The sequence below is a fragment of the Anopheles cruzii genome, chromosome 2 (assembly GCF_943734635.1).
Source record: "Anopheles cruzii chromosome 2, idAnoCruzAS_RS32_06, whole genome shotgun sequence".
In the NCBI taxonomy this organism is placed as follows: Eukaryota; Metazoa; Arthropoda; class Insecta; order Diptera; family Culicidae; genus Anopheles; species Anopheles cruzii.
In genome coordinates this window covers 28,827,134-28,971,312 of record NC_069144.1, presented here as the reverse complement: position 1 = coordinate 28,971,312, position 144,179 = coordinate 28,827,134, and the positions used below count along the sequence as shown (strand labels likewise).

Below are 144,179 nucleotides of genomic sequence, written 5' to 3'. Positions count from 1 at the left end.
TGTTTTTGCTTCAATAACTGGTGGGGCTGGTGGGGCTGGCTGGCCGGTGGTGGCCGGCGGTTCCGGCGGCGCGATCGCGATAGTTCGATCCGGTGGTCGTCCGCGGCTGGCACACACACACACGTACGTGGGGAAGATCATTTTTCGTAAACGCAAATTAGCACTTCTGCCGGGCACGGCACGTTCGGCACGGATTGGTGGCCGCGGCGAAAAGGCCAAACGGTGTGGTGGTGCGCGCCACCGAAGCGGAACCACCGTCGCCCGATGATTCGAGAGCGATTGGTTCGACCGGTTTGAATTACACACCGTGCTGTGTGTGTGTGTCTGTGTGTGTGGTGTGTGTATAAATAATGTCATCAGAGTGGCGAGTGCTCATCGCCAGCACCGCGAGTGTCAACAGATGGCGCGAGATGGGGCCGAGAGCGGGGCCGAGAGCGGGGCCGTCCTCCGGTAATGATCCGGTGGTGTCGCTGCTGCTGCATCCTTGACGGTGATTGTAAACCTAATGAGTTCTACAAGTAAGCTGATTTCGAAACGGACAACCCGTTCCGACGCCGCACCGATCGTGTGGCTCGATGTTTTATATTTAATTAATATTTCCAATAGTTCACGCTGCTCACGAGTGTGCTGTGTGTGTATGTGTGTGTGTGCGTGTTTCAATCTTCAAGTAATCGCATTACCATTCGACTGTACCATTAAGGACACCTATTTGGGACTCGTTTCCCTCAACTTTGAAGCTGTTGCCACAGGCGGCTAGGAACGGTTGCTAAAACATTGTCGTTAATGGAGGCTCCGACTAGTGTTAGGTAATAGAACGATCGACCTCGGATCGACGATAGATAAGCGTAGGAAAGGACAGTAAGGGACCTAGATCATAGAACGAAAGTTAACCCAAAAATGGTAGACCACCATCGATAAGCGATAAAGGCAGAAAGAGATAAAGATAGGATAATCTTAAAAAACAACTAATATTAAAGGCATGGAAATTGTGGAATACAATCAGTAATCGTTGGGCTACGGAAAACTCTGTCTCTGGTCAGAGTCGGGGCTCTCTTACTTCAGTTTTCCTTGCCTTCGTGAAGATTTCCACTATATTCACTGGGATTAGGGCTTTAACACTCAGGATTCCCGAAGACTACTGGCATTAAATTGAATTAAAATTAGAATTCAAATTAAATTAAGGTAGAAGTAATTTAGTATGTAAAAAGAAACGAATGTTAGGCTATTGCAGCTCAAAGTCTCTAGAATACACCAACCAACCATCTGGCTCTGGTCTTTTACTCTTGGACCGGTTGATCCCGCTACTGGGGTCCCTCAGGATGTTGATCGCAATTGTTTACACCACTCCGTCGGAACTCTAATAGCCGGTAACGAATCTTCTTTCGAAGCCTCCTCTTGTTTGTTAGTAGTGCCCATCTACCCTGTTTGGTCTGCTCCGTAACAACTAGTAAAATCTTAGGCATCCGTAGTAATCGTATCCTCATTCAGTCCATTTCTGTCCAGGATGTCGCTATTGGCTTCAGTTTCGGTTACAACTCTGCAGACTCAGACCTTGGAACTTGAACTCTTCACATTTGAAGCATTTTCCGGTTTTGCGGGAAGGTGTTTCTCAAATGCACCAACTACTAGTGACTAGTGACTTTTGATCGAATTCGAAGAACTCAACATTGCGAATGGAGCGGCTCAGAAGCCCGGCGAGTGGTGCCCGCAGCAGCACGAGCATACCCCTCGCCCTCCAGAGATCCCCACCGTAATTATGTCGGTCCGGATCGTGAGCACATGTTCTGGGGCGATCGGCGCGCAAAACAACAATGCACCGCGCGCCCGATAAAATCACGTTGCACGTGCTCGAAAACACGACAAAACAAGTGCACCGTTCGGCTCGCACCAACACCAAAACACCCTTTGTTGTGTGCGTTTTTTCCGAGCTCACGAACACGAACACCGCCCGATTGGCACCGCCCACTGAGCCGATCGCCGGTGGCGCTGATTGGCTACCGAACTCACCACTCGCGATCGTGCGTGGTGAATATCGAGGGGGCCCGAGTGGTGAGTTCGGAGCCGCCGTTCAGCTGATCGCCTTTTTTTATTTTTCGCACAGCCGCAGGAAATGTTTGTCGTCGTGACGCTCTTTTTCCCGGTTTCTTCCCAATTCTCAAGGACTCGCGAGCAAGTGCCACGCCACACAGTCCCCAACCCTCTCTCCGTCGCGGTCCGCGGTCCGGTTCCGGGGGTGTCCGAAAATAAACAGCTGACGTCACGGAACCTGTTTCTTCGCCGTCTCCGGGCTTGGCCAGAATGCTTTATTGTTGACACGCGGAACAGCTGTTCTATCTTCGCCGCCGTCGCCGCCGTCGCCGCCACCGGGACGCTTTGCTTTCGCGCCGCGGCGGCTTTCTTCGCTTTAACCTTGGTAACCCGGTAAACGCACCGGCACGAATCGCGATCGCCGATCTCAGCCCAGCCATGTTTTAATGAGCGTATTCACGCCGGCACGATTTATAACCCTCTTCTGGCCATTTCGCATCGTTTTCGGGGATGATTGGGTTTTGTAAGATTTCGGTTTCAGAATTTTTGATGCCCACGGTGACGCGCGTAAAGTGGCAGTAAAAGAGTGTGTTTGTAGTCAAATCTGAGCGATTCCGGCGCATCGGCGTAGATTAGTTAATGGACGTCGGCGTCGTCTTCGAGCAGCTCGGGCTCGTTTACTGCACCGAGTGTGCAGTGTTTAATGCACTTTTTATGACCCGGTTTGACGGTTCAGCGCAGAATATTAGTCGGACCCAGAGGAGTGACCTTCGAGCTTGCCAAGGCGGTTACTTTAATCTCGTGAAGAATCGTGAAGTGAAGAGACCACCTGCATCAAGTCCAGCCAGATCTTGGTCTATGCTTATGAAAATTTATTTATTTATTTAGGCGGCCGAAAATTCGTAAAAGTCGTCATCGAATATTAAAGGTAAGCGACATAACGCCTCGTCCACACTATGAGCAAAATGGGCAATTTTTTTTTGCTGTGCTGGCGTCCACACTAGTAGCTTCTGGGCGAAAAATCCGTGAACTCCAATGAGTGAAATGACAGTTCGTTTGTTTTTGCTTTGATTTTTCACTTTCCTTTCCTTATTGCCAACTTTGTTCAAATCTGGTCCGTTGTCGAAAAACTGTCCCTTTTTTGCGCAGCCAAAAAATCTGACCGAAATTTGGTTCCAACGATCAGATTGAAAAAATATTCCCGAAACGGGAAATAACCGGTAAACAAACGAAGGTCACCAGCAACTCAAAGTAGCTCACGGCACTCCAGTTATCGAGTGACAGTTTCTGGGCCTACCATATACATTTTTGCCCAGTTTCTCACAGTGTGTACTCCGGGTAACTGAGGAGATTCAGAAATAGCTTTAGCCTGAGAAAACTGTTTCTTTCCCATCTAGTGTCGAGACGGTCGAAGCTGTCGGTCGATTGATCGAAGATGCTCAGATGGATTCTTGGTCCCGTATGTGTGACAATAGAGAGGCCGCAGCGTGTGCGCCTCGCCAGGCTCCTCGCCAGGCTCCTCGCCAGGCTCCTCGCCAGGTTGGTCATACCATGAGATTGGCAGACGGCGATCCAGCCCGCAAAGTCTTCTTACGCCGGAAGGATGCCCTATTGCAAAGGCTCTGCATCCTACGCGAAATGCACTAATCGATCACCGGCAAATTAATGGAGCACCGCCCCACCCCGAGACCCCGATAGGGTGCATAGGTAGATAAATGGCAAAAGTGTGGGATAGGCCGCCGGGCTGCAGTCCCATCGGTGGTGGTACATTTTCCGCCGCCGATAATTAGGCTCGCAATATTTTTTTCATAATGCGCTACGGCTACGGAAATTTAATTGTTTTCTTCATCAAACGAGTGCCTTGTTAACAGAAGTAGCACCCGGCAGCACATGTTACCGGCCGACCGTTCACCGCCGGCGCCCACCGCCGCCCGCGAAATCGAATTTCGCCAACAAATTCCACCCAATAAAATTCCTCCTCCGAAGAGCGGGGCCCGAGAGCTTCGCTTCCACTTCGATCGGTGGCGGCCGCGCGCCAGTAACCGGGCCGGGCTCACCTTCGCGCTCCGTTAAACGAGCTGCAGCAACATCTCGGCAACATCGGCACCAGCCAGCACCAGCACCAGCACCAGCAGCCGGCCGGCCGGCCTTTCCACCTGTGGCGAAAGCCGGAGCACAAATGAGCAAGCCGTTCGCCTAACGAACCGTGAGAAATAAAGCTATTTGACGCCTTCGTATTTCATGTTTTATTATTACTTTGTCTTTGAATCTCATGTTATGCTTCGTGTCTATCACCCGATCCACCCGCCGCCGGGCGTCGTCGCCATCGCCATCGTCGTCGTCGCTGCGTTCCGTGGTTCGTGGCCCTTCCCGGATTCCCGGCGGCCCCATTTGCACCGACCGACCGGCCTCCGACCGCGCGAGCCAGCCCTATCGGCATCAGGCGGCGGTACCGCACACCGCAATGGGAGCATCAGCATCCGGTCGCGGTCCGAAAGTAAATAAACCAGAGCCCGCGAGCCCAAACTACAAGGTACCCCCCGCCACGACCGGCCACGACCCATCCTGGGAATTGGTGGTAATTTTTCTTCGCCACCCCAACGCCACCCGCTCGCCATCGGCGGGCACACTTTGCACTATAAATTTTTTGTGTTTTTCCGATGCTCCTTCCCCATATCGGCACATTATCTCACCTTCACGGCTTCAACCTTCCAAACGGCGTGACGCCGGCCTGGCCTGGCCCGGCTTCCGGGGGGCTCCCGAGGGTGCCGAGGCTGGATGGAATTGCTTTCACTGTCCGACGGGGCCGGGCGAACCTTCACCATGTGCGACCCTATCTAATGCTTGTTAGACGAAATGATCTTGCTCCTATAATGCGCCCGAGCAAGCCGCGTGACTCTCTGCCTCTCTCTCTCTCTTTCGCCCTCTCTCTGTGTCCCTGTGTGCCGGTTGCAGTTCCTTAAATTGCTGCTCTCGTTATCCGGCCATATTGGATCGGGGGCCGGTGGTTGATTTAATTTAGTCGGTTGTTGTTTCCGATTAGCGAACATTGTGCGGCACAATTACGGTTCGTGTAAGGCATCGATCTCCCACCGATCAAGATGTTGCCCGTGTCGGTGCGCCGGGCCGGGGTCGTGGCAGTGGTAAATTAAGAAATTGTGTTCCTCCATCGGATGGACGGTTTTCCCCGTGTTTTATTTGGTCATCTTTACTTACCATTTTGCCGCACATCCGGATAGTAGTTCCATCGGGGTTTTTTTTTTTTTTTAAGTTAGGTTTTAGATTAAGAAATTGTGTTCCGTAATTGTTTCAGGCTTTTCGCTTTTCAACGCGCCAACGTGCGCGGATTGCATAACCCGTAGGCGTTTAGTGCTGCGGGTGAAGTTCCTCTTTTATTCCTTTTGCTTGGAATTCCTTTTTTTTTTGGAATGCTTGGGACCCATCCCATCGAATGATGTAATGGGGCGATCGGTACCACCGAGAGCTGTCCTTCCACCGACGAGACCAAACGAAACGTCTGATTTCAAATACGCTTAATGAGCTGAACGCAAAAAAGGAACCACAAACAGGCTGGGACGTCCAAACTTGCTCTAAATTCCGACGACCTGCGCCGACCCCCGAATATCGGCCGAACACTGGCCAGCTGCAGCATCCACTCGCATCCGCAAACAGGTTTCCGATTCGGGCCGTGATGGGGTTTAAATTGAAATTAAAGCTCAAAATTATGGCCGTTAAAACCGTAAAACATCAATACCGTATAGGAGTTTTATGCGTCCGTTCGCCAACCACCACAAATCTTGTCCGCGCTACTCGGCAGGAAGCTCACCGAGCTGGGGACCGGCCAGCCGAGGAGGTCCGTGATCGCGCGTCAAACGAATCAGTAATCGCAACATTACCAAGCGGATTACCGGGGGCCGCCGTGTGGGCAACGAACGCCCGACCGGAACGTGAAATTTTCGAGACATAATTCTGTGCCAGGCCTTAAGGCAGCAGGCGAGTGGCAGGAACGCAACGTAGGGGAACGCGATCGCGCATTAAGTCGATCGAATTTGATCGTTCACAGCTGGTAGCTGGTGACAAGTGGCCGGTGCGGTATGGTAATTCTGATCTTTTTTTTCCCTCTCCCCGGCATCGAGGAGCAAAAAGGGTTTATAAAGCACGATGCCAGCACGGCGGCACGGGCCAAGCGGTAGAAGATGTGCGAAACTGGCCAAACGTCCTAGAGATCAAGCCTCACCGGTAAGCCGGTCAAGCCCGAGCTAGACACCGCACGGTCCTTAATGGGCATTTGCAAGCGCGCGCGGCCAGCAGCAGCTTAACCCGTGTCGTAAATTTTATTATTTTATACACCTGGACCTGGACTTTTAGACAATGTCAGCGGGTCAAACGCAAAAATGAGACGATTCTCCCGGCGTTTTAACGCTCGGGGCGTTTTAAGCGCGGATCTACTTTACGCCCTCTCGGTCGCCTCGGTTGGTCTACGATGTTCTGCACCCGAGCGCCGAGGGGGGGGGGAGAGCTTACGTGTCGCGAGAGGCTCTTCTGGGGCTTGTTAATTTGCGAATACTTTGTTGTGTTCACCCGGGCACCAGCCATCGATAGCATCTTTAGCATCGTGTTGATGCTGCAGAGAGGTTTTGGGGTGGAATTTCATGTTCTACTTGAGATCTTTCGTGTTTTACTTGATTTTTTTTTTGAGCAAGGTAAAATGCAGTTTCAAGTACAAGAAACAAGAGTGAAATTGAGACTGGATCCCTTATGCGTCGAGGCAATTTGACACCCTAGTCCAGCACTACCAGGTGTATAAGGCGAAACTCTTAGGTTGATGCTTTAACTGCAATTTGATATGTACGTCTTTTTTATTTGATTTTCAAATTAAAAAATATGTTAAATATCTTAAAATATCTTAGCTAGTAAAAAGCTAAAAGCTACTTAATTGTTCAGCTTCTTCAAAATGTCAAGTTTGGTTTCGTATAACGAAGGATTCAAGTTTGTTCCCCGGGATGCGCTACGACTCGCTTTTTATTTTGAACAAAAAGCGGACGAAGCACATCGTTTGCAGTGCAGCAGTCAATACATGTGAGAGTTGGTTTCGGCTATTCAGAATTGGTGATTTCGGTCTGAAAATGACCATCCTGGTGGAGTGAAAAGGTTGGAAGATGAGGAATTATACGAGTTGATGGATGGAGACCTATTTTAAGCACAGCAACAATTGACAGAAACATTGAACGTTTTCAAAGCAGTAATTTCCCAACGTTTAAAAGCCATGGGAAAGTTCAAGAAGCTCGGAAAATGGGAGACACACAAATTGAATGAAAAGCAAATGGAGCATTGCATTTGTGAAATGCTTCTTCAAAGGTACCAAAGGGTGCTGATCACATCGTTGCATCGGATTATCACTGGCATTGAAAAAGGATTTATTTCGAGAATCCTAAGCACAAAAAATTATGGCCGTTTTTTATCGTTTCGGAAGAAAGCTGACGCTCTAGGATTGGTGGGACCAAGAGATCATGAGCTACTAAAACTAGGCGAAATGGTGAATACAGTTCGCTTCCGACAACAAGTTGAAGATTTGAACATTGCCTCGATGAAAGAAGAAAGTGGAAATGGACCCAAAGAGTCGGTTTGATTTTAATTGAGCAATTTTCGTCCTGCATCGCCCTGCAAAGCATTCTAACCAGTTACCCAATAAAGGCAGCCCAGATTAAGACAAGGACTGGCCAGGGATGCCCTGCGACAAAACAACAAACAACCGCCTTCGGTTCCATGCTCATCGCGCCCCGCGCGGCCGGCCGGCCGGTTTTGGGGCGGAATTGAAAAGCCGACACGATACGCTTTATTAAAACATATTTTCTCATAAACAGACACCTATTTTGGGAGCTGCAGAAAGAGTCATAAAATAAACTTTCACTCCTCAAAGTTTGATTGCTCGCGGGCACCACGCAGCCGCAGTAAGCCGTACGCGGAACGCGGTTTTTCGCTTCCTCGCGTCGGCCCCGGTCGAGTTCGCGAATTACCAAAAAGGTCGATCCTGGCGCGGGGCGAGGGCCGAGGGCGAGGAAAATTATACCTTTATCATGTCACATTCTTGAATTATTGGCCCGTTGGCCGGTCGGTCGATTTCAGGTGAAATTTATCGGAGGCCGACGCCGCGCCGCGGCTGCTCGAGTTCGTTATCTCCGTCCCCGGGATCGCCGGCTCTCCGCCAGCTGGGACGAAGACGAAACACGTCCACGAAAGGCGTCCACGATATGATCGTTTACGCTGCTTAAAGTGTTAATTCGAGCGGCCAGAAGCACTGGCCCAGAAGGTCCAATCGAAATGAAGATGAAAATGAGCAAAACTACCGCACGGAGTCCACGGAGGCCTCCGGAGGCCACCGGAGGCCACCGGAGGCCGGTCAGAGGTTGGGCCCCATCTTGATGCACGGGAAATTATCATCATCAAAATAATTCGGCAAATCGTAAATTTAATTGCTTCGCTCGTCTGTTTTTTTTTTCGCTCGCTACTCTCGTTCATCGCCCATTTCGCCCGCAAAAGAGGCGAGTAAACATTGCACCCTCATCGGAATAGTGCAACCGAATGCAACCGAGCGTAGCGAGCGGCAACCTGGCTGCAACAATTGCTGGCCAGCAATTCCGCCGCTGGATTTGATTGTGCGACCTGGAGCTGGATGATATAATAACGAAGGAGCGAACGAGCCGGGAAAAAAAACCAAACAAACCACTCGCAGCCAAAAAATCGGTCATCGCGCAGTCCGCGTGTGGATGAGTCCGCAGCCCAGTGGTACATAAATTTTTATGATTTATGTAATTTAATTTGCGAAAAAGAGCGCTTCCCTTTTATCGTGCAGTAGAAATCAACGATAAATATCCTGATTGCACTTCCCGGGGCCCGGGAGATGAAATGCAAAGCACTTTTTGGCCGATAAAAGGCCGAGGGAGAAAATGAAACGAGATCGGGACGACACCATGGGACCATGCAGGGGGATCTGTCAGGGCATGGCGGACCCCCACTCTTGATGCACGTGGTCGCGGGGCCGTGGCATTGCCCGGTGGAATCAATGGAACGATGATATATTGCCCGCGCCTGCAACGTTAAATACTTTTTAGGGATGGGTCTCCCCGTTTTGATTGCTGATTATGCTCAGAGAGAGAGGCCCCAACAAGGCCCCGAGCAAGAAAGGTCACAGATTATCGTAAATCCTTTTTCACTTTCGCGGTGCGCGCTAAACATATCAATTCGCGCGCGGTCATTCCCCGCTAGAGAGGCCTGGGTCGGGCCGCCATTCATTTAAATAGACCAAGAGGCAGATGTCACCTGGGTTCTATTCCCGAGAAAGACATCAACAAGCAACAAATTAGGTTCATGATCAGCTTTGAACATTGTTACAGAAAGCAACAGAAGATTAACGTTATCTGCTCGATGGTTGTAATTGCCTGATAAGAAGAAGACAATAAAACCTACAAAAGAACGGGGAATCGAACCGGTGAGTAGTTGGTTACGCTGCCAGTAGACCACCAACGCTGCCACCGAGGGCGGCATTACAATTGAAGCATACAGTGAATGGCGAAAAAAAGTTTAGCTCCTGAACTTTTGAATAATATGTGAAAATATGAGTACATCTTCTATTTGAATGGCTCTTTTGAGTTGTTGAATATTAGATTGAGGTTCTAAGACTAAAATGTGGGCGATAAAATGACATTTAGATGTAATCTAGTAGACTGCTGTGGCCGTTTGTGGCCATAGGTCAATTTGAGAACGGCGAAATTAACCTTAGTTTAATTTGGAAGCTTGAAGTTTTTATTTTTCACACCAATTTTCATTGTTTTGCTCGGTAATAAAGCAACTAGAGTACATGTTTTAAATTTATGAGCAATAATAACATGATACTTTACATGTTTTAATATGCAAAATGCAGAATTAAAGCTGAGAAACGCATGGTGAAGAATTCACAAAACATTATGCTGTTTCTCAGCTTGAAATATGGTAGAACCCTCTAAATATCCCAAGTTAACCAATTAATAACGCAAATTAGTTATTAATTTCATTATTGGTGGTAAAAAATGATAGGGATATTGCACGTATATTGCAATGTGCACGCAATAATCAAGCTGTACGAAAATGAAAGTCGTATTCGTCATATTAAAGTTTGTGGCCGCAAGAAATCAACACCCAAACGAGCAGATAAACGTATACTGAAGATCTCCTCCACAAACCATTTACAATCCGCCTGAAATATTCGCCAAACACGAAAATCAGAAGGTATACAACTCCCTTCCGTGCATATCATTCGACGTAGCCTATAGCATGTAGACAAATCTGGCATTCTTTTCAACCAAATTCCGCTCCTAACCATGGCCAATACGAAAAAAAGAACGGTATTTTACTATCTGCATGCTTTGAAACGTCGATTATTGTGAGAAAAGCTGTTTTGGAGTGATGAATCTTTGGTATGATTCACCTCTCATTATAAGGAGTTGAAATTTTCTGCTATAAGGGACCTGAATAATTATTAAGAAACAAATTACAACGCCATTATGTTCCAGGGATGCATTAATTACATGAAACCTACAAATTGGTGACCTTTCCTGGTCATGGTCATGGTCACTATCTGGGCGGAATGGTATGTATTGCGGATACTAAACTTGTTTTCGCCGAAAAGCAATTTAGCTTATTCTAAATATGTTTGGCTTAAATTATTCTTATGTATCAATCATCCCCAAATACACCAAAACTATTATTTACACATTTTATTTAGTGTGTTTGATTGATATTTGATTGACTAAAGCTAATTTTTCATCTTCGTTTTGCCTAAAATATGTTGTGTTCGGAAACTAAACTTTTTTTCGCCATCGACTGCATTTTTTTTTCTTTTGTATTTTAGAGACTTTGAGCTGTAATAGCCTAACATTCGTCTCTTATACATCCACTGCATGATTCCAATTGGTTCCATTGTTTTTATCTCTCTGTGGACCTACTCTCCAACAGATACTGTCACCAATTCATTGTACCATTGTGTTGTCTCGATTTACACCGGGCTGCCAGTCGGCTATCGGTCAATTAGTACTGCCAATGGGCCAACCAAGAATAATGGTGTTGTACAATCGCGACCAACAACAACCTGCTCGACGCCCAAAGCCGGACATCGCCGGTCAGCGGAGTGTCCGTGTCCGGTGGGTTGTTGCCTGCACATAACTTACCGAAAGTGTTGCTGCGCGCCCTCGCTCAATTTGGGCATCATCGCTTCCATCATCGCTTCGCAGAGACTCGCTCGTGTGTATATCTTTTCAATAAACATTTCAATAAACAGTAATGTAGCGCGAAAATCAAAATTTGTAACGTGCCCGAACAAAATGGACGCGTGCTCGGCTCGGTTTTCGCCGGGGCCGGGGCCGTGGCCACGGAGAAACGGCCTCGCAGCCTCGAGAAGATGATCCTCGGATCCCGGCGGTACTTTCGGGCACATTTTTTCGGGTGACCGTCGCGTCGAGCGGGCGCGTGCGCGTGCGGGCGGCGATGAAGCGATCCTCGGGCGATTGTGTCAGGCAAAAGGCACAGGCAGCGCGAAAAAGCAAATATAAATTACTTAAATCTTGACCTCTGCCGTGGCACTACTATATATTGTGCGGTTTTATTCGGTTGTTCTTTTTTTGGCAAAATTTGAGAATTTATGCTGAGCGCAGGACGCTCTGTCTCTTCGCGACGCGGTCTGCTTTGTATAGATTTCTCACCGTCCCCTGCTGCACCGCGATGTGTTTGGTGCGAAATCGTTTCGTTTTGTTTTGGTTCGGCTTCACCCGGGGCCCCCGATGCTCTAAGGACAATCGGCAAGCGGGACCCTGCATCGGCCACATCCGATATGGGCAGCCTTGGTTACAGTTTCAACAGCTGCACGGGCCACGGGGCACGGTGAGCGGATCGAGTGTGCCCGGCGAAAGATGGTTCGATCCGATGATGAGCGCCGTTTGGCCGGGCATTCCAAATTCGTACAACTTATGGGACAGTGATCATGTGAAAGGGAGTCGATAAAGGTTGGTTTCACTTCACACCTTGCGCCGAACGCACGCGCGCGATACGCGGCGCTGCGTCCATCATTCACCACACTCCACTCCCGTGTGCCCCTTACTGCTGCCCGATGTCCTTGGGACCGTTGCCGGACACGGGTATCACCCCCCGAGGGGGGGATGAGTTTTGTTTTTGTTTCAAAGAGATCCGATGGCTTCGGCTAATTGAAATTGACGTGAAAAATGTTCATCCGGTGGCATACTGGGGCTGCTGCCCGGGGCCTCTGGGGAGAAAGCTTCAGGCCGCGCGCACGCTGCTTCTGCTGTTAATTGATTTTTAATCTTGAGCATAAATCAAGGAGGAACGGACGCAAGTACGCAAGCAGGTCTCGCAGAGGTCCGTCTGGCCGATAGTGATGATCATGATCGAGCAACTATTTTGCGATGCGAGCCACCTATCGTGTCGCCATCTTGGACCCCGATATCGCGCTCGGTCGGATCATCGGTTGTCTACTTATCGGAACCGGATTAAGGGGCCGATACCCATATGTGGCCGCCCGGGGAGCGGAGCACGGGGATGATAGGTTCTTCGTTTTCTTGGAAAATGAATGCATTTCGAAGCTTTCGAGTGCATTAGTGCGTTTGCGCATCGGGACAGTTACGAAACAATTTCACCAAGTGGTGTGGATTTTTGGCAGACTTCAGGAGTGGAAAGTACGTACGAGACGTTCGTTGTGCTGATTGCACTTATCGTTATCGGGTGCGTTAATTAGAATGTTCGAAAATCTGATCGGGCGATATTTATACAAATTTGAGACACGTGGAGAATATTCATCGTGAAGTCGTATCCAACTTTCTCAAAAAATGTTGACTGTAATTAAGTACTAACATATCCAAGAGACTCCGACACAATGTTTACTCTCACTTAAATTTGAAAGCTTCAGTTCATTCTTGAAGAATTCAAAAGATCCAGCTCAAATCTTCCGCAATAGCTAACTAATTAACTAACAGTTCAAATCTAACGAGTGACTTACTTACTTACTTACTTAAAGTACAAATATTTAAATTGGTATTCCCTGAATTCAATTCAAATTTTGAGTTTATGACGAATAAATTACATGCCACACGACAATAACAATAACAATAAGACGACACACGACAATTACAATAAGTTAAGATTAAGTTTGAAGCTTGAAGTTTTCGGTTTGAAACATCTTCCCTTGTATTGCTCCTTATCAATGGAAACACTCATGAACTACGGAGTATCTGAAAGACCCTACTCAATTTAATAGAATTAGCTATATTAATCAATACAATCTGGACCAAAATGATACGTGAGGACTGTAGAAAAGACCGCTTTACAAAACAAGGGCATTTGGCGATATTAACTGAAAGGAATGCATTGAAGATACTGAAATTTCTTCAATGGAATTTTAGATGTTCTAAATGTATGACTAAAATTTGTCCTTTGCATCGATGATCCATAAATTCAGCAAAACTATCAATTATGCGTCTTACATAATGTGCATGATTAATTTTTGATTGACTAAAGTAAATTTTTCATCCTAGTATTTCGTAGAACCTTTTGTGTTCTTGATCTAAAGTTCTTTTCGCTGACCGTTATGGATGAATCATTCCCCGGATCATATCTTCGGGAGCGAAAGTGATCTACTTCTATATGTCGAGCTAAACTATTTCAGGAGTTTTTCGCTCAAAACGATTGGTTTTGCTACGTGCGGTTTTCAAACCTGCCCGGCCACACGCTTAGACCACACTATCAAGAGAAAGCTCCCACAGCGCTCCGTTCAGGGCCCGCGAATCGCAAGAGTCGCGTTGCATCATTACCGGGCTGACCTCGCAGCCCGCCGATCCGCCGTACTTTGTGGCCACGAGGCAAAAATGAGATAATTGATTTTCCTCCCGCATCAGCGAGAGGATCCGTGAGAGGCCTGAAATCGGGCCCTTTTTCCAGAGCCTCCAGAGGAAGCATGGGCAAAGGCGCGCGAGCGCGTGGGCCGCAGACGCTCGGGAACTTCGGGAAGAGTTTATTTGTACGGGAAGCGAACCTGAACATAACCCCCCTTTCGCCACATGGTCCGGGCTCGGGCTGCTGCATACTTCACGGAACGTGGTACGGCTCGCACGGAACCTGTCGCTCCAGCGTGCGGCCATTTCAGCGCACCGACGGATTTGGTGGCCGACTGCAAAGTAGACTTTTGGGGGCCGTTGTTGTGCGCGCAGGATGTGCGCGAATATGGTGAATACGGCTGTCGGCATGCGGTGATGCACTTCAGCCCATCTTCAGGCCGCTTCGGGCTAAACCGTTTGAGCGTACTGATAAAATCATCCATTTTACGAGCTTTTCGATGATCTTTTGAACCGCCGAGAGCCGAGAGACGGAGAGCCGAGGTTGGCAGTCGACTCGAGCGACGTCGGCCCCTTCGTCGAGGTCGGCCGTATCAAGTGCTGATCGAATGTAATGCGCCATACGGGCCGGGTTAGCCCGGAGATGACCTTAATAAATTATCTCGCCAACGGTGGGCTTCGTTCTTACGTTTGACGAGCCCAGCCGCGACGTGGCGCAACACATGTAACAGTGTAATGCAACATTCATTAATGCCGGTTGCGCCAGTGTGCTTGCGCGAGGTTTGGCGACGTACCGCATGTTTGAACACCATTCCTCGTAACAAAGTAATTGGTGTCAACGAATCATTTTCAAATATTGGCAGACTGGTTTCCGTGCTCACACTATCTATTAGTGAGGTTTTGTTGTGATTTGGTCACTTACAATTTTGTTGAGGCATCACACCTCACAATTAAAGCGAAAATTTGGCAACTAACACATCTGGAATGGCAAACGTTTCACCAAAATTAAACATGTTGGTAAATACGTATATAAAATACAGTCGTGTTAGTTACACTATTAATAACTCAAGGACGGTTGAGCCGATAAAAATTGGTGAGGAGGTAGCTTAGACGGACATAGGATACTTTTCATCCCGTCCAAAAACGTTCCCGTGAGGTCCCTATAAAACGTGGTATATCTTGGATCCGGAATAACAAAACGCAAAAGAGAAGAAAGTGGAAAAGTGTGGTTAAAAATTGGACACTTATTAAAATAGATAGCTTACCGTAATTTTGTCTATGGTTAACTATGGTTAAAAATTTGACAATCACAAATTACTAGCTGTTCGCGGAGTACGTCGCCACGCCTCATTTCATTCTCATTCTGGATTTTTCTGATTTAAATAAATGACCACACGCTGGCAGCGTGTTGCGGAAACCGCCCAAGACACTGGAATGGGCAAAAAGTGGCGCAGCATGCGAAAACCTCTGCATGTAGTGTATCACAGGTAATTAACTGAAAAAAGAAAGCTTAAAAATGTCTAAAAAAGCCTACTAAATAATCGTTAAAATACTAAACTTTTTATACTAAACCGTTAAAATACGAAAACCACGATAGTTTTCGTACAGTATTGTCGTGATCCAGTCACCAGTCTGTTTAAGAAATGGGTCGATTTCATTCCGTTTGGCCAAGGCTTCGAAGATGGAAATAAAAAGATGGTGTTAATGAATGTGGCACTTCAATTGTTAACACTCGGTAACTAACTAACAATTGAATGAAACAAACCAAAAAAAGCAAACGATTTCTTTGAATACGAAATGTCACCTTGGCAATAACCGTGAACTTGAAAGTGGCTGATCGATTCTGTCACGAGATATCGATCACTACCGAGCCATCTACCGGGAAAATAATGGATCTCTTTTTCCCCTACTTGATATAAATGTAAAAAAATACGTTGACGCACAAACCGTAGTATCGTTGAATACCGTACTTAAATAAGTGCCAAAGTTTCGTAATTAATTTTTGTTGTAACTGAACATACAAGCAGAGACGCTAGGCTACCGTTTTGCAATCGCTGCCGCTCTCAAGAATTCCCACTCAAGGTCTCAGGGCTCACAGGGCGGTGGAAAAGCCGACGATCCTCTCATAACAACATTGTCATTCCCATTTGCCAACACAACTAGCGTTTTTATCGCATTTTTATCGCCAAACTTCCCTTGCCAGAACCGCAGCCTTCGTTCGCAGACATTCTCCGGTGCTGCTGATCGGTGGGCTGCTACCGGCTCTCAGCGATCTGGCTTCGGGGCTTCCCAAGGATACAGCGCAGAATGGTAGCGCGGTGGCAGCAATGTGCGACGGACCGCAGAACTCGTCCGGCCAAAGAAAACCCGCCGGCCTAATGGTTGATTAAGAGAGCGAGGCCAAGATAGCGATCGCTAGATCGGTCAAGGCTTAAAAGAAGTCGTCTCGAGAGCACCGAAGGCCGGGCCGTTGTGGGCCGGTGCGATACACATTTATACATAGAAGCGGAAGGATCGTTCCCAGCGTCTGTCGAGTTGCCGGCCGCCGCTGCCGCTGGGGCTGGGGTTTGCAGAAAGAATGACTAAAACACCAGTATCATCTTTAATCTTGATGTTAATTGGTACTGTAAATAATTTTCTCAAACATTAATGGATATTTGCAATAAAATCAAAGCTATTTGAAAGGAATCGTGCCGCCGGTCGGCAAACGAGCGCGGCAGCAAAGAAGGCAGAAGTCGCACAGGGCGCGGTCCGCCCGCCCGACCTGGAACATGGAACTGTACCGAAGCCTGATGTCATGATGTGGAGGGCCGGCGGACCGGCGGGTGGGACGAGAAAAATGTTAACGGTCGCCGCTTCTGTTGTCACCGATGCCACCGTTTAGCAGATGCTTTTTTACGCGGAGCACAATCGCCTGGTCTGTTCTCGTTTCACGACCGGCCGGGCTCGGTGCTTTGACGGCGGCGCGATGCTCTTTACCCCGAACGCATCTTGCTCCAGCTCCAGCACTCAACTATTTCATATATCCCGCCCTCCGATCTCGGGAATGTTGGCTAGAAAGCAACGGCGAAACGGTCCCAGTCCGCCTGGTCTAGCGGACTCTGGATCTTGCTGGCCAAGTTCCATTTAGCGAACTTCGCCCCATAGAGTGCCCCACGCACACCGCATTCTCTGGCATGGGACCGTGTCCGAAGCGACCTAACGAATGACATTTCCGAATCGTCTTTCTCTTTCTTTAGGGTTGCCGAAAAAGGGACAGTTTCTTACTTGTTTTCTGAAACTCTTGCTGGATTGGAAAGTAAAATCAGAGCAAAGTTCCGCAATCAGTTGTTGATATAATGAAGTTTCCATAATGTCACACGTTCACCAGAAGCAACGCAACGCCCTCGGTGAAGAATGAGGCGAACCTAATGCATCTATTAACACATTTCCTCCACATGATCGCCTCGAGAGGGGTTCCCCGCCCAAGAGAGCCGGCATGGGAATTTGTGAGCTTCTCCTTTTAAAGGACCGCCAAAGCTCGGCGGTTGGAATTGAGCCCTGGGGCCAGCGAAACCCCGCAGGAATGCTGCAGCCGATGCTCTTTTTCTGCACCACCACCATCACCACCACTACATGTCCATAAAGACGTTTCCCATCGGCCGAGTGGCCGTGGCCATCTGGGTGTGCATCTTCCGAATGACACGGTAGCAGCCGATGTCCAAAATTATAACGTCACGAAGCGATTGTCAAATTTTCTCCTCTAAAGGGCTTGCTGCGACATTTTTCGCTATCTGCCGTCTGTCTGTAGTTCTCTCTTCTTTTTTTTTTTACTATCTTGACCACACGATCACGCTCGATCGTGCACTCCCACATGATTACTTGGCCGGCCGAAGACGAACGCAAGGACTGTGGACCACCAACACGCGCAGAGGCCACATCGTCACATTGATCACGCTTGCGGCGTGTTACATTTTAATTATACAATCTCTACAAGCCACGCCGTAGGAAAGATGTTTTATCTTCGGTCAGGCCCCGGGCGGGCGCTGCCAACTTCATCAGGTCCCGCGACTCAAAAAGGGAACTACATTCGTGCCCGTGAGCTTCCGTCGCTTCCTTTTCGGAGACCACTTATCAATCTCTTTTTCTCCTTCGCCCGCCCGTGGCCATGTAAATCAAATAATTAATTCTGCGTTACCATCCCGAGCGGCTGCGCTATCCGTATCGGGAAGTGACGCCAGCACGATTGAGGTTGTCCGGCGCGAGCATTTACGATCTCGCCTAGCTCTCGAACCGCGCACGACAATTAGCTAATGTTGCGATTTCGACACTGTTACGACCCTCGAGAGCCGCCGGCTCAGCGATAGCGCCCGATTTACATTACGCAAGTAGCGACAAGCGTCCTGTCTTTCATCTCCACACACACTGCGCCAAGGGTCTGACCACCTGGGGCGAGACCACACACTAATGGATGGGCCCACAATTTGTTTGTCGGGTGCTCCAATTCGTCCATAATCCTGTGCAGCCCGTGATGGGGAAGCGCAAACTAACGTCGGCATCGGTAGTCGGGAGCAGCGTCGTTATCGAATGGAAGGTAATGAAAACTGAAACTGTATTGCAAATTAGAATCTCGGTTCTCGGTTTACGGCCGGCGACGCGCAATGATCGGTAGATTAAAACGCTGGGGTTAAGATTATTTTATGTCTGTAATGATCGTAAACGCGGAATGACATTCACATTAAGGGAGAAGGCATGTTCGCTGGCCCAACCACATTATGCACCATATTTGCCAACATTGTAGACATAGTACTGTGACCCAAAACAAACGGGAAAATGGTTTTCTTGGATTAACTTGGTCTGCTGCATCATGAATTCCTTCCAATCCGGCCAAACTGTCAACAAAGAATCCGGGGTTGTTTGATAAGTTTTGGGCTTCATTAGCAGAGGACGATGCTACGAGCCTAATTTTGTTTGTTATGTTGGTATATTCTTCATAGGAACGTATGTGAAGTTTCATTTCAATCTGGCAATTCATCCTTTATTTTCCCGCCCTTTAGTATTGACGTTTCATAGTATTTTATACAATGGAATAAATCGAGTATCGTGCAGCGATAAAATATTTTAGTTTTGGAAGGTTTAAAAGCAAAGAAAATATATGAACAAATGTTGAAAGTGTATAAGGACTCTTCGGCTTCAATAATTACAGTGGAAAGATGGGTTGCTGAATTTACTTTTGACTTTTGGCTATTCGCCAATCTCAAGAGGCCGTTCCGTGGACTTTTTTTCAGTAAATAGAGATTCGAGAGTAAAGAGATACAGTCTGTAGAAATTGAGATCGGAGCCGACACGAAGAATGCTTTGAAGGCTACTTCTAAAAAGAACTTTCGGGACTATTTTTAAAATTGGAACAAATGTAAACATAGTACATAGCAACACGTATTGCTTAGATTCAGAAGAATAAAGAAAGATTTTTCGTGTTTTGAAGAAAATAACATACTTTTTGACCACAGAAGTAAAGCAATTAAAAGTGCGTCTTATGATTAGCCTTTGGAAGAACTAGAACGATGGTGACCAGTATTCTGTCTTAGGCCCTATATAGGAGCTTTGCAGCTTCGTGTAAATAGATAATAAGCATAAATAATGCCTTTGTTTGAAGCATGTTTAGATTTAAATTACTAACCAAATTGGATTGAATATTTCCTTTATTTGGCGTTGCTGTTGAAAAATTTGACCATATTTCGTTATGTTTACTCACTCACCTGCCAATTTTGTCAGAAATCTTTAGTGGGGTTGACGTTGACCAGAAAGTAGCTGCTTAGTGGCTCAATGCGATCGTGCTCAAATTACAAAACAAAACAATCTTCTTATCAACCCATTTATGCCCCAGTCACGAACGATCAATCTAAGGGTGTTAGATTCCGGCCGAAGGCAGAAGCGCCCGTTTTAAAGTATCAAAAATTTGCCCCAACAAAAACTCGCCCAAACCGAAGCGTGCCCTTTCGATCGATTGCAGGTCCGACGTCCGGCTTCTGCACTCCCGGGGCTGGGGGCTCACCGGAGTCGGTCGGAGTAAAACAAACATTGTAGTTCGAACCGCGCAAAGGTAACGCGATTCGTAACAGCGCTTGGGCCAATTGGTCAGATTATGTCTTGATTCAAGTAAATTATTTTTCCCAGCGTGAAAACATGAATGCGCCTCGGCCGGGGCTCACGACTACCGGCGGCCCCGTGTCAGGCCCATGGCGAGGACTAGCGGCGGCCCTACTAGCTTCGCTCTGAGGCGTGATTAATGCGTAGAGTGAATCGTCTCCTGCTGGGAAAATGTGGCCAAAGCTCTCGCCTAATTACGGGTGCACAGTTGAAATGTCGTGTGCCCGGGAAATAAGCCTATTTGAAGTTATTTAGCGGACTGGCCCGCGAAGGCACGTGCTCGCGGTGATGCGCCCCGCCGGGCGTGCCCCCGCGGACGTCCCCACTCTCGGGCTCCCGGTTGGTCCACCGAACACCGCGGCGATCGGTGATGATCGAATTCCGAGCCGGTTCGCAACGGGCCGCCAGTTTCTTTGACGGCCACCAGCTTCAGATCGGTCATCCGATCGGGCCCAGCCAATCGAACTGGGCAAAAACGATGGCCGGCTGCCTGCATCCTTCACGGATGCAGCCAGCACCACCAAACGGCCGCGCTTCGGATCGGCGTTAATTGATGCAATAATAGAACGATTATGAAGCTTGTAATTAGATTAAGCAACATTATTTAATTTTACAGGAATGTCACGCTTCCTTTGATGGCTGGCCAGTTCTTTTGCCACGAAGCTCCACCACTCCAAGGGCTAATCATTCTCAACGCACCTCGCACCTCGCACCGGGCCCGGCCGGCCCGCGGGTTTGTTGGGAAGAATGGCAATTGTTTATTGTGACTGCGCTCGCCGCGGCCGACATTGTGCGCAAGTTCAAGGCATCGCCAGTCGCGGAGCACCGCGTGCAATTTGCCGTTCAGTGCATTCCAACTGCATCCCTACCATGCTCGGGGTTTTTGTCATTATTTCCGCTCACCGTGGAGTTAGCGAGACGGCACGATAATCTCAACTGTGACGAATGCGAATGCTAGTGCCACTCCGTTCGCGGATAGGTGATCGATATTTCAGTGATCCGTGAACGGTCGTTACTTTGTGACCGAAGGGCAGCGTGAGCGTCAACTACGCCTTATGTAACTACCCTAATCTTTAATTAAAATATTTTTATTAATTTTTTATACATTTTGTTTACGAGACAGACTTTTTTTCGAGATCGGCATGATAGGGAGGTTGACAACTCCGTCCGTAAAACGGCATCGTAACAGAAAGCAACAGGGATTAAATTATAAGACACATTAGAATGCTGTAAAGAGGGCAAAGGAAGCGAAGAATTGCGTGTAGCTCTAGCCGATCAACCGATCGCGGCCACATTTATTTCCCAGTCACAAATAATTCACACGTTCTCACTGGATTCCCCCCCGGGTTTGGTTCGCTACTCGAGCGCTCACAAACGTCCGGACCGGGCCGCCGGGGGTAATTGTACCGAAATTTATGAATCAAACGGATTTTCACAAGACCGACCCGGCCGTGTCGGCTTCATCAGTGGTGCAAGATAAGAAATTGGCAATACCAAGTACGGCAAGGACCGGGTGCTGCTGCTAAACGTGCCTGGGTCCTGCCTGGACTACTGGGCTATGGGAAAAATTTCCCGTTCGGTCCGGCAGCTTCGGTGGCGGGGTCTGTGGCGGTGGCGGTGGCAGGGAAGGAATTATAATCTATTCATATCTCAAATTAGACCCCGCGCGCTTTATCCCATAAATTGTTCCGTATCAACAATGTTAACGCTGAAACATATTGTCAGCTGAATGGATAAAAAATAAATTAATAGTCCAGAATTGGTCGCGACCCGTCCGGGCCGGGTCCCCGGTCTGATGGCGCTCGGCGACGTCGATAGGGCCGGGTGACCGGGTGGGTGATGTAGCTGGCCCCGTAGACGGCCCAATCCGTCTACGGCCGCCGGCGACGATCGGTGGATGATGCTCCTGAAGTCACCGATCGTCCCGGTGGCAGATTGCGACCCGATGGCGGTCGCGCAAAGCTGCCCGTGGGCCTGCTGGCATACCGGTTTGGAGCAGTATGTCTCAGAAATGCACATATCTTGCTTGCTGGCTACTGCTGCCGCGGCCAGACCAAATGGGAAATGGGGGAATATTTGTGCTTCCGAACCCCGAGGACCCCGGAGATCCCTGCCGCATTATGGCGCAGGCACACGGTGGCGAATAACAGAATTGATATTTATAGTCGCATTACATGAATTATAGACATTTGAATTGAAATTAAATAAATCTGATAACAAGGTGATTCTATTCACCGGCTATGAATTGATACATGACCTAGGGTAGGCGCTCGCGCACCGTGGCCGGCTCCGCCGGGCTGCCCAGCCCGAACGGCTTGACCGTTAAATGCCGCTATGTAGGTGCCATGTAATGGAGAAAACGCGGGACACGGGAGATCCCCGGGCCCGGTCGCACTTTGACCACGAAATTGCATGCCGAGAATGTTGTGTTTAATGTAAATTGAATTCGCTGCGCCGAATAAATTTACAAATTCCTTCCTATGCGAATGCTTGCGCTTGCTGACCCTGCCGGCCAGGCGGCCACTTGCCGAACGGAGGTAAATCTCACGCAACCGATGCTCGGAATCACTTGTTGGCTGTGAGTTCCCCGAGCCCCTCTAGCGTTCTCGTTCGATTCGCTTTCTTTCTGCGGATGCGCAAGGAACGTGGTGGCGCGACAGTGACATCAAGAAACCTGCGGACGTAATCGCCTTCGCGTATTTGTAGAGGCTAATTTATACCACCGAGACCTACTGCTACTATCAACGATGGTAGGTGTAAGGATGTATCAAAATGTTCAATGTTTTCTGGCGTAAATTTTAGCAGATCTTGAAGCCTCAGCTCGTGGTCTTTCTCTTGAACGAACGAAAATATTTATTCAATTTGAGAAAAACTGATGTGACTCAATAAGTAGTGCGATTCGTGAGGATGTGTGAGAAACGGCCATTAAGGCAGGAACACCGAAGCGCCGAAGTAATTCGTTCGTGTGGCTGCAAGCAAGAGGACTGCAATTATTTTTAATAATTTGCTTGTGAAGAAGGCGTCAAAAGTTTTTCCCCTGCTGCTTTTGGCCAATTCTTTTTTTGGCCAGTCGATAACACGATGCCCATGTCGATGTGTTTTTACCGCCTTATCGCGCCCGACGCCTGCGCCTTCAGTGGTCAGCCGCATCCGCGGTCGAAATTGATTTAAAAAATGATGGATAAGGCTTGCGTCAGGCTATACTTTCTTATAGAAACCCGAAATTACGGTGTCACGGAAATTTTGCGGATCCTGAGTACTATGGGCGCCCGTTACGCAGGCGACATGTGGAGCGGCAGCGCGGCAGCGCGGCAGCCTGATGGCGTATGCTGATTTGCCTGTGACTCGTTTCCCCACCCAAAAGAGATCGAAGGGTCAGCGAGATGAGCGAAAAGTCTGGGCCGTGCCGTGCCGCCCGTGTAAACGAACGCCAAGGCGACATCATCGAATTATAAGATGCGCGTTTTCACATCGTTCGTGAGGTTTTATTGCGCAAAGGATGCCCCTGGCCATCCCGATATCGTTCCCGGACCCGGCCCGGCCCGGCCTGTTGCTGCTGCTCTGGTTTTATCAACACCGGGCACCATTAACCGTAGCACGTCGGCTGAAGTATGATGAAATGCTCTCGATCGCTCTCCGTTGGCGGCTGCTCCGGATAGCTTAAACATGGACCGCGTGAAGCGTGTAATTTTCGTAAATGAAAAATATTGATCGACTTTTCGACGCTCCGAAGAAACTCGAGCGTTGAGCTGTCACTCCAGCGGTTGGCCCCTGCGTACATTCCGGGGGGGGGGCAATCCGTGCTCACGGCACATCGCGCGCGTATCGTAACGGCAATTGGAAAAGTACAAAATAATTGCACATCCTTAAAAAGAGCATCCGCGTCGGCACTCTAGGGCTTCCAGTCAACCCGGGACCGGGCTGGACCAAGCCGAGCTGCATGACCCTAGGGCCAGTTGCTTCCATTGTAGCAATTTTTGTCGAATTTAAATATTATATTTAGCGTTTTATTGCGTCAGACCACCGGGAAGAAAGCGTAGGGCCTAGGGTGTGTTTGTGTAGGAATGGGCAAGCGTAGCGATCAGTAACTCCAACCGGTCCTAGGGTCCTGTTGGAGCGCTTTTGATGCTGACGCTTGCCCCTCGCAGTAGCTTGATGGAGGGCTTACTTTTCGCATTGTTTTTTTTTATTTTTGTCTAGTGTCATCCAACTGGGATGGCTTAATTTTTTCAACATTTCATAGCTCGTTATATGTTGCAGGGAAGTCACATACAGATGTGAGAAGTTGTGCAGAGTTGAAGGGAAGAATTTAAAAAAAATGTGGAATTACTTTGACACACAATGAATGTCTAACCAACAATAGTCCAATTATATTTTTGCGATAAATCGTCTTAAATTAACACTGTGGCCACAAAGTGGAGGAGATTTTGGATTTTGTTGTACTGTTTGTGATTCCGAAAGAGACAAATGTTTTTATTTTTAAGTTGGCTTCACTGTCACCAACATCTGTGTCGAATAATGATCAGACAAGCGTTGAAAATAACGCACGGCCAGGACGACCATCGACATCAACTGGTGGAGGTGCTCCAAAATTGTCGATTAATACTCCGAGATTTCATTGATATTGTTGGACTCCGAGATCCCATTGATCTTGTGGGAATATCGAAAGGATCGGCGGAAATTAATTTGAATGACCATTTGGCACTCAGAAAAGTAGAACGTAACGTTTTTGCATCACATTTTCGTGATCATTTCGTTATAAACTTTGCCACATATCAATGAAATGAATTTAGAAGAATAAATAAAGAGTTTTCTAGTTATACGTAGAAAAATCAGTTTTCTCCGTATCAGAAAAAGAGTTTTCTAGTAAGAAAAATCCTGTTATTTTTTCACCACACTTTGAAGGGATCATGATTTATCCGGTGATCGGTAACAGTGTTTATAAAAAACCTACGTAGCGTGTTATTTCGGGAACCGATCCCATTTAATCATTTAGCGATCATCAAGGTACAATGGGTTACCAGCAGATCGACCGTTGGCCAGTTGCTGGACCAAGGCCAGGAAGGCCTGCTGTAAACGCTGGCGATACATTTGATCCTCCACGCGAAGGTTTCGCGTTTCACAGATTCGAGAAAGTGAATCATCATTCATTTATTGCGCACATCACTGATTTATATGCTGCAATTTCGCCGCAGTTTTTTTTCTTTTAAAGCAACGGCGGTCCTTAAGCCCCTTGAGCTGCAGCCTTTCACGCTGGCCTTTTGGAGCTTTTGGAGCTCGGAAATATGGAGGTGATGTAAAAGTTTATGTTTATACTCGTCGCTTGGTCGCTTGGTGCACCGAAGCGCAATCCGGCAGTGTTTTATATTCTGCATTTTGACTAAATTAGCGCGAACACGATCAGGGCAACGCGGCGATCGGCGGAAGGATGCCCTACCCTACGGGATAGGATATTCCCGTGATTCCCGATGGGCCCCGCGGTAAGCTTTCGATCGTTGCCAAGAGGCCGGGATGGGACGTTTGTGAAAGCACATCCCGTGCACATCCCGAATATAAATCGTTCGAAATAAATTTGGACAGCTTCGGACTGAAAACAACGACAACAAAAAAAAAAACAAAAAAAAAAAACGGGAAGAAATATGCATACCGTCCCTGGCGTCGCCACGACACATCCCGAGAGCGTTTAAATCCAAAACCAATTTATCCAAATTAATGACTTCAATCTAAAATTTCATTTATTACCACCTGGGCGTTGGTATCCCGCGGAATGAAGCGAAAAGAGCCCCAGTATTTATATCGTCCTGTCGCGGAACGTGTGTGTGTGTGGAGCAGTGAGAACATCGCCGTTGACTGAAGATGTCATCAGTCTTGCTTTTTCGTACTCTCTTGTTCGTTGATAAAATGACACCGCCTTTGTCAGCTGGCCAGCCTGAATTGTCGTTTTGGCCACGTTATTACTCTTTGCGCCAAGCAGATTTGCAACAATGGTGTTATGTGGAGATTAAACTTTATCCTTATCATTATTTTCAACACTTTGGGCTTCTCAATCCACTTCCAATTGAGTACAGTAAATACTTCGAATCCTGTAAACATCCTGTAATGTTGGTCTTGAAAAAGCTCCGTCTGTTTACGGACTAGAGTGCAAATAAACAGCCGCCGCAAGCAATAAATCTGATTGAAACAAGAATTTAATCGTATCACACTATCGGGAAATAATTAATTGCTCGGCCGTGAAGTTGCACGTCGCTCAGACGTGGCTCCCGTCGTCGTCGGCCATCGAAGAGTTCGCCTTCACGGTAGGCGCTGCCCCGGGGCGGTCATCCTTGTGGTCGTCCATCTTCCGTGCGACCCAGGGAGCTGTCGATCGGTCTAATCGAGTGATCTTTGCAGCATGTTCCGCGGGCTAGCGAGCTTCCAACGACACATCCAACAATTACCGCTGATGTGTGTCCAATCGGCGAACCATTAAACGGAGAACGCTCACTTTAACGCCTGCCGCCGGGAAGAGGTCGTCGGCTTCGTCGGCGATCGGCGATCCGTACCACAGTTGTTCTAATTTCTCCCGCTCCCGGACGCGGGACCGCCGGACGAAGTGCATCTCCACGTCGGAAGTCGCGACGGATAATTCCCTTAGGATGATCGTTGCGGCGCAACCGCCGCTTTGTCGCTCTATTTAAGGGAAATGCAACAAATTGCTGTATGCGTCGGACGACCTGTCGGTCGGCGATCGGCATTACCGGAGCCGGCAGATGGCCAGCCAGCGATGAAGACGGTTTACGGCAGCGCCCCGGGGCCTGCAAACGCGGTGCCGCTGTGTTTGGCAAATAGTTTATTGCCGGCCACGGTTTGCGACGACGATGCGGGCCGTACACTTTTATCGATATCAAATAATCGAAAAATGTCCCGGTTTCTCTTCTCGCTCTGTCTCTGTCCTTCTCTTTCTGTTGTTTGTCTCTTTGTATCGTTCTCTCTCTCACGAGGACGAATGTCGCGGACAATTAATGGAAGAGAAGTGTCGAGCATTGAAAGTAACGAAGGTGACACCAAACAAAGTTCAAGATAAGACCCCGTTTCGTTGCATAGGGGTTTCCAATTCTCCGAGGAATTTGCATTTGTTTGATGTGTTCGCTGTCGCAACATGTCTAACTTTAACGGCAGATTTAACTTCACAAAACTATTTAATTTTATATACCACAAGTCAGCATTTCAATAAATTTGCCTTACCTACATTCGGACTTCGTAGTTGGGCACTTCAACGCTGCATATCACCTAGCCTAGCCCATTGCTGAAGGCAATCCGCTTCCTGACTTCTGGCTACGTTTCCCGACGATTCCTGTTGAGAGATTGTAGTGAGGTCGAGAGTTACCGTAGCGCCAAAAGCGGCCGGTCGGCAAGCCTAAATTGGGGAATGCCACCGGCCATGTTGCCTTCATGGCCACCGTTTAGCCTGCCCGGGACCGGAAAGAGGCGGATGGTTAAAATCAATAAAAAATTTGAAATTTAGATTGCAGCCCCTGGGCATGGGTTACCATTTTCACACTCACGACTCCGCTCCGATGTTCACGAGGATTGCGTGTTGGCCCACAACTTCCGCACGGGTTCGGGCTGACACCATCAAGCCACCAACCGAGCGTTGTAAACGAGCCACTGATTTATTCACCTGCTCGGTACAACGGAGCGGCACACGGCGCAAAGGACCATACAGGACCGTCAGCTCGTCTGACGCTTTACTACCCATTACTACCCGCTCTAGAGAGTGGTGGAAGCTTAGATTGAATTATGGACGACACCCAGGTTGTTTCTCGTGCAGAGGGATTCTCGTTTGTAAAGTGCCGCGCGCTGGCTGTCCAGCTGCAGGCTTCTGCACTTTGGCTAATCCTTTGGCCGGTTGGGCTGGGCATCGCAGGTGCCATTAGCATTCTGGTCCACACGCACGACTTACAGGCGCGGGGTCGTGCACAAATGATAACATGCGAGCTTATCCTTGCCACCCCGATCGGTGTGCGGCTTTGCTCTGCATTTTTTCCTGCTCCCCGGGGGGTTTCTATTCTTTGATATCTTCTGTAGGTCACACGTGCGCGATGCCACACACAGGTCTGGAAGTTTCTCAAACAGCTTATGAATGCCTACGTTAAGAACTAAATTTCTTGTGGCAGCGATTCAACAACGAAACGCATTTTCTATTCAAATATACTAGAATATTCTCAAACTAGATACATTTAAATTTATGTACGAAAGTTAATAAATAACGAAAGAATAGATGCTATTTGGAGGAATCACTCAGTCCGTAAACGATTCTTTGAGCTGATCGAATCGTCGTTTCTTTTGCTATTTATTTAGATCGTTCATTTGATTGATCTAGACGATGCAATTTATTTTGCATCCTTGCGAGCTATGTATATTTGTAACTTTTACATTTTCGTTGAGCACTTTACGAGAACTAATGCAACTAGTAATACAGAAAAACACTTGGCTCTTTTTTGAATGCAAGTCTGTTTAAGTTGTTTGTCTGAGCGAAGAATGACCGTTAACCAATTAAATTTCTTGTCTCTATAGATTAATTTCTATTGTTAAAAAAATGTTCATCTCGAAATAAAATGGCACAATCAATCAAATTTCTGCAGCCCAATTAAGAAAATGGAAGGCGTGTTGCAAATGCTCCGCGTTTTACGTGTACTTGATAATGCAACAAAATTGCTGCCACTAAGAAAGGGAACGTTAAAGAATAAATCAATTCGGCACGACTGTTACTTCAGCAGACAATTTCTGACCCCCAAAAATATGACAAAATCGACATTTGAACATCATTTAATAAAAGTTATAAGAACTTATAGCGTTATCCTACAATTTTAAAGTGATCTTTAAATGCGCCTGCACTCTGATCGAGGAGAATGAAAACGCATAACTATTTGGTAAACACGGTCTTTTGCTGAAATAAAATACCTTTAGTACCGTAAAATAAGTTTACTTTGGAACTAAAAATACATTTCACTCACTTTTTGGCAGCATAAATCTGTTCGGCTTATTCGGAATTGTTTACAGTCTCGTGCAGTGCAGTTTTTGGGGGGAAATCGAACAAAACAGCGCAAAAGGACCAAAGAGCCCCACATTACCATTATCGCAGGTTGTATCAGCGGACGTCAGCGGGCGCGCACTAGCGAGCCGCGAGGAGGAGAAATTAATTATACGTGAAATAATGCACCGTGCGTGCGTATGTTATTTCGTTAACTTGCAGGCCTTTCTCAGCATCCCGATGCTGCCCGATTGCCCGTGGCACTGTATGTCAGGAAACGATCGCCCAGCTTGTAATAAGAGCCGGAGCCACAGGAGAGCGCAGCGCACGCAAGCCCCCGACGACGACGGCGGCGGCGGACCTGTTTATATTTGCATAAAAAATCAATTTGTATGTTTACTGTGTAAACAATAGTGGCGGCACTTATCGTCGAAGTAACGGCGCACTGATGGAAAGATCATTTTCTTCTGATCGAACCGCGCCGGAAAATGGTTCGCTTTCATTGGCATACATTTATCGGTGGCAAAAGTTGGTCCCTTGAGTTTATCTTACTGGCTGACAACATGCCAATAAGCGAAACGATTGGTTGCTGCGAATTGTGGCAAATTAGATTTTAAAACCTTTGAGCAACCTGAGTCCTTCGACTTCGATGCTGAACTTCATGCCCATCCCGTGAGAGTGTCCCACAATCAGAATTAATCACCCGCTTCTGTCGCTGTTTCTCGTAATCTGGCTCCTTCGAGTCGTCCTGCAATGGGTTATCGTACGAATAACAAAGCGTCTCCAAATGGACCAAGTGATGAATTCATTCTGGTCCAACCGCGAGCTTCCTCCGAGCGCATTCCGAGTGCGAACAGCGACCATTGAGATACGAAATTGATTCGACAACATTTAAAACCTGTCGCTGTCACCGTCGGCCGATAAGGACGCGCGTGTAAGGACAACCACCGACTAGCGACGCATAGCGCCCGAAAGGTAATTAATTTGCCCGCCCGAGACACACGGAGGGACACTGAATTACATCGGACCGTAGATCATTTGTTTGATCAAATAACGACCGTGCGGCTCGGGTTTTTATTTTCGCGTTTTTTATTTTGCAGCGTAAGGTACACAGGAGACACAGGGGCAAAAAATGGTAGCACCCTTCGAACCAGTTCCCAACGGCGGCCACTGCTTAACGTTTCGACAGTTTCGACACGGTTCCGGAATGCTGTCAGACGACTTTGGCGATTTATCATCGTCTGCACGCGGTGCACGCGGCCAACACCAGGCCAACCAGACCGCCTCGTATTGCCGCACGATCTGGCTCCGGATCACGCCAACCCAACCGCAGCAGCAGCAGCTTCTGGAGCATCTGCGACAACGGATTCGTCCCAAAAACCGGGCCCAGCTCGTTCCTGTGCGCCCCGAGATCGGCCGAGAAACAAACGTCGGGGGCCTCATCAAGATGATTTCAATTACGTGATTAAATTGATAAAAAATGATTTTCCACTTACGCTGGTGGCACCTTCGTCGCCGCTCCGGTCTCGCTGACCGCTATAATTTCGTAATGTGTGTCTCTCTGCGGCTGCGCCCGGGCCCCCCCCCCCCAGGCTCCCAGCCACTTGACGATTGATTGGCACGGTTAAAGATCGATCGGACCGATCGATCGATCTGCTCGCTCGCCGGTGATCGGTGATCGGTGCTCGAATTTCTTTCGTACCTTAAAAAGAACAACTGGTCGCCAACTGGTGGCCCCTTTTTCGCCCGACGCTCCGTCCTGGCCGTCGCCGCCGTCGTCCGCCGGACGTTTCCCGGGAGGTTTCAACCTGCTTCAAAAACGTAAACCGATCAATTGCACTGACGAACTGCCCGGGTTCCGCGGACGGCCGGGATGGCAAATCGTCGGAAAAGTACTCGGGCAGCGGCTACTACTACACCACTGCGCACACTACACTTTCGATTGATGGAGACAAATTGCGCCAAATTAATAACCGCCTTATTATGCGGCAAAATCGACATGTCAGTCCATAATTCCAGCGCGCCGCGCGACGCGCGCTTCGAAACATATGGATTGCACTCGCGGCACTTGCGGCACCGCGGCGTGTATGAGATATGGAAAAGGGGAACAGCGCATAAAAACATGGCCATTTGCCGGGATTGGACGCGATTGGGACCAGGGTGTAGCGGAAAAGGTGCCACTTTTTTACACTCCAAGGTGGCGGTTTGCGCACTTCCTTTTTGCCGCCGTTTCTCAAAAGTGAACCGATTTTCATTATGCCCGACACACAAATTGTCTCCCGCCCGGGACCCGAGACCGATTTTCTCTTTCCAGTTTGGCTGTTTTCTTTTCTCGAAAGCGTATTCGTTTGGGGGCAAATTCGTGGACTGGCTGTTTTGGGACCTTTTTAATGCGCAATTGTTAGCTTTCAACTCATTTTCATTTGCACTAGGCTAACCACAGCCATCATTTTGACTAGTCGCGCAACTTAAACTCAAAGTTACCACTAATATATGAACTAACTGTTATTTATTAGTAACAATTATATTAGTTGTTATTGGCATTAAATCCAGTACCAGTTTGGTGCATATTTCTATGAACGTAGAATGAGAATGAAATGATTGCGACGGGGAGATTTAGATAAGCAAATTGATGCGCACGGCAGTGATGATAACAGTGCTATCATCGAGAATAGTGATCAGGAAATTCTTGACCAAGACAATATAGATCAGTCAAATGACAGTGATTGCGAGCATCAATTGGGAGCATCTCGAGATTAGGAAAAAAAATGGAGAATTACACAAACAAAATTTAAGGCAATTCTTGTAATATGGTACTCACGTAGGGTATGTGAAGGAAATTCGTTGAGGCTTCAATATTTGTAAGATTAATTGGGAACCATCATTTTGAGTGGACGCTATTTTACTGAGGATCTGCAAAGCATTCGTTTCGATTAAGAAAAATTCAGTTTAGTCTCAGCTGGTTGTGACAAATTTATTGAACACTGCTTCAAATCGGAAGCTTATGTATCACTGATATCACTGATCCAATGGCAGGAAAATATACGGTGAAATCAAGTTTCAGAAGGAAGCCTTTTCAAGTGTATTTTAATATTTTTGACATAAGCGGAATAAATAGCTGGGTTTTGTAAAAAACACAACAGAAGGAAATATCTCACGGAAAGACCTTAAGAGAACTTGCTTCAGAATTTCAGACATATAAGCAAAAACAACATGAAATTGATGTGTCACGGTTTCTGTACGCAAACGGTTTCAAATAGGCTATTGTAGTAACATTAAAACTACAAATATTTGCTATACATGCCCAAAAAGTGTATGCGGAAAATGTAGACCGAGCAAACTCTACCTATGTAGAAATTGTTACCGACAATGTGTAAACAATTAAGTGCTTTGTTATATAACAATGTGTATAAATCCATTTATCTATTATTAATATTGTTGAACTATATTTTGTTATTTTGATTGGTTTTGTTTTATGGAAATAGATGTATTAAGATCACCGGTATATCTAGTGTTAATTTAAATTTAAAACACGTTTAAGAAATGCAAATGAAAAATCAAATAACTTGAGAATACCTTTTAGTAAAAAGTAGGTCCTTGTTTGGACATCTCCCTGATTTCTTATATTCAAAAAACAAAAACCTGGCGCGAAGTTCTCGCGAACGCCATGAATTAGCGTTAACCTTGGGGCCGCTTTTTGCTGCCATCTCCCGTTTCCAACGTTCTTTACGATGCGTATGTCTCGCCTGGTATGCCAATCAAGACGACAGGTTTACGACACAAAAACTATGCCCAGTGAAAAAAAAGGTGCGAAGAAGAAGGATTGGTTATCAGCCATAATCACTAGGAGCTTATTTAAACGAAACTAAACCGACCGACGGAGCGACGGACAAACGTGGTTCCTGAATGTTGCGTATAGTCAAACGGCTTGTTCAAACCTACTCAAGATTCACGGTCAATGCAAAGCTTACAAAGTACCAGTGTGTTGGATTGCCAAAACAAAACAAAACTACTTTAAGCGCGATTCGCAAGTTGATCGTTCTAGTTTTTCCCACACACACCGAAGTCATCCTCACCAACATTCATGGTCTATCGTTCGCACCAAAGAAAGCTGTCCAGACGAGCGTTGCCCGATATGGTTGCGCCGCCGAAATGGAATCCAAATTTACGATTATTTTATGCGACGTGTCTGATGATCACGTAGTACAAATGTTGATAAACATGGGAACAACTTTCCTATGCTTTGCCTGGCCGCGGCAGACTGTGCTCCATTTTAAGCAAATTGACATAAGTGTCGATTTGATTAGAACCGAAACCGAACTGGAAACCTCCAAACCGAAGGTTCCCGTGCCCAAATCGGTGCCGGGATCGAAGTCGATCACGATCAATATTTGGGGCCGATACACATTTGGAAGCGCTCAAAGAGGGCGAGGGCTCTTTTTCGACCGTTGGAAGAGCTTTCTGGAAATTAGTATTCATGACACTCCCGACGGACACCGATGCTGTGCCGCCGAATGCCGCGGAGCCGAGCGGCCACCAGAGCGGATCGGCGACATTAGAAAATCTCAAAGCAAACGCCAAACACGCTGCGGGTCTCCCTGCACTTTCGCATTCTATGAGTTCCCGACGGAGGTAGGTAATGTTCCATTTCTTATGAGCCGTGGCTCATTAATTATTCATCGGAATCTTCAGAACTGCCGTTTTGTTGTATTTCATCTCCCAAGACAGTTTTGGGTGTTTTGGTCACTCCTTCTTTCCCTGACGCTTGGTGTCATAGAGCAGAAGCGAAACTATAGCAGCACGGCGGTTGTGGTCTGCAGTATATCTCAAGCATTTCGACCCGCGAGGGTCCGTGCCTTTAGCATTCTTGTCGCCTCTTGTCGCTGCCGTCGCCTATCGCCTCTCGCGTGAATGGTGTTTGAAATATGAACCACAACTGTCTCATAAATTAAAATATTTTGCGCCCAGCCTGGAAACGAAAACCGAATCAGGTTGAATCAGATGGAGGCTCTGGCGGTGCGGTGCGGTGCGGTGCGATACGCGGCAAGAACCTTGGGTGCCCCACGCGGAGGGCGGTTCGACAGACAGGAGCGTAAAATAAACGAAATAATTGTCTCAAACATTCCATCGCCGCCGGCACGAACTGTTTCTCCGTAACACCCCTGCGCGGACGGAGATTGAGGTTGTCAAAAATCTTGCACGTCCCACTGACAGACAGGACCTTGCCTTTTGTGCGGGAAGCATAATTTCAACAATGTCATCTAACGATGGCACCTTGAGGAATGGCCGTGTCCCAGCGACGCCGCGCGCATACTGATGTCATGTTCGATTTTGCCCTCGGCTTTTGGAAGCCCGAATTCGGCTTTTGGGAGTGACACATTTTTGGAAAGCCAATCGAATGCTTTTGTCTCACACTTGGCCCACCGTGCCCGGCCCGCATGCCTTCAGCAAGTCAGCGAAATATTTTGTATAAAATTTGCGCACAAGTTTATCTAACGTTTTCATGTTCGTGTCACTGTTTGGAATAAAAAGGGGTTTTTATCATCGTGTTATGTAGTGGCTTTGTTAATATTGAATCAATGATTTTTTACTATATTCATAATATTATATACATTATACATTATACAATTATAGGCAGTAATATTTGACGCTTCCGTCAATCTTAGGATATAAGACATTAAATTAAAGGAAGTCACGATCACTCATTCGGAATGAGGAAGATCTTGAAGCCACCGTAGGTTAGCGTACCCTTTTGCTCACCTTACAGTGTTGCTGAAAACGAACCGCTTAAAAGCTGATTGTTGACAGCAAAACCTTCGCCAGTTAAACCACAAAACGCTTCGTATAAAGTCCAATAAAATGGAACAGCGCAAACGGCAATCGGAAGACAGGCACCAGCAGTTTGCAAACATAGTCCGGCTATAATTACACCAACGTCAACGTCATCGAGAGCGAAGGTAGTGCTGCCGCCAGCGACGATCATTTGCCCATTGCCAACGGTAACGGCGCCGATCGCCCAGAGCATCCCATCGGCCTGTTGCTAACTGTGGACTAGATTGTCTCCGGTGTGCTTGAAGGGTGCTTCCCTCTGACGTAAAGCGCCATCAGCTCGCTGCCCGCCGCTTCATTCATTAAAGGTAATCATTTTAACCGCAAATGTCCTCGGAGCGGCTCAGGAGCGTTTGATAAAAAACCATTGCCACATTGCCTTAATCAAATTAGTGTGCAGTAACAATGGTTTTTTTGCGCCCGCGAAACGCCGACGAGCAAACGATGGAGTGCAACCTCGCTGCAACTTTGTGGCTTTGTATTTTACGCTATTGTAATTACTTTTGCAATTAATAAATACTTTTTTTCGTACATTCTGCCGGGTCGGGCTAAAACGAAACATACTGGTTAGAATACTGGAAAAATTATTACATTTTCTTGGTGGTCTCCAAATTTTACATGTATTGTTCAATATTATTATGTCCTCCGTGTTTAAGCCCCAAATTAACCGGTCAAACAACGATTAATCAGCGGTGTTACTGTGGACCAGGCTTCTCGAATGTTCTTGGCTAATTCCACCAAATTAACATAACATCTTGACTTTTGAGGCATTACTATTTTAGCCTTTAGTGGATTAGAGCATTTGGCTTGCTGTAGGCTGAAATCCTCACCAATAAGTCGTTTTCCTTCCGCTAGGGTGACTTTTTTCGTCAGGTATGAGTTAATTTTCGAGTCCACACGATCTTGAAGGTCCCTGGAACTTCCTAGTTCCATACGCAGAAATTGCATCCTGAGATCTTAATGGTTTTATCATTTTCTGGCAATGTTGGTTTGGCACACTCTAGGAGCAAGATCTCTTACTAACGACTTGACAGTCTAGAGCACTTTTTCCCAAAATAAAGAAGGTTTCAAAGCACTCCGATAATACAAAATGCCATTCTCTTTTTCATGTTCACGTTGCTTACCTTGCTATTTGTTTGACGATTTTTTAGCCGGATTTACCTTTATTTTTGACGGATAGACGAAGGTTTGTAGTTGAGGTTATCAATTCGTTGCGGTGTTGATTTCTCACGCCAAACAGCTTTAATATGATTAACACGACCTTTATTTTCATACAGCTTGATTATTTTACCGATTGCTTGCACGCTTTTGTCAAAAATTTGTACAATATCTCTATTGTTTTTACCAATATTACTAATAATAATGTCCAATTTACGTTCTTCATCCGTTAGTTTACGATATTTCAAGGGTTCTGTGATCTTACAAGATCAGGAACAGTACTAAGTCCTTATTACTCATAAACAGTTAAACCTATTCTAGTTGCTTTAATACCGAACAAAACGAAGAAAATTGAGGTGTGGATTTAAACTTCAACTTAACTTCTTTTCGCTATCTACTGTACACTATCGGCTCAACGTACAGCTGACTATTACCTTTTCGATCAATCTTCGATCGGCTTGCTGCTATCTCGAGTGTGACCTATGCCAGCACACGTGTCCTTTTGCTGCAAGAACAGTTGTGAATCCGTGGCATCCGTGGTGTGGCGTATGGATTCGTCTTCAGTTGTTTGGCGCACGCTATTTGCATACCGTACCGAAAGTATGCACCCCGAGTGACCATTGTAAGATCCACTATGCACTATGTATGGCCATCAACGGTATGGTACACATAAGCCCGATACACCGCCGTCTCCGTTTGCGACACATATTTCGCGAACTGCCACCCTAAAGGGATCCTGTCAGTGGCCATCAATGATATTTATCGCCGAGCCGGGGAGTCCAGTCCAACACGGGAGCGCACGGGATAGGTGCTATCTTGAGCAGGTGATAAATCAGATAAATTCCATTCCAACGCCGGGCATTCAAATGACCATCACCGAGCGGTCAGTGAAGATGGCTGCTGCTGACTACACGACAAGGGCGCGCGCGCCTTCTGCAGATAGACTTTCCAGCGGTGGACCCCGGCACGTCGATAGACCCATAGATCAACGAAAATTTATGCAAAGCCAAACAATGAAGTCGACAATAAAATTACACTCCATACCAGTTCCGCATTGTGCCGTACCTGCACCGATCCGGGCAGCTCCTTGCCTCTGGTGTTCCTCATGGACCCCAATCTCCCATACAGTTATTGGAAAGAAGTCAACGCCGAACGAAAGTTTGGAATAGTTTGAATGTAATCCGAGCAATATTACCGAAACAGTAAGCTTCGTAGAAATTCGCCTGTCTTCGTACCCTCTGGGGGGCAGCATAATTACTATGGTAATGCACCGCTTGTCAATCGGCTACCATCGGTTCGATGAATGCTCCTACCTTTACGGTGAACCCGGTAGCTCCCGGCTTCCCAGAGCCTCCTCGACGCGGACTCCAGTTGCGGACGGTGAATTATGTGAACAGCTTCGACAGCATGTTTATGCGCACCGGTGCACCGGGTGCGCACACCGCATCCTCCCTTATTCACACATCAGCCCGTTCCCGCGGCCGCCTCGCTGTCACTTTATGACCCGGGCAGCCATCAATCGGACATATCGGAAAATGGATCTATAAAACCTGAACATGAGATAAATCTGCGCGGCGCAGGAATTTGCATTCAAATGTACTCTATTTTAATGTTAAATGGAAAATGGTCACCTCCCGATTAATGACCCCCGGGGAATGTGGTCCGGAGATGCGGACGGCGATGACAGTGCGCACCCGGGGAAGGGCCAAGCGCGGTTGCGGCACCGGTGCGGCACAGAAATTCAACCCCGAAACGCATTCAAATCGATCATCGCATCCGACCGCCCAGCGGGCGGGTGGTCCCCTCCCGCCCAACCCGTCCTTCGGGACGGTTATCTGCCAGCCACAATCTTTCGATTACCTTTCTGCCCGGTGCCCGGTGGAACGGTGAGTGAAATCGATCGACGAAGAAATATGGATACTTTGTCATATTTACGACCGGCTCGGCTCGAGGACCTCTGCCCATTTGCATCGCCAGATCGCCCGGACCGGGGATGAACTCATACGTCGACGGGTGGCGAACGGGGCCTTAAATTTGGGCGATGGCCCTGATCTGGCCTTAAGCTAGTGGCTCCTATCGATACCCTTCGCGTGCAGCTGGCCGGGGCAGTAACTTGTGTCCGGCGCACCGAGGGACCCCGAAGCAACGGACAACACGCCTCCTGTGCCTCGGTGGTGCTCCTGCTCCAAAAATGTAAACAGAGAATGACAAAATGGTCCATTTAAATTAATTGAAACCGTTTAATCAAGCGTATTAACGAGTTCATTACTTTTAATTGCCCGTGAAATGGAAACACATATTGTATGCTGCGGGCGCAGCATTTTGGGTGGAAAAATATGGATATGTTTGGGCATCGCTCATACCGGGAACCTGTTGCAGCGACCCTAGGCGGGTTAGGTTCTGATACGATCTTCTTTACGTCATCCCAAAACGGATGTGCGAACGATGGCCCAAACTGGCAATTAATGGACCAACCGTTTTTGGGTTTACGAAACAGCGCAGCGCTATTTTAGTTAAAACATATTTTTAAATGAGGCTTTTATAGACAAAAAAAAACGGAGGAAAACTCCAAAAGTGACAATAGCACTCAAATACGTTTAAGAAGCGAACGATTAAGATTAACTCAACGCGCCACATTCGGGTGTGCAACGTTTCAAAACGCAAGTTTGCCCTCCTCAAGCTGAAGATCGAAATCAAATGGCTTTATTTTCTTTGCTTGCGTGATCGCCGCAACGAGAGTTGCCTACCTTCCCGATCAGTCGAAAGGCTATCTATATTTGTCCATGTTCCCATATTTTTATGCTTATGCATTGATTCGTCCCCGGTCCCAACAAACCATACCCGGAGCTGGTCAATTAAATGACATTTTTTCCATTTTTTCCGTTTTGGCCCCCCTCCCGAGCATCGCTGGCTGGGCTCGGAAGGGCCCTGGTGCAGAAGTCCAGAAATAAATCGGAGGCCCACCAAGCGCATGAAAAAATGATAATACAACAAATGTGACATTTATAACATATTGATATTTATTATGTCGTATAAATATTAATCGGCCCGCAGAACGTGGACGTACGTCGGGTGCATCGGGGACCTGTTCGTCATCGTTTCTGGCACAGTTATAGATCGTTTCTAAAGGAATAAAATTACTTTTTTTCCATCAATCGGATCGGTCCCGTTGAGCAAACATTAAAACCCACTGGACCCCGGTGAATCCTACTTACAGAGTTAATCTTTAGGATGGGATCCCTTACTGCCGGAAAGGAACAGGTTTGTTTCGCCTGTTTTGTTCGTGTGGCCGAACTACGCAATGTTTGATCAGATGCATTGAGGTAACAAATCGTTAAGCGAATGCATGTACTGCCGAAAAGCAGTTCAGTGTTAATCACCTTCTAAGCAGAATATGAATGTTTTTTTACAATATTCGAAAACAATGTCCCTGGTTGTCGTCTGTATCGCTTTTTTCTCAAACATTTTTTCTTAAAACCGCAAAAGCCGTCGTTAGAATTTTCTTTATTTCCGCTAGAATTTGGAGATTTTTTTGCAATATTGAATACAACATTGTATGCAACATTGTATGCAACATTGTATGCAACATTGTATGCAACATTGCATATAAGTGTCAGAAACCCAATGTTGTACGCAATATTGCATGCATGTCAGTTGTGCTACCTACCTATGGCTCCTGCTCCACTAGTCAAATTTCGGATTTTTCGGTTTTCCGGTTTTTTCGCATTTTTTCAAAAAATGGCTCATTTTTCCGGATTTCGCTTCTTTTTCGCTTTTTCTCCAAAACTATTGAACCAATCTGCGTGAAATTTTGCACAGCGTATTTTTGTGACACAGGACAGTGAATATATGACAGTTGACTCTCCCACTCTACTGGGAAGAAGGACTCCCATACAAACAAATAATTCAGTACAATTCGGGTTGTTTTCGAAACAAACGAATCAAATTCTGCAGGTGGGAGTTTTTGGGAAAGCCTTCCCCTGTTTATAAAGGGTGGTTCTCATACAAAATTTCAGGTAAATTTCAGCAAATCGTTTCTAAAATATATTATGAAGCATATCGATCTTGAGCAGTGAATGGCCTTCGATTGAAATTAAGAAGTAAGCAGATGTTGGAGCATCTAATTGGCAATCCAGCCAGTACCTACAAGCAAGCTTTGGACGGAAACAACCATTTCGGAATGTAAGGAGTGTGCATTGCTGCGTCACCCTTTCATACGGACGGCACGGATTTTGCAGTTAAACAAACAAGAAATACTTTATTCTACTACAAATGCTTGTATATTATAAATAGTTTTTTCTCAGTACAAATTATTAAAAAAAAAAAAAACAAAACATTCACAAAAGCGTTCATCTCTATTTACAGTTACAATGTATAGTCAATTGTCGGTGGTGCAGCAACGCGATCGCGACCACCACCTCGTGTAATGATATTTCAACGAAGAGAATTAATATTGGCCTTTACTGGTTCGTGTTATCCGCTCAGCCTTACTTCTGACGCATCCATCCGCAATCACTTACGCACACAATTCCGTCAATTTCCGCTATCGGCATCCGCGCGTTGAGTGTACCTTTCGGTACAATTTTGGTAATAAATATTATAAATTATGACATACTTAAACAGCGAATCCTGCGTGGCTGGTTGGCCAGGTCGTCGCCAGGTTGCCGCGGCTCAAGAGCGCGTGTGCGTAAATTTGTACACTGATATCTGGCACCGGGGAGGACAGCGATTGTGCATGAAAATCTAATCCTACAAACAGTTGCACACAACGCCCAGTTCCGTGGAACCGTGCGTGCGTGTGTGCGGCTGTTTCTGGCAGCTGATTTACGGGGCAACGATCCGGGCCGCGCGTGAGGCTCGGGCGAGCGAATCTCCTTGCGGTTCGGACGTGACGACTGGCATAGTGTTGTCCCTTACTGGCCCTTCACCTACAACTGACCCGAGCCTAAACTGTCCACAAATAGTCCGAACTTTCGAAGACTTTCTTAATGCGAGGGAATTTTCACAAACGTGTTGACGCGTTACGCGGGTCCGGCTGGCAGGACACCTCCTACCCGGACAGGGCTTTGCTTCGCACGAAGGTCGAGAGATCCAGTGGCACCGTTTTGCTGGCCAGCGGGGCCAACACCGACAGGTTGGTGGGCTCGTGCGTATCGGCGAGCATCGGGGAGCTACTGTCTATCCGCAGCGGCGACTCCGCCGACGCCGAGCTGGACGATGACTTAGACTTCATGGACAGGTCGATGGGTTCACTCTGCTCGTGCTCCCGCTTGCCGGTGGAGTGATGGTGGTGGTGATGGGCGGACGCGAGCAACTCGAGCGGCGGCATCGCGAAGGGCAGCGGCGGAAAGAAGGGCGATCCATCGGGCCGCAGTGGGGCGGCCGGCAGGAACGGCGACATTCGGTCGCCCAGCAGCAGCGGCCGGTACGGGCAGGCTTCGGGCTGAAGGGACTGCAGGGCGGCGGACGCCGGAGGGGTGCGTGGTATTCGGGGGCCCATCTTCGAGAGGCCACCGTCGTCAAGACCGGTGGCCAGGAACGGATCCTTGAACGCGCCGCTCCTACCGCCACCGTCGTCGGGATCGGCCGAAGAGGCCCCCGAGTCGCTCGGTGTGCTGGGCCGCTTCAAGCCTTTCTTCACCGTGACACTGTTATTGTTGTTATTGTGTGTCTTGGTGTTATTGTTGTTGTTATTATTGTTACTGCTATTGTTGTTGTTGTTGTTGTTGTTGTGGCAGAGATTCGACAGAAAGCTACCCGTGAGGAACCCGTTCGAGATCGACAAGCCCGGAGAACTGGTGCTGTTGTTGCTGTTCTCGTTGCTCGTGCTGTTGTTGCTGATGGTGCTGGCGGTGTTATTGTTGCTGCCGCTACTACAGGTGGTCGTAGTGCTATTGTGGTTGCTCGTGAGACCACCACCGTTGTTGTTGTTGTTGTGGCCGGAGCTCTTCTGCTGGCTGTGTGGCTGCGGGTGCTGCTGCTGCTGGTGCTGCTGCTGGTGTTGCTGTTGCTGTTGCTGTTGCTCCTGCAGCAGGCAGTGGATCTTGAACCAGTTCGAGCGCCGCCCGTACCTGGAGCCACTTTTCGACATTCCGACGACGAGACATTTCCGCAGCCGGCACGCCTTGCAGGCGGTTCGGTTCTTCTTGTTGATGACACACTCGCCGTTGTTCTTGCACTCCGAGATGGACGACAAATTGTTGTAGGTCCGACCGAAGAACGACTGGAACGGGACACAGGGCAGAAGAGAGACGAAACGTTAGTTGGCGGTTGTGCAATTTATGGGGCGCATAAGAATGTATACGATTATGAGACTCTGGTCGCTAAGCTAATTTGCATTCCCTAAATGATGGCAAGCAAAGGCCACCAATGGCAACGTTTTGCATGATTATAGAGCATTTCACTGCATTCCGTTTGTCGTTTGCGACAAACTAATAGAACACAATGTGAGCTGCATAATTTACCGCAATTGCAAATTGCGACACTCATAGATTTGTTTTAGGGCCCCTAAGTGGCTTGGCTGCCAGCAGCTGGGCAATGCTAGGAAATAGTATGTGCTGCTATGGAAAACTATTAGTGAATTTGGAACTATAGATCGGGCTGCTACTAGCCTAAATTTATTTTACTATGTTGGTATACTCTTCTTATGGACGTATTTGAAGATTCATTTCAATCTGTTATTTAATTCTTTATTTCCAAGCCATTTAGTATTGACGTGTCATAGTATTTTTTTACAATGGAATAAATCGAGTATTGGGCAGCAATTAAATTTCTATTTTTAGTAGATTTAAAAACAAAGGAAATTTATGAACGAATGTTGAAAGTATATTAGAAGTCTTGAAGACGATCGACGTCAAGGACGTTCAAAAACAGTAGCAACACCTGAAATCGTAGAAAAAATACAGGATAACGCATTGGAAAATCATCTAATGACTGAAAGAGATTTAGTACAAGGCCTCAGGCATCGCAATATGACCATTATTTTGACTAAAGTATTAGGTTTCAGAAAACTGTGTGCACTATGGCTGCCGCATTCGCAAACAATGGAACAAAACCATATTCCAATGCAATTTTGTCGGCAACATTTAGAGCGTTTTCGAAAGGGTAAAGTGGATTTTGATCCTTGACTCATCGCTATGGATGACACTTGGGTCTATCACCATGATTCTGAGTCAAAACAAGAGTCTAAAGTGTGGTTCTGGCCTGGTTCTTCGCCTCCGAAACGAGTTCGTGTCCAGAAATCGCCCACGAAGATGTTGGCACCAGTTTTTTTGGGATGCGAAAGGAATTTTGTTTGTGGATTACTTGCAAACTGGTAAAACAGTAACTTCTAAATATTATTGTAATCTTTTAGACTATGGCAATGAATTAAACTTCGAATTGTTGAAACATCCCCAGTATTCACCAGATTTGTCCCCTAGTAACTTCCATCGTTTCCAGACCATAAAAAGGCAGCTGCAGAAGCGTATTTTGCTGCACTTCCAGATTCTCATATCAGGGATGGAATTCATAAATTGAAATCTCGTTGGAACAAGTGTATTGATGTTGAAGCAGACCATACTGAATAATAAAGTGTATTTCAAACCATAAAATCGTAGCTTTCCTTATCGACCGCAAAACTTATCGATCAGCCTGGTCGCTGCATAGAGACTCTCGAACTCGACAAACATGATCCGCTCGACGACTAAAGTACCTCGATATGGTCGAGTAGTAGAAACGATAAATCTTTCTGCTCCAGTCCACCATTGTCCGCCTTAGTGAAGACCTGCTCCAGCGTGCCTCTCATATTGCATTCTCATCGATTCATTTTGAAACGCGAACTGATCGAAACCTAGCCGGGAGCACATATTATTGATCACTTCATCACTGTCTTATCAACCGTGCGAATGATTGGCGAAGGCGAAGTGACGAGGTATCAGCCCAACATTCGCCACAATTCCCGCGCCACCTGTGGTCGCCACCTGGCAACTATGTGTTCGCAGCATCGAAACGCAGCAACATTCATTTTCATTACGATAATGCTAGCCGGTCCACAGGAGTGGTCCTGCGCTGCACTCGACTCAGCGGGAGCCTCTGACCGCCCTCAGCGCGTTGAAGACCCGCCAGTTGGAACTGCCACAAGATTTGTTTTATTTTCAATTGCAACTTCATTATCATCAGGAACTAGACAACTCTGCCGCAGCAGGAGCCGGCTATGAGTAGTTAATTCCATTTTCGATCGACCCACCAGGTGGACAAGAGCCAAGTTTCCCGCGATAGTTGCTAAAAAAACAGCGACCAGGATAGTTGCCAAAAAAAGTTCCTTAAAGTCCAAATGCCTAATCGGAGAGTTTAACTATTTCCCTAAACGGACTCATTTCAACAGTGATCGTGATCCCAGTAATAAGTCCCACCAATCGTTCTGTGATTGGCATTGGCTAGCGCCACCACCACCGAGGGATTATCCGTTGGCGGATGGCGGAATTTGTGTAGCTGCAACGCCAAGGTTGCCGGTTGCGTTCACTTCCAGCTCCGGCAGCTAGATCGGGCCATCGGCGCGACACACAATTGCCATCGTGATAGATGCTGTCGTAAATATCGACTAATGATCTCCGGTTGCTGCCTTCAGAATCGCAGCTCGCAGCTTTGGAATACCTTCCTGGGGATTCTACGCCACTTGAAAGTGTAGCAGCGCGCGCGAAACCCGTTGACTAGGAGTAGCTTAAAGTGTTGTACCCGGCCACGTCACCCACACAGGTGTGCCCAGGGTGTCGATGATGATGATGATGATGATGCTCACGGGGAGTGAGTGTGCTAATCAAGTGTACCATAGCACCTAGCTACGGATAAAAAGTGTAACCACAGAGCACCGTCCGCAAATCCGTTCGAGATCCGCAATCGTGCAGCGGTGCCGCGGTGGTAATCGTAACGACCGGTTGATCTTCTCCCACTCCGCCCGGGATCCAGGCCTGGGACGCAGATCAAGGACGCACGGAATTAAACACATTTCAATTCTCGGCAATCGCAGTCGGTCGGCGCCATCGTACTCTGTCGAAGTGAGCGGCCCTGCGATCACCTTCGGCAGATGAAGATGCTGCCGTACAATGATTCGAACAATCGAATCCGCTACCGGTGAGGTAAGCCAGCGCCGCGGAACCCGCGGTGTCAGCACCGGCATGGTGTCATCAATTTCGGAGCCGGAGTGCTGGAGCGCCCGGGGAATTGGAAGTGCTAAAGATTATGAAGATACAATGCTTCGAACGAAGATCGAACAAATAAAAGACGATCACGTACGATGTCGATGCGATTTATGGAAATGCGATGCGGACCCCCGACAGCCACCCCGTTGTCGATGGTCTCGGATAGATGCGCGCGGAACCTGAACCTGGTGACGTAAGGATGCTGGTGCTCCAACTCCTACCGAGCGGACCGAGCGGCACTGCGGCTCGGTGTCGCGTGCGGCAGTATCTAAATTGAGCTCACCTTCAGCTCGGCATCCATCACATGTGTTGGGCCGGCCAGCCAGTTCGGGGCAAGGAGTCTCCTTTTACGACACTGACTTCCACTACTATTCGTGGCATTCCATCACGAATCATAAATCTAGCAAATTGGCCATAAAACACAACGATGGAAAGGCTCTCCACACGGTTCGACGGTTGCCAGACGCGCGAGTTGACGTCTCGCGCGTCGCGGCAGTGAAATTGGCGGAACACTACCGGGGGCGGCGGCGGCGCAGGTCCGCAGGGAAAAGTTTGGCCACTCCGGTTTCGAGCCGAGCCGGGGTCCGGTCCGGTGCGAAGCGTGAGAAATTTTCGGAATCACGCCAACCACGCCGCCTCGCCCGGGGCGTGAAGAAATGGCCCTCGACCGGGTGTAAGTAGGACAAAACATCTCCAAAATATCAGCCGTGAGCCAAAAGGAGGAGCCTTTTTTTCTGGCCCCGTAGACCTGGAAGCTGATTGAAACATCAGCTTATTATCGCCCGGCGCGTCTGCCACTGGGTCCGCCCAGGGTGGCCCGCGCGCCAAGAGAGTCAAGAGGAACTCGTCAACTCGTCGGTGATGACAGTTCAGACATCTTCGACAGCAGCGCAACACGACTTTCAATTGCCATTTGCCATTCGTAGCCCGCGGCCCCGAGGAAGTTTCTCGCCCCAAGGAATGTGGCCGCCGTCGACGCCGAAGACGCTGTGTTTATTTGAATTTTTGCACCTGCGCACCGACTTTTATTGAGCCCAACGTCGCCGCGCCGCGCGGTGACGGGCGAGTGTGGTCCAAACGGTTCCAGGCAACGGCAACCGGGCCGGGGCAACCGTTTTTAGTTCGATCCGATCCGGAATAGGTGCTTCTTTTATCACAGCTTTCGTGACAGGTCGATCACCCGAAGGGGCTGAAGAGACGAATGTGCGCGGTTCGAGTAGCACGGCCCCTCGGTACCACGGTGTGACCTAAGGTGCGTCAGCGACGTGTGAATGGTCAAAGCACCACCAAACATCTCGAAAAATGATGGACAGATCGGAGGAAACCTCCAAAAATCTAACAGCGCTCCAAACATGGGCTCGCGCTGTTCACCGTGCCCAACCGTGGTGCTGGACGTTTGTGTTGTGGTGGATCAATCGACCTCTAAGCGCAACATTAACCACCGAAAGATCGGTACCGTTTATGAAATGCCATAGCAGGTTGTGGCACCACAACAAAAAACTCGTCTGCCGAAATCGTAAAGGACAGCGTCAGGCGTAATTTTCAGTTCCCATAACCAAAAAAAGAAGTCAGGCCAAAGAGCTACCTAGCTACTCCAGGTAAGACAATCATATGTTGGCTTTATGCCTCGGATGGTTGAATGCCGCGTTCTGATGACGTTATCGTCCAGTTGGGTCAAACATGCGATGTCTTAGTTGGTTGTAATAATTTCAATATTATAATGACTGAACAATTAATAATTAGTTATGTTTGTTGAACTCTACACTTGACTTGGCACTTTAGTAAGTTGTAATTTTGATACTAGCGATGATTGTTTTTTTAATAGCTCAAACCAAGACCACAAAAGAAAACAAAAACCAAAACCAACAAGATAATGCATTTTCTGTAGCAATTTTAGGAGAGAAACACATTAACTGTTAAAGTAGTAGTAGTTGTAGATAGTAGTTTAAATAATGTAAATATAAATAGTTTAGTCAGTAGGTAGGCTTAGGTATGTAAGGCATAGGAAAAAAGTCTTAGACAGGTCCAATGGGCCCCTGTCAAAATATCAAGAAAACAAATCAAACACTGAGGTACACTAACGAACAACACCTGAATATAATAATGTGTAATAATTCTCAATAATAATGTGGAGAGGCCTTAGCCGAGCCCATTCGAATAATCAACCTCGATGTATTACGAAATCATCTCCCAATAAACGCAATTTATATAAAAAAAAAAAAAAAAAAAAAAAAAACAAAAATTCAAGGAATTTACGACTCCTAAATCGACATTCTGATGTAGAGATTGCGTAACTTCCGGAACACAACATACTTTTCGTTGCAATTTTTCTATGTTTCACATTTTTGACATTTCGGTAGCAAATATTGACACAATCGGTAGCGATGTTATCATACACACTGATTTTTATCAGTGTTAAAGACAATTTCCCAAGCCCTTTAAAGACCTTTTTGTGGTTGGTTTAAAGACCATTTTGTGGTACGTGTCACATGCTCGCTTCAACCCGCACCAACACACACACGCACCCCGCTTGTGGATATTGTTGACCAATATTGTTGAAAGTATTTCAAACATCCCCATTTCTAACCGACTTTGATTGAAACGAAAGCATGAAGCTTCCCATTTTGGCGACCCGCGGCCTAAGCAGAAAATAATTGAAAACCATGTCGAATCGATGGGTTTCACCGAAGACACCGATGACCACGACGGCGACGGCTCGGTGCGTATGACGCCCCAAACTCCAAACAAATCGGATTACGAAACGGAATCGGGTTTGGCTTAAATCGAACGGTGCCGCCGGGTCCTTTGGATACGGAGCATCCCGGGACATCCAGGAACGGAGGCCGGGGCCGAGCCTATGCGGCGTGCGATACAAAAGTCTAAGCCTCCGAGCGTTTAATCAAATTTCACACTACATTATCGGCCCAGAATGGAGCCACAAACTCATCAGCGTCCGATATGAATAGAAATGTATAGTCCATCGGGAAGGGATGTGAAAAATTACTTTTGGTTTGAGCTCCCTTCTCGTGGCGGTGGCCACCAGATAATGATCCCGTTCGACAGGTTCCCGGGGACCCCGGCGGCGAGGACCACACCTTCGCGAACACTCGGAACGAAAGCGACACATCCCCTCCGAAGGCTCCGAATAAGTCCGCGTCCATATTTTCACCGGGCTGAAAATGGCTGAAAGCGGTGGCGATATGAGCTGCGGTGGCGCGGTTTCCATTTGCTGTGACCACCAACTCGGCTCGGGACGACTGTGACATGACGGGCCAGCGACACCGACCAGGCTCCGGGTCGGGTTGTGCGTTTGATTGGACCGTAAAATTTATTACGGTTTTCATACCTCTGACGCAGCTGACGGGCCGTCGAAAGCTCGTCAATCGGCTGGGCAGCGGCAACGGCAGCGGCAGCTAACGATAGCCGCCGGGAGATAGCGGCAAATGGCAGATCATCCGCGAAGCGTTGTTTTACAGCGATGCACTCAGCTAATGTGCAACCGTCCGGACTGCGTGCAACCCGCGGCTAAAAGCGTCCAGCTAATCTTCCTGCGCAAGCATTTAAACGGAAGCCGCAGCCGCGGGGTTTTAGCGCACCACCTTCAGGAGGCCTTCGGCTTTCGGATAGAAATGTAATAATTAAATGGGTTCGTTCTCACTTGGGAACTGCCTCGTCTGTGCCTGCGTCTGCGCCTGACAGCTGAAGTGGTGCAGTAGCGCTGGGATGCGATGGCACGGAGCACACTAGTTTATGGTGCGCTTCGAACGGAGGCCCGGAAGATTTGCAGAGCGCAATCTAGGAGTGTCTTCGGAGATTACGTGACAGTTTGCGGCCAATCGGTAGCGCGATTGTTGACCTTTGTTGTGGAACATTAGACTCTTGAAGGAGTAGCCGCGTGTAGAGTGTGTTCATTGCGTGTAGAGTGTGTTGCGAAGGAGGAGTGCGTGTAGAGTGTGTTCATTCTCTTATAAACCTTCAGTCATGTTTTTTTTAAGTTGGCAACGTTACTGAAAAGATTACAGTTTCTATTGGTTGTTGATCTGATAATTTATGTATTAGGTCTGCAAATTAATTCGTGTCGTTTTTATTCAGCATTTGTGACCTAACTACAGCATCAAAACGTATGACTATCTTAATGAAAGTATTGTACGTCGTTCACTACTACTTTCTCCCATCTTTTAGGTAGTTCCCCGATTCCGTGTCAATAGAACTTCTTATCTTCTTTACCGATCCACTCAGAGACCCTTTTTTCCAATACTTTCATAATAAGTTAACCCCTGTCACTGATAAGTGACGCCAGCGAGCAGCGCAAGAGGGCGCTGCCGCCAGCCGAGAGGAAGCTCGGTCCAGGTGTGGAGTACGGATGATAAACCCACACGGATCGAGCGTTCTGCAGAGACCAGTACGAATCAGAACGGCAAAGCCGAAACAAGTAAAAATCTTAGAGGAATAGAATTTGTACAAGTTCTGGGTAGATCTCAAATAAAAACAGTTCATTCGCGACAACCCCTGTGCTGCCAAATCGTTACTCATGTAACGTAACAAATACTGGTCCGAAAGAGCCACTTCTGTTGAATACAGCGGGATGGTTAACAGTTCCCATCCGACATTTTCGAGACAGGTTTTGACCCAATACACCTAATACTTATTGCAGAGCTGATACTTAAACAGCATTTGTACACTACATTTGGCGGCCTTTTGATGTTAAAGTGAATCAGTAAAGTGAACAAACGATTATGCTGCTATGCTGGATCGTTGTTTGGCGCTGTTCGGTGCTTCGATTTTTCGATAGTGCAAATCGATTTCGATCAATTTGAGTGCAAAACTTTAAGTTGGTGATCAGTATGGCTCTGCCCGTTCTAATAACAATAAATAAATAAATAATGGAATAAAAAACTAGTAAATTTGACATAAAAAAGATTCCAACGGTTCTCAAAGCTTGCAAATGTTGAGCAAACTGTGTTTCTGCAACGGTGCTTTGAAGGAAACACAAATAGTAGCAGAAAAAAATTAGCCCAACCGAAACCGCATCCATAGTGAATTCTTGTGTGAAAGACATGTCCGACAAGAAGTACTATTAAGGGGTTTTGAGACGTTTGCGTGAATCAATCCGTCAAAAACGCAAGGGTTTGTGGACGGACAACTCTTGGATCTTGCACCACCGATCATCCAACAACCACCGAATTCACCTGATTTGGCCCCTTGTTACTTTTTCTCACCCGTTTCAGCAGCCGAGAAAAGATAATGGAAAAGTGGAAGATAGCCCGGGTGGAGATACTCAACATAAAGTTAAAAAATGATTTGAGAACTACTTCAAAGGAGACAATATCGATTTTGAGCAACAGCAACAGATATCGTTTACTTTATAACTAAATTCCGGGAACTTTTTAATCAAGTTGCTTGTATGCCTGAACTTTGTTTATTAAGTAAACTAGTGACGACGTCCTATAAAACTGTATTTTAAGATGTGGATCTGCCGGGTAATTGGTGCAATTTTCCGAAACGAAATCCGACACAAGAAGCACAACGCCGCATCTCGTCCACCTGGCCCTGAAACTGGGGATGCACTCCAATGCATCGTGGTCCGTGGCACGCAAGGCTGATGATGCCGATGATAACGATGACGATTGCACTTTGCGCGAGATCGCTCAAGACGATCGGGGCCGACGATTTTCGACGTTGCTTCTTGCAATCCCCAAATTTGCTGAGAAAACAGATTTTGCGATTGATAAAATTCGCACTTGTTTGTCGGGGGTCGGGGCCCCGGCCGGGGGCTCTACTCCACCCTCCTTTTTCGCCAGCCAGTTCTCTTTGTCAACGAGCTCGCCCGATCGCGATCGCGTGGGGAGGCACACGGGGATACGCGGGGATGCGACACATCACGGCATTAGCATGGGGGCATCGGTACAATTAAGCAGCATGATTTTGGTTTTCCTGTTCCCCGCGTGCCCGCGCCTGCCCCGACGCTGATTCCGTTTTTTGCTCTCTTCGCCTGCCTTCGTTTCGCCGATCTCCGGGCGGCCCATTTCGGTGAATGAGAATCGGTTTTTAAGAGTGCTCTCAATTGGATCGTAAAAATTTCAATTTCAGCATCCGTTCGGAGCGCGCGCTGTGGCGGCGGTGCGTCATGGGTCGTCCGTGGACCGCTTTTGGGCCAGCGTCTTTTTTGAAGCTCCCGAGCTCGTCGTCTTTCCCATGGCATCGGAGAGTAGGGGGCCGACGGAAGGTCCGGGAAGGTTTGTTTGGACCATTCGCAACGACGATGCGGCGCGTTGCGATGCGATGGGCACTAATTTCGATAATCTTGAAGCTTAATGGGGGCTCGTAAAACTCGTAAAATGCCACAGGCGGCGATAAGTGATGGCCAGAGCGACAGGAGAGCGTATCGATAAGAACCGGGCGGCTGAGGCAAGTGCAAGATGCAAGGTTAGAGCAAAGGTTTTCTACGCACGAGTAACTCAGAACCGGAGCAAACCTTAGTTCAGTTGCTTGCATATATGATATGAAGTAAATTCTGCAGGATTCGTTCGTTAACTATCGATTACAGGCAATTATAGCCCAGATCCTCTCTCTGCAAATCTTGATCACAAATCGGGATTTGTTGGCCTATTAGCAAACTGCTCGAAACTGCTCGAATGTGGATTTTAATTGGCAAACAGTACGCGGCCAGCGGCCAATGCCCGCGAAGCGATTGATTTACGGAATCACTTTCAGATCCAGCCACAACCCCCTCCCAACCCCCTTCCCACAGGCACAACGGAAGCACCGAAACGTGTGGGGTCTGCGTTGGTCGCGGCGCAGCTAATTTGTCGTCCCTACTTCTGATTTCCGAGCGGCCACAGCGGGCGCACAGGAAACATGAGACCCTGAGAACCATCCAACGCTGGTCAACGCTGGCGGCTGCCGGTGTCGGTGCCGCTGCCCAGGAGTAAGCTTCAGTGTCCAGTGCCGGGAGTGCAGAGTGCAGCGGGAGTCGTCAAATGGGACAACATCATCGGATGGTCGCAGAAGTCGCACAGGCAGTCGCACACAAAAAAACGAAAACCGAGAAACCGTCGGCCGCAGGTTGGCAATTCCCATAAAGCGCAGCAGACTTGTTAACCGGACTATTAATTTTAAAACAGAGTCGTATATCGTGCAGCGGGCCAGCGGGAGAAAAGAAAAGGCTGTCGTCGCCATCCTGGCCGAGGCCCGTGTGCGCCTTTCAGGTCATCTTGGCCGCGGTGAAGATGATCACGAACAATTATCTCTCTGTCAACTCCGAGTCAACTCCGAGCCGGGACATGCGTCGTCCCCACCAACCGCCGGCCGGTCGGTCGGTTGGTGATCGACTTGTGCACCAAAGTGCGTCGTCCCGTCCCGTCCCGTCGAGGATCGCGGCGAAAGGCCACTGTAAAATAGGTCGCGAACGCAAGCCGAGCAAGGTGGGCAAAACGGTACGGTACCACCCGGCCCCGGGGCTCTCGTGGCGACCTCCGTACCTCGAAGCAGATCAATTAAATTAAGAGTTTCTTTTATTGCCCTCCAAACCCGGTGCCGTGGTGCAATTCCGTCAGCGGTCCCAGTCCGAAACAGGAAGGAAGACGCTACAAGTGCAATAAAACGTGTATAATCGATGAAATTAAAAACAGCACCGCGTGCAATGCGTGTGCCCCGGACGAGATCCTGCGTCAGGCCTCTTTCGAACGCGCCTTACTGGCCACTGCGTGTCCGGCATCCTATTTGCAAGTCGCGTCAAGCTCCACTCCTCGAACTCTCCACCGGAGATTCACCGAGAGAGTCCGGAGCAAGTCCGCAGCCCGCGGGCCAGGTCACCCAAGCGCAGTGATTGGTTTTATTTGTCCTAGTGATCACGCATAACATCCGCCGGTAACTACACGGTTTACGACTCAATAAAAGATTATTTATAAACATCTATTCGCCGTTCGCCGCTGATTAGCGGCTGACTTTTCCTCCTGCGCCAAAACTAGACACTGCAAGTGGGAAAGGTGAGTACGAGTTGGGGCACGCCAGCCATGCACGGTCTCTGTGCTCGACACATTGTAATGTGGCGGCCGCGAACGCGAAAATGTGGACGAAACCTAGCCGACCTGCCCGGCCCGGCCCGGAAACCTGCGACTGACCGATGCGAATAGCGAACGTGATTTATGACCTGTCACGGGCACGTACACACGGTGCTCCGGCGGCAACCGGCGGCAGCGTATGGCTTCATCCGTATGGCCCCGCACGGCACTCGGCCCTGCGACCTGCGCTTCGTCGAACAAAGAAGTTCGCGAAAAGGTTAATTGACCGACCAGGCTTCCCCAGGACACCGGGCCGACACCTTGCGCCCCGAGAATGTAAGTCGGTGCATTGATACAGCCACCACCTCCCCCCCGGGGCCACCTACTTTTGTGGCCACCCCTTTTCTGGGCGCAAATGCGCACCGCAATCTTCGGCCGACCATCTTCTAACCGGCGCAACCTGGTGCATCTTGTTTTGAAATTAATTAGCCTCAATCATTCAGCGCCTGAGCCGCGCCTGCGCTGCGCACGGACGGGTCAATTTGTTGCCGCTCGGCAGATGGTACCGTTGGAGTGGAGCACCCTTGGAAATAGGTAAGCCACAAGACGGACAGAATGCCGAGGTTTGTTTCTCCGTACCGAAAATAGTACAGTGTGATCTTCGTGGCGCCAACCGTCCAACCGTTGCAGCAATTAGATTTCATTTCTTCAACCTATGGAAATACTCAGTAGAAATACATCGCATCTATATTGACAGCCTTAAGACCGAAATTCAAGTTCCTATTGACGAAATAGGACCAGATACAATCCACAATGTACTCAAAAATAGGTCGACCGAATAAGCTAGTGCCGAGCCAATCATGGTAAACATTTTACCAAAATTGTTTCTTTTTCAAATAAATGGAAGAAATAATCCTTTCAAATAAATGTTCAACCATTTAAAAATATGTATAAAAAAAATAATATAAAAATACGAGTGTGAAGCTTAATCAAGCGCAGGTTACTTAAGATCTATTTACAAACATTTTTCCTATATTATAACCCTAAACAGGGGCGAGTTCAAACATTAATTACGGCTCACAAACATCGATCAGTGACATACGGAGACGTTGATGAAAACTGGATATAGAACTCTGATAGTCAAAATATTTATAATTGGCATTAAACTGTCTGATGGCGAATGTCAACGGCTCAAACATCCCCGACTGAGTTTTCCGCCTGACTGATTTATATTTATAAGACTGACGAAAGAGGCTTTATTTGCTCGTTTAGATGATATTTGATTGTTCCCGTAACTGTTGGAAGCAACTTGAGCTCGTTTGTAAAACTCCAGTTTGTGGAATCTAGTCCATAAAAGGAAGTCAGTGATCCAAATGCGGAAAAACTAGTGTTTTCGTATCCCCAATTTTATAACAAGTTTTCATAATTTTAACACATTGTTCTGTTTGGTAAGCGATTCATTTTCTAAAATGGGAGACATCAAATTTTTGACACTTTGGTGTCGGATGTATTCCAAAACTGTAAAATGCCAGCCCTGCGATTTCGAAACTACGAAATAGATGACCCTGTAGTTGGTAGAGAAAATCGGCAGAAAATCAGGTCAATTGAGCGTTGGAAACGATGGAACTGTCAAAATTACTGAAACTTTTACTTGACTAAACGTTTACTAAACTCACCAAAAATATAGTCATCTATTGTGGTCTAGTATTCTGAGCTTTCCACAAAGAACTAATGCCTAAGAAACGCTAAAATGCTCAGCAGAAAAACATCGCATCGCAAATACATCGAATGTCACTTATTTACACCGGGATCGTCCTAAACACAGCAACCGATCAAGACGAAGGCGTGATAATTGAACCAAGCAGACTGCAGCTTTCGTAGACAGGAATTCGATATAGACCAGTTTGTTGACCGATCTGTCCGTTTTTCTAATCGCATTGTTCTCCTAAAAGTTTATTTACTTTTTACGGTTGCGACAGCGACATGCTTTGAATTTAATAAATTCAAATTGATTTAATAGCAAATTGAACTGTGCAAAAACATTGACCATCTTTAATGTTCGAACCTCTGTGGTGTGTCCCTAAAACCGTACCCTAGGTGCCAGTGCACCTCTCTCAATAACCTAGAGATCTCCTTCGTCCGATCGCAGGAATCGCAATAAAAAATCACACAGATCGTATCGTTGCATTTAAGATTTCCAACAAGCGAAATGTGCCAAATAGTTGCACTGAGTCTTACGCTGAGAAGAATTGCAACTGCAATGAACTAGACCACAACACGGACCTACGGATTGGCGGTCACGACACGACTCCGCTCATTGTTTCTCGAGGAACCTTCCGGGAACGTCCAAACGATCTCTCTTCCTATCGGTGAGCCAATCTTCAACACGATCTCCATCCCATCGACTCCAGACACACACACACACCGGATGCACCTGCCGCGCGCGCCTGAACCTGACCGAGCCGTAGTGATCCACTTTCCGCCGATATCGCCGCACACTATCGCCAGAGCTATCAATTTGTTTGAACAAGCGTGGAACAACTTCCTCGGGTGCGATAGATTTACGCGGCCCGCTGCTCGCCTCTGTGTAACTAGAGACACAATTTATGCTCGATAAGTGCCTCAAATAGCACCGCAGACAGGAGAGTGGGCACCGACTTCTACGAGGTAGAACCCGATCGCCGATCGCCGTGCGGTCGTCGCGGTGCGAAACGCAAACGCGGACCGGACCGGGGTGGCCCGTACGTACCCAACATAATGTACCTGCCGCAGATTACAACCCGCAGATAGTGTTAAAAGAAATTAATTTATTATTCAATTAGCTGCCTCGTCGGAGGCGAGCGCATGGACGGTCCTGGCCGCGTGTTGGGTGTTGTTCCTCGTGTTAACACCCGGGTTGGCTGAAACAATTCTCCGTTGTCGTTCTAAGCGACCAGGCCAGAAGAAGTTGCCTCGAGGCTCTCGCGAGTCAAGGAAGTTCAAGCGAAGGATGCAGATTGGTGGTCAGCGGTCTTTTAATTACGGACGCACATCGACGTCAATCTAATTAAGATCTGTTTGAACGCAACGGACATGGCGGTTGTGGCAATTCCGCGAAACAACAACAGGAGAAACTAACCGAACCGAAGCTTGGCGTTACGCGGTGTTAATTCGAAACAATTACGATTAGCAACAAACTAGACTCTGCCACTAGTCGCGGCCTTGCATAATGCCGCGGCACCGACCAGTGCTTGGAGGTCGTGCTTTTCGGTGCCTGCGAAATGCAAATGGCGCGTTTCCCGGCACAGGATGCGGGAAAGCGGTCTACGATGTTTCACTTTCGTTTGGGGTTTTTGCGGTGCCGACCCCCGGTCTCGGATGGGAGCCGCGGCACTTCGGGGCCACTTGGGAGCGCCATCAAGGGCCATACTTTTACTTACTTGGCGTGAGTGGGACCGTGAGGCCGCGAAGACGGCACTGCACACACTTTCTGTGCCCGATGCGATGATTAATGAGATCTTGGGCCTTTTCGTCTAATTTAATTTGTAGCTTCACGTCGATAGCGAAACCACCCTGCCCGCGGCTCTCTGTACCCCTGTCTGCCGTGCGGCACTTGAATTGATACCCTCGAGAAAGAAATTTCATGATTGTATTAACCTAAATTTTGATAAATTACTGGTTTTTTTTGTTCCTTTTCGGTTGCTCTCGGTTATGTGGCGCGTGTGTGTTTGATGAAACTGAAGCAAATGCAATTTGAACGGTGTGTGTAGCACGCAGTTTCAAGGGCTTTGGAAAGTGAGGAGCTCTCTCGCGGGCGCCGAAGGAAGACCTGCCTTGGGCCGGTTCCCCTGCCGTGCCATCGGTGCGGCTTAATGAAGCTCCGTTGGTCGTCTCCGGCCCAGGGGAAAATAAACCTCCCGAAAAAAAAATGCCCAGTAGCTAATACCTGATGGCCAAGAGGAGCCCCACGGAGACGGTGACCCAAGCGGCCCAAGTGGATCATCTCAAGTAGCGCGCCGGTTGCGACATTCTCCGGAGCCGTTGGAGCCTCGGCGGCCAACGAGACCAACGAAAATGAATGCAATTTCACACACGCGTGTGTGTGCTCGGTGGCCGGCAAGCTGGTGGATCGAATTTTCCGGCCGGTGGCAATCAAAAGTGAAATTAACGTAAACCTCATCAATAATCATCATTACTCTAATTTTACCCATTATCCCAAACAATTACCGATACGATTCGGGCGGCCGGGACCGAGAGCGAAACCCAAGGTTTCGCCCCGGACTACAGGATTATATTAGTGTGTGTGTGCATCCGGCCACCGGCCACCGGGGCGAATTGGACTGGAAGACAGGCCCCCCGACATTATCGCCCGGAAAAGCCAGCGCTGGCGCCCTCCGATTTGGCGAACCAAATTACGCATCAAATCCCAAATCCAGAATACCCGGTCGCCGAGGCCAATTTAAATACCATAAACAACGGGAGCAATTTCCCAACTGGCCACTGGACGACGCCCCGGGCCCACGTTTATGGCTCGTTCTCGTTTTCCGGCGCGCCCGATTTAGTGGAGCATTTTTATCACTACAGCCCAAGACGCCGAGACGCCTTCCCGGCCGTTTCCGGACGGCGCTTGGGCACCAGCCTCATCATCACCTTCAGCCTGATTGGTCTATTATGGCGCATCATAACAATAATCTAATGCCTGATCTCATTTGGAGCCGTAGTATTTGAATAAGGCTCGGGTTGTGTGGGAAAGACCCGGAAGCCCCGAGCGATGAGTCGGCATGTCGGCCGGCCAGGTCGTGCCGTCCAAGTTCAGAATCATGGTCGTGGACGTGAAAAAGGTCAACAGAAAACTGTAACATCGTTGCACGGACCTATCGATTGGGGACCTAGGCGGGACAGCGGGACCTGCCATTGAGTTCTAGTGTAAATAAAGCAATCATTGAGAAATGAATCCGATCGGCCCGGACTATGTAGGGAGAGCAGTGAGTTGTAAGAGCACCTCAGGTCTGGTCTTTGGTGGTCTCTTCTCGCCAGCCTCGGTCTGAATAAAACGGTTAGCTATGCTTTGTTAGCCCCATCATCGGGTGCCAACTGGTCAACGAGGCCACCTTGAGGTGCCTTGGACGTACCGTTTCGCAACCTGACTGACTGACACACTGATACGATGGACACGGTGGTCCAGCACTGGCACAGAATGTGACCGAGAAAGCGATTCAAATTGAAAGCCCCCCTCATGGGTGACCTTCCAAAGCGATTGGATCGCAGCATATGGAGGTCTTCTCCGTTCCGCGATTTATGGTCCTGGCTCCGGCCGGCGCTCTGCGCGCGATACCATAAAACATACTAACCTTTGGTAAACCAGAACACTTGCACCGCGCTCGTCTCCAAAGTCATCGTGCAGATCACCATCATCATCATCGTCATCAGCAGCGCGGTGAATCGGTAAATCAGCTCAAGAGCAAGGTTCTCACGTCAATTTGCGTTCCGTATTGAAGTACTAAATCGACACGGTTATGGCACGGGCACCGGCGGCGTGAAGGAAGCAGGCTGCTACTGACCGCTCACGCAGACCCCCCTTAGCCGTGATTTCCCCCGCCACCCCTGGTGAGCGAACGATCGGCGAAACAAGATCACGAAAGACACTCATTTGCTGTCCGAGCTGCTGCCTTTCCAAACTGCTGGCCTCTTCGACTGCACCAACCGTGGTGGTTGTCCAGAATCTCGAGTACCGCTCGAGGGGCCTTCGGCTAACGAGCGGACGGACGATCGGAGCGATCGATCGATCGATCGAGCTCCTCTCCGCGCCCGGTCTGCCGCGACGATCGATAAATTCGATGTCGAGTCGCAGTCGAGTCGAGTCGTTTCAGGAACTGTAATCGCGCATCAAACTCGCTTCGCCAACGATCGATCGATTGATCAGCGCGGTTTCGAAACGCGGTCCGCGGACGACCAGCATGATCTTCATAACTCCTGGACTTCCTGGACTGAACTTAGCCGTAGTTGACCGTGCTCTACTTGTCAGTCATCGCTGAAGTGAAACAATATCGAAACACTGTGGTCAAAAACATTCGGGAATTCGCTTATAACTTGAAAAGTCTTTCTGTATTCTTCTGAATCTACGTCATTACCTTCAAAATAATCACTGCTCTATGCCAGACATCTAATAATAATACACTGCTGGCCAATGAAATAGGTAACTGTATTTAAGCTGCGTTATTTGATCATTTTTTCAAAACCTATTGAATTCACAGGTATTACAATGATAGCATAAGGTAGAAGTACTAAAAATAAAATAAAGATAGTCTAAAATAAGTGAAAAATTCTAGGAATTCGCTTATTACCTGTTAAAAGTACCTGGTCAATAAAATAGGTAATTCTGCGTATATGGCAAATTTTAATGAATTTACACGGTTTATTCTTTTTCTATTGTCAAAAATCAATATTTTATTTCAAAATTAGTCAGTAACCCGTATATCTACCGTTGTTTTGGAGCACTTTATGCACTATTCTTGGCAGCGAATCGACCAAATCCTGACAAGTGTTTACTGGAATGGAATACCATTCCTGCTGCACATTTTCTCACAATGCATCTTTGTTTGAAAAATATAGTACAGCTAACTTTAGCATCAAGGTATTTCACAAGTTTTCAAAATGGTTTAAGTCAGGAGACTGACTTGGCCAAGGCGAAACTGACACATTATTGCCATCAAACCACGATTTCATAACCTATGACGTATGCTTAGGATCGTTTTCTGGTTGAAATATCCATCTCAGTGGCATGGTTTCTACTACGTAAGGTAGCATAAACGTCTTTCATGATTCACTTATACTCGAAAGCATTCATGGTGCTCTTTATTCTGAAATAGGGAACTATACCAGATCATGACAAATATTCCCAAATCATGATACTTCCACCTACATGTTTTAAAACTTTTTTTGTAAACCTGGGATGGAATTATTTGCTAGCAGGTCGTCAAACAGTACACTGAGAGTCCGAACGAAACAAATTTATTTTGGTTTCGTCGCTCCATAAAATATTATGCCAGTTTTTCGTAACCCTCGGTACCTTCCCATGAACGATATTGAGCAGCAAACTGTTACCTCATCTGTAATTTTTTTTTAATCAATAGTGGCACTTTTCTTGCAATTAGCCCAGGTAGATTAGCTTCTTGTAACCGCCTATAGACAGGTTTTGGGCTAATAATGTTATTTATTACTGAGCAAATCGCTCTGGATGCACCAAACGGATCCGCTTTTGCCTAAAATGATATGCGATGATCTATCATTGGTCTGGTTTTTCTTGGTTTACTTCGCGTTTCCTTTGTTTTTTTTTCACAACAAAGCATTTCTCACAAAATTTACTGATTTTCCTAGTAGTTCGGCGATGCTTTTGTACCTCGCGCCTTCGTTGCGTAGATTATTCACAATCTTTCTTTCCTCAAGGATTGCAATGAGTTCTTCTGCCCATTCTAGATGTTCTACCAGGAAACAACCCTTTTTTTTAGATTCACAATTGAAAATTGATTGCAACAAAACCAATTAAACAAATTACGTTCAAGAAGTCGGGTGAAATTGCATCGTATACAACGAGTTACCTATTTTATTGTCCAGGCCATATCAGACTGCTGCCAAAATAAGTGGTAACACACCTGTCACTTTTGACATAAATATCACCAACATAGCAAAAAAATGACGTTAACTAGTGTATCTAAGTACAGTATCAGTTTGGTGATCGTTGGTTTAGTAGTGGCTTGAGTACAGTTAAAATTGTATCAGCTTCACACAATTACCTATTTTATTGGCCAGCAGTGTATGTGGCCTTCCGTCTTAAGACATGGCCTGACCAACAAAACCTCTCCAATTAGCTCGGCCCCTGCCCGCCGCTCTCCAATCCCTGGGACACCGGGTGCTCTCCGCCAGATGCCAGACATCTAGGTCTACATTTGTTCCAAATTTGCAAACGGTCCAAAAAGTTCTTCTCTGGCTGAACCTTCAACACATTCTTCGTGTCGGCTCCGATTTCAACTATTGACTGTAAAAGGTATCCATGGATCGGTCTCTTGAGTTTAGCGAAGGGCCAGAATTCACATGATGCTAAGTCAGGCGAATACGGAAGTTGCCGAACGATATGGTCCGAGTTTGTGTCGACGAAGAAATTGGACCAAGAATTGTCTCTCCACAAATCTGGTCTTTTTTTGCCCAGAATGGCATTTTGTTGACAGTTTGGCTGGGTTAGGGAAGGTTTCCCGTTCGTTTCGGGTCGCAGTAGTAAGCTAACTGTGCTAAGTTTCAAGTTATTGCTTGGCACGAATGCCTGCAACACTTCCAAGAGAACCATCAACCCACACGCTTCGAGCAGGGAGCACGTGATACAATTTCCTTTTGTTCACCGGGCACCTTCTCCTAACGATTAATCTCCTGGCTGCCGATTGTTCCGGTCCCACACACACACACACACACACACACAACCTTAAATACTTCCTCAATCAAGCATCTTCCGTAGCGAGTGGCACACTGCTCGGTGAGTCATTCGTCGCCCAAGCTGGCAAATCGGCTTTCGGCTCCGGTCCCGTGGTCCATGGTGTTGGGCGATGTGCGATTCCGGCTAAAGCACGGCCCGCGGCGCAACCCGCCAACGCACCACGTCGTGAAGAATTAATGAAGTTAATTGTACATTTTTATTGTACCCCCGTGCGCCATTTTCTACGGGCCCTCGCTGGGCGTTCGAATGAATGAAGAGCAATAGTCATGTTGCTGTTCCAGATTTATTGAGCTTGGTCGATGTAATGTCGCAGGGGCTGAAGGGCTGAAGTGACAGCATACGGCACTTTAGCCGGTGTCGGGTTTTACTGGATCGGATCCGCACATGAGACGTATCGACAACCCGAGGGCGACAGTTCCTTGCATTGAGCGCACGATGAGCCGGATCGCGCGAATCAACCTAACCAGCAGCACCGGGATAGCTGAGAGCCAATCATCAATCACAGCATGGGAAGCGATAATTATCGCCCATACGAACCCTCTATGGACCTGGACCTGGAGCCCGGGAGCCGTGATTTCGCCGGGACGCCGAAAGGGTTCCACAAAAGCGCATCGAACGGTAGCCAGCCCATTAGATAATTTGACGTACCGGCTCGGGTAAGGGGCAAACATAAATTTTAATCGCGCCACAAGCAGGAAGCTCTATCGTTCATAAATCATTCGGCCCGAAAAGCGAACCCCGCCCGGCCAGGCGGGCTACCGTTGGCGGCCGGGTTGAGTTCAACGAGCGGCGGCGCATGTCTCATTATGCACCCTAGGTGGGAGCCACCACGCGTTCCTGTTTTGGGTGGAGCTTTCAACAGTGGCGCCCCCGAGCCGCAGTATCTGGCTAGCAAAATCTGACCTGATTCTCTGCCGATTGTGCCGACAGCAGAGAGGCGTGAACAGTAAGTTGTTAAAACATAGGACTGGCCAGGCCCGGGTCAGACTTGAAGTGGTGTGGCATTTTCGGTTCCTTCAATTTGGCTCGAATTTTGCGCATCTTATAGTCGTCACAGGTAATGCAGGCCACTGATGATCACTCAGATGTCGCTATCGAGGTTACTCAGACCAAACTGCTGCTGCTACTAGCCTAAATTAATGAACCAATGTTGAAGGTGTACAAGGACCCTTCGTCTGCAATTAGTGCAGTAAAAAGATGGGTTACTGAACGTAAACTTGATCGCCTACAAGCCTTGAAGACGATCCACGTCAAGGATATCGTATTGGAAATTCGTCGAGAGACTGAAGGAGATTTTGTTGAAACCCTAGGCATGTCATTGGACAGTAAAAGGAATATTTTGACTGAAGTATTGGGTTTCAGAAACCTCCAAGCAAAAGTCCATGAATTAAAGTATTAACCAGATTTGACCTCTAGCGACTTCCATCTGTTTCCAGACCTAAAAAGTGTCATTCGTGGAAAGCGTATTTTGGCGCCCTTCCAGATTCTCACTTCAGGGATGGAATTCATATATTAGTATCTTGTTGGAACAGCGTGTATTTCAAACCATAAAATTATGTTTTGCCTCTGGAACCGCAAAACTTATTAAACAACCCAGTTCTGTTGGAATAAATGAATGTAATAAAATGGGATTCCGATCTCGCCGGCGGCGGCGGCGATCAAGTAATGATCCACATTGGCTCAAATTATTCAGCCAGCCGACGCCACAGCCAGCGCGCGATCAATCGATTCGGACGCATCGCTTGATTTAATGACTGAACTGGTCACACTAAATTGGTCAATGCTACAAAAAGCACACCTTGGGACGCTTGTTCCCGGGGTGCTGCGTCATGCAACCTTTGCGGAAGCCTAAGTAGACGGTGCCGGTTAAACTTGGTCGACCTCCTGGAATAAAGGTTCGGCCGGTCGTCCGCAGTCCACTGACTTCACCGGGACGGCCGGGGGACGGAACGCGGATCGCGGTGTGTGCAGAAGTGTAATTTGTTCGACCATAAATTGGATCAAAAACATCATCAATCAAACAGTTTCGGAGCACACACACCACCCGTCTGCGCCGGCCCAGAGCTCACACTCTGCGCTATGCAAATGGCGGGACAACAACAGCAACAACACACAGGAACGCCGATTTTGGAAGGCCTCTTACGGTGCTATATAATTCGGCGTATCCGACCCTCACTGTTCGCGAGTGATGTGCTTTCGGGGCCGTTCAGGGGTTTGGGGATCGCTTTTTTCTCCGTTCGGGCTCCATCTTCGGGCTGCGCGTAAATCAAGCGTGACGGCGACGAGACTGACCATTTGTTTACCTTGAATCTACCACAATTACGGTCCACCACCTCATGGCTCTCCGGTGGAATCACGGAACTACGGAACACACTGCCGGCCCGAAACAAGTGCTTCACTTTCGAGACACACCGGCACGGACACACGGACTTCTGCGGGTACCGCACGGAGCACCCGAACCGGGCGACCTGGATACCTCCCAGCATGATCCGGCATCCTTCGTCAAATGGCAATCTAACAGCTCGATCGCCTAATTGAGCAATTACGCTCCAGTTTGCCGAGGTAATGAGCGAGGATCGACGCTCCCAGCAGCCAGCGAGCTCACTCGAGCAAGTCCAGAACCTTCAACAATCCGGAAGTGCTAAGAGCTCCACACCGCCTAGAACCTTGCGGGGCCACACCACGCAGTGGAGTACTTGGACACTACATTCTTCACGACTTTGTGGTCCGCATTGGACCGACTATCGCTGCAGTCCCAACTCAAAGTAATAGAGCCGGACGGATCCCACAGAATGCTTGTTGCGCAGTCGTTTTGTTTTATCAGCAAAGCTCTAAAATTTAATGAATCACTTACGCGAGGACGAGACACCGCGTGGACGAGGACCCCAGGCTCGGCCGGGGGCCAGTAAATGAAGCAATTTCGTTTCCGTTATCTTCGCCGTATCCTTCGCAGCCTCCAAACGGTTTAATAAGCGAGCGACAAAAGCGAAGCGAAGCGTGCAGCAGGAAGTGACGCACCACCGCCGCCAGACTTCTGCACGACCCAGCCGACCCAGCCGACCGACCGCGCGGACACGGATCCCCACGATCGATGCATCACGTGAAAGTCCTCCATAACGATAAAATTATTTCACCTCGTCCGAGCGGCCCGGAACGACTTCTGTGACTCTCGCGCGCGCGCTGTTCCCTCTAATGATTGTTCATAAAAAGTGATGGCATTATTATTATTAAACTGGCACGTTTTGGGGCCGAGCCGAGCGGTGTCTTCCGCGAGTCGGCGCGCGGGGTCGGTGCCAATATGGTGCCGCATTTTCGGGGAGCTTTCTTTGGGCCGCCTTATTAAATTATCGCCAACCGGCGGCGAACGGCGACGAACGGATGCCGTCTCTCGGAGTGTCCGGAGTGTCGCCGGGGCGCAAGCTATAATTTCGTAACACATTGCGGCCGCCGAGCGCTTTGTTTGGTTAGGCCAGCCAGCCAGCCAGCCAGGAGTACTGTTCCGTGCCGGGCGAACCGGGTCCTGCGCACTGCGCAGGTTATCTGTGCCGATCGTCGAACCGAGCCGAGTGTTTGGCCACCATTTCCTGCCACCATCGTACGCCGATAGCCTTGGCAACCCCCGCTGACTTAACCCCGACCCCGAAAGTGACGGTCCGGTCGAGCCTTTTGTTTTCCCACCGCTCGGTCGCTGGGTTTATGTTTGGGACCAACTTTATGCTGATTATCGGGAGCAACATTGGTGCAGACGGCAGGCGGACCTCGTCTGGCCGGTGTGGTGGACCTCGCCGCCGATGATGATGATGATGACGATGATCGACCTGCTTTCGGGGACGACGCTCATCGGTTCGCTCGCGTTCGCAATCGGTCGGGAAAATGGTGTCCGCCGTGCGGCGAATTACCGAAGCACCCTAAATAGCGGTCGCGGCCGAAGGTTCCGAACTCGATGAACCGCGCGCCGCCATAAAAAGGTTATAAATCCTTATAAAGTTATATTTTCGAGTAAACATAAAATTTTATAACTTTATTACGAGGTTTGCGCTTCGATCGAGCGCTCGGCTCGGGGCGCTTTGGAAGCGGCCTTTTGGGGGCCCGCAAGGCGTCGGAACATCTCGCGCGCCCGATTTCGGCAAAGATCTTCTGGCCGTCTGGCGTGGAAAGGCGTCCAACGCTTTGCTCGGGCGGGACCGGGCAGGATTTTAACGAACTTTAGCGCTTGGAGCGAACTGAGCTTCTGGCGCTGAGGTGCGGTGTTTTATTTTTGGGTGTTTTAATTTCATTTTTTTCGGGCAGGCGGGCGTGTGTGTGTGTATCAGGAGGGTGGCGAGAGAGTTGAACTCGTGATTGAAGCAATTTGGTGAATTGATTATAAAATCGCGCAAAATCGCGCAAAATTGCGCATTCGACGCCATTTTTCGATTGTTAATCTTCGCCTAATCGAATTGATAATAATGCCAACGGCTACGCGGCTTCAGGCTTTCTTTCTGCCACTGATGGACCTTTTTGGGGAAGGTCCAACGTCCAGTCCCCAGGGCCCAGGGATCGCTAATTTCCTAATTTGGGTGAAGAATTAATAAGGAAGATGAGCTGTACCTTGCATCCTTCGCAGGTAAACGCGCCGAAATGGAACCCGGCAGCTGGCTCACCGCACACTTTGCATTGTTGATTCATCTGAAATAACAGTAAAATGGTAAAGTATGTAATTAATAGAATGCTTGAGGACCTGGAAAGCAGAACAACGCGGTCGAGGAATATCTTTATCAGGGTCAATATCACCAGACATCAATTTTGTAACACTGTGGCCAAAATGTAATGGGAATTTTTTATTTTTAGCTTCTTTGTGATTCCGACAGGAATAAATGTTTTTATTTTTAAGTTTACAACGCTGTCACCAACATCTGTGTCAAATTATACGTCAAAATATTAATCATTGTTTGCGATCCCATTGAATCAGTTAAAAGTGAATTCTTCGTTTTCCTTCGTTAATGTCTGAAACTATTCAGCAACGCAGTTCCTTTAAATGTTGTGTGGGGAATAGAATTTCTGGTGGCAAAAAGGTTGAAAATGTTGCAGAAGGTCTTCGGTGAGCAAACTCTATCGAAAAGAACAGTTTACAAGTGCTACAAAATGGTCAAAGAAAGTCGGGAAAGCGTTGAAAACGAGGCAAGGCCAAGACGACCATTAACATCAAAGAATTGGTGCTTCGAAAATGACGATTAACAGTCGAAGACCTTATTGAAATATCGAAAGGATCAGTCGAAACCATCATTTGGGCTTCAGAAAAGTGAAATGTCGATTCGTGCCAACATCGTGACGTTTTCGGTTCACATTTTCGTGATCATTTCACCACAAAAACCTTTCCATATCGTCCCGCTACCATCGCAACCACAGGAAGATGACAGGAAGGCATAAGTTTATTGCATCCGAAGCAGGCTACTTTGATGGGGATGAAATGAATTTAGAAAAAAGAGATGTTGACTTATAAGAAAATTCCCCTTCTTTTAATCTTTTACCCCTAGTAGCAGTAGTTGCAGAAAAAATGGCATCCGTCGTTACAAGCATAGCAGACGAGAAACTTTATTAAAATTGAAGATTTGCGTTCACACAGACCGTGTCGGGACAGGACGCGGTGCTGCGACAGCCCGATTGTCATCATTCCATTGACCGATGATGACACCACACCGCAAAACAGAAGTCAATTTTAATTAAGACACTTATCGAACCATGCCCATCAGGGGGAACTCAGTAACGAGATCGTGCCGAAATCGTCCTCCAAAAATCCTGCGGCCGGCCTGAAGGCGTCATAAATCAGCGTGCGATGCTCTGTGGTCGCCGCCGATGGGTCGGTTATGCGATGAAAGATGCAGATACGTAACAGGTTCACGAGCGGGTAAAAAGTGGCACATTTTGCAGGATCTTTGACCAGGTAACTTTGGTTCACCGTGAGGTCATGTAACCTTTCGCCACAGCAGCCGATGAGACTGGTGGTCAAGAGTTTTTATCCTTCTCTGGGCTACTCACGCATATTCTCACGAGGACTCTCTCAACCGTGCTTTGGAACATGGCACTAAATCACTAATCATGTTGAAAGAGCACGGATAATGAAGAATTATGTGGAACACTTCGCAACGTTCCCGTCCCCGGCACAAAAACTGCTCATCCGTTCCGTTCGGTCCCTTCGGTCGTGGTGGAATAATAATTGCTCGACTTTTGCGCGAACCGAAGGCACCACATGCCCGGCGTCACCGGGCGCACAGAATCATTACAGCCTCATTACCATTCATGAGAGCGCGCACAGAGTTGTAAACACTGATGCGCATTTGTCAGTATGCGCGCTCGGAAACGCAACGACGACTCGTGCGTCGTCGCGACCCGCGCCGCGAGTGATTGGAATGTGCCAGGGTATGACGGTCCACCACCCCACCTCCCTGGTTCCACGCTCCTCTCATCCTAGACGACCGCACGGCGACTGGCGGCGGCTGGAACTCTCCTGGGAGGTAGCATTTCCATGTAATTTTATTCCGCTTCGTAACAAATTAGATTATTGTCGGCACGGCACAGTCAAGCAGGTCGCCGTCAGTCAAAAGCCTGCCGCCGTATCGGCGTCCGTCGCGTCATTGCCTATGGATGAGCCCAGAGGCCTATGGCGTCGATTCTGCGATCCGCGAAACCGACCGACTTCCCGACCGGATAGGAGAGTTATAAATTTAACCCCAACAACGAGAATCGTGCGGTGAAAGCTCACAGCGGGAGGTAATTTTGCTGCAGTCTACAGTCGTCGTCGTGGCTGAAGCATTTTTTTGCTCTCCTTCGACGTGTTGACACGCATGACACCGCATCTATAAAATCTTTATTGTTACTACAACGCTGCTGGGGATTGCTCGGAAAATTATTGATTTAAAATTGTAAACTTTCACGGAAATTCGTTTTCTGTTTCAACAATTCTTCCATTCGATCAGCTGGCAGCAATCGTCCGAACAAGATCTTACGAGCCTCTCAATGTCCGTCCGTTCCAGCGGTTCTAATCAACGAAAGTGTAAATTATGCCTCCAATTTCCAGTCACAAAAGGAGTCACCAGGTTGGAACGATCGCGATAGCATTCTCTAGGAGGCGGCACTTCACGCAAGATTATAAATATTCCCGGACCCGGTGCAGCTCCCGTCTTAAGTGTGATCTTGTTTCATCGGCCAGATCGCCTGCCCGACGCGGGGCCGCCTGTTAGCACTTTTATAATGCAATTTATGGAGCACCACGTTGCGACGGTGCGTGTGGTGTGCTGTGGCACAATGGGACGCCCGCTGCCCGATTGATGTAGCCCTCGGGCCGCGTATCGATAGCCCGCAGCCCGCAGCAGGACCGGGGGCGCAAAAACAAACCATTTGCGGATGGTGCCGGGGCTGCTGCTGGTGCCGAGCACCGACTCCTAGGCATACCGTTGCGGTGATCGCGCACCGTTTGATAAACTCTCCTTACACGATTGTAAAGCAATTTGTATCGAAGGCTCCATAAAAGGCTCGACAGAGGCGAACGGAACCGACCGCCGCGGTTGGAGCGCATCGCACCGCGTTGCTACTGGAGGCTGGTACGCCGCCGGAGCACGCACCGAGCCTCGCAGTGAGTCCTCCCGTCCAGGTGGTGGGCTTTTCTTGTCCGAAACAGTGCAGCAACAGAGGGGGAAAAAAACTACTCAATTTGTTCGCCACCATTCACCGCTCCTTTCACATGGCGTCAACTAATTTCCTGCAATCCACGGGCCCGGGCATTGGGCCAGCATCGGGCGCAGGCAATGACTCCATTGCAGGGAAAAGCGATAATTGCATAAACGCGGGCCAGAGGACCAAACTGAGATCTCGATCGGTTCGCCTATGCCTATAAATTCACCGCGCTGCAAGTGCAACCGCAAGGTGGCAAAGGCCGCATTCTTCCCCCCGAGACGTGGCTTCCGATGACTGGAGTGACTCCCGAGGAATTCCCGAATACGCGAAAGCCCGCGCACCAAAATCCATAGACCACCGCATTCGAGGGCGCATTAATTAAGGGGAGACGACTGGGTCGAAATGCAGCATAGACGGAAACAAGTTTGTACGGCACCGGCAGCTGGAACCCGGACACCAGACACCTTGCGCCATCCAAGTCCGTTAAAATACTTCGCTCTCTACTACGATTCATTCATCTTCATTTGGGTGGTTCACGGACCGCTGCCCATACACCTGACATGGGGCCGCCTTTTTCCAGGCATCTTCTTTTCACTTTCCTGCTTTCGGGTCTCAGCCTCCACGGTTCAGTCTCAGGTTTGCTCTCATTTCTGTCTGTGTTGCGTCTCGTCTTTTTTTCGTTCGATTTTGTTGGTCCATTTAAGTCGATTTCAGGTCGGATTATCACGGCGCGCCGCGCCGAGAGAGCGCCCGGCGAGTCTTCCTCGTGGCTAACTTCATTAGGAAACAGGTTTCGATTTCCTCCTTCGATTCGGCGGCGTCGGGCCGGGGGGGTCTCTAACGACCCTCCGAGCGGATCCCGTAACAAGACCCTCGGGTGGTAAAAAATAGCATCGTCTATTTTTATTATCCCGACACGCCACGGAACCGCCGGAGCCAGAGCCGGAGCAGAGCCGGAACATTTAAATATTTTTGTCTTTCGATAGTCCGCGCATCCAGGGCGCAAAAGGGTTAGTTCGACGCTTTTCGACACACACAAGATGGCTCTTTAGACCAGGTCGAAAGTCGAAGCGCCGACCCGGGGGCCACCCGAATGAAAAAATTGGGCTATCTTTTGCACCGGGACCCCTTTTTCGGCCCCGGCACGGTTTCCGGCACTCAGCGATACCGGTTTTCTGAATGAGTTTGAGTTTTTTGGGAAAATTAATTCATAATTGTGTTAAAATTTTCTCAACAACAGTTGTCACACCTCGCACTCGGCCGCTGCCGTGTGTGCCCTTGCGGCTCATTTGCATATCGCAACGGTTGCGGGCCTTCGTCGGTTGCGGGCCGCCAGTTTTGTCTTCATCCATTACACCCGATGATCGATCAATTTCCCTCGAACACGATCGCTCGAACGTCGAAAATTGGTGCGCTGATTCCTGCGCACTCCACGACATGACATGAAATTGAATTTGCATACAATTACGATGTAAATGAAGAAATATGGCACTCGCTTAAAATTCAATAATTTGCACTCACTACTCACGTGACCCTCTTTCGCGGATGCATCTTCGAAATTTGTCAAACTCGAGGCCCGAGCAAGTGCAGGTTGCAGAGCTGACCGAACGCTGACCGCCGACCGCACCGACTGCTCCGGATAATGACGTCAATTTGTTCCAATCAGCAACGACATTCAGCCGGAGCAAATGAATTGTATCAATTTCGGACCGAACCGGTGCGCGCGCGCTGTTATAGATATTTAATGATACGGTTATGAAGCCGTTTCGTAACGTTGTTAATGCTGCCATTTTGTGGTCCATCAACGACACTTTCGAATCCCCGGGATGGGTTCCTGGATGTGGTGTTCGGCCAAACGTCGAGCAAGACAGGCAAAGGCCAAAGACCAAACGACGCCAGTGGGCACCTCCTTCCCTAAGCCCGTAGTCGTCACCGGGGGGCGATCGAAGCGCCCGATCGAAGAAGTTGTAAATCTAATTTAAAGCGATGATAATCTTTCACGGCTTCGGCAGCTCGAGTTCGGCCATGTCTTTATAATTAATTAGACCGTCAACGGCGTCCCCTGGTCCGTGCGCCGCGAATCCCCGAGTGGGTCGGCCCCGCAGCAATAAACAACTAAAGCTGTCAGTCATCCGCTTCGCTCGCAGGCTCGCAGGCTCCGGTCCGGGTCCGTTTAGTTGGCGCAGCCTCGCGCTGCTACCCCCGAAAAAACGAGCGTGCCCAGTAGCCGTCGACACTGATCCGTGAGAAATCAATTAGCCTGGCCAAGCGGGACAAGTATAACGAAACAACAAATCATCGTTATTGGTCCCGGGGTCCCACAAGGCCCACGGGAGGAACACGATACTCTCTCTCGAGTGGAGCGTAACTTTCGCAAATTAGTCCCAGGACGTGGCGTGGAAAGGACACCCGGTATTTTAACGGTACTCGTCGCAGCGCCGAAAAGAGCCACCAAACGAAAGACTCATTAAGCGACGAACCCCCCCGACGAATGGAAACGAGGTGCTGATTTTGTTTACCTTTAACTTTTGGCCCAGCTCTACCTTTTGAGGCCTTTTGCTGTGTGGTTGCTATTTGACTATCTATCAGCCATCAGTTATTGGGTGAATGTATGCTCTACTCACCTGCCGTCACTGGCAAGATGCATGACAACTGCAATAAATTAAAGCAGAGAAGTGAAACCTCCGCGCGTTCAAGTTTTGAACGAATCGCGGGCCCTCGGAACCGAACAATGATAACGATTTTGCATGCACTTGCTTGTCAGGCGTAACCTCGTTTTGAAGCCGGAGGTCGCAGCGCAGTTCGGCACCGACTACCGAACGCTCGAACGCGCTGAATTGATGTGCGCTGTCAGTCTTAATTAAAAATAACATTCCGCGAATTTTTCTTCTCCGAAACCCACTGTAACGAGGGCACTTGCCGAAACCACTGTCCCGGAGTAGCCAGTGACCCCAGTCACGCAGGTCGGCACAGCAGGGGCCCGCAACCGCCCGCCGTTGCGTTCAGGAACGAATCAAGACTAATGGCAATCGATATTACAATGGATTCGAGGATCCTGTACGGGGTACGCGATCTCGTTCGAGAGAGCATTGAAGAATTGGGTGCCCGAAATTATTGCACGAGCCATTGGGTGGATCGTTGATCTCGAAGCACTTTAAAAGGTCCAGGTTAAAGGACTAACTGTAAAATGCCACCAAAGGGAGGCATTAAAATGAATAATAATCAACTTTTTAATTCAGAGCACCGGAATAACCGGCACAGCAAGGATCGGCAAAATATGGCCGGGCAGCGTTGCACTCGAGCTGCAGCCACGCCGTACCAGCTCCCCACAGCCCCGATCATGCACAAACAATAACAAATTGAAATTCTATCGATTCCGAATTGGCATGGGCGTCGGTTGGCAGTGCGCTCGAGGAGCTCGAAAAGAAGGTGCGAACAAAACCGGCAACCGGAACGAAAGAATGATGCATAAATTTAAAATTTAAGTGGAGCAATCCTCTATCCCCGTGACAGCATCGGGAAACGAACGGAATCGATTGGAGAGCCGATCGTCATACTTCGGTTCGAAATCGAGGCTGCTTCTGCAACGCGACTGCCAGGAGCTTGATAAATGACTTTATTAATATTTTTTACATTTTCTCCAAACGGAATTATTTTCCGTCTTCCGCGTCTCGTGCCTGTTTTTTGGGGGCCACCAACCATCGCCACTGCCTTATGCGCCGTTTTAAGCCACTTTGCGGGTCGTTTGAGTCACACATTGCCAGGGTCATCTTCTGGCGTTCGGAACGGGCTCGGCATCGCTCGGGGCGACGAAAGTTTCGAAAATCCCGAAAATCGTTCGCTGAACGAACGAAAGCAGTCGAACGTCGACATTCGCGTGAAACGCATCTAACTGTCTCGGCATTGTAATAATCCTATCAAAACGTCTTCCAGGTGGGAGCTAAGTGCCAAAGGAAAAATCTTCGTTCGCGTATGGAAGGATTTCAGTCGAGCAGTAATGTAAATTTGTAACAAAAAATATTTAGCGCCACGAAAGAAAGAGCGGACCGTGCGTCGGAATTAAATAAACTTGCGCGTGTGCGCCCGGCCGCGGTTCCACACCACATTTTGGAGCGCGCTTTCGGGCCGAAAAACTCCTTCGCTTCCCGCACTGGCTGACAAATGGCTTCCGATTGAGACACCGTCACTGGCCGGGGGGAGAAATCTCCACTATCTTTGTCTCGTAAATTGGCTTAACTCGCGTTTCGTACCCGGTGAGGACATAATTTACAAACCCGCTGATCCGTAGGTGGAAGTAAACCCATCACCGGCAATCAAGCCGGTTCCAGAAAAGAAACAGTCCAACAGTTGGGAGGAAATGGGTCGGCTAATGTTGAGTAATCTGAGCTAATAATAAACTCGTAAACCCGCAGCAGCAGCGGACACGCAGATCACGCGGTTGGCACGATAAATCAATCGAACCGGGCGAGATAACCAGCGAAAAGCTCGCGTATGTTAATGGTTCCAGCAGTCACACATATCACCCGAAAGCTAGACCCAATTAGGGGACCCGAAGCTGTTAAATAACAAAACCGTTAAGACAACAATTTGCTACCACGACTCATTTTTATGTTAAAAATATGTGGATTCTGACGCAGACGCAATCAAAACTGTGCCAACTGTAAAGGGACGCTATCGCCTGTATAGTCCCATTCAAACCACAAAGAAATAGCAAATTGTGACGATTCATTTTCAGCACAACGTTCCGGAGAGCCGGTTTCGTTTTGTTTGATAAATTGAGCTTCATTGATGCAACATACTGACAATTGGTAGGCAAACAGAGCACACAAAGGCCGTTTCGTTTAGGGGGCATCGTTTTCTTGTGTGATCTGGGGTTTTTAACGATTTGTTTCGCTATTTCTGAACACAGGGAAGCTGGCGGAAAAAAATCCTAGCAAAACTCTGTCACATGTGATTGCAGAATGCTACGTGTCCTGTCACCGTTTTCTTTCATTTCATAAATAGCAAGCCTTGGCTGGGTCACTTTCACCTTGGAACTGCATCTTTGTCTGATTAATGATGCGCGTGTCGTTTGACGCGGAACGAAATCATTATCGACCTAACGTTTTGTGCTCTATAGGAAAGGAAGGACTCTCGTTCTTATTTTCAGAACCGTCAATTTCAAAGCAAACAGTTCCTCGTACCTAGTGAATCATTTGAGGCCCATCGTTTGTTGGCCCAACTTGTCTCAGAACACACAACAACACACAGACACAAAACTGTTGGGAACTGATGGTTGAGAAAATTTCAACTAAATACAATCGACCAATGGACGAGATCTTCATAACTGATGATGTTCAAGAGACTAAAGGGCTCATTGGACTGTAAAATTAGTCCGCAAAGGTTGCTTAATCTACACTACATATACACATTGGTCACATTGTAAACTTCTGTTGTTGTCTAGGATTTTATGTTGCAGGACTCTTGGTGTAACTATTCAGACAAATTATATGCGTCTATTGAGCGAATAAAAAACGAATACTCCATTCCTTTGACCGCAGGTAGCAACGAGCCCTTCAATCGTAGATCGTCATCTGGCCATAAAGAGCGCACCTCAAAAACCCTGTTCAGGTGATTGCAGCAAGAATGACTCCGACGTACAAGATGCATCCTCCGTAACGGGCGCCCCTTTTGGGCAAGCGGACAGCACCGGTCAAAACTAGCGCCACTAATAACCGATGCTCGGTGCAAATACTAAGCCGCACCGGGGCCACCTCGATTGTTGCCTGCCTGTCAGTTAGCGGACCTCCTGATCCCACCGCTCTCCCCAAACCGAAGAGCCACCAGCAACGCCGATGCCGGTTGGACGTTATAATCTTCGGGGCCGAATTAAGCGCAATCATTCATTACTCGCGTCGCCTGCTACGCTTTTCTCGCAGCAGCAGCCGATGAGAAAACATGCAAACACCTTTTGCAAAAACATGACCACCGTACCGGACCCCGTTCGTTAGGTCGAGGAGGCGGACGTTAAGCGGACCCCGTAGAGGCCGCTGGGCCGCTGATTGGGCTGCGTCGGCCAAAACTCCGCGCGATGCCGCATCGTGCAGTATAATTTCAGTTTGGAAAATCTTAGCCATTAGGGTTGTAAAAACAAATAATTCGGTTCAAGATGTTATGATTTACGCAAAACGATTGCGCCCATGTGTGTGCGAGGTGTGTGTGGGGGAAGGTGCGAGTTACCGAGGTGCTTGATTATGCTGCATGCAGCGAAAAAATATGTTCATTACCTAGGCCCGGGCTCAGGCCGAGGTCTCCGAAGGTCTGATCACATAATCAGCGGACCAGTGCGGACCTCATCTCTCTGAAGAAGCCTGACGATGGTGCCGGTGCCGGGTCATGACGCCGGTGTCAATGATGCTGTAACGTTTTCCATACGTCGGTAATGATGGGAAACGCTGGGATGCTCGGTACACCACATGATTCGTGATGGCCACATTCACAATCGCGTCACGATCACGTTGCGATCACCGCTCACGGCACGATGGATGCGCTGCTCGAATCGAATTAGACAACTTCGACCATAAATCGATGCCCGATTCGAACCCAAACCAGACTGAAGCTCGCGCGCATCGCTTTAAAAGCAAATCTAGTTAAATAAGAAAACAAGAAACAGTTCGTAAAACGTCCAGTTTCGGGCACGCGATGGCAAGAAATTAAATCAAGTTTCGCGCGCGTGAATCAATGCGCCACACGCAACGTGCACCCCAAAAAACCAATTTTCTGATTGAAATCTTGACTCCTGGCACATCATCAGTGCGGTCGTGCGGCCCTCGAAAACCCGTAAAAGAAAACGGGCAAAAAAATCCGCAACCGAAACTCCTGTGTTGCCCTGTTGCGTATCAAATGGGCAGGAGCTTTTTCTTGGCAAATAATTAAAATGATATTACCGAGCATGACAGAGAGAGAGAGAGAGAGGGAAACACAGAGGGCAATGCACTAACGCGCGACAAGTTTAAGGGGCTCGCAAGGAGTCAACGGTCCAGAGTGTGGGCCACGTCTCCGTCGGCGGGTTCGTGGTCGTCGTCACTGAGTCAGTAGGTTGAAAACATTAATTGGTTAACGCCTTCTGTTTCTTCGCCGACGTTTCGGTACGGCCTGGTGAAGCCTCTGGCAGCGGCGGCTGAAGGACATCTGGAAGGTGATCAAGAAGGAAGAGCGAGGGAACCCCCTTTTTCTCGGAACGTTTCTGATGCGACCACCACCTTCAAGACGCGCCCGGTCATTCGCTTCTTTGTTTTTGTTCTTCGCTTTGCTTCGCTTGTTGGCCGTTGTGATATTGTGAACGAACCTTCGAGGTGGCGTTAGTGTCTTACGCGGGCAAAGAATGACCGGCATGAAAGTAAATCTTGTGCATCTTGTGCGTGTCCAGTCTTGGGGCAAGTCTCTAAAATTTTGTTTAATAACTTGCCGATAAGTAGGTTCCTTTTAAAACACGTTCACGGAACTCAGTTCGCGCAGGTCAAAGAGGAGCGTCACGCAGTTCACGCGACAACGCGCACCCACCCTGATGATGGGCTGACCCAGATTAATCGTAACTTATGTAAGGACGTGCTCCTTGCGACCGACCGCAGCTAGGCTCGGCCGATTTCTCCTCGTAGTCCCGCGGACGGACTCGGATTTCGGCAGCTGCCCGGCCGGTCTCGTCGGTTAATGGGCTTCAACTTCGCCGCCTGACCGGGAAGACACACGCTATCCGGGCGCAGATCCGGACACTATCTCGAGTTGCCGTCGCCCAAAAATTAAGTAGCGTCACTCGAGTGGCGAGAGACGCTCCACACTGTCCAGTGAAGATCGACAGCGCGTCCCAAGTACTCAATCAACTTCCAGCAGTAAGTCGGCCAGCAGCAGTGACCCGGACAAGAAAGCTAATTTTTTGCCCTCTTCTTCGCCTTCGCCTGAGCGTGCTTTCGGTCACATCGGGCGCACATGACCGATGGGCGGGAGTTGATAAAATTATTTAAATTATGCCGGACCCTGGCTGACCGGCGGCTTCAGGTCGGCGTCTGCGGGGGCGTCCGAACCCTCCGTGGGCGACAGTGCCCCGATCGACGTCCCCGGGGCAGATGCCCCGGGACTCGGGGACGGGTGATTGAGAGACAACTCCATTGCCGGTCCAACCCTTAAGTAGAGCTTCTTCTGCAAAGAGTGTTTTTTCGAGCACAGTTTTTGGGACATCGTCCAGTCGAAAACGGTTTGTAGATCAACCCCGGCCGGACGGTCACGTCATCGCGGGGCCCCCGGTGTCATTTATCTTGATTTTTGGGGGGTGCGCGGGCTTTTCAAATGCCCCAAGACTGCCAAGAGGTTCCGGGAGTGGAAAATTAGTTATTTATCTTTTCACACATTGCGCGACCTGCGGAATGGCGGGGCTCTGGAGAGTGATCTCGAGCCTCGCCCGGACACGGGCCACGGGCGTTGGCAGTCGGCACGTGCTGGCGCATAATTTACATGCAGCTTTTGTCGGTGAACTTATTCATGTTCGGTGTTGAGGTCCCCAGGATTAGTCGCGGGCCGGGCAAGAAATCGCCCCAGAAACGACTCACACCCGAGCCTGGCCCCGGCCTGAGGACGATTGGTGTGAGCAAACGATCGTTTAAAATCATTTACAGCCCTCGACCACGGGGACCCACTTTTGATTCGATGCGGTTTGATTCGACATGACATGATGGGGGCCAATCATTCATGTTTCCATTGTATTGGGCGGACCACAGTTGTTTGGTGTGTACTTTGCTAGGAACACGGTTCCCGGACACCCGGACGGTGGACCGAGATTCCAACCGAGTTCCTAGTGACGTACTTCAACCGCAGATGATGAGCAAAGGCTTTTGATACGAAGTGAGCGAATTAAATGCATTCTCGGCTTCATTTTGTGTAGTCAATTATAACCGGTGTTATACTACTGTGGCCAAAAAGTAACAGGAACCAGCTGTTTTCGATTATCGTGGTGCATCATTAGTTCTTTCCAACAGGCCAGATTTGTGGAGAGACAATTCTTGGTTAAACTTCCAAAAACTCGACCCATATCGTTCCTTAACCACCGTATTCGGCTAACTTAGCACCATGTGACAAGCTATTCTGGCTAAACTAATGAGATTGATCCGAGGATTTCTTTTACAGTCGATAGTGGTATATGAGCCGAAACGAAGAATCTGTTGAAGGCTGTTAAAAAACTTTCCGAACCATTTCAAGAATTAGAACAAATGCAGACATGAGCTACAACTAACTCTAAAGACAGATGGGTTCCCGAATTTAAACATTTATTGAAGACGATCCACGCCAAGGACGTCCAAAAACAGACACAGCCCCTGAAATCGTAGAAAAAATACAGGATATTGTGTTGCAAAATCGTCGAGTAAATGAAAGAGATTTAGTAGACTAAATTTTAGATTTTAGATTGAGTAGAGATTTAGACTAAATCTCTTTCATTTACTCGACGATCTTGCAACACAATGTCCTATATTTTTTCTACGATTTTAGGTGTTGTGTCTGTTTTTGGACGTGCTTGATGTGGATCGTTTTCAACAAACTCAAAATTCAGTTTAAATTCAGGAACCCATCTGTCCACTGTACTAATTGAAGGCGAAGAGTACTTATACACTTTCAAAACACGTTCATAAATTTCCTTTGCCAAAAATAAACCTTACAAAAATGTAAAAAATCAATCACTGCACGATACTTGATTTTTTTCATTGTAAAAAAAATACTGCGACACGTCGATAGTAATTGGTTTGTAAATAAACAAAGAATGAAGTGATAGAAATGAAACATCACTACGTTCATATGAAGAATGAACCAACATAAAGGAATAGTTTGAGGCTGGTAGCAGCGCCCTCTGTTATTGGAAAACCCAGTAGATGTAGGGCATAGAAACCCAGGAAAACCCAGTTGGCATAGAGTAGGGATTTTTTAAATGGGAGTAACATAGATTTAGCGACTAAAGAAAGATGTTTTGAGTCATAAGAGATTTCACCAAACCTTTTTGATCACTGCAGTACCAGGATCACTTTGCAGAATTGCAATGCGTTTCGAAAAACACAAAGAAACGGAAGAAGTCATTGGCGAAGACAAAGAAACTCACGGCCCAGCTCACTTGACACCGGGCTGTGAGATATTTCTCGTCCCACAAATGACCTTAAATGAAGTTTATTTACCCGATGACATCCATTCTGGGGCACACAAATCACTCACTAACGCGAACCCGTGGGCCAAGAGTGAGAGCACCGCCACCACCACCACTACCACCACCAGCACCACCAGCGGTCAGAAAACAAATTCAACAACAACATTCGGGCCGGGCCCGCACAGGAAAGTGCATTTTAAAGCTCAAACTTTTTATTGGCACGCTAAAAACGACACATTCCAGCGATGAAACGCGCAGCATTCACGCCCAGGCCCTGTGGCACTGTGGCTCTGTTGCTCTTGGGGATCTCTTCCCGGGGCGTAAATGGGCGCACGGGCCAAGTTGACAGCCATAAATTCATCCGCCGTCGCGACCGGCCATAAACCTGTAGCCCGGGTCCCCGATACCCCGGCGCACAGGTTGGCAAATGGCCGCGGAGATTATCCGCATTGATGGAGTCGGCGGCGGCGAGCCAGTCACTCAAGTCCGGGGACTCGGTCAGTCAGTCAGTCAGTCAGACACACTGCGCCCTGTCGGTGAGCCAGTCCCTGTGGCTGCACCCTGCGCAGGTGCACAGCACACAGAGCAGAACGAGGGTGAGGCCCATCCCAACTGGTCCATCCTCACGCCACCCATCTTGCGTCCCGGCTTGCGTAACGAAGATAAGGTTAGGTCGTCTCCTGACCCGTCTAAGGGTCCGCCCGCAGAAGAACATGCAAAATACTCGTAAAACCCGGGACCGGGCTGTTAACCGCGAGGTGTCACCACACACACCCGCGTGCCCGCGGGCGATGGCACGTCGCGTACCCTTCACACCCTCCGCCGTAAGGAAGCTGCGTGAAGCCGAGCCGCGGACTGTTTTGGTCCGTACAATGCAAATGGAACTAATTGTGCTCGCTCGCTGCGCAATGCGGTCATTCTTTGTGGTTTGTTTTCCGAACCACCCCGCACCACTCCTCGGGCGATCATAAATGGCCCACTCCGCCCGGTCGCACTTAGGACGCACCGCGGGTCCGGGTCCGGGCGGCTTTGCACTCCAAGAGCATAGCTCCCGCATATTGCTGGTGGCCACTTTAATTGCCGCATTGTGTTAATTGAAGTTTGTGGTCCACCGGTAAGGTGGACCGTACCGGCCTCTTATGGTCGGGCGCTCTCACCGCGCCTGATCGCAACCGACGCCGCGATCGTCCGCCGAGACAAGAATTTGTCGTCCCCTTGTCCGGGGGGGGCGTGGCGGCGGTACGTTCCTGATACGCCGCCGGCTAATGGTCGCGGTGCGGTCCCGATACGCAAACAGCACTCAAACCGCACCGGCTGCCGGGTGCTGCTACTTGGCAAAGGCGGCGAAAGCATGGAGCGAAACATAGAAAATGCATTTCCAAGCCTCGCAGCCAAGCGGACTATGAATGGACATTCGGCCATTCTCGCCGATTCCGGTCATCCGGTCCGGTCTCCCCCGAGAGAGAAGCCCGGGCTTTGATTATAATTGACTTGCGTGTCGTCTGCTCGCGCGTAAGTGTCATAATTGCCCCGTGTGAGAAGTGCGCCCGCTTTGCCGGCGCCCTTTTGTCCCGCCGCCCGACTAGGAGCGGGGCCGTCTTCCTTAATGCATTCCGTATGCAAATGGCGCGCAACATAGATGTCAATAAATCATGCGGGACCGGGACACATCTTCGCCCCGCCATTGGCGCGCGCAGGAAACACTTACCGTGGGTTGTATCACCACCGGCCAGCAAACACATCAACACACACTCTACACGAACACCGCTATGTTTCACGAACCGCAGCGGAGGAGAATGGAACAAGTCACTCAAAAGATGCGCTCGGCGAACAGATTTACACCAGTCACAACAGTTATACATTCCCGAACCCGATTTCCGGATCATTTGTTCGTGGAAATGTTTCTAATAATTTGCCGCAGCGTAGCGAATCATAAAACGTGCCATTAGTTGCTCTATTGTTTGTGTATCACCGGCGAAACAGTGGTTCCATAATCAATTATTTGTTAATGTATTCACTATTTTAATAACAAAAAGCCAGAGCCCGGTCGGCCAGGGTGCCTATATTTACCTTAAAACTTGAACGAGAAACGCGAAGAACTAAACTATCAAGTATCGTTAAGATCAGGATCAAATGCTAAGTAATTGATACTAACAAAGATGCAGGAATTCCTGAATCTGATTGTTTTTTAGTCATTCACTTCTCTCAACAATGCTCCCATCTCTGTAACCCGTTTAAATAGTACTCGAAAAAGTAGTCCTTTTTCTCTTCAAAATAATTGTTCAGGAAGGTGATTGCCTCTTCATTTGATGAAAATCACTGTCCTTCGAGAGAAATTGTCAGATGAGGTAACAAAAAGAAGTCACTTGTGGCTGGATCTGAAGTTTAAGGATTGTAGTTCAAGGTGTAATTTATGGATTTTCACTATGATAATCAACTGAGCAACGTGATGGCAACGTAAGCAAATGCGCTACCCAATAGACGAACAGCTTTCTCAAGTCTAAATGTCGTGAAAAACAACGTTTTTGTTTTGGTATGTTCTTGACCTCTGCCAATTCTCTCACTTGATTCAGCAGTCGTCTAGCATTATTTGGTGCCCTTGGGCGATGGTGTCGCCAGGTAGTTGCAGTATTGGGACGTCCCGAACGTTTGCCGTCTCCAAAGCTCTTACGGCCACGTTTAAATTTACCTGCTCAAAACTCCACAGTGGTAAATGATGATGCAGGGTCCTTATACACAAAACCTTACTAATTTCTGATTTTCGTAGGCCAATTGCCACTCAAAAACTAATACATAATGGCAGCATGTTAAATTTATCCTCGCAATAATCGTCACCAATATCTTAACTTGTGAGTCAGGGACATGCAAACCAAAAAAAAACGTTTTTTGCAGCTCCTCGTTTGTTATCTCGTAATGCTGAAGGGCTCAAAAATTATTGGGCGTACAGTGATGCTCTATTTTTACGTAATAATAGCCCGATACTCGATTTTGTCCATTTTCACAAAAAACACATCAACTCAGCCAAACGCCTCAGTTGAGTTCGGAAACTTTTCAGACATCCTTCAACACCAAAAGGCAGTTTGAAAAAGAACAGAGCACAATTGAAAAATAATTCATGAACAGTTTGTGTACTTGAGAACATTAAAGTGAAAGTATGTTTGTTTCCAAACTGCGGCTTTTGATCGACTTTAAAATAAAACTTTGAACAGAAAACACCAAAGAACTGACAACTGGACAACCGGAGCAAATATTTGCTTTTAATTTAAATTACTTCACTCATTATCTCTCAAATGAAGATCTGAAACCGAGCGTAACGGTGGAAAAAGTCACACGAGGACGAACCAATCCTTTGTGGATTAAAAGCACACCACCGACAATATTTCATATTGTCGTATAAGTTTTTTTTTCTCTAGTTCGCAAACGATGGCACCTTTCGTGTCCATTATTCTCATTATCTGCCCGGCCGTGAAGCTCATAAAGGTAATGCTGATAGTAAATCGTCTTAATAGTCGCATCATCATTAAAGCATTTCGGTTAAGGCTCCACACCTAGGGCTACCGGGCGCACCACCATCGGCACACCTCCTCGGTTGGCTTCGTCCAGCTGCCTCGGAGCCGGAACCTCGGTAGATGATCCTTGCCAACAACGACGTCCGTTTAAATATTTATCCATCGTCACGATTACGCGATACTTGACATTGGCGTTGTGCGCCTAACAACGTCCCAACCTTCATCTATCACTCGGTCGACCCCCCTCAATCCCTCCCCGAATCGCGGAGTGGCGGTGCAAGACCTCGAGATCCGAGCAAATCGTGGCGTGTCTAATGATGTCATAAAAACGGCGCAACACTTCCGTCCATGGCGCGGTGCCGGCTGGCGACGATTCGGTACGCTTCAGGATAGATCACATCTCCTCAGCCCTGCTGCCCTTCGGCCGTTTGCTCTGATTTGATTTTCAACACTTTCTACAACCCCGGGGGCCCGGGGTTGACTGTTCCTGTTCCTGGTGATCCTTTTTTTTGCCGTCCGATCACCGCGCCACCGAGTTGCCGCGCGTCAGAACCCTTCCCTTGTATGCTAATGAATGCCCGCCCCGAGACGCTCACTCGTGAGACGATTGACTCGAGGCCACTTGAGGAGATGCGCCGTCGCCGCTATGAATATGAAACCTTTTCTCAGCTACCGGCAACCCTTTCCGTTCTTGGCTTCTTGGCACATCGGGGCCCCCGGTTACCGTGGTGCTAAATGGTTCCGCCACACCGACGAGCAGGATCATCGTGTGTCCTGTGTCCGCGACCGCGTGTTATGTTATGAAAGGTAGCGTCACGCACGCACACACTCAAAAACCCTGCGGTCGGGGTACTTGAACAATGCAATAAATCACTCAAAATAATTCGACATGCCTCGGGCCCTCGCGGGCAGGCAGGGACACACATTTTCCCACACACTGCTTACCCGTCTCCCAGGAGCAGGAGCCTTTTAAGCGCCCAAGTCCTGGCCTGAGCGCCGCCGTTGACCGATGGACGAGCGTGTAATGTTTGAGCACCGTAATTAATTCATTTCAACCTAAACAACATCGACAACTCTATAACATCTCTCGGCGATCGCGAGCGAATCGATGATCTGTCTTCGGTTCTGGCATTCGGTGCATCGCGGACCGCTGATGAGATGCAGTTCCCAGCAAGGAACCCCGGCACCCCAACCATAGCCCGGCCAGCGGTCAGCCAGCTAGCCAGCCAGATAATAAAAGTAATTTCAATCGTTTCGCCGTTGAATGCAATTTGATTGGTTTACTTTGGCCGAGCCCGAAGGATGATGATGAATGGATGATTTATCTATTGATGTGTCGCCCGGCCTGGCTGGTGGCTAGTGGAGCTCGTGGGGAAAGGTGCATTTGATACGACGGCGTGTCCCGTTGGCCCAGTAGGTACCCCCGATGTGTGTGTTGCCCGATGATGGCCACCGATGACCAGTGGACAAGTGATTTATTTCAATTTCAAAACGCCGCGCACTGGCCGCCGCCGCGTCGTGGTTCGTCGCACACACACAGACACGCAGGGGCCGGGGATCGGGGGGTGGTGGGGAGAGATTAATGGCAAATGCGATGGCCAGTGCAATCCATGTCATTTATAGCAGGAGACATTTCAATAGTCACAGTTCGATCGAATCGGAATGGCCCCCGGATAGCCCCGCGGGCGGGTGTCTAGGGGAACGGTGAAGATGGTCCTCCAGAAGTGGAGGTCCTCCCGAAGTGGCCCACCGGTCACTTCGGACGTACGATACCACACACGCTGGAAACCGTGCGCGAGGCTGCGCTCGGCATCGACAATCACTGTGTCACCGGCACCGGCCGATGGTATCTTCGGACCGATGGGATCCGGGATCCGGGACCGGGATCTTCCTCGGGGCTCGGGTCTTCAGTCTTATCGCTACCGCCGAGGCTGACGTTTTCCCATGGCGGAACTATCGGCTGGCAAACATCAGCGTGGATCTCGCGGCCCAGCAAGTCCGTCTCTATTATGCTACCGTATTCGGCTTGGCCATATTTACATTTGACAGTAGGCCCATCGGTCCATAAAAGAGGTAAACCCCCCCGCCCCCTTTTCACCGCCCCCTTGAGGCGCAGACTCGCACCGGGTGCGGTGAATTTGTTGAAGATGTGATCCGCGATCACCGATCATCGCCGAGGCCGATTGGCACGAAATTTTACGCACATTGCGTACCCTCCGGTACCGGATTTGGAACGAGCGACCAACCATCGGGACGAACCTTTCGGAAACTTCCAGGTCCAGAGGCACAGAGGTCCAGAGACAGCACGGTCGAAGCAAGGCGAAAGAAACGACGCAAGACGCGACGCAAGACACTAAAGGAAAGCATCTCTAAAGCAGCGATCTCATAAACTGCACATTTAAAGACTTATTTCGGTCCCGTGGCAGACGTGGAGGACGTGGCGGGTGCTCCCTGCCCTCCCCCCACCCTCCTCTGTGGACGGTGACTTCATTTCTCGCCGTGCTGTCGCCCGTCGTGGTCCAGATTGTCTCTGCGGGCCTCCGGCGGCACCCGGAGACCCGGGATGAAGACACGCCGCGGTCGTAATGCCGCGATGCTGATGAGATCGACCACCCAGGAACTAATTGAGCCCATGTTCCGCGCGCCTCAACCGACCACACCTCCTTCGTGCTGGCTGGCGAGGTAATTTTAATAATTTTAAATCGACAGCCAACGACCACACGCGCACACACAGGCACACGGGCGCGCGCGCGCACACACTTAAGACGCACTTAATGTTGGCCGTCTTTTTTTTTTGGGCAGAGGCTCACCGAACTCACAGCATATCGGAATCGGGGAAACAAGTGAAAAGATTTTATTCCCCGCGCCGGTTGCAATGATCCGGGGCTGGTAGGGTTTTAATTTGTCGGGACGACTCGGCCGAGCCAATGGCGACCGTAAAAGTGTGTGGTTCCATTACACCGTTCGACTGTTTCGAAATTAATCCCCGGTTGATGAGGGTAGGTTTTGAATCGTTTAGTTCGTTTGCTTACTCGGTCCTATTTCGATTGGCTTTTGGTTACAATTGTTGCGTGCATGTAGGTGCGGTAGGTTTTGTTATTTGCAAAATTTTCCGAGTTTCGGGATGTTAAGTTTCTAAACATAACAAACCCGGAACGCAAACCCCAATACGTAGCTTAGTAGGTCAAACAGCTGACGCACTCCAACGACCCGAAACTTATGGCGATCTATAAATACTAGTTGTACTACGAGGGCTATTTAAATATTCCTGTGAATTTTGAATTTTCTGTCACTTTTTATTCCTGTCACTCACTGATGGTGACAAGTTCGGCCATTTTGAATAATCAGTAAATTTTTGACAGCTGTTTTGCTTGGACGTGTTTTGGCTTATCGTCGATTTTTGTCTACTCCAAAAAATGGATAGCAAAGAAACTTTTTCAAATTTTGTGCGAAAAACGAAATTAAGAGCATGGACACATTCGAAAAGTTTGACTGTCGCTTATGGTGAAGCTATAGGATGGTCAAAAAAGCGTTCTCTCTTTAATTTGGATATAAAAAGAAAACGACTAAATATTTTTCAAAAACTAAACATTCATTTGAAAAGTTGATCATCAAATTTATGAGTAAAAAACAATTTCGCTCAATTGTCCACCACGGCTGGCTTCGCAGTATCCCATTCGGTTGACACAATTTTGGAGCACATTTTCGACTGTTCAATTTCAATTTCAGTGTCAATGTTGTCAATAGTTACTGGTTTGTTGTATTTCGCCGATCTCCAACAGATAACAGTCCAATCGAGTAAAATCGCAACTCTTTGGAGCCCAATTCACAACACCATTTCTGCTGATTATTCGCTGTCCGAAGATGCGGCACAAACAACCGATCGTGGCTGTCGCTGTATAGCAGAGAGCCTCGTCCTGTTTTAACCAAATGTTATCCAAGTTCTCAGCTTCAATTTCGCCAAAGAAACAATCAGCCAACATTGTCCGGTAGCGTACGCCTTCGACGGTTACGGCGACTCCTTACGGCGGTTACGGCGACGCCAGACCAAAATCCGCACCGAACAGTCACTCGTTTTGGGTGCATTGGCTTCTCTTGCACGACGTGTGGGTTTTCCGAACCCCAAGAACGACAATTCTGCTTATTAACATAGCCACCGAGGTGGAAATGAGCTTCAACGAAATGAGCTTTTCAAATATGACCGTATGACGTACCGTTTGAGATAAGACTTACCACTTTGGAAGTAAGTTTTTAATATTTCCCAGCTTTCTTCAAGCGTTTAGTAACCCGTAAAACCCGTTATCGTAAATTTCCAAGTGTTTATAAAATGTCTACAATTTCCAGAATCATGTTTGACGTTTTAAACGTCAAATAATAAGTAGTTCAAAAAGCGAACGCTTATTTGACCAGCCTGTTTTATTACCCAAAGCGTTTATCGGTGGTTCAAAATGTTCTCAAAGGGCCGAGAAGATGTGAACGACGAAGATTCATGTTCGGTCGAATGTGAACAGTGTTACTTACAGTTTTCTTCGATTGCAGAGGCGTGGTGCATCATGAGTTCTTGCCAAAGGGTAGATCGGCCAATAAGAAATATTACGTGCCAGTTATGCGTAATCGATACGGAGAATATATACAGACTACGCACAACGAAGTTACAACAACTAAGCTACGTGTTTACATCAACTGTATCAACTGTATTATAATACCTTTAATTAGTGTCGAAATATGTTTGCTGTCATGTCTTCATAGTAACAGATTTATTCATTCATCAGTTTCTAGACCGGTTATTTGCTTCTGATAATACAGTTAATAAATAATAAAGTCCCGGCCCTCAGAAGAAGAAGCACCTTAAAACGGGGTCCTGATCTCATCGTTTGAAACACTTGTAGTTTGTTCGCAATGCCCAACAGAGAAACATCGCACGGAGTAGCGTTAGGTGCGATGTTCTACGTATAACGCTCGAGCAAATCATCGCACCGAACGGACACGCTTTGAGCACACAGAAAGGATCTGCTTCTAGATTAGAATTAAAACTTACATTCTAGTGACCATCAGTGAGCCCAAAAAATCGGAACGATTCATGAACCGAGGACAAACCCGATACCGAACTATCTGGGGCAAGGAGCACAAACACGCACCGTTGAACGTTAACCAATTTAGCGTCGCAGTTCCGTCTCGGGTTACGCGGTTTCTACGAAAGCACCGACCGACGGGGTTTTGGGGAAACACAATTAATCGTCTACCAGTTGATACAAGCGAAGACAAGCTTTAATCGAACGAACAAATTGCTCGCTGTCGGTGGATCGGTTACGGATCGATCATCCCGGCTGGCCCGCCCGAAAATAAAACATAGCTGCCCATGCTTTGGTAGGAGGCACTTTTCCCCTTTCCCCCAAGCGCCACCCGGCGTGTTGGCCAAATGTTTTCGGTACCTTATGTCGCCGATCCAGCGGCAGAGGGTGAAAAAAACAAGAACGAAAAACAGAGGGGAAAAAAGACACAAAGCGAACACCATTTACAACACTAACCGCCCACTGGGCCGCCGCCCGGGAGAGGATCGCGCATAAATCGAAATCAACATGCGATATCGCTTGTAGAGTAATTTAAAAACAATTTGCTGATTTTTATGCTCATAATTAATTAATTTCAATTTTTCCCGACACGACACTCTGGCCAAATTGGACGAAATTTTACGACCCCGACCCCGGCGGGACCTGGGGTGGCCCCCGAAAGTGGCCCATCGGGTCCGGTGGCAGCTCGGGGGGTGAGGGCGATGGGCAAAGAATGTGGGAACTGTTTTCCCCAGTAAATAATGATCAACTTTCGTGACGGAGAGCCCTCGGAGAGCCCTCGTGACGGGGATGAGCGATTCGAAACCCCCGAAGCCGAGCAGGAAGGTGGCCGTGCGCCGTCATGCGTTACGTCCGTGGTGGTGCGAAAGCTGGAACATCTTCCCAAACAAGGAGGGATAAAAAATCGTCCCTAGCCGGTTCACTGCGTTCACTCACTTCCGGCTCCGATGCTGCCGCGTTATTGACGCTTGCATCGAGCTCGGGCGTCCTGGGTTGGGAATCAGATTTGGGTTGGCGAACTGATATGCAGGCCGTGACAAAAAAGTGGACCATCAGCCCGAGGTCGGACCGAGGACCCGAATTCCTGCGCAGCATTATGGAGCGCGCACTCATTAATCACTGCACACCCGAAGAGAGCCTTTTGATTACAGCGCAGCGCACCGGTGCGAAGCAGCTTACATGCGGCCATCCATCCGGCTTGTCCCGGATCCGTTGTCCTTGCCGGTGCGAGGACTCCGAACGTAACCACCCCGTTAAGGCGCACGTGACGTTATTTTTCATTTGAAAAAACGGGAAAAAACACATCATAAATCAGGCTTATAATTAAATATATATCTTTCGCACTCGAACTATCAGAGAGAGAGAGAGAGAGAGAGAGAGAGAGAGAGAGAGAGTGCTGTCCAAAAAAATTTACAAAAACCCGCACACACACACACACAGTTCGGGTGGACATCTCGAGGATGGATCTCGATATGCGCTTCGCGATTGCGCACGCGCACCGGTCATCGAATTGCGACCAAAATTCTGATCACCCGACCCAACGTGGTCCAAAAATGGTGAGAACGGGGAGAAAAATCTCCCCAGATATTTCATGACCAGGGGGCCCAGGACCAGGACTGGCCTGCCTGCCCTTTCGGAGACGCTTCGGTGCGCTGCAGAACGAATGCGCTGGAATTCGTTTAATCAGATTTCGTTAAATTTCGTATGCAAAGTAGAATTCACGGTGATCCTGGCCGAAGGCCGAGGATGTCCAATCAGGACCGGAGGCCTCCGGGAACGCCGCGCATCACCCCGATTTGGTGTGCTTCTCTCCCTCTCTCCCCCTCTCACTCTCTTTCTCCTTCTCTCTTTCTGTCTCTTAACGACAAACTAGAACGGAAAGAAATGGGAGGGAAAAGAAGACGAAGAGCAACCAAAAAAAACGAGCTGCTGGAAACGCTTCAAATGTGGCTCGGCTCTGTGTTCATGTTTCTTCGTTTTAATGTGTCATCTGAGGCATCATTTGTCAAAGTCAAGGATTTCCGTGTCACCCAAGCCGGCAGCCCAAAATCGCCTCGATCTGCCCAGGAACCGCCCGGGGTGGGCAAGAAAATTCGAGAAAGTGTCGAACTGTCACGAATGTCTCACCTTTCAATGTACGGGGCACAAACGGGAAGGCGACCACGACGCACCGTTCTGCCCCGACATTTGCACCGATGCACCAGTTTTATTCGCCTGGCCCAGTCCTGGCCCGGGCCAGGAAAGTCGCTCTCACGCCATCGAAACGGCGCTACTAATCACATCAATTATCGGTTCAACACCTCGGTCTAGTCTCGGCCGCGATATGCACGCCAGCGTCTATGCGTCGGCAACGCCTAAAGAGTGCACTTCGCCCCACGGTGAAGGGCCCGGTTTCTGTGGGCGGCACTCGTCGTCGTCGTCGTCGGTGCTGCTGCCGCATGAATCGAACGCGCTATCCGCGCAGAAGGCGCACAAGGAGTCGCGATCGCGCGTTGGATAATTTATCATCGCTTTAGTATCGTTTGCTAGTTTTGTTTACCGCACTCGGTTTGCCTCGTTTGCTGTTCCCGTTTGCGCCACATTTTCTTCTCACGGCCATTAGATTATGTTACCCTGATCCCATTAAGACGATTGGCGCGAGGCGACAGCATAAAAGATATTTCACACTGCACTTTCTTATACGCAGAAATCCTATTCAGATCGCGCTTGGCTTACAAAACAGAACCAGCATTATTGCATTATTGTTCCACTGTTCCGGGAAATCCCAAGGACTCCGACTAAAGTTCCGACCTCCAGATAATCACACTTCCGTCTGCAGTGGCGTGCGTGCCACGGAAGCATAATTAACGCCCGGTAATTAAGTCCTCAAGGCTCGGCAAGAACGACACCGATACACCCGTTCAATACCGCTGGCCGCTCGCCATTCGATGCGGTCGCTTGGCTCACCTGTGCTCTGCGACGATCAGCGCAAAATGATAAATATGCTAATTAATGAGCGAGCGAAAAAACGGTCGCGTTACTATACCTAATTTGCTCGCCGCTAAGGGCATTTGCACCTCCTTGACAAGGCAATCTATTGTCGTTGTTAACCCGTAACGAGCGGCAGAAGAAGAAAGGCTCTGGACATCCATTGGGTTAAAGATAATCAGTCGGCCGTGGAAGGAGACCATTTGAGTAACTTGTTCTTCACAATGTTTGGGCTTCACGAAAACCCATTCATTCCGATGGTCTGTTGGCTTAAATTAATCGAAAGAAAGAAATAATTAAATAAATCAAAGATTTATCATTCAGTTGATATTCGAGTGCACTTTTCGACTGCTCGGACTGCCAAATGCAATAAATCTTCAAATAAACCGATCACTGGCGGTGACGTGTGCAGTAAGTTCGATATATTTAAGACCAATAAAAGATTGCTCAACCAAATCTGTCGCTTTATGACAATCATTTCACTTTTTCGAGTTGTCTGTTATTATTGTGGGGATCGTCTGCCTTTTCTGCGCCGGACACGCTATGTCGGACGAGTCACGTGCCATAAAAATTTACAATTTTCTGCCTCTCCACATATGGCATTGAAGATGGTCGAAGATTGCGACGGTCAGTGAATGGTGCCCAATATCATCTGTTGGTGCTACGGCAGAACACTTTCTAAAATCAGTTTATCGAAGCACTTTGTTATCAATGTGACGGGTAGTGGGCAAGTGGGCCCAGACAGTAAACAATTATGAACAGTTGTCTGAGATCGCAAAAATCTGATCCCCTGTATCTCGCGAAGAGTTGGGAAAGTATCGCCGGAGGGGGACCCACTCAGATAGGCTCATCGATTCCATTTACCTAAGGACCATTTGAGATGAACTCGATCAGCTTCAGGTCTGCTTCGAGCAAACAAGAATCGATTTTTGGTCGATGTCCAGGCGACCTCTTATTTTATATTTAATCTTTTCTGAAACGTGAAACGTAATTAAAATATGATTTCTGCTTCAAACATATTTTGTAAAATGCGTTCAAATGTTTTCAAATCATCCACATCCGCCCAGCTAACGTTACAAAAACTCCAGTCCGTCGGACCTGATCGATTGCACAAGCGGCAACCTTACGCAAACGTCTTCGCCAGCGCATCGAAGGAGTTCACGTACCAACCGAAACCGATCCCTTTCTCTTCACTGTGCCGGCAATCGACAGTCGAGGCGCGTCGGCAACCTGCGCCGGTTGCGGCCAGAAATTAATTAAATTAAAATGCCCCGAAATGCACAATTTGGGCAGTCAAAATAATTTACACATGCCATAAACATTACCATCGTAAAAACGGCGAGACCGAGAAAGAAAACCGAAACAACCGGACGGCACGGAAAGCAAACGGCCAGGCCACATCGGGCAAACAATCGACCGCCGGTGGTTAGCGGGTGAACGGCGCCCGAAAGCAAAACATAAAGTGCAGCGAAGCGAAATAAACGGCGGTTTTTAATGGTAACACCAAGGATGGCACTGATAGAAGAGCATCGTGCCTGCAATTATGATGGTCAGTATAATCGCACGGGACGCTATCAGGACCGGAGCACCGGACGGATTCTTATCGAATGCAAATTTGGCGTTCCGAATGCTCCCTTTGCACAAATGGGACACTTTTTTAAGGCACAAACTCATCGTCTTTCCGGTAGGCTCAGAAAACCGAGTACCGGAACGGTGCACAGTTGCGGCTAACGAATGCTCGATGCGCCATGAACCAAAAAAATATGCTTTGCTTAGCGTAGATTTATAGACCGTATAAAATATCGTTATCGATCGATAGCTCTATAGCAGCAGCCCCAGGACACATCCAATCAAGGATCAATTTGTGTGATCCCGAGCGGTTCGCGCATAATTTCACTGCGATGCTTGCCATAAAAACGAAATCACGCTTTTCTAACCTCGGTGCACATTCGGTGCTCGAAGAAGGACACCGATTTCCGCTAGACGGATAGACGCTGACACAATTATGCTTTTTATGCTAGCTTCCCTGGTACCGTTCATCCCGACACGCTATCACTCCTGTGGCGTGATTATGCATCTCGAGTTGAAATAAAATCATCGTTCGTTCGGTTTATTGCACATCTGCTCGAGAAGTGCTACGCACTTCACTCGTTAAAGAGCCGGCGATGATTTAAGCGTTCCATTCCATCTCGTCAAGGACAAAACCTAAAACGCCGTCTGCCAGTCTGCTCTCCTGCAAGCAATGATTTTTATCTGTATGATTAATTTTATCGGCACATTACGCCGATCCGCGGAATGCGGTTCGCAATCAGTGGCTCCCTCGGAAACATTTCGCCCCGTGCCAAACCTGTCATGCTCGGGGAGCGAGAAATTGGTTCGTCAACGACGTTCGCAACTCGCAAAATGGTTCGCAGAATGTCAATTGCAGCCACGGACTGCGCAACTAGTTTCGGGTATCGTTCCATAATTTTTCTCAATAAAATACGAACGCCTGAAATATCTCAATCAACAATTCGCTTACCAATGAAGCTCCGAGATCGCCGTGCGCGTACGGCATTGTCCTGTCTTTCGATGGTAATGCGCTTGGCGCAGAGCACCCAAGGTGTCCAATTGAACCTGTTGCAACCAGCCTTAAAGTACCGTTACGGTTTTAAATTTGAGAAAATGGAACTTGTTGAAACTTGCAGATACGTTTGAGTTCAACAGTCGCGTATGAGTTACTACTGTGACCATAGAATATCGAGGATTCACTTTAAATTCGTTTTTTTTAAATAATCCCTGCTCTATGCATTACAACTATGTCTACATTTGTTTCAATTTTCGAAAGGAACCGAAAAGTTCTTTTTTGGAATATCCTTCAACACATTCTTCGGTTCCTATCTCAACTATCGACTGTAAAATGTGTCTACGGAGTGGTCTCTTGAGAACTCACATGGTCAGGTCAAGCGAATACGATCTGAGTCGATGTTTGTGTCGACGAGGAACTGAAATTAGTAACGATCTCTCCACAAGTCTGTTGGAAAGAATTCAGGAATTGGATGACAACGAGTTCCCGTTATTTGTTGGCCACAGTAGCATGTATCAAAAGTGTTTCACGTAAATTTTCACAATTCCACACACAACTAGAGTAAAACAAAACACCGACTGGCACTGTGATATGTTGTTGTCCAATCCGCCACAAACCATCCGGTCCATTTCCGCATTCGAAATAAGGCGCGAGACACACGCAAGAAAGTCCCCGCGGCGGCGGAGGATCCTCATCGGGCCCCGCGGACGAAACAATGGAGCTGATTGTTCGGATCCACCACGTTGCCACGCAGCTCCAATTCGGGGAGGGTAAGAATGAATAAATAAAATCCCGCGCTCCCGGCTCCCGGACACAATGGCGGCCGGTTTGCGTGAGTTTTAATTTTCAGCTCACGCAATCGCGAGCGGATCCAACGGAACGGGTGCGCCTGCGATGACCCAATAGCGCTGCAATATCCTCACGCAAATGCCTCGCGATCCGTGCGCGAAACCTGTGTGTGTGCCCTATTGTGTTGCTCACTTGCTGGGTTGGCCTTTTTTGCCGCGTGCCACGGCACTAGCGGACTTGATCGATGACAGCTCCGACGACGTGGACGGTCCGACGATCTGTCGATACAGTTGCAAGTTGTGGCAAGTTGTGCGTTGCATGCGACTGCGACTCCAAGCGACGAACCCGACGACGACGAGGACGATGTGGCGGCCACAAAATTGCAGGGCACCCGGACGGGGGCACAGTTGGCTCCCCTCCGCCTCAAAACAAGATGATTGCTCGTCAAGTCACAGGAACGTCAGGGCCAGCATCAGCAAAAAAGGCAGCGAAGCACCCACGGCACGGTCCCCACCGAACCGGACCGCGGATCGGAGAGTCTGGACGCCGCTCGGGGTCAACGAAAGTGTCGAGTCAAGGGGTGCATAAGAAGAGCAAAAAAGGAAACGGATTCGGCACAACAACAAAAAATGGAGCTCTTCCAAAAACCACACACACACAAGGCGCACGGCCTACTGCTGCGGTGCCACTGGATCGGCCCAGGCTCGAGAGGTCTCTCCCGTCTGTCACGAGCATCGGCCACTCATCGCGTACCATCGCGGCGATCGAATGCGCCCGAAAACATCACGAGCTTCAACTTCAACTTCAGTCACTTTCGACGGCGCCTAGGTAGCATAGCCACCACGCATCGCCCAGCCACGGAAAACGAGGCAGATCAAACCGTATCGAATGTCTTAGCTCCTTCGCCGCCACCCAAACGTGGGCTCCCCGAAAAACAGAACACCGAAGAAGGGCTCAGGTGGCTCGGTGGTCCCCGGGGGCCAGTGAGAGTGCCAGCCAGTCTTCAACTGCGCCTCTTCGGGGGGGAGCAAAAAGTGGAGCAAAACTCTAAGCAAATATTGATCCACGAAATTGATACCAATCGTCTATTATTAAGATGTCATAACAGCCGAACCTCGGCTCTCAGCTCGTTAAAGGCGAAAGCTGGCCCCGCGTAATGGTGGCCCGGTGGCCCTTCTTTTTACTTTCTTCCCCGACCACTGGCACATCGAATCCCATCGTATGAATTTTTCGGCCGATCGGGCGGCACAATTTGCACTTCCTACGGCTAACGCCCGGCCCGGTGGTTCTCTAATTAAGGCGGCTCGAGGATGAACCAGTTAACTCCCGCGAGATCCCGCGTGTTTTTTTCTGGCCGAAGACCACGCGGGGATGGATGTCAAATTGTACGCGATTGTGATCAGATCGTGCACATCGGATCGGATGCTTCATTATCGGGTGTCGGGTGTCTGTGATCGGCACCGATCCACCAACCGACCGACCGGCCGACCAGTATTTGGGATCCGGAGGCAACGAAGCGGAGGCCGCTGCTTATGGGCAACATGAACATGTCATTAACACACGGAAACACACGCCTCGCACGGCACGGCTACCACTGATTGACGCGGACCACTGTAATGTGGAGCAGACAAGCACGAGGGAAAAAGAGCGCGATCGGTGTTTTGCAAGAAAAGATGAAATATTGTGGCAAAAACCGAATGATAGGCAAGTGATGGGCCTGCGTCTGACTGATCCTAGTCAATTCTGGAGGTTCAGTGTCCGGAAGGAGCATTTCAAACTAAACTTCAGTCAACGCTGACCGTTGGAACTCGTGAGTCGAGCAGATTCGAGCAGACCGCTTTAATTTGCAAGACTGTTCCGAATCGATCGATACGAAACGTCAATATCGACTCCATTCTATCAACACTACAAAATGGGACCTAAACATCCGTTCCTTAGGAATACCGGGGAGGAAAAGCTGGGAAACATTCCTGGAGTACTCGTGGAGTGTTGTACCAGCTGCTGGCAAGAACTGTACAATGTAGGAGAAAAATGGAGCAGCTAGCTCAAGCAACTATCGGCGTGACGGAGCGAAGCTCGAGAGCACTCAGCACCTCAGGATCCCGGGATTCGGTAGCAAAACACTGGCACACTGAAACAATGCCTATCGATCGGAGATCGTGGCACAGGGGCGTTAGCGATTCGGAGCGGGATACCACCGCCGCCGCCCCGCGAGTGGAGAGATTCTTTATGCCCAGCATAGAGATTCACGGCCACCGCAAGCCGTGCCGTCCCCCCCGAGCTCCTGTCGCATCGTGATCGTCGCGGGTCGCGCAATCGCCAACAAATATATTTGAATAACATTGGCCCCATCGTTGATCTTCCCACCATCGCGCACCATCGTGGGTCGACAATGAGAAAACATACTTTTCACCGCTACCGTGTGCTGCTGTTACCGATCGATGTCATCGCCGGGACACGATCGAATTGCTCCCGCTTGGAGCCTCCGAAGCCTGGAGCCCCGTCTCTGCAGCGGCACTTGTAGCGCGATGATCGAGGATATGTTCGGTGAGCAAATTATCATAAACAGAAGTCATGTTCTCTGCTCTGCTGCTGCCGTTGCTTGAATGAAAACATATCCTCGTCCACCCCGTTTCGGGATGCGATTCTCGTCCAGAATCTCTCTCTCTCGCTCGCCTGAGTAAGGTAGCGATCACGTATGGGAGGGCCTGAGGGGTTGCAGCGCCACATAACCTTGTCCTACAATAAAGCCCCGACCGATCGAGAGACCCGAGTGACGATCGACGTGCGGCGCCAACGTCCTATGCGGGGGGGGCGTTCAGTTTTCGTGCCCGCCCGGCAAACGGAAGATTATGATAATGTAGCGTACCGGATTGGCACTTAGGCAGGCGGCGACAATCGTTCAACGACCGTACAGGACCCCTACGCTAACCACAGGCCTCGGGTATCGTGAGCAAATAAAACGTAATATAGTACCAATAATAATTTCCAATGAATTGCTAAGCGATCGCCACCGCAGCAGCAGCAGCAGCAGCATCTGGATCGTGGTTGGCCTAACGCGGTGCAGGATCGGTTGATCGACAATATGGAAAAGCGTTCGGGGGGATTGTGGGGCCCGAGGGCTGATTGGCTACCCTATTCAACGGGGGAGGCGGCTTTTCGCCTGACCTCAACCTCAAAGTCTGGACAATGTGTGTTACAGTGGCCCAGGACATCGGCCGCATTAGCATAGTACAAGTGTCAGTTGGTGGTCGATTCAATAAATAATTTGAATATTTATCACCTTCTCATCCCCGGGAAAGGCTTGGACGGGGCTTGGCTCGTCCGCAGGTCACCGCGATGGCATGGGAACCACGACGACAATGGCCGTTTGCTGGCCGACGGAAATACTAGCCGAAAGTCTCCATGGGGTGTCGACTAAAGTCGAATAACACGGCACTACCAAGGACATTTAATTAGATTAATAGAGACTCTAGCAATATCTAAGACTAGTGGGCTAGTAGTCTGTATGACGCACCGGTGGAATCTTGCTCCTCTTCAAGCTTTTACGACCCCGCACCGATCAACCGGTGCTTTCGCGATGTCCGCGACTAGACGCCGCGGACACCGACGACGAATAAGGAAGTTGGCGACCCGAGCATTTGTGCATTCCCGACCCGCGCGGTCAAACCATCCCTCCCCCGGTGGTGAAGGTTGCTTCTGACGTTCTGATTGGCACCGCCGGACACTGCCGCGGCGGTCGCGGCGAATCGTAAATCATTTACCATTCCTTCGAACACACGCGCGCGGCCCGAACACTAATCAGTATTCCGCATGCCGTGTACGCACTCAAATTAGCATCACTGACCTAATGGCCAAGCCTGCCTGCATTCTGGTCCATCCATCAGCCAGCAAACCGTCCTGCTGCACCACGCCTGCACTCCGAAGACACGCCGCCGCCGCCAGGAGGCCACTCTTGTTTGTCCATCCCTCGACAGATATTAATCCAAACTCAACGGAAAAGGGTTGGTCCCCGGGCCGGGCCGAACGGTCCTTTTATAGTGAAGACCCTTGATACTTTAAATGTTGTTTACTCTTACCCACTTGTCGGTGGATCGGGAAACCCACTGGTGACAACGGTGGCTCCGTGCAACGGTGACAAGAGAAACGCCTTTCTGGTTTTCTACTATTATATAGCCACAAACGTTTTGGCACGGTAACGCTTGAGGTGGAAGCCTACTGCGTTCGTAACACATGCACTGCAAAGTCTTGGGACCAAGAAGAAGCTAAGAATGTAACTTCTTTTATTATTAAAAATTAAATTATTGAAACAATGAATCAAAAATAATTTCATGTTTTAATTTTACAACGTTCCTTGATGGGAAGAAATAGCGTTCAAGGATAGTAATAACTGGGAAAAGTGTTATAAGGACTCCGCTGCATCAGAAGCAGCCAGAAAATGTTGGTTCGCTGGCTTCAAACGAGGTGCAGAACGTAGTGGCGATGTCCAAATGAGTCGGTAACACCAGAAAACATCAAAACAATCCACAAAAACATTTTGAATGATCGAAAAGTGAAGTTCCTTGAGTTAGCAGACATGAGTAAAGATGTCAAAAGAAGGTGTTGGACGTGTATATTGCATGAACATTGAGACTATGAGAAAGCTTTGTTCAAATTGGCTGCCTCGTTTGCTCATTTTTGACCAAAAACAAGAACCTGTTGATGATTCTGAAACTTATTTAAACGTAACAAATCGGAATTTTTGCGTCGATATGTGGCAATTTATTTATTTTTTTTTATTTAAAAGAAAAAAACATTCAACTGGCAACTTAGCCTAGTTGACAATAAAAACCTAACCTAGCACTTAGAACTCAAACTGACGAAACGCAACGACCAAGCTGGTTTCCGATATTTGGCGGAAAACACAGGCGACAGTAACAAGGACGAAACGTTTATCATGAATCTGATCGTGGGACTTATTAAAGTCAAGAAACAACGAGATGTTTTTATAAGTACGACATAGAAAAAGCAATGGGTCATTATATCCGGCGAATCAATTCTGAGTTCGAGGTTAGGTCGTCGTCTCAAACATCGGACAGTAGCAGAGAAATTTAGACGAGAAAGGAGTGTTGGCGAGTCAATACGTGAAGTTAAAATGCGAACACAGCCTGAGCTGACCATCTACGATGTTCGAGAGATCGTATGGATAAAGTATGGATCCGCTTCGAATCCATATTTCAGTCCGGAATTTAAAAGATTGTCATCTGAGTGGAGAGCAACTGGTTAACCCCGTCCAAAGCGTCCGAAAGCACAGCAATCGGCTGAAAAGGTTATGGGCTCGGTATTTTTTGGGATGTGCGTGATGTAATTCATCGTGATTCATCGAATATCTTAAGAAGGGAAAAACTATCAACAGTGAACAGTATTCGCCAGATTAGGCGACTACTGGATGTTCACAGACCTCAAGAAAATGCTTATCGGGTGAAAAAATTTCACCCGAATAAAGAGGTTATTGCTGAAACTGAGGCCTATTTTGAGGCGTGAAAGATAAATCGTTTCACAAAAGTGGGGCATTAAAAAGTTGGACACTGGACGGACGGACGGACAGACACTGAATGATTGTGTGGCTCTTGATGGAGATGACGTTTCTGTCTTAGGCTCGGGACTTTTCAGCCCTTGTGTCACAAAAAGGACTCTGAACGCGATACAAAATCTCGAGTAGCAATGAAAAACGCGGCGAGTTTTAATGCAATTTACATCATCGTCAACAATATTTCCCCAAAAAAAGAAATAGATTGTCGGACACACGCACACGCACCGTGATCGCGATAACTTTGCTAAATAGGAAAACCGAAGCGGCACGATTGTGATGCGAGTTCTAATCCGTCGCGGATCGATAGTGCCGCTCATATCCACTCATGGACCACACCACACTATCAAGCGTAAACAATGGGCGGAGCTAGCGCACGGCACGGCCGGGCAGTCATTGTGCAACCATTTCCCCTACCATCCGGGAAAAGCTAGAAAACCTCGACGACGCGTTACGCCGCGGTTTCCCTGGTTTTCTTCTTTCTATTTCCCTGGTTCCGTCCAACTGTCACTCGCCGATAGGCGCAAAGCGATGCGTTTATCGGATTAACCCTCCGTTCGGTGCTCTCTTTCTCTCTCTCTGTTGATGGCCTTTTCTACCGGGCGTTTAGGAAAAACTGGAAAACCCGACTCGACGACAGGGTTGGCCAGGGCTACCCCGATCCGACGCGAGATGACAATTTCTACACCTAGTTCTTGCCTTTCGCCTTTTCTCCCCCTGCACGCATTAAAGTTGCCACAGATCTACTCCACTAGTCGCGGCCAGCCCCGGGCCGCAGCTGGCCGCCTCTCCCCTCTGCAGGGTCCGCCTTTTTACGCTTGTCGATATTTATGATCATGATGTCGTCCGCTCCTATCGCCGCGATAAATCTTTTTGCCCATTCGCGCACCTCCTCCGTGAGCCGTGCGCAGTGAGCGTGTTACCAAAAGTGTAAACAGTCACACACAAACACACACACAGTGGAGCCGGTGCAACACGATCCACTCGCGAGGAGGACCCCCGCGGAATCCGTCTCACGACATTTTGATCTCGTTCGGGCGCGCGCGCGAGCATTGTGCGAGATGATCGCGCAGGAATTTGACTTTTGAAAGTGAAGTCGGTCGGTCGGCGCGTCGGGCGACCGCTTCCATCCTCAGGCCGCGGCTTTTACAGCGGCAGGTGATCAAGCGATCAAGATAATGCGGTTCCTAGCGGGTCGCCGCGCTAGCGCTGATCTACGGAATGCTACGATTCCGGGGCCGTTCCGGTTCCCCCCCGGGTACACGAAGATGGGCCCCTGACTCTCTCTGGAAGCCTCTGGGTTTCAGCGAACATTCGGAAACCAACAAATTGAAGCAACATGTCTTCGGGGGCATCGATCCACCTGATTGCTCGAGTGGCGACTAATCCCAAAAACCGGGTGTTCCTCACAACAGAAAAACGGTCCCCATTCTAATTATCACTGTTACGCCCACCAAGCACGCGGTTTCGGGTGCCATTTGATCTGGAATTCCGTTAATCAGCACCGCAGTTAACAGCGGAGCTCCAGTTCCGCTCGCGCAGGAGCGAGGACGGCAAGGTTCACACGGCACACGGCACGTTGCACGTTGTTGATTAAACACATTATCAACCATTTAACCATCCCGCCCGGCCCGGTGTGACAACCATTGGCCAGAAAATGGGAAAATTTGTCGCCTGTCCGAGAGGCGGACCAGACCAAAGCCAGAGATCGATACGGAACCCCCTACGCCAAAGGCGGCGTAGGGCGTATCTGAGGAATATCGCACGCTAACACCAAAAATAAACATGCCCATAAACCTGAGACCTGCCCCGGCACAATCACTTCCCAGAACGACGGGACCAGCGGCCCACCAACAACGGTGTGGCCATCAGGCTGATCCGGATACGCCGGCGTGAAGCGACTCACCCGCGGCTCGGAGTTTTCGCAAAGTAATTAACATAAGCGTAAAAATTCGTCGATTTTTTTGTGTGCCCGCCAAAGAAACAGCGATGCTCAGCTCTCCGCACACTGAGCATCACGTTCGAGCGCACGTTCCGAGGCCGAGGTCCCGTGCGGACATCGCCGGAGGTCCCGGCGATGGTCACTTTCGGGCTTTTGGTCAGCAGTTTTATGTGTCGTTCCATTTTTTTTTTGTCCATGTTCCTTGCTATTCCGATTCCGAAACCGATTCGTCCCGGGCGGGCTCACTCATAACTTGGCTTACCTTGCGTGCGGTGATGCTGCGACTCGGACACGGTCCGCGTGAGCTAATTAGAGCGGAATGTGAGCAATTTTTGGGAATCACACGTAAATCTCGATCCACCGGATCCAACGCGGATGTTGTTGACGAACGTGTGTGTGTGTGTGTATGTTTAGTGCACTGTATATTTCGAGTAGAGAACCGCACAAGGTTCGATCAGTCGAAGAACAAACCCGACGAACCATTCACCATTCGATACACTCTCGGCAACGGCAACACAGCGTTCGTCGCTTGCCCTCACATTTAAATCACTTGTCTAACACGTGCGTTCTTCGCTTCGGGAGCCGCTCGGGGCCACCGTCACCGTTAAAACCGACGTCGGGTGGCGTCATTAAGAACCCACACACTAACACACCCACAACGGCACGTTGTTTTTGTTGTGCCCCCCTTCAAAGGGTGACTTCTTCGATCATCCGTTGAAACTACTCACAATCCGCACAATGCGCTATGCGTTTGCCCGAGCACTGAGCACCAACACATGTTCACACGGGAAACAACTTAACAACAAAACGGTCACTTTGAAACTTCTCACTAAATCCTCACTCACCGGCCGGGATGCGCTCAGGTCCGACCCGGCACCGAGCAAACCGGAACCATGCTGCGGCGGCGACGGCGGAACCAGCGGATGAGCAATACCGGATCAACCGGACCGGGAGAAGCGTGTGAATCAGGGCCGTCAGTCAGAAGGGGGGTAGTGGTACCGCACCGCACCGCACAGGCACCGCAACGCCGCAAACGCGCACCGCAGCGCGCAGACGAGATGTGTAACGGAGAAGAGTCAAATCACGACTGCGGGGGAATCATATAGGTAAAATCAAGGTACGGTCCGGTGTTATTATTTCTGCCTGCCTGACTGCCTGCCTGCGATGCTTCTCCGTGCGCGCTTCCGTCGCTCATCGCGCGCGTCACTCGGCCGCCGCGTGTGTCGCCCTCGCCGCGGGCCACCACCGGGCGTCCGCTGGGTTGTGGCGGCCCTGAGTGGCGCGAGTGGCACCCAACCGTCGCGTTAGGTGAACACGATGGTCCTTCTATGCTTGGGATCGCTCGGCGGCGGCGGCGATGCCGTCGTCGTCTCGCTTCGGCCGCCTAAGCGGATCATCTGCTGGGTTCCGCGATGCTGAGTGCCCCGCACACACAGCATCCGATCGCACGATGAGGACGCGCGCTGAGTGGCCGACTGCGACTCCTTCGGGTTTCGGTTGGCGCATCTTCTTTCGGGGTGCGCATCGCCCAGTCCGTTTCGGGCCGCGGCCGTAGCCAGATGGCCGACGGATTCGATTCGTGCGTACCGTAAATTTGGAGGGTACCGTTTCGAATGCTGCAACAGGATTCGCGGACTGGCCGCACTAGAAACTAGGTCCCGACTCGGTGAAGGGGCACATCTTCTTTGCAACATTTGCTTCAATTGGACCAATATTGAAAATGTTGTATCATCTTAAGGTGATCATTATTGAACGAAGTGTGCTGAGCTTCAGTATTTAGCAGAAGAAACTGTTGTATAAACAGTTTTTTTTTTTATTCAAGTAGAATGTATTTAATTTTCTGTTCTTATTTATTTATTTATCACAAAACACAGTCTAAGGACAACGTACCCTGATTGACAACTTACAGCGTTAACTTAGAACTAATAGCGAAAGAACAAATGACGAAACGAATGCAAAAGCTGCTAATTGGTACATTAAGAGATACTGGGGTGTTTAATAAGTTTTGCGGTTCAATAACAGAGGACGCTTCAGCTAACGTAATTTTTTGTGTGTTAATTGGTACACTCTTCATATGAACGCATGTGAAGTTTCATTTCATGCTTACAATTAATTCTTTGTTTACAAGCCATTTTGTATCGAAGTGTCGCAGTATTTTTTACAATGGACAAAATCAAGTATGGTACTGTGATTGATGTTTTTAATTTTTGGTAAACCTTTGGTAAAAAAGCAAAATAAATTTTTGAATGAATGTTGAAAGTATATAAGGATTCTTCGCCTTCAATTAGTTCAGTAAAACAATGGGTTGCTAAACGTGGTCGCTTACTAACCTTGAAGACGATTCACGTAAAAGACGTCTAACAACAGTCCACATCATTCAAATCGTCCAAAAATGATCCGGAATCAAAACAACAGGGCTAACTAGAGCTAGAGGTTTGAATCTGGTTCTTCGGCTCCGAAATGAGTTCGTGTCCAGCAATCGGGCAAGAAGGTGTTTTCATCCGTTTTTGAGATGCAAAAGGAATTTTTTGTGTGGATTACTGGATTTGTGTGGAAAACAGTAAATTCTGAATATTACTGTAACTTACTAGACCAACCTAGGGGAAAAATCGAGAAAGAGAGCGGCTTTTCAGAAGAAAAATATCCTTCTTCATCAGGACAATGCACCTTGTCACAAGAGCATTTTAGCGATGTCGAAAATCAAAAAATTAAAGGTAAAATTGTTAAAGCACCCACCGCATTCACTAGATTTTGAAATATTTGAATAAAATGTATTTCCAACCATAAAATTGTGTTTTTTTCCTATCGAAGTGCTAAACTTGTTAAACAGCTTGGTACATGAATGAAACAGTAACTTGAACGAAACAGTTACTACAAGTGCATGAAATCAAAAACATTACGTCACTGAATAAGGGACATATTAAACTCAAGAAGTGACGAAAAATTATTATACGTACGACAAAGAGCTAGTAACACGTCATTATATCCGGTTAGGGACGACAGAGCAGTTTTAGTTTCTGGCGAACCAATTAACCTAATTATTCATTTATTTTGATTTGTTATTTCATCATGAGCCCTCAATGACCCTTGATTTTGAGTCATTTTGTTTATTTGTTATTAAGACCTCGACAACCTTTGTAAAGGCAAACTAGATTTGAAGAGAAGAGCAACAAAAATTACACCCGTTAAAGTAAATGTTTTTGAATAAAATAATGTCAACAAAAAGTCAATTAATAAAGTTCAAATAAAATGAAAATTATTATTTGATCATAATCTTAAAGAAACCGAAACTCTTGGCAAAACTCATGTTCGTACATCACAAAGGTTCTTCCTTGAGCTCTATGAACAAAATGCTGTTGATTATTTTTGTTCATTAAGTACCGTTCCGAATATGGACTTCAACACAAAATAGTTTCGACATTTTTTTTTTCTTTGGTTCGAAAAGTATGTTTAGTATACTTTACTCGCTTCCTTTGGGAGTTAGTCGACACCCGAACACCAGTAGACTTCACAACCTTTATTAAATAAAGTCTTCAGGCTTCTGGCTGACAGATATTGAACGGTAGAAATAAACTCACCCATCGTTCGGCCAAACGGCTGTCAGTGTGTTCAGATGTCAGTTGTTTCAGGATTTGACACACGAAAAAATTTGCGGCCCAGTGTTCACAAAGTATCTGGTAAATGGACGATAACTTTTTCGGCCAGCAAAAACCAAAAGTACCCCGGAGTATGCCTGATCGTCGCAACCGCCGCCAATGGTCGTTTCGGGGACACGAACGACGTTGCAGTGTGTCAATGAACGCAGCAAGTGCATTCGCGGTGCGCTTTCTCGCGGGGCCCGCAGACCCGGACCTGAGCTGCCCTCGTCGGATGCTGCACATCTTCACGCGCTTTGGAGTGAGCCATTCGAATGTATTTATTTCCATAAAGATCTGCCACGGCCCGGCGTCTGCGCACCATCTTCCGTATCGCACGGCGACGTCAGCGGCAACTTTTCCTTCGCCGTGGCTCGCCTATCTTGTCGCGGATGAAGCGGCGGCCCTCTTGCGATGCCCATCGCGCCTTCGCCGTGGATTGGATTGTGTGTCCAGCTCTAATCCACGCTGGTTGCGAAAATGGCAGGATACCGGCGCGCCAATGTCGAACGCGGGCCGCGCTAACTTGGGCCAACTTGTCGCCACCGTTGCGCAGCAGCACGGTTGATGCACTATGCGCTATGCCAACATGCGCTGCCGCCGGGGGCCTCGATTGTGGGGCCCTGGGCCCCGCCGCAGGAGCGGCCACGAGCTTCACGATCGCTTCCCTTTCACGTGCGGGTTTGGGGCGCCAACGCCACGACGACCGCGGGCCGGGTTCGTCCATCGCGCGCGCGCTGGCCGTTCATTTTTGTGGGTCAAATTGACTTTCGACTTGGCTGCGCGATTAGTTATTGAATGGTGATTATGTTTGCCTTGGTGCCCGGTGTCCAGCGTGAAGCGCTGCCAGCGGCGACAACGACGTCGCCCGGCAGGTCCAGCAGCTCCTGTCGAATAAAGCCACTACCACTTTTCCTGGATACTTTTATTTTTTTTGCCTCCATCCTCCTCGGGGCCTCGGGAGAGATATGGTTCCACAGTGGCATGCCACGACAACCCGTCCGTCCGTCCGTTCGCGTCCCCTGGCTGATTGCGATCGTACGTAGCGCGATGCGCAAGAAGAAAGTGCGTCTATCGGCGAACGGCCACACGATGTGTTCACCCGTCCATCGACACTTGCCACCTTGCGCAAAACCTGGCAGGGACCGTAATGATTTAACGCAATCACGAAATCGTGATACAGCACACCACCACGACGACGGCGTCCTTCAATTATTTAGGTAAATATTTGAAATGCCTGGACCCGCCGCTGCCAGCCTGCCTCTGACTCTTCTGCGACACAGTTCGCACAGAGTTCCTGTAACAAGAAATTATAAAAACACGGCAAAAAGCATATGGTAAGCATAAAATCCTGTGACAGTTTTACTACAAACCATCGCAGCAATTTCTACGACATGCGAAAACTGTCACCTGACCCTCACCTCACCACGATGCTTGCCCTGATTCGCACACTGATTTGGCCGCCGCGCGCATAATTTCTCATTTCCGGTGGTGGTATCTCCCAAAACCTTGGTTTTTTTTATTATGATGTAGCTCGCACACTAATTGCCAGGCGGCATCGCGGTTTCCTGTGACAAATGGTGCGGCTTCCATTAGAGGCCGCCGGCTCATTAAACGGGTCTTCGTAACCGGCCTTCGGTTCCATTCTGTCTCTGCCACATCCATCCACTAAGCGGGTTCGTCTTCGTGGCGTAATTGAAGTTACTTAAAGGTTAAAAACGGCCAAAATGCCCTCTGACGGGTAACACTTATCTGGCGTATGAACGATTGCGATACAATTTATCTATTGCCTAAGTGCATTTGGCAACAGACATTGGAACATTATTTCAATTTAATTCAATTCAATTTTGTACAAAAAACATGTGACGAATACACTTTCGCTTTTCCATGTCCCAAATGGCCGGGATGATGATTTAGTAACCCTGAACATGTTGGTCTTTCGGTATTTTGGATACGGTAATGCTCTTGATTGTTTTTGTGACGATCGTCTAAGGACTTTCAGTATTTGCTACTGTGGTAAAAATTGACAAGAATTTGCTCATAACTCAAAAACTCTATATTTATACTTCTAACTTTTTCCGGTGTTCCGAACTGCTTCCGGTAGAGCCTTCAATGCGTTGCGCTGCGAGGATATGGGTCGAATTTTTGGAGAAGTGATCTCGAAATCATCAACGCTTCGCATCGCGAAGTCACCAACCTGACCCAATTTGGACATTTTCTATCACTTATAAACTCCTGCTTTCGATGGAACTTGTCGACCGTAGGCCTTCTGCAAAATTTTCAAAAGTTTTAGCAGCAGAAACATAACTCTGCAGACAAAATTTTATGGAACTGCGTTGTTGAGTAGTTTCAGACATTATGGAAAAAGAAGAATTCGCTTTTAAATGTTTACAAAATGAACTGTATTGCCAGCACTTGTAACAACCTAAGATTCAATCCATATTAATGTATTAACACCTTATATAGTTAACATTAACATAAATGACACTTCACAACATGCAACATGTCTGTGCATGTATAATTTTGTTTTTATAAAACCATTTCATTAAAACATTAATACATTAATTTTATTAAAATACATAACTCTTGAGCTTACGCAATACACAACTCTTGAGCTTGTTAATGCTTACGTAGAGTGCTTCTGCGTAGTGTAGAGTAATGGATAATAAATCAAGAAATATCTGGAACTGTAGTTTCAATTATATTTATGAATGGATATCAACTTCAAATATTAATAATACAATTAAAACTCCGATAATGCTGCAACAAAGTCGCCACAATCCTTTCGATACATCCAACGGTCAAAGGGAAGTCTACCACACACTTTTGTAACTTGTACACTTGCCACTACCCACTAATGTTCTGTTCACTTTCTTCGCACCATTTTGAGGGTAGCAATGTGGAGCCCCCGTTTGCTACCACGCACGGGACATTGTGCGAACTACTTCGGCGGCAACCCACGCGGTCTGGCCATTGTCACCGACCCTAACCGCAGCGTAAAATGGCGCTCGAAGCCGGGCGCATCAAATCATAAATCCAAACCCGGCATCACGCAACGTCGGACTCGGCTGACCACACGTCGGTCAGCCACCGGCACCGATGTCTCGAACGTGGGTGACAATGCGGCGTGTGTGTGCACCCTGACGGATGTAAATTTGACAATCTGTGTCAGGTTTTAGGTTTTACGATTTTATTTTTGTTGTCATTTTTCTCGCGGCCGACTCAGATCGGTAACAGCGCGTGAGTTTCTCTCTCCGTCTGCTCGGCGTCGGCGCGCTCCAAAACGCGCGCCAACATCCTCGAAACGTGCCACCAAAAACCTGTTCCAACCTTTTTTGCCCGCTTTCGGCATCTTTTTAGCCCCGCCGGTCCGCCGGCGGTTGGTTGGGGTTGTGGAACATAAACATAACGGTGCAAGGAAAACAATTAGCCGCGCCGCGGATGAGCAAATGGGCCTGTACCGGGTGCCGTGCCGTGCCTGGTTCCCTTTCCCTTAAAAAGGATACCCCTCAATAGGAGTGGCATCGGGCCGTCAGGAACCTTTGGACGGTTTTAGGCCCACCGAGAGACGTCCGAGAGCGACGCGGTGCAATATATCGCGCCCGAAGGTGGCTTCGCTCCGCGAGTCGGCAAAAAGTGAGAAGAAGATACGGTTTTACATGCGAACAAGATATAATCCTCCCTTGAGCTGTGTCTGTGTCTGTGCGTGCCCCTGTGTGGCGCACGGCGAACGCAGGCGTTATAAAACAAACAACACTCGCAGGCACCGCATTTGTGGCCTAAGGTGATGGGGCCGCGGCATCGCGCCTCGCGCGCTGGCGCAGGATCGCGAGGCGCAAAAGGCATCTCCGAAATCGCTCGTCGCTATCGTGAGGCCCGTCAGGCAGGGGCGCTGGGTGGAAAGTGTAAAAAGCGGCCCGGCCCGGGCCATTGCCGAAAAAAATATGTATTCCAATTAATTCTACAATATACGCAACACGATAAACTTGGAATCATATTTATGGACCGCCGGCGGTAGTAAGTAACCGCCGGAGGAATCGAACGCCGGACGGCATCCCGAAGGCCGGGCGGGTTTGCGAAGGGCTTCGAATCCGCGCTTTGTTTTGGGTAATGGGTCAATCGTGGGACAACTGTTGGGCGGGCTTAGCGGCCGTTGGATGTCAAGCATCGCTCGATGGATCTCGCATGTCCCGAAAACATATTTATGTTATAGTTTGTTGCTTCAGCACCAATACATCAGCCGCAACTATTGGACTACTTGAAACAACTAAGAACAAGATTTCGCAAACTGGTTAAGAATGTGCTGCAATTTAAGTAATATATTCAATTAAGATCCCAAGTACGAAGAACAACACTTGAATACTAATGTGGCCAACAAATATCGAGAACTCGCTTGTAACTCAAAACTTTTTTATTTATTCTTCTAAATGTACGAGATACAATACAAAGTGATCACAATTCTAAGCAATACACCTACGTCTACATTTGTTGCAGTTTTGGAAACGGCCTTGAAAGTTCTTTTTAGGAGTAGCCTTGAAAACATTCTTCGTGTCGGCTCCGATCACACAACTATTAACTGGAAAAGGTGTCCACGAAGCGGCCTCTTGAGTTTAGGGAATAGCCAGAGGTCATTTGGAGAGCACGCTGCTTGCTCAAGTTTAACCAAGAATTGTCTCTCCACAAATCTGGTCTTTTTGACCAGAATAGTCCAGAACCTAGAATAGACCAGAAAACACAACGTTACAGTAAGCAACAGCGACTAATATTGTCTCTGTTGCAGGTCCAGATCGCTCACCCGTTGCAATTGCCAAGCAAAGTCACTTATCAAGACAGAAGGCCAAAGAAAACGAAGTGTATCCTCAATACAAAAGCGCCACCAGAATGCACGCCAGAATGGAACCGAACCGAGGTTTCCCGGCACCCCCCAAAATGGACAGCTTTTCGCGGCCTAACGATCAAAACGATTCCCAAACACACTGGGCCAAACCGGATCACTTCGTAGTCCGCTCGGGAGCCCCGGCCAAAGCGCCGTTGTCGTCTCGACCAGAAGTTCATCAAAGTATTATCTAAACATTTGACCCATCCCGACCGGGCCTGGAAATGGAATGGACCCGGCCCGTGTGTAAATATTGACAAAAACCTTCCAAACACACCACGAACGGCGGTATGGTTAGCGCATTGTGCGCAAGCGGCAAAGCCAGACAATGTCCTGACTCCGGTGAAGGGCCTCTTTGTTGCGCGTCCTGCGCGCGCCGTTCGAGTGCCGTGACAATTTTTCATTACCCAACAGAGCATAATTTATGATCCCGAAGTGTCACATCCCGGGTGCGGCGAACAAGGGGCGAAAGCGCGAGAGGAGGAACAGGGCGACGGCCGGATCGGGGTAAAGAACCCAAAGAAGAACGCCTGGCCGGTGTGCAAGAGAACCCGGGACGTCATTGATTATGAATTTCTAACAATGTTTTGATATGTTTCCCTCGTACTCGTGTCCCTGTTTGCCTTTCGATTTTCACCAACGACTGCTAAACGTTTGTTCCAGGACCTTTGATAAACTCGAGCACCACCAGGCCAGGCCCGCCACAATGGCAGGCCCGAGGGTTGCTCGTATCCTTCTGAAAGCAAGAATAGGAGTGGAACAAATCGGTACGTACCTCAGAGAGACCCGTTGCTGACCAGTCACCGGATAGACTTTTATGAGGTTAATAAATTTCCACATGCCCACCGTGGATGCCAACGGGGACGATAGGTTTCGGTACTCCAGTTTTGGGCTGTCCACGAAGGTAAACCCCGACCAAAAACCGGATCGTCTTCGAATGTTTTGTGACCGAGCCGGTCAAACGGCCCGGGTGGTATGTGGAGCTACGACATGGCCGGCGAATTGGCTCGGTTCGACGATCTGTGTACACACATCTCCCGACCATTGATCGCATCGGCGATGGCACGCCATCCGAGTGCGTGCGTTTGATCAAATATTTGCGAAACATTAAAATAGTTTGAAGCCAACCAGCTCAACCGGGTCCGGTGCGTGAGGGCCCCGTCCTCGAAGTGCCTTGGTCTTCCCTCTCGGCGCTCGGCTTCTCGTAGGTCGGTTTAATAATGGATCTGGCCACTCGGGACGCAAATATTAGTCCAGCAATCGTAGCACATGCCAAGTAATTGCTCTTCAACGGCCGCGGTCGCCGCCGCGGCCGCCATCCGGGGCCGCGATCGATCCAGTTTACGGCGTGTGGTCGCCGAACTTTTGGGGGCGCTCAACATTTGGATTTGGTACGTTTAATTGGTACTAACGCGCGGGCGCGGGAGAACAGAGGCCAGGAGGCTTTGAAGAGGCCGCGTAATTGCCTCGGCGCCCGGCGGTTTGAAGGTGAAAGCTGCCGGTGCCGGTGATGAATGGGCTTTGTTTACGTTTCGTTGGCCGTTCGGTTGGTACAAAGTGCTCTCGACCGTTGTACTTTTGTTTGGCTTATGAGATATGTTTTATGTTTACTATTTATTAGTTTCCGTTTTTATTTTTTGCTGCTCCACCGTAGGGCTTAATAGAACATGAACATTCATTCAGTTGATCATTAACTATTCTCCCAAGTTGCCGTAAATTAGTTTCAACTAACTTTCGTACGACTTTCCTTCAAAAGCATAAAAACATAAAACTAACAAGGCTTGAGGGGTGTTTTGTTCATTATAAAACAAATCTGTCTTCTAAGATGATCAAAGTGTATAAAATTTGAAAAACCAATCTTCCTTGTCCAGGAGACACCAATTGATGCTTATGATTTTACTCTAGGGCAGTTAACACTAGATATACCACAGCAGTAATTTTTGAATGACCAGAATTGAGTTGAAGAAGGAGATGTTGTTAGCAGATTTATCAGTTCAGAGAGCTATAAAAATATTCAAGGACCAACATCACACGCCAAAAGGAACATCATGATCAAGAATGTAAGTAGTTCGCTCTTATTACTGATTGACTACCATATTTTGAAGTACGGATATGAATATTTTGTATATACGAATTTTGTACAGAATGAGAAGCCCCTCGAGTTTTAGGGTAAAATTAGAGAATTATGCAAGCAAAATTAAAGGCATTTCTTACAATATTGTAGTCACGTATGGCATTTGAAGGGAACACTTTGAGGCTTCAATATTTGTGGAGCAATAATTGGGAACATTCTTTTGAGTAAACGTGATTTTACTGAGGATCTGCGAAGCACTCGTTTCGACTACAAAATCACTGGAATCAACGTTTGCAAAAAGACAAATTTGGTTTATTCACTTTGGGACAAATTTATTGAAAACAGTTACAAATGCTTCAATCCAGAAGCTTATGTGTCACTGATATCACTGATCCAATGGCATGAAAATATACGCTGAAATCAGGTTAAGCCACTTCAAGTGTGTTTTGATATTTTGGATTTAAGCGGAATAAATAGCTGGATGTTGTAAAAAATCACAACCGGAAGAAATATCTCACGGAAAGAGTTTCAGTAAATTTCTATAATTGACAACGGATTCTGAACGCAAATGATGTTGCGAAAATCATAATTGCAATAACTTATACCAAAATCCAAACCAAAAATAGGTATACGTACGTAAAAAGTTGGCAAATTAACTGTTAAAGAAAACATTGCTTTGCAAACATCATTACAAATATGTCCTTCTTTTTCAAAGTCTACTTTAATGGGTTGAGCATTCAACGAATAGTAACGCTATGATTCTTGACACTTGTGACATTTGACTATTGCGGAAATTAGGATTTTCGCAAAATTATAAATACTGATCTTAATATGATGAGATGCATCCAAAATGCTGACGGCAATCTGTCTCTGTTCAGCTTAGGTCCACGAAAAAAAAGAACTGTCTTAAAATCACAATGTTGCAATCTGTACTTCCAGAAGCCTCACAGAAGCAGCAGTAGCAAGAAGCGCACTTCAGACGACATAGGGTCAGGTTGCAGCGAAGCCGCCGATGTAAGACGGCGACTGATGAGCGTCAAAAATGTACAAATTATTTTCCACAAATTTACGATCCCGAACCGCGCGGAGAGAACAATTTACATTTTGCGCTGCATCGCGCATTATGAAGCGTCGCGCAATGCGGTCGCGTTGCAAAGCCGCATAATTACATCGATTGCATCCCCTCGGTGGCCTCCCCGCGCGAGACCGGCCCCGGTCACCGGTTCGGCACCGGTCTGTATCGATTTTAATGACTCCGCGCCGTCCGTACTCGTGGCAAACTGTAAATAACTTTACGTTTTATTTGGCACATAAATTCCTTCGGTTTGGCCGCCGGCGGCCGCCACACCCTGCCGCCTCTCGGTCCGCAGCTTGCTCGGCGACCTTCGTGCCCCCCGCGAGAATGACGTGGCCCGCGCGAAGGCAAGAAGCCGCGAAAGCAAAGGAACAAACATCCCGTGCCAGGACCGCCGATTCGTTGGCTTTCGCTGGGTCAAAGCACCGAGCACCAAAGAAAAAAAGCGCACAAGGATGACACGGATTTCGTCTCCGTCCGTCGGGAGCGCATTTCGCGAACGCCGTCCCTTGGCATGCATTCGGGTCAATCCGGTTGAGGGTGAGCCTTTCCGGGTTTCCTTCGTTTTTTTTGCCTTGGCTTTGGCACACAATCAGCTTGACTGATGCGCGCCTAGTTTGGCGATACGGCGCTGGCCACGGGATGAGTAAGTGCCGAAATGTGTACGCACCTCTCCGGTGGGTATAAATTCGAATCAAGGTGCATCAAATTTGAATTTAATGCACCATGTAGCGGTGCGGTGCTCCACGCTCCCCTCAATGATGCCCTGGCCCGAGAGCTCTCGATTCGCCGTTGGTGGTGCGCTCGCGGCGCACGCATGTGTGCGGCCATCCATGTCGTCGGCGTCGGACACCGCCGAAAATTATGATCGCAAATTTACATTTTTATATTGAATCCGAACACGAATCACATATCTGCGCTTAAGCCTTATAAAAGTAAATAACCGATAGCCGACCACTGCGCAGGACCTTCTTCGACGGCAGAGGCCGACTCTGAAGAACGACGGTTCCGACGCGGGTTCGAGCAAGGCACTAAATTAGGTAGAGTTATTTGAAGCGCATCCTGCAAATGACTTTTGGCATGCGACGCGCCAAGGTCCTGACCAAAAAACCGCTTCATGCCGCGGTGTTCGATGGAGCTTTCATTTGCAGCATTTGATGCTTCTCAACTTTCACGAAAACACACAACGGGTCGTAAGGTTATGCTCATAAGGAAACCCCAGAGAAGCATAAAACATGTGAAAGCATCAGTGAAACCCAGACGCCCTTATGGAAGGTAAAATACACCGCAAATACGTTCAAATACGGTGGCAAAGTTATTCAAATCGAAATTAAATAAAATCAAACCAACAGTCACATATTAAATCTGATTAATATTTTATATTCGTTCGAGAAATAAGATACATTGTGCTGCTTTGCTTCTATTTGTTATATTCTATGCTGTTATATTCTAAGCTTCTATTGGTTCGAAGTGACGTCTTTCGCTAGTTGTGCTCATGAAATTTCAAGTTTATCATCTCAACATTTCAATAATATGTGAAAATATGAGTTTATCTCCTTCTGCGATCGTTCCATTAAGACGTTTGATGTAAGTCTGAGCTTCTAAGAGCAAAATTATAACGATTACATGGTATTCTTATTACATCCATTAGTGGAAATGGGTTAATTTGCGATAACAAAAAAAAAGTTTTGTTGAAGTTTTCGGATTTAAACATCGATTTCCTTCGTTTTGCTCAGTATTGAAGCAACCACAGTAGATTTAGTTAATAGTGAGTAATGTGTTTTTATATGCTTTGATATTCTAAATTAAGCAAACGGGGTAAGAAAACGTTCTCTGTACAGATGAATTTTAGGTATGACTTCACAAGCAACATGAGAATTTGAATTTTTCTGCTATGTCTACGTTAACATTAGGACACATTATAACGACATTATGGTCCAGAAATGCAATGTTTCGATGAAACTTAGTTGATTGTATCTCAAAAGCTGACCAAATCATGACGAAAGAAACAATCTTTCATGAAGGAACAAGTCTCATAGGTGAAGACTCATAAAAGTCTCATCGGTCTGTTATTCTCAGATTATAAAAAAGCTGTTAAAGTTAGATTATCAAACTAGTTTACACTTTGGAACAATTTATTTACTGTTACAGTTGGTTCAAACATAACAGTTGTAGATCAATTTTGTGAAAAATGTTCCCTATTGTTGCCCATTGTTGCCCATTAAAGTGGACTTGGAATGTCGAAACACGCTTAGCGATGGCTCATCTAAACAAATCCGTGCCCGATGCGCAGCATAATCGAAAGGTGCAACAGTCGCTTACTGTTGAGTAGCTTTTAATAAATCATTGTTTCCCTTAAAATGCGTAACGGCCACGGGCTCATTGTCAAACCAGGCAGCTCTCCTTGTTCGGCCAGCTGAAACTCCCAGGACACGGCCACCGAAACAAAGGCTTGTGGCGCATGGCAAACGAGCGTTTTCAAAACATCAATTCAACATCTTCGAAAACCAAATTTGTCTCACTCGATGGGCCCGATACAAACCCGGGTCGGGCTGCGCTATGGCTCCTTGATTCGTCATCCTTCATTCGTGCATCATTAGCAGGACCTCCCAGACAGACGGACGGATGACGGTCCGGCAGTGCCGACATGTCGCAGACCATACCTCGGACCAGAACCGATTAGCTATCCCATTGAAGAGCAAACAAAAAGTGCATCTTTTACGGTTCGACCAACACCACATTTGCACACGGTCATTAGTCATTCTCGAGTGCATTTGCATTGTTTGGGCGTGATCGGTGCATCAAACACGGCAACTTTTGGCAACGGCAATGTCGCCCGATCGAGCAAAAACACACACTTATCACTGTCCGAGCCCTTTCTGGATGGCCACCACCAATCAATGTTGGTTCGTCCTAAGGCCTAAGGCATATCCGTGACGGATTGGCCTCGCGCCTGTTACGACGGTTGACCCACAAAAGGTTACATATGAGCGTTTTGGTGTTTTCGTTAGAATTCTGTCTGCCTGAAGGGAATATAAATTATAATAACTATAATTTAGATATATTTCGAATTGCGAAACAACTCGGTAAAGTATTTTCTATGATCACTCATTGTATTTAGAGCTGGTGTTGTCTTACACAAATATTTATATTTATTCCCCAAATCCTTTCGGAATTGCTCTGAAGGCCAGCTTAGTTGAATGTGCTCTAGTTTGTGGTCCGTCTGCTTCCATGGACCCTGCACAGCCTGCGGACAATCTACAAGGCCTGGTTGGTTCTGCCATGATTATTATCGTTGCGTAGCCTCACAGGCAGGGCGCAGACTAAGAAGCTAAGAAAGTCAGCCTAATGACTTTTATTGTCCATCTCGCGACGGTCTAACAAGGAACCAGTTTTCCGTCTCCGAAAGCTCGCAAGGCTACCGTTGGGAACCCGACTGTTATGCGACGATAAACGACTGCGAACGACGAAAGTTTGCAGATTTATTGCTCTCGATACGCAAAACTACGCCAACGAGTCCGCCCGGGCAAGCGACTCCCAAGGCAAGCAAACCACCATCAGTGGCCGTTAGTGGCCAGTGGCAGTGGCTTCTGCCACCGGGCTGATCCATATTACAATCTTGGCGAGTCAATTAAAAAACCCTTTTCTTGTGAGGAATTTATGACAAGGCCAATGCGTACGTATCGGCCGAGCCGAGCCCGGCAGGCGAGTCGCAATCAAAATCGGGATCGTTAGGGCAAACTAATTTAATAATACGAAAAGTTTATGTTGTCCAGATCGTTTTATGGGGCACCATCGTTGGCAGACGCAAGAAATTTTCCTCCCCGCTCCTTGCGGAACAGCCCATAATCCCGCGGGAGTGCGTTGGAGTGCCTCCGGAGGCGAAGTAGGAGATAGTAGTAAACCGAATCTACGATTGATTGCTGCGAGCTGCACTACCAATGCCGGCGGACCCAAAAGGTTGGAAAACAGTTTTATGCTTTTATTTTCTACCGCACCGGGCACCGGGGCCCGAAAGTTATTCCAATTTTTGCGCAATTGACACTTAATGGCCCCTTCTGATTTCGGTAGCGTCAAAAGAGGCGGAACTCAATATGCATATTCACATTACGAAAACTGTGCGCACATTATTGCGCACCAATCTGAACCTTGGTCTATCGCCTGACATTCTGCGTGGTTGGTGAAGACAGACAGCTCAGCATGGGGAAACGGCTCAGCATCACGACACTCACGAATCATCTCCTCGCTAACAAAGATGCACACACGGCACGGCCGGTGTGTTACGATAAAAGCATGCGAAATCTATTAATCAAGTCATGAAAGTATGAGAAGGCTTCGCGAGCCCCGCGGATACACCATTAACTGGCATTGTCGTTAAGTCAGAGCCTGGACAGAGCGCAGCGCGGCTGAAGGCAGCTAGGCGAACATGTGCACGTACGCTCTCGGTGCACACTTGCAACAAAACAAAACATTTAGAAACTCGCCAAAGGGGGGCCACCTCGGCCAGCCAGCCAGGGTATGTGTCGGGGAGCTCCTAGATTCAATCAACGTGAACATCATCATTTTCCTTTTTCTCACAACATGATGTACCGTTCGGTAGCCGATCGATGAGTCAGCTTCTCGCCACTCGCTCGACGACGACCCTGCTCGCGGCTGGCACTGGCAGAGAATGTCCGTGTTCCGCCCATGTTCCCAAGCTCCCGGCGCATATTCGCCCCCGGGGACGGCTGAACCGTGGGACGGCATCACGCGGCGGCGATTCGGGCGATAGGGTGATATTTTAATTGAAAATTATTACGATGCTGAAATGTTTCATTAGCTAAAATCTAGTTTAATAAATTTGATTGCTACCATTTCGCTGCCGAACAACATGCTCCCGCCAAACAGCCCATCAGATAAGGGCGGAACGATCAGCGCACGGGCGAGCGAACGCGGCCGGGCCTCCGGAATATTGGTTTAATTCACGATTTGGCTCCCGTTTCACGGTGTGGTCCTGTTGATCTAAACGATCATTAAAAATGGATCCAACCGAAAGCGCCTGTTAAATATAGCGGAACAAAGAACGGCAACCGGGTGTGCTTCATCGGCTATCCCTGTCCTATTGGGTCGTCGAATTAAGACAACCTAATCCAGACTTGAAGCGTGACAATTTTTCACCTAGAAACAAGACACTTTTAGTTATATAAAAAAATTGCGGGCAAATGAGTTGGAATTATTTAAATAGCACAGTATTTTCATGATCCAATCTAATTCCGGTTTAACTGTGTTTTATTGCGGCTATGAAGAATATAAACATTTATACGATATTCATTTATAATTTTGTTGACTAGTCAATCCCGTAAACTTATTCGATACGAACATAAATGCAAACGATCATTAGAATCGACATGTTTACATAGAACGAATGTTCACTATTGCCTTCGGCCAAATGTTACCTACGGTCGACCGAAAATCGTTCAAAATCTAGGCCGATCAAATGTCTTGTAGGAAAATTAGGTCAAGTTCGTGACATCCATAAGGCAATCACACGGTTTGTCTTTAAAAGTTAATGTCCGGTAGAAGCCAGACAAGATGTGTGATTTTTAATTATAACCAGCCAGCTATACTTTGATATTATTTCTGAGCTAAAAGTACGTGCTTGATTTATAGATGAACTCTTTGTTTCTCCTGATTTGAAAGCAATAAACTGCTTCTCTAAACACACACGAGCATATTGGAAAATAAATTATTGTAAAAATGTTTTTGTATTTCGCACACACGTTTAGAAAATGTGGTTGAGGTCTGGCCATATGGACTGGTCGACAGATGAGAGTAACAATGACTTCAGCCGTCTCCATTACGCTATTAAATCAATTTGGTATTTTAATACCATAGAATCCTCGTTGTTTCGTTGTTTTTAGAACCTCTCCAAAATACTAATGTGACGAGACAGTCAACAATATTACCCGTAACCGTGCTTCATCAGAAGCCCTTGGTTTAATCATAAAACTATTTAAAAAATCACGAACCAAAATTTTTGACCAAAACATGATTTATGTTTGAAAAACCTTCGATGCGCATTTATTGGGCCCGATAAACCTTGTCTTGTTCTTAACTCACCAGAATGAGCCGCCTAGCAAATCTACGACGAACCGAGGGACGGACACGGTTTTACTTGTTCGCTGTGGACTTGGCGCAGTCTTTGGACGTCAAGTGGATACTGCGAGAGAAAACGGCAGACGCATACGATTAAATCGCTCTAAAGGGATTACTTTCGCGAGCACACCGAGACACCGTATACACACAAGGACGCAGCGCGCTTTCTTTTGCGAACCCAGCACCGCGAACAGTGCACTTTCCACCCGGCGCAATGTTCACACGCGGATTTGTCAATTCATCAATCATAGTGCATCATCATTATGTTTCAGCCTTTAATTGGCGCCGGAACATTCGGCGCTGGATTGACACAGTGGCACTGGATTGAAACCGAGAAACCGACGGTAGGCAATTGCAGACTTATGGTAATCTCCGGCCCCAAAACCCTTCAAATGGTTAATGTCGCCCTGGCCCAATCTCACTTGCTCCAGTTTTAACACTCGATACTTAAATTCCAAGCTGGGAAATTCTCATCCCAGCGCTTTGTCGTCGTCGTTGCCGTCGTCTCCGTCGCCGATCTGGAGCTCGTATAGCGCACCGAGTCATCCGAGTAGACCGAGGAACCCCGAGTGCCCGAGTTGGGGCCATCTTCCTATCTTAATTGCACAATCAAAACTCATCCACTTAGCGGGCTCCTCCGAGCACTATGCGCGCCTCTGTCGCTTATGGACTCCGGTGGAGTTTCGGGCCCCGGGCCCGGGACTTTTGGGAGAGCGTACGTCGCCGTCGCAATTGCGAATGCTCGGCGCGTTTGGCCGCGCTTCCCAGCGCGGTTTCTGGATTAATGAATTCACGGGAACCATAAACCCGCTCCATTTGTTGGCCTCAGGTGGCCGCACAGTCCACAGTCCGCAGTGCGTCCGGTATGCCCTCGAGATATGCTCGCGATGTGCTTATGAGCCGCTGGGCCTTAAGAGCGTCCGTTGGGCTGGGGTGTATGAACGTTTTTGTTCAATTTGCACTCACCTGGCCAGATTCTGTCTGTCCCTCGCGCGTCGGACGATGTGCGCCGCCGGTTCGCCGGTAGTCGATCATACTGCTCCACTTGTCAGGCTAGACTACGGGTGCGGAAAAGTATCGTGCTCGGAGCACGCCGAAGGTCTGCGATCTGCATGTGCAGTCACGATGGAAGAGCTCTGGGTAGATTCACATTCCGCACAGCTGGCGGAACCGCGAACTTTGACGGAGCAACGGATTTGCCTGCCCGGGAGAGAATGTTCAGCGATACGGACACCGCATCGCAGCATCGTTGCCTTACATTAGTGCGATAAGATACACGCCGGCTGCCGTCAGGCTGCTTCTCATACACGGCTAAACCGGAGGATGAATCACCGGGCAATGGTAGGAGCGATAATTTAAATTAAAACGTTACAGTTTCCAGCCAGCCACTCGCGGGCCCACACTCGATCACCGCTCCGAATGACTAAGCGTGGGAACTTTAACCGCTGACCACTACCGGTTACTGGATGCGATTTTATGCGAGCAGTTTTTTTTTTGCGCCTTGGATGCTTACGTGATTTGCGTTGCTGGAACCGGATCTGCAGATCCGCAACCGGTGTTCTACATTCTCTCCCGCGCCGAGGAAACTGCCGCGCGAGGGCCTGCACTGATAATCAGTCTCCCGATCGATCAAGCCAATCTCGGAGTCCGCGCAAGTGTCAACGACACGAATTCACACGTCAAATTTGTGTTATAATGAGCAGTGCGCGAAGTAACACGTCGCGCACAAAAGGAGTGGGACAAAACAACGGTAAAATCACGTAAAATGAAGATAAATTATTTGCCACAAACAAAAATCGGACGACGGACAGATCGGACAGTCCGGGGAGATGATATCGCGGAATGCTCACGCGATGAAACTTTTTTAATAACAAGAATAATGATAACAATAACACTTTATTCGCCACCCGAAAATTGATGGCCACATCGCCGGAGAGCGCACCGGTGTCACCCAGAGGTAACATGAAGCCGGCTCCAGCGCCAACGCCTTGTTTTGGGGCCACAGGCCCCCCATCTTCTGATGGACGTTTTCTTTTATTGGGTGGCGGGTTTTTTGTCTCCATTCGATCGGTCCATTGTGGTCTCAGATGCGCCAGGCGCGGTGTGTGTCGGGCTTATTCCTGCCAGGGGGTGTCATTAATCCTGCCCAAAATCGAAGCCGTGTCTCGTGTGTGGAATTATGTCAAAGCTGACTGATGCACTAATTACACATGATCACGAACGGACGAACTGTCTGGATGCGATCCGGCATTCGGCACAAGAAACAGAAGTGCAGAAGCATCCTTGAGAAAGGACGCGGCCGGTGATGTCGGCCCCTGTTGGCAGGACCTTTTTGGAATGGGGGTCTCCATCTTCGCATTCCTCGTTGCGACACGCACAACACGGACTGTGCAGTGCTTCAGTTACGCTCATCGGAGCCATTTTCGGTGGCGCGTCACGATAAATCAGCTACGCATTCTTCGCGGCCACCCTAATGACGCCTCGTAATGGCCGCCGATCGGTAGCGTAATGTGCCGACCGACAAAAACTTCCTTGCCGAACTTGAGGGACGGCTTCCAAAACTACTGGCGGCCATTAGCATGCAGCATGATTCTGCGACACGCCGAGTGTGAACATAAATTTTATCTCACCAGAGAGCAGCAGGCTCTAGTCAATGGCGTGCCCACCACGCGCGGCTTGGCACGGCTCCTCCCGAGCGATTGCAGCAGAAATTAGCGTGACAATCGAGCGGCTAAATGGCACATATACACAGAGCACAGCACGGAACAAACACCGAACGGAACGGCCATTTATGAACCCGCCAATGGAGGCTGCGCTCGGGTGCAGGAAGTTAGTCCGGACACCGGAACAGGGGCTAGAGAGCCGGTCCGTCCGGGACTGCAGTGCCGCAGTGTTGGAAACACGGTCATTAATCACATATTTATAGCCCCCAGTACGTAGTCGGTCGGTCGGTCGGGGTGATTTGGTAGCGATTTCTTTTCGCCTTTCAGCGAGCTCGACATTCTAATGTTGACGATCGACACTGGAGTGGAGGGTAGGAGCGTCCTCGAATGGGCCCACCATGTGTGCGCGCGCGCGAAATCAAAAGGGTTCCGGACAATATTTCTTCCCACTTGGGCAGACAGATAAACATGGTTCCGTTTCCCATTTTCCCAGCTTCCCATGTTTAACTAAGTGGCACTAATGAATGATAATGCTCGTGGTGAAAACAAACGTTGCCTACCGGAGACGTGCTTTTTTTCATTCTCTCCAGCAAATGGATGTTTAATAACGATCACTTCGTTGAAGGGTATACGGTTTGCAGATAGAACCATAAATCTTTCGTAAAGGATCCGATATGTTGTGCAGTTTTCAACGGATTGTGCTGTCGGCTCGGTGCTCGGTTCAAGAGCGATATAATTTTGCAATACTACAAACAGGACGGAATTGAAAGCCAGAGCTCGTATAAATGGCTTGACTACTCATACTCATAAGGTGGGCGGGTTACGTCGCCACCAATTGTGATCTATTACGTACTAAAATTATGCCATGGACAGAATGGAGATAGTTTCGTTGATGACTGCCCAAAAGTAAAATACATTTTCGAAGAATTCATGTATGTTTCATATCGTTGTCGCTTCCATAGCCGAAGTGTGGATAATGCGATATTGTGCAGTGTATTGTCCTTGTGTGCGGCATTCTAGTGTATCTAATAAAATTGCGTGAATCACGAATCAAGCGTTAAATGCATAAACAAAAAAACCCAGTATTAATCCATGGATAGAATAAAATAAATTATGCTTTTCACCAAGACAGACACAAGAATATTCTAAATTGTAAAAACATAAAATATATGAAATACTAAGCTACTTAAAACATTTGTGTGACTCTTGTCCACAATTTATGTTTTAAATTTTAGTAGGAACTAAGCAGTTCATTTGGCAATTCGCATTTCAGAAATAGCAGTTTAAAAAAAATTCATAATTTTCTTTCCCGCTCTCTTTCTTTCTTTCTCGCTTTAACCCACTCTCTCTCTCTTTCTTGCAAATTGTCTGGCATGCCTTTGGCTGCTTTGCACGCAAGAAGTTCACACAACGAAGCATTTCAAGCAATGAAATATTTCGGCTGATATAGATTGAATTATTTCGTGCAGTGGTTCGATTTCAAAAATTCGAATTCACTTATTTGAATCACAGTTGCCTGTACACTGTAAATTAAAACATAAAAAACGGCTATACACTGTAAATGATAGTTTTTTTGAAAAAAATATTGAAAAACACAATTTATTAATTCAGACGTGAGACGAATGGGAACGTTAAATTCACAAGATTAACAGAAACGATAAAAAAAATTACGAAAGATATCATCAGCTGGCTAGCGAAACAAAGTTCTTCATCTCAATGCGTATATCTTAGTCTACAAAAGGCCAAGCTGTACAGATCGGTGACATACTATTCGAAACCGAAAGCATGGATATACGGACTGCCAAGCGAGCAGCTGATTTAGCTAAGTTTAGAGGGATCGAGGTACCTCGGTGGTATCCTAAGGTGTGGTTCAAAGACGACCTTAATCACTACGTTGTCCTTGCGGCTTGACGGCGGGTTTGGCTCAAGGCCAACAATCCTGTCCAGTAAAAATGGCAACATTACACAACTTGTTCTCTAATACTTACATTATTAATCTTTGCCGTGGATCTACACCAAACTTTGCCGGAGAGAGTTCCATTTGTTATTCTTTCCAAAAGTGTAAAAACTAAAGTTTCGCAACATTGTTTCGCAACATTGTTTCGCAACTCTGTTCGCAGTGACGGATTGAAAGATATTAATGAAGGAGCTTCTTTTTGGCACATCCTTTCGCTTGAAAGCTCCGAGCGGTGTTTGCATTGCCTTGACATTTTACCCTCGTCACATCATGTCCCTTCTAAACCACGCGCATGGCTCCGTGAAATCACAAAATCAATGAACCCGTGGGCTTCAACAATTATATCCGGCGGCATTTTTTTTTTCATTCTATTTCACCATCAAGAAGCTTCTTTTTATTAACCGAAGTTCGTGCTCCGAACGTGGGTGTGAATTTTATGTGACCCGTAATAAAATTACAATTAGATTACTTCTGGATGCCATCCAACATCCTCCTCGAATGCCTTGGATCGTGCCAGTCAAGTTATTAATGTTCCGCTTGACACAACGGGCGGATTTAGAGAGCATGCACAGTGAAAATTGAAAAACTGTGAACTCAATTATTCGGCGTCCGACGGTCCGATACGGAACGACAGTGACCACTTCCATTTTACACATTCAAATAACAAAAATAAAAAGTAAGAGTGCAAAATAGAAAAATAAAATGAATTATTTTATATTAATTAATTTCCTTTTTCCATAGCTTGCTCTGCCAATCACCGGGCGATAGCAACAACTTGAAACTATGTAACGTACGGATCGTCCAGCATTGGCTCGTAAATGTTATTGAATTTTTAAACACGAATAAACCATCATAACATTGACCGTGGCTCACCACAACGTTGACCGCAGTCAATAACTCATTATCGCAGCGCAACTAGGTCCTAGGGGCGCGGCTCATCTTGCGTTGCAATAAAACGAATAAAACGCGGCCAGCAGTTTGTGCTACACCCACAGAACGGTGTACTACACCGCGGCAGTTCTCTATGACAGGTGCTGGTACTTAATAATACTCAACCACTGTGTGACCAGTGATCATCCATATATATCTTCCTCACAGTTCCAGATCATCATCATGATCATGATCAGCGAATGGCAAGTTGGCAAGAATTGCAAATCCGTTCCGCGAAAACATGCAGCTGTTCGCGTGTGTCAACTTGTCTTAAGCGTTGTGACCGTGGCCGCGTGTCACAAACAGTTGGCCCAAACACTAACGCCGGTTCGTTTCGCGGCCGTGTGTGGGTCGTGAGCAATTTTCGGTGCAATTTATTCACACTCTTATCTCCGAACATCTCTCGCGTGTCTCGCGGTGTTTTTCGTGTTGTTGTCTTCCTCTTGTGTTTGTTGTCGACATAAACGCGCGATAATGCTCAGCGATGTAAACGAGCGAAACCGAGCGCGTGCAAAAACCATCGTCGGTCGCGGATCGAAGAGTTGCGCGACGGGTACAGTGGCGTAGCGCAAAAAGGCAATGGAGGTGCGCCATCGCTTATGATGTGGTGCATTTATGGTCCATTACCAATATACACTAATGGCAAGCTTATTTCGACATCCGGTCCACCGGCCATTGCTTTGAATAATATTACTTCCTCATGACGCCAAAGGTCGCTCGCAGAGTCTTCTAGACAGAGCTGTCTAGAGGGAACGTGTTGAACATAAAACCCAGTATGATAAGCGGCTTTGGGAGTGGCGTTGCCTAAAAAAGGTAGCTCACTGTAAACTAATCGCACACGCACACACACCAGCCCACGACGCACTAACTAGCCGCCGCATGCGCACTCCTATCGCGAACGCGAACACGTTGTCGCGGCTCAGAAGTAGTCAGTAACCGCGCGACCTGCTCAGAGATCCGATGCCTTCACCGGGTTGTTCGACCCAGCGCTTTTAGCCGTTTGCCGACACGTTCGGGGTCAGTACCGCAGCTAATCCTGGGCGCTCGGTTCATTTGGACTGAAGGACGCATCTCCGCTTCGTTCGCAATAGTTTAAACGTTTCCGGGCTCGATCTGGTCGACTTCTTCGTGTTTCGTGGTTCACAGTCCCCCGAGTAGTCCGAAGTCACGCGGCGCACGCTCGGTCGGTTCTCGTGACTCAAACGCAGCATCGAGCCAGCGGATTAGCAGACCGGTGTCGATAATGAACCAAGAAGCCGCCAAGTGTTTGTGATGTCCGCCCCAAGCCCAAGTGCGAGATTTGTTGGTCGGGCATTTGACGCAATTGGGGGCCGGTGACTGGGCAGACTCGAGCAGATTGCAACGTTGTTAGAGATGTGCCGCCCAGAAGTGAGTGTTTCGATAGCAGCGTCTCTGTCGGCAGATACGTGATTGTTGGCCGATCGACTGGCAGATTAGCCACGCTTTACGGTTGAAGTGCCCAACGGTGTACTTAGTTGGGTCGTAGAATTGTGTCCAAGCAGCTCATCTTCTGATCAACTTCTGAAGTGTTGTTGAAGGGTTTACGAGCCCTGATGATGGGGCAACCCCAAACAAATGAAGAAACCGGTTCCGTACATTTGAGCCTTTGAACAGGCCTTTTTTACCGCCCCAAGGAGATCGTGACATTGTCTGGCGGGCGTGCTTCGATTAGCGTCTTCTTAGCGGCCGAGCCCCTAGTTGGCGTCGGATTCTAATGCGCACGTTTGGCAGCTTTTATGCGTAAACGATCGTTACGGTCGCCATGGCCGACACCATTTTGGAGACGGTCGAGTTTATTTTCGTGAGGTGTCGTCGGGTGGCTGAAAGAGGGAAGATAAATAAAAATTAATAATCCTTCCCAAGTACAGATAAACGACGGGGTGGTAACGTTACCTGTGTGTGTGTGTGTGTGTGCCAAGTGAGTCCGGGCCGCCAAACTCAGCCAAACACGCCGGCGGCCAAACCATAACAGAGAGCTGCACCACACCACATTTCGGAAGGGGATTAGTGCGCATCGGTCGTAAATATTGGCGGCTGGCCTGACGAGGAAGACGGAGATCCGTGTACCGATCTGCAACCGCTAATGAACCGCTAAAGTGATCCGCGTTCATCCGTTCATCTGGCCGACCTTCGTGCAGTGGATGTGATAATCGCTCATAAGCCGCGATCGGTTCGCGTCCGCGTGTGTTGTTCGCGTGCGTCCGCCGGAAATGTTTATGCTAAACCATTGCGCTAGAATGCGGCCGGGGTGCGTGCGTGTGCGTAACGGCGGCCGGCGCCGTGACCATTTATAGAATGCCGCCGCCGCCGCCGCCGCCGCCGCCTGGTGACGTGCGAAGACGCAGCGTTCGCGGCCAAGTGTTGACGAATCCTCCTTCGCTCTTAGATGATCGCGCTCTTGGTTGAGTTGATGTTTGTTTGTTTGTCTGTTTGTTTGGTTTTGGGCGGCCCGGTTGGGACCGCGGCTTTCAACAGCACGTCGTTTGCGTGAATTGATTCGATGCTGCCGATGAAGTGCTTCGTATGTGTGTGGATCCTTGCACTTGAAGTTGGAAAACTTTTCTTCCAACTTGTTTTGATCCCATCCTAGTATTGGGTTGGGGAAAAAGTAATCCATTATATTTGAGTGAAATTTAAAACATTATTTAAGATGTTTCCGATGGTCCGATTTGTGTCAAAAATGCAACGTTTTGTTTTCTTTTTTAAGAAAGCTTCATCATGCTCTTATGGTCGCTATTGGCAAAAAAACTCGAGCAATCTATTTTCACGTGACGTGCATGACATTTCGTTGTCGTGATGGAACACAACAACTCTTCTGGTGGCCGATTCTGGCCGTTTCTGGCCGTTTCTGGTCAATCGCTAGCTTCGAACGGTGCAGTAGTTGACAGAAGAGATCTGAATTTAGTGTTTGTCTACACAGAAGCCACTCATTATAAACGGTTCCTTTCAAGTCCCACCATACCTTCCTGTGGAACCTTCCTGACCGTTAGTCCTGGTTTGGCCACCGGTTGAGCTGCTTCATCACGCTTAGACCATTTCTCGATCTTCGACGATCACTTTTACACAGTATTGTCGTGTTTATCCCATTTTCCCATCCCATTAATTGGTGTGGCACTCAAATATCGATCTTTTTTTTAATCCAACTTTGCGCAAATGGCTTAACACTGTTCGATGGTTAATCTTTATCCCCTGGGTGATGCTACGAGTACTAAGATGCCGATAAATTTTAATTATTTCTGTGGTTTTATCGACGACGTGTCTGTGTGAATGAAACAAACAAAAATACAGTGAAAGCATTTTTTAAAGTGTGAAGTGTCAGCTTTAAAACGAGCATAAACTTAACACTTTACGATCGATGCTTCAGGAGATATCGATCACTAAAGGCATCTTCCGAGAAAATATTGGATTACTTTTTCCCCAACTCAATACGAAGCCGCTTGGCTTGGCTCGTCGTCGTGATTATTTTTTTATTTGAAACGGTCGCCTAATTAATCCTGCTACGTCCTTTATATTGAAGCTGTCCAGTTAAGTCCTAATCAATAACTGTTGAGGATGTTGAAAAGCAAACCTCAAGCTGCGGAGAACGTGTTCGCAGCTGTTGCTAATCTCTTACTCCTTCGGTAAGAGATCGAAAAATTCTCGAAAAAATCTTGAAAAATGTACTGTCATTTTTCAATTCCAAAAACCAAAACAAGAACGACGCTTCCCACATACGACCCGGCCCCGGTCGCTTATCATCTGGCCCGTGGCGTATTAGGAGTGAGTCCGCCGTCCGGCCGCCTTGGGAATCTATTTTCGTGTGGCCGCCATTCACGGACGGACGTCACGCGGCGGTTTTCGTTTACGAGGACGCGCGTTCTTCTCCAGGCGCGACTGCGAAGAAGCTGCTTTGGACGTTGAGTGTGGACCGGGATTTTAGCATAACTCTCCACGGCCACAGTCCCAGCCCCGTAATTGGTGGTCTAGCGGAACATTCATGGTCTGTTGAAATAATCCGCTTCCCCGTTTCCAGCAAAGGTATTTTTAACAAAACGGCATGGAAAACGTTGTGGATCTCCCCGTGGACCATCCTCCCGTCATTAATCGCTTCGGATCGGAAAATCGGTCCACCACGAAATGGCGGGCGACCGGATGGTCTCGATGTTCATCAGGGTCTTCGTCACGGTTCAGCTGCTTTCTTCGCAACCTGAACAGGATTATCCAGCCCTCGGAGGGGGCCGGGAACGTCTCATGTCTCTGCACTCAATCAAGTCAAACAGTTGACAATCTGAAGTCCTAAATATATTATTCTTCAACAAACTCGTGAAAATTATACCGTTCATTGTTCATTTTTGCGCAACACTTAAAACATTGACCACAACCGCGATTCGTACGTAATCAATTGGGCGCGAATCTTATCACGGTTGCTGATAAATTAAAGTTTTTTTTTTTTTAAATACGTGTAAACCAGGCGCGTTGCGTGCGTGTAAACCGCATACCCGCGCTGCGTTCCCGATTACACAACACGGCGAACTTTGCACGTTCGCTGCGGGCGGCGGTAAATAAAATGAAACACACCTGACACCAAATTTGATATTAGCTACAAGATAAATCCGGTGCAGCAGGGAATCAATATAAACAAGGGCCTTAGGCTTTATCTATACTCTTCAAAAGTGCCTTGCAACGTGCCACAGCATTAAGCGCTTTACCGGCGCTGTGCTCCACAAGATTGCGCGCTGCTAACGATGTAACGAATGTTAAGTATTTTATCGGGCTCAATTTGGGCATGACATGTGCCCATAAGCGTACCGATCGATATCGAACGTGGAATTTCTTAGCATCATATCAATAAGATTTGCTTTCTCACACGATCTGGGCATACGGTGTGTCCCCAAAGTCTATTGTGCTGCCCTTAGACAGACAATTATGTAAAGCAAACACAGCATGATTGGTACACTTCGGTTGCGAGCTTCAACTGTTTACCCTGACACGCAGATAGTGTTCTCCTGCTGAACCCTGCAACACGGCGTCGGCGACGGCAGTGATTTGCCGAAAGATATGTTGAACATAGCCACTCAATCAAGCGGTGAACGGTTCGAAGTGTTTACCCAAGACTCTCTGCGGGCTGCTAAAGTGATTAGAACTGGTGCGATAGCAGATTCGTTATGCTGTACGAGATAAGCAGAACCACCAGCATGGCGTTTGACGGCTATTCGCGGACGATGCAGGAACGGATCGAGGATGACATTCTATCAGGTAAGCCAACCGTTCGCCGTTGCCATCGCATTGTTTTCGCAACAAATTATTGTTTATTTTGTGGCAAATGTCGTCAGTAACGGTCAGGAGCCATTTTATGTGAAAATTAAATCCATACTCTTACTCTTACGGTGCCTTTAGTGAAAGATAGCAGTCAATTTATCGGCAGCTGATCGGCCGAATTAAATGGGCAAAAGTTTCGAGCAAGACAAGCAAACTTGGTTAACCAGTAGCTCCGGAAAGCCACTTAAAATTTGCATAAATCAATTGCCTCATAAATAAAGTCATTACACTAATGGACTAACCGGCTGGCGGCTACTGAGCGAGCGCTGCAGGGCTAAACGGTGTCTTGATATCCTTTACTTCAAGACTGCACTTCTCGCTCATCCATGCAAACGCAAGAGAAACTTGATTATGTCACGAACCACCTTGGCCGCGGCGCTGACAACAAAAGACGGCTGAACTCTCCGGGGTTTGCCCGGGTCGCCGCCATGATCGTCGGGCAATGAGCTCTAAGCGAAGTATGATTGCCAGGGCTGCACCGAGCTGGCTGCAAGTGCAGCCAAGTGCTCGGCTCTCTTAGGCTCACCTTCTGTGCCGGCACTGATTCAATTAGCGAAGGCACTGCTCTCGGTTGCTGGCTGAAAGAAAAGATACGTGATACAGCCAGGTCCGCAAAGGGGGTCCTGCTACATCGCTCGCTTCGCCGCGCGTTATGTAATCTTCTTCCCGGGCTGGAAGCGGATGCTAAAATATTGCCAATGGCTGGCTGGCGCGGCTGGCTGTGCTACTGTCATACTCGTGGGGGATGTGGGCTCATTTGCATAGATAAGACTAATTAGCTACCAGTTGCTGAATTGTGATGGATGGTGGTGGGCCCTCGGCGGGCATGCGAAGGCCATCCGTTTCGGCCTTAAACGCTCGTGTGTTGTGTACTGCGAAAATGATATTATGAAAGCTGCAACCAACCCGTAAACACGAGCATCGCGACATACTTTCTTTCCCCGCACGCATTCGGTATTCTGGTTTGAGATGCAGTAAAAAGCAAGGCACCTCCGGGCATCTGAAACTACCGACACGATAATCTCCCAACAATGCACGTTTTAATGCAGATGCTGCGCATATTTTAATGTTCAAGAGACTGGTTTCACGTTCAATGAGGGTTTGCACGAAGGGTGTGAAGCTGAGTAAGTCGGTTAATCTGCTAACCGCTAAAAACTTGCTAAGAAAGGCCATCAACAGCGGAGATCGGAAATGAATGTAAATGTATTTAAAAATGTGCAACAACTTCCTCTGGTCTGATGGATCAGTTGAAAATGTTTAATCAAAGAATTATTATTAATCTAAGTTTAAGTTAAATCAAAGAATCAAAGAACGCAATAGAATTATTCAAAAATTAGCTGATTGAATTTAAATTTTGTCCTTCTATTCTTTACCTTTTCGAACAAGCGTCGAAAATTACGACCAGGAGTTGTCCAAAATTACGACGGTGTCACAATTTTGACCCTCTTTGTGCTTCGGGGCAAATTACACCCCGATAAACATGCAGCAGGAGAAACCCAAACTAGAAGTAAACCCCTTGTTTTGATCTGATGAATTATTTCTGTCCATTAATAATGCACTTCCATCAGACGCTTGAACCAGTTAGTGGAACTTGAATAAGTAAAACACTCAGCTGGTTAGGTTAGGTTCAGGTTAAGAACCAATAGATTTCATAATACCTACGAGGATGAAACATTTTTCATTCTAATTTTCGGTTTTGACATCTAACTTCTTGGTTTTGTTTGGTATTAAAGAAACTAGAATAGATATTTATATGTAATGACTACTATTAGTAACTAATTAGTAATCAAATCTTTGTGTGAGAAACGCGCGCTGAAGAACTCACAAGACATTGATTTACTTCTCAGCTTTTAAGTAGGCCAGATCCTTAAAATATTGTAAGCTCGAGAACATTAAACTAACTAATGTTTAAATTAAACTAACTAAATGGTGAAAGAACCAATGACAATGCAATAATATTCGACAAAAGCGGTTGGCTAAATAATCTAGGGTTATGAAAACGAAGGTCGTGGCCATCGTATTAATGCTGGCTTGCGTAAGAATTCAACACCAATATCTTCACCACCAACCCTTCTTCAATCCGCCAAAAAAATTCAACAAGAACTTCAATTTGAAAGTAAAAAACTCCCTTTTGTGCACGTCATCTAACGTAGTCTAAATGATGCATGAAAATCTGACCTTATTTTCAAAAACTGTACAAAACATAAGTAAGCCAATTTGAAAAAAAATGAATGATTTTTTATCATCGGCATGCTTTGAAACCTGCCTAATTCTGGACAAAGGTGTCCTGGACTGACGTATTGTTGGTGACTCAACAAGAGTTTGGGGGAGTTGGACTTTTAGAAGCGTACTTAATCAAAATTAGGAAGCAAATTATAAAGGCATTATGGTCTAGGGTTGCATTTTCCTCATAAATCTGGCAAGTTAATCACCTTCACTAGCTCGACAGCTGGCCAAAACATGAAGAACGAAATAATCGTTTTTGAAGGAACAAGCCTTGAAGGTGAAGATTTCACCCTACAACAGGATAGTGCAGCAATGTACAAGGCACAAGCAGTCGGAGATTAAGGTTTTGCGCTATCCACAGCGTTGTCCAGAGTAGCCAATCGTTAAGAGCATGTGGGTGATTAGTGAACCTTGGGGTATGGAAAAAGACCAAGCTTAGTTTAATTGGATTATCTAACTTAATGAAAACAATCTGTTCCACAGCAATACCTAAGGACTACAGCATGGACCGCATGACAAATCCTCGTTGTTTGGCAATATTGTTTAAGCGTCACTGTATCTACTAGGTGTGTGCGTTGAGAAGCGAAATATTTTAACACACAAAAAATGTTTCTAAAATTTTTATGCAAATTTCTATTTTATTCGAAGTATGTGCCATCGTTAGCTATACATTTCTCCTATCTCTCTGCTTAATCATGGATTCCCAGACGAAAGAATGCTTCGACTTTTTAAGTAAACTAATTAGTCATCCAATTTCGACTTCCTCGTGGAAAAACGAAGGGCTGCTCAGTCAATACGTGTCCCATCGATGAAAATGAAAGATATTCGAACCAAGTCTAGTGAATAACGCGGGGAGGGATAGCAGCTCCCATCCAAGTGATTTGATAGTATCCTGAAACAGTTTTGTTTTTTTGGGCGCCTGGTGCTTGATTCCACGGGGCCACCAGGCGCCCCCATTGGAACCCACTAGAATTGCATTTTGGTCGTTTTTCGATCAATGCATGGTTCAAATTGATCATTTGTTGTCAGTAGCGAATGGAATTAACGTTTCCATCAGGTTTTAGGAGCTTGTGAAACACCACACCTTTCTGTCCCATCAGAAAGTCCGTTTTTTGGAGTCCTTCGACGCTTTTTTTTGTTAAGTCAAATTCGCCATTTTGAAATTTTTTAACCCACTCAAAGCACTGCGATCTTCCAAACACAAGTCCCGACAAGCATTTGGTGCGATTCCGAAGCAGTTTTCTTCAACAGGGGCAGAAAAATAATAATCCCCGCAAAACGTCATTTTCAGGCACAAAAGTTGACATAGTTTAACCCTTTCAACGATGGGTTGCACACCGAAATAATTCATTTTTCGACCTGAAATAATTTACCTGATGTCAAAACAAGGTAATGATGAATGAACCGCTAAACTGGGAAGTCCCAATCGGCAGGTACAACCATCATTCTAAAATTTCACTGCTCAACGCACACACCTAGTACTCTCTACCTGTACTAACAACAGTATATATTTTTATATACTCTCTGGTTAGGTATTTTAACTTAGGTATGTGTGTGACACCATCGTTGCATGAAATAAGGAGCTTCGCAGGCTTTAGGAAGTAGCTACGTAACTTGCCTGTATATCTTGAATACATTGACTCGCATTATTTCCAACCACCAATAGCCGAGACGCTATATTGGTTTTTCATCATGGAGGCATTCTGCTCCAAGACGCATTACGCCGATCCCATGCAAATTAGTCCCGGGCACCGTACAGCCCCACACCGCGCTTCTTCACGCGCCCACCGAGCAGCCGCCACACACATTGTTAGCAACTTTGCATCCCTGGCATCCCGGAAGACGCTCGGATCATTAACTCGTTGGCCGGATGGCGATGGTGGTGCTAGCGGTGGTTCATTCATTAACGAAATGAGTGGTACGAAGGGTAAACGTTGCAGAACTTTCGCCACCTTCTTTCGCCCATAAATCCATCACCCACGCGTGCCCTCGAAGGAGCCCGCGTCCTTGGCTCATATTTCCAACCCTGCCGCCGGTGGTTATGCCGTCTGTCGACTGGTTTGTTTGTGGCTCCGCCCGACCACGCAAAGGATAAAATCGATGTCTAAGCGGGCTAAACGCTACCAACGGCAAACGGACGCGAAAAGCCCTCAGTCACGAGGGGAGCATTTTTACCAACCCCGACGCTATGTGAAGTCGACGGAATCACAGACATCAGCTGGCCAGCTGATGTCGATCGATCAGTCTTCGAACCCTGTGGCCCGCCCGGCAGCCGTTGCTTGGCAGCGCAAGTTGTGAATGAACGTCCCTACGTTCGGCGTCCGACGCTGACCCTGGCCTACAGACTAGTGACCCAGCTAGTCCCTGAATGCCAGTGAACTCGTTTGGAAGTTGGGGTAGTTACCCCAGCATACGCGACGTTTGTTTATCCTGTCGCGAAAACCGGAACACTTCAAATGGCAGCCAATCGGTTCAGCCCTGGCCCTGGCGACGTTCAGTAGCGTACACAACCCGCACGAAGCACGTGTTTGGCGCGGTGAAGTTGCTGCACCCTCCATCTCAACCCCCACCCAGTCCCTGGCCACCTGGCGAACCGCAAACAGCCGGTGGCGATGCGGTGCAGGTCGTGCCGTGCTCCGGCTCTTCAACTTCGTACTGCGCAGGCGAACTATTTCGAAGATCCGAACCGGTGGCGGCGGCGGCAGCGAGTTGGAGCCCGATTTTCGAACTCGACTCCGACGAGGACGCAACAGTTCTTCCGAAAGCGGCCAATCGGCCCTCTCTCACTCTCTTTCTCTCTTGGTCTGTGTCTCACCTGGCACGGGTTCGGGTTTTTCCGACCGACCTCGCATAAAAGTTGTGCTTCCCGCGCCGGAAACGGTTCAGTCGGTATCGGATTGCCCCACGCTGCGGTTCTCAGACACGTGAAACACGGTGACACGCCAAAACGGAGTGTCGACGTCCCGCGACGCGAGCGAAGGTGAAGTTCCGGGGGAACCAAGTGTGTGTTGCTCGGTTGGAATCGGTAACCGGAGCAGCGGAGCATCGTTAAACTCCGGTGCCCATTTCCGAGGTGTTGCGCTATGCGCCAGGTGGTCAGTGGTGTAGAGTGTCATATCGTCATACTTACTGCTTCCAAGCGGGGATGTTCTTGCCCCTGACCGTGTGGGGGCGCAGTGAGAAACAAGACCACCATCGCCGCCACCACGCGACGCCCGGGTCCATCAGGGGCTTCTCGGCGTGGACAGACGGCGCAGCTTTTTTTTGCTCGATTGCTTCGTTCCATGCTAAGTGGGTATTTATAGCCAACAACGTTCTCACTCTCGTGTGTCGTGTCACCGAGCCAGCCAGCCAGCCAGTGCCAATGAAGTGCCACACTTTGTGAAGAGCGGCAATAGAGAGAACGACTCCAGATGCAAACGAACCATCCATCGGCCGTGCCGTGTTGATGGAGCCTTTGCGCGAATAAAAATCTATCAATAACAGTGTGTTTAATGAATATTTAAACCAACCCCATTCGGGAGGCAAAGAAACGCAAACCGCCGCCGCCCGCAAGCATTCGCGGATCACGATTCCAAGTGCCGTGCCGTGTTGCGCGTTTCGTGACAATCGTTCGCGCCGCGTGTGTGGCGCGGCTGGTGAGAAGTGAATAATTGCCGTCCCGTCCGTCCGTGCAGATAGGATAATTAGGTGATGGATCACAATTACCGGCGCCCTTCAAACATTGACCACTGCGCTAGGTGCGCTGAACAATCGCCAATTTCCACCAATTGATTCCTACAATTAACGCAGGGTGCGTGTTGACGTAGGCACGTTCGGAATTCAAATGTCACCTTCGATGACCGGACATCGACGTTCTAGCTAGGGGCTGGTGTGCAAGTTCACAGAGAGTGGAAGAAATGTGTTTACGCTGTTCGGTTATTTACATTTTGCCCTCTGACTCGGATCCTTTTTGCAGAAATTTACGATGAAACATAGGGCGGGAACATTGTTCGAACATTGTGAATGAGTTAACAACAATAAATTGGACCGATGATCATTTACTAAAAGGATGCCAATCACTACCAAAGGGTTAGATATTTGTGGCAGTTTCTTAGAAGAAGAAAATCAGGGAAAATAATCATAAACAACAGGATATGCAAACAATTGAATTGTCTTTGTGAGAACGTTCACCTCAAATGTAAAATAGGTCGTCAAAAGTGGCTCACGAGTGAAAACTGTGAACATGTTTTATTAAACTTAATAAAAAACGTATTAAATGAGGGAAATGGAACAAGCTTTCGGTTAAGGTGTGCGTAGTGAAATTTTACAAAATGCTGATCTGAATGCTGAATGCTGAAACGTGACCAAATCATGACACAATCAATTGACAAAAAGGGAACACTGAACGGATACCATTAACTCGGAACGCATGGAATCGAATATTGTAGTGCTATCTTTACATATCATGCTATCTTCTTACAACAGCAATGTTCTGTGCAATGTTCAAAGTGTACGATCACATGTTGTGCCAAATTAAAAGTGTTTAAGTGGAAATCTTGTGCTCGTGTTGCCAATTAATCACCCTCAAAGCCAGGAAGCAAATAATCTGTGTCGCTGTGAAAAGCGACTCTTCGGCAGCTTAACAAACGCCAGGCTGTTTAAATTCCAAATCAATCACATGACGATGGATAAGCTGGATTTGGAAGACGATGACGAAGAAAAGGAAGAAGACACCATAGCAGGTTCATACAATTCGTACTCAATTCTAACCCATTTCCCAACCCTAACACAAAAAGGTGTTGCGTACTAAAGGAACATGATTGTCGCTACATTTCGTGTCCATTCAAAACCTCGCGTATCCTCAACGCGGGCCAGGTGTGGGTTGTAACACTAATTAATTTATGGGCACACCGAAAAGTGGCCAGTTATTGCCCTCTAATGCGCCCGAACCGAAGTCTGCCGAACCGATAAGGCCAAATTTGCATAACGATTCGCAGATCAAGGATGCTGCGCTCCCCATTTTGGTGTGGTTACGTGTGGCCTTAGGGCGCGGCCGACAAACGGCGAACAATATATTATTTTGAGAGTCCCAATTTACATCTAATTATGCGACCATTTTGCCAGCGTGCACGAAACGCGGAAGTCAATTATTCGCAATTGCCTTCTGCTTTCTTCCGAATATTTTCGTTTTTTTTTTCGTTACTTTTCACTGCGCCATGATGAACTGGCCGCGCATGGTGAAATTATGAACTCGGGCTGGTTCGTGGGTAGCTATATTTAAACAAAATGTGCCTCTAATCCATACAGATTGTTGCTTGGTGCTCATCTGCTCATTGATTCCTTGCTTGGTTGTCAACCGTTATCGAAGCATTCCTTTCATATTTTCAAAACTTTGTTAAGATGTTGTTAAGAAAAATGTTTGTTTTATGTTTGCTCCCCTCGGTTTGCTCATCTTTTGAGGAGTGTTTTTCTAACACGGACTGTCGACATAATGGGGTTGGAGTATAATCTTACGCAACCAAGCGAAAGCGAAGGTCAAGAAATGGTCCTTACCAGGGGTGTGCGTTGACAATGAGACTGTTAAAAAGATGGCTGTATCTGTCGATTGGGACTTCCCAGTTTAGCGGTTCATTCATCATTACCTTGTTTTGACATCAGGTAAATGATTTCAGGTCGCAAAATAAATTATTTCGATGTGCAACCCATCATTGAAAGGGTTAAACTATGTCAACTTTTGTGCCTGAAAATGACGTTTTGCGGGAATTATAATTTTTCTGCTCCTCTTGAAGAAAACTGCTTCGGAATCGCACCAAATGCTTGTCGAGACTTGTGTTTGGAAGATCGCAGTGCTTTAAATGGTTTAAAAAAATTCAAAATGGCGATTTTGACTTTACAAAAAAAGCATCCAAGGACTCCAAAAAATGGACTTTGTGATGGAACAGAAAGGTGTGGTGTTTCACAAGCTCCTAAAACCTGATGGAAACGTTAATTCCGATCGCTGCTGACAACAAATGATCAATTTGAACCATGCATTGATCGAAAATGACCAAAAAGCCGTTCCAGTTTTTTTAAATGGAGGCGCCTGGTGCTTCATGAAGTGAAGCTGACATGTGCCCAAAAAGCAAAACAATTTCAGAAAATTATCAAATCACTTGGATATGAGCTGCTATCCCTCCCCGCGTTATTCAACAGACTTGGCTCTTTCCGAATATCATTCATTTTCATCGATGGGACACGTATTGGCTGAGCAGCCCTTCGTTTTTCTACGAGGAAGTCGAAATGGGATGACTAATTAGTTTACTTAAAAAAATGAAGAATTCTTTCGTCTGGGAATTCACGATTTAGCAGAGAGATAGGAGAAATGTATAGCTAGCAATGGCACATACTTTGAAAAATGTAGAAAATCGCATTCAAATTTTATAAACATTTTTTGTGTGTTAAAAACAGTCTCATTCTCAACGAACACCCCTGGTATAGGTCTCGGGGGTCCTCAATGGTACACAAGTCGATGCTTCGCAAGTTAAAGTGTGAGTAAAGTGGTTGCGACTTTGCTTGAAAATTGAAGAGCAAATAACGTATTGTTAGATCAAAATCGCCCAGAGGCACTTTAAAAATGATTCACGGCTAGTGAATTTTATCACTATCTAAGAATCTCAAAACTTCTTAGACTTAGACTTCTTAGAAACTCAAAAGAATCTTGTTCGGCGATAATACCAAAATAACATATTTTTACACTGTTATGTGTGACATATGAGTATTTCCCATATTTAAAAGATGGAGAACCGTTTAGAACCGAATAAGAATGGCGAGTCTGGCAATCTCATTTCATAGCATCGGTGTAAGAAATATTCCTCACTTAGTCAATAAACTTTCCACTGTACTGCAGCGCCGTCTAGTATTATTATCATCATCAATTGCATAAATTAGGATTTTCTTTCAATGTTAGGCAAAGTCTTTTACGAGCACGGTTTCCTTAGCACGTCTCGTTCCACCGTTCCTAATATTAATTTTCGCCACTCTGTATCAATCTAACACAGGTGAGCATGAATAATGTAGGAATTTTTTTTCGCACGCACGTCGCACGACGCCACGATGAATCCTTCTTACGCCATTTGGTTTCGAAAACTTTGCCCTTGATTATGCTTTACGCTCACATTCGGGGCGTACGGAACAAAACATTACACCTGGATGCTCCCTCGAGAACTGATGCAAAGTTGTGAAGAGAGCGACAGGTTTAAAATTAAATTTGAAAAAAATCCTAAAACTTTCCCGTTCGCCGATTTGAGGATCGGAAGATTCTCGTGTACCAACTGTTGTGAATGTGTACGTCCAACTTGTTCATCACATTTTTACTTAACCCTTACCTGGTCGACAAGGTCAAGACGCTTCCCAAACCGATTCCGAACGAACTGCGTATGGAAGGTTTCTGGAATTTAATTTCTCTTTCGAAAGTCGTCAATTACTGGAAGGCATTAAGAGCTTCCACTTACTTCCACCGCGGAGGGCGAAAGGCCATTAGTTACGGCTTCTATGATTCTGGAAAAGCGTCAGCACATATAGCTTCGGCTTCGAGGCAGCCCGCAAGCGCGTGTGTACGTCAAGTTCGGGTTATGCTGTAATAAATTCAAATTCCACCGGGTATAAAAAGAAACATCTCCGGGCATCATTCTTGCTGCTGCCGCTGCCTTATTCACTGCGACAAACCCATTCGATTCGCTTTTTACGCGTTGCCCCAGCGTGAGTCCTTTTCACGCACCGGAAGGCATTTGGCAGTCAAGGCGCAGTCAAGCAATAAAAGAACCCCGCAGATTTGCGCGAAACTCGCAAAGACCTTCGGTGTGGTGTGGTGAAACAGGATTTCTTCGACAAATTTACCGACGGAACGGATCTATTTTTCTACGAGAATAGAGATAATCGAATGGCTTTTCTACCACTTGTGCTCCTAAGCAAGTATACCATACGACCGTTCCATGCGGGGCTTATGCTGAGGATAACTTGACACTATAATCTGCACTCTAAGCAGTGCTTGGTAAATAGGATTTATTTGCATATTGTTTGGTGAGGTACTGAGCATTAACGCGTTTGCTCTTGAGATTTGTTAATGATTTAGCAACGACGACGATGCTAGAGAGGTACGCCGTAAGAAGGCACGTGCGTCCTCAGGTGTCTTCAGAGACAAAATGTGTCCCGCTCATTCTCTTCCGTGCCGGAACGATTGCGCAGAGAAAATATCCTGCTGATCCAGGCACCCCACGAGTTCTTTGCTAACACGCTAGCGCGGCTTGTTAACGCATCCACTTCGTAGCTTTTGTGGCCCGTTGGCGAATTTCGTTTCATTTTCCTCCAACGCAACAGTTTCCGGAAAATCTTGACTTGACTGTTTAAGTTTGTGCTAAGTACGCCTTCTTCACCGTGACCGTTTAGGCTTCAATGACGAGGGCAAATAGACTCGCAGCTGTTTGACTTTTTGCCGTACGCAAACAGCTAGCAGTCGGGTCAGATCTTTGTCGGAAACAAGAAGCTAAAAGTATGCACCTGTTTCGCAAACCGTTTTAACTTTTGTTTTTGCTTCATTACGTGTACTAACATTTCGCCCAAGAATCCGGACCCGGTAGCTGCCTGCGTAAATTTGAACCCAAAATAACTTTACTCATTTTTAGCGGTGCTTGTTTACAGTGACACTGACCAACATTATTATGTTAATATGTTGATTTACAATTATTAATTTCAAAACATTCTACGAATGATTCGTTAATACGCGGTTCGCGAACCGCGTTACGGACGGACACGTGTTTGGTCTTCGTTAGCCTGAACTTGCCGACAGATCTTGGAAAGTGTCCAATTATGAGTCCAATACTCTATACCGCCAAAACGACCATCAAAAAAGGTATCCTACGTTCCCGTCACATCAGCGCACCGCAATTCACTTGATCGCAATCGCATAAATCATTCAACAGTCAAGTAAATTGGAACCAATGCACAGCCTGTTGCTGAAAATAAACTCGCACGGTTCTGCATAAATCGCATAAAACTGGATTTGATTCTACATCGCTTGTCGCAAAACCGGCTACCGGTCGGAGTCCTGTAAAAAAGGTCAATAACACGACACTCTGGGGAAGCGAGATTCCGTTTTTGGGAAAATCACTGCGGCGGTTTTTGCTCTTGCTGTTTGTTTTCTGTCTTCGAAGCATCTTTTGGAAGCTCAACTTTTTACCAGCCAAATTGAAAAGCGTTCAAGAACGACCCGTCATCCGTGCGGAACGACGAATAAAATACTTTGGACAAGTTGGCAACTTTTCGCCAAACATTGGCTCACTCGTATGTTTCGAAGATGTTTCGGATTTTTTCTGGTAATTGCACTCATGGTTTGATGATGGATACATTTACGCTTCAATTGTTGATATACTTGATTATACAAACATACAAAATGGCGTTTTAATTGAATTCTGTTCACATTATTAGTTCTTTTCTCAATTCTACGCAATAGAATTGCAATAAATTCAAGAATTGTCCATACGATGAACGGCGCTCTGGACGGTCCTTGCTGTAAATGAGTAAATGAAAACGGGCTGGAGTTGAGTTGAGTGAGCTCATCGCCTTGAACCATTGAACCGTAAGCCACTCGAAAGACTACGAAATTGATTCAAACGGATATTTGCCATCGGGTCCGCATTTGCTGACTGTCCGTCAGCACTGAATTAAGCAATCGAATGTCAGAATGGTGGAGAACGGTTCCCTGAAGCGCCGATATTACTTCCCGGTACGTCCTCAACTCGCCCACTCAAGAACGGGGCGTCGTCATTTCCACTACACCGCTCCGAATGGCAATTTCATCAGCGCCCAGCGAGATGAAGAAGGTTTTCCGATGTGACAGTTTGTGATTGACCCCCAGCCCCTACGTGGGATTTCTGGAAACTGTGGAATGCCGTGATTGCGCAATGTAATCGATTCAACCAGGTTTCACTTCTGATCCTAGGCGAGCTTGATGAGCCAGCCAGGGGGCCATTGCCCGCGATATTTCTAATTTTTGTTTGCGTTCTCCCGCGTGCTCTCTGCAGAAAACTCCCACCTCGATGACCTCTACACGCGCTACCGCCAGCGTCTTCGGAGATCACTTTTCATGACCGGCCTGGGCATCTCTATCCTATCGTGTGTCATCTCTATCGTCCTGTGCGCGCTCCACGAAGCGGTAAGCGGTGCCACTTTCATCCGTGATCTGTTTCCTGTTTCCCGTGTCCTCGTGTGTGTGTGTGTGTAAATATGTTTTTCCGGGTCCGGGGAGAAAAATATGTCGCCCGCTCAAAAGCAACACCCAACAGCTGAAGCACTTACACCTCGCGCGGTATGATGGCTATTAGATAGTGGAGCTGTTCCCTTAACCCTTTTCCGGCTAACTCTATTACTGTCTCTCGAAGGCTGACTATTTCCGTTTCTCTCTCTCTCTCTCTCTCTTTCTCTTTCTTTCTTTCCCTTGCTCTCTTCGTCTTTCTCACTTTTATTCCACTTTCTATCTAAATGTATCTGTATCGTTTTCTCTAACCTGCTACCGTGCTGCATGTGTATGTACTATGTGTGTGTACTTCTGTGTCTCTATCTTACCGTAATGCAACACATCCAAACGACCACATTTAACCACAGATAAGAAACATAAACACCAAACCGCTTGGGAAAGGAGATATCGAAATCCAAATTGAAAACAGTTGATTTATAGATTCTGGCCGATCTAGCGCTGCTGGCCGGTGCATCGGTCGTGCTGTGCGGAATCCTCGTGGCGCTGCAGTTCCCGGTGGTGACGAATTCGCCGCTAGCGGCGCTTTCGTTCGCCATCCTTACGACGGGGACAATCGGAGCCATATCGACCTTCATCGGAGCCAAGCTGGCACCGTTGCCGCTGTTTGCGCTGATTTTGGTAAGTCTTGATTGGAAGGAGCCCTTAATCAATTTCAAAAGTAGCGACCACATTTCTAGATGGAAACGATGCTTAACAAATTAAGTTTTTTAAATTACATACACTCTGGAAGATGAAAATGCCACATGAGACTTGATTTCGCATCGATTCCCATTTAGATGATGAACTGTTTAATTTATTAAAACAATTATATCAGCACCACGATTAGAAACTCCAATAGAATAAAAAATCGAGCATTCGAATGAAAGCATCTATTGTAAAAGAATGGGCGACATTTTCGTTTGAGAACACATTCTTTCTTTTTATACGTATCGAAAATGCTAATATACAGGGTTGTTCAGTAAGTTTGGAGCCTCGATAAGAAAAACACATTTTTATTGTTTTGAAATACACTTTGTTATTCAGTATGGTCTCTCTGAACATCAATACACTTGGTCGAACGAGACTACAATTTATAAACTCCATCCCTGAAGTGAGAAACTGGAACGCCTTCAAA

At 47.8% G+C, this 144,179-nt stretch overlaps 2 protein-coding genes across 2 annotated transcripts in view; one reads left to right on the top strand and one right to left on the bottom strand.

Moving 5' to 3' along the window:
- Positions 1 to 41,080: 41,080 nt before the first annotated feature.
- Positions 41,081 to 102,255, bottom strand: LOC128278808 (protein embryonic gonad). Its single transcript, XM_053017536.1, has 3 exons — positions 102,165 to 102,255; positions 66,267 to 66,344; positions 41,081 to 42,253 (listed from the first exon to the last, which is right to left on the bottom strand). The coding sequence occupies exons 2-3, from the start codon at positions 66,342 to 66,344 to the stop codon at positions 41,081 to 41,083; spliced, it is 1,251 nt and encodes a 416-aa protein (XP_052873496.1). The 5' UTR covers positions 102,165 to 102,255.
- A 28,144-nt stretch (positions 102,256 to 130,399) lies between these two features.
- LOC128268827 (adenylate cyclase type 2) overlaps positions 130,400 to 144,179 on the top strand; it is a 25,416-nt gene continuing 11,636 nt past the window's right edge. The window contains exons 1-3 of the mRNA XM_053006082.1: positions 130,400 to 130,503; positions 142,833 to 142,963; positions 143,486 to 143,683. Of these exons, the coding sequence (XP_052862042.1) occupies positions 130,413 to 130,503; positions 142,833 to 142,963; positions 143,486 to 143,683 (420 nt within the window). The 5' untranslated portion in view covers positions 130,400 to 130,412. The remainder of the gene's footprint in view (positions 130,504 to 142,832; positions 142,964 to 143,485; positions 143,684 to 144,179) is intronic.

Excerpts from the sequence above, each read along its gene's own strand:
- LOC128278808 (XM_053017536.1), bottom strand. The coding sequence starts at position 66,344 with ATGAATCAACAATGCAAAGTGTGCGGTGAGCCAGCTGCCGGGTTCCAT. Across the intron at positions 42,254-66,266 it reads TTACCTGCGAAGGATGCAAG|TCGTTCTTCGGTCGGACCTA; the intron begins GTACAGCTCATC and ends GTCCCGTTCCAG.